The 144179-nt window shown below is 43.3% G+C and overlaps 2 protein-coding genes across 3 annotated transcripts; both read right to left on the bottom strand.

Moving 5' to 3' along the window:
- Positions 1 to 39942: 39942 nt before the first annotated feature.
- On the bottom strand, positions 39943 to 99327 carry hmcn2 (hemicentin 2). Its single transcript, XM_024417427.2, has 81 exons — positions 98748 to 99327; positions 94866 to 94936; positions 94365 to 94523; positions 94152 to 94274; positions 89603 to 89774; positions 89359 to 89465; positions 89119 to 89239; positions 88773 to 89036; positions 88529 to 88673; positions 87287 to 87408; positions 86711 to 86983; positions 86101 to 86242; positions 85639 to 85766; positions 84736 to 84849; positions 84467 to 84625; positions 84058 to 84252; positions 83157 to 83252; positions 82852 to 82979; positions 82613 to 82757; positions 81876 to 81988; positions 81148 to 81307; positions 80858 to 81017; positions 78893 to 79020; positions 78504 to 78755; positions 75622 to 75705; positions 73349 to 73540; positions 73107 to 73237; positions 72735 to 72882; positions 71124 to 71250; positions 70525 to 70682; positions 70070 to 70348; positions 69803 to 69945; positions 69540 to 69690; positions 69177 to 69413; positions 68932 to 69045; positions 68596 to 68783; positions 68311 to 68407; positions 68003 to 68164; positions 67626 to 67739; positions 67326 to 67522; positions 67090 to 67171; positions 66840 to 66971; positions 66553 to 66696; positions 64765 to 64924; positions 61246 to 61370; positions 60949 to 61132; positions 60704 to 60801; positions 60318 to 60596; positions 60001 to 60191; positions 59818 to 59899; positions 59572 to 59708; positions 59324 to 59465; positions 59056 to 59200; positions 58775 to 58902; positions 58429 to 58585; positions 58202 to 58323; positions 57947 to 58111; positions 57730 to 57837; positions 57449 to 57583; positions 57200 to 57334; positions 56773 to 57042; positions 56460 to 56650; positions 56167 to 56380; positions 55690 to 55824; positions 55393 to 55583; positions 53991 to 54072; positions 53663 to 53833; positions 53343 to 53495; positions 53020 to 53157; positions 43903 to 44024; positions 43558 to 43798; positions 43337 to 43396; positions 42983 to 43102; positions 42536 to 42670; positions 42306 to 42425; positions 42045 to 42170; positions 41602 to 41730; positions 41200 to 41493; positions 40829 to 40948; positions 40609 to 40735; positions 39943 to 40327 (listed from the first exon to the last, which is right to left on the bottom strand). Exons 1-81 carry the CDS (start codon positions 99019 to 99021, stop codon positions 39943 to 39945), a joined length of 12648 nt encoding a protein of 4215 aa, XP_024273195.1. The 5' UTR covers positions 99022 to 99327.
- A 4840-nt stretch (positions 99328 to 104167) lies between these two features.
- ncs1b (neuronal calcium sensor 1b) lies at positions 104168 to 140472 on the bottom strand. 2 transcript variants are annotated; one of them, XM_024417425.2, is made up of 9 exons: positions 140324 to 140472; positions 137531 to 138710; positions 128479 to 128503; positions 116175 to 116313; positions 111145 to 111223; positions 110612 to 110700; positions 110232 to 110309; positions 108658 to 108771; positions 104168 to 104840 (listed from the first exon to the last, which is right to left on the bottom strand). In XM_024417425.2, exons 2-8 carry the CDS (start codon positions 137592 to 137594, stop codon positions 108673 to 108675), a joined length of 573 nt encoding a protein of 190 aa, XP_024273193.1. In that variant the 5' UTR covers positions 137595 to 138710; positions 140324 to 140472; the 3' UTR covers positions 104168 to 104840; positions 108658 to 108672. The 2 variants fall into 2 exon arrangements, with proteins under 2 accessions (XP_024273193.1, XP_024273194.1); XM_024417426.2 differs by lacking the exon at positions 140324 to 140472 and adding an exon at positions 140094 to 140274.
- Between the last annotated feature and the right edge of the window lie 3707 nt (positions 140473 to 144179).

Genomic DNA, 144179 nt, shown 5'->3' with positions numbered 1-144179 from the left:
CCTGGGTTTCTGTGTCAGCACTTTTTTTATAAGCACTTTGTGACAACATTGGACTGATAGATTCAATGCCATAATGGTTGTTATGCATGCTGTGTTGATGTAAACTAGGTATACACTAAACCTTTTTTCTCCAACTCATCTACTTATGTGCTAAGCATGCATTGTTCTTTTTTTCTCAAATGTGTTTTGTCACATTCAGTATGAAAGCAAATGTACATATTATGAGATTTAGGGTTTAGGCTAAATGTTAAAAGGTGAAAGGACGGTCGATAAGAGGGGACATTGCAGTGAGCCGCCTTCCCTATCCACAGAAAATCATGGTAATGAGAGGCCTATACAAAGAAAAAGAGGTCTGCATTGCAGAACATTCACATACAGCTCACATCATCACCACCACATGGTGGGAGACAGGCTCAGTGACTTGTCACAGCCCATCAAAGACTCCCTTGCTAAAATGTAGCAGTATCTATTTAGGGATGGAAGAGCATCTCATACAGAACACATTGTGCAAAGTTATTGTGTTCCACATTAAACTTAAGAGAGTTTGTGGTGAAAAGTGAAGGAATCTATGTCTGAATACAGGCAATGGTAATGGATAAGCAGGTGTTGCCTCTTGGTTTTAGGCGACATAGCCTTTGCCTATATCAACTTTGTGTTGTCTTGCTGTTACTCTAAATGCCTCAGGCCCTTTATCATAAGTAAAGCTTCATCATAAATCATGTCTGTATAAGTAACAGAACTGCCCAAAAGAATCCCGAAGGGATTTTTACTATGGCAATAATCAAGTTGCAGCCTTTTCTTTGATCAATACAGGGAGTGAATTTGAGAAAATGTACTGTATGTTGTGCTAATCAGCACTGCATCCTGGTAACTGTGACATAAAGTTCTGAATTCCGTCTGATGCCCAGGGCTGAAGTTCAACAACTTGAAGTTCCTATCTGTCTTTGTCCCTCTCTTAGTTAAGGGATGTACTGTAGCATCAAGCAGTAAGCAATAGGCCATGGGAAGATAAACAAGAGTGAACAGAAATAAGAAAACAGCAGAAATCCAAGCTTCCATTTTACAGAGACACTGTGACACACAACATTGTTTTTATTCATACCACTGTGATCAGTTCATCGTGGCTAATACAGATGGATTAACTGGCTTTCCAGTGTTCATGAGTATAAGCTCCCAGTTACTGTCGATGTGGCTGTATGTACTGTCAATGAGCAGCAGTGACCTTATTCCAACTGCAGAGTCATGACATGCAGTACTGTAGCATAGATATACCGTCAGAGTCATCTGGTGTATTCATAGGACAATAGGTACGATATATTTAGGAAAGAGAGAAAACATAATCTTACACAAATCAAAGAGATGGAATAGAGATGAGGCAGACATATCTGTGATTTAGCTGAACAGTGTGTGCCTGATGTGTGCCCTACTGTGTCAGATCACCATACACACACACATAGTGTGGTATGCATGCTGCTCAGCCCCTGCAGGATAAACATGGTTCTGCTGCACCACATGGCCAGAGTGTGCCCCTGTCTCCCTGGCCATGATGGATGGTTCCATGGTAACCCTAGCGACCTAGTCACCCCTGGGCTGCTCTCAACTATTACTCACTGTTTGGAAGCCCACGTTGACTGACAGCTCTCGGACCAGAAGAGAAATATAGGTTTCTTTTTGTGTGGAATCTTAGCATCAGAGCATGCTTATTCCCTCTGGATGAAGTATTGGGTGGGTGAATTTCTGTCTGGAAATTATATTTATTTCTGGGTGACTTGTTTACTTACAATTTACAGTACAGTGCACTTACTGTACAGACTGTTCCACTCCTCACACACAAGCCCCAGAGCTAAAGTAAACAGTCAGATGAACACCTCATCATCACTCAGTTTCAACTATCATGCATCATGAAGATAATTACAGTCTGGTAGAATTATTGATATCTGTTTCACCTGTTCTGAGACGCAGAACAGGCACTCTGTAACTACAGTCTCTTGTATCCTCCCCCTAGTTGCTCACCAAGACTGGGGCCTTTTCCGTGTAACACTTGAGTCATTTTCCATCCTCTCATGTACTTTTCAACTTTGTGATGTTTTTTAAAATTTTTATAAAATGGATGGCTCTATTGTCTGTGCATCTGGTGATGTGCCTGAGGAGGTCTGCTGTTGTGGAGCTGTAAAGACAGCTGGAGTTGCTGGGAAGATAGAGTGTTCTGGGTTAAGACTGACTCGGACGCAGGTCACATCTCTAAGTGAGTCACAGGATTTGCTTTTTGAAGGAGAGGGCGGGGAGGTCAATGATCTCACTGTTTGTACACCATCACACGGCATACGACTATTCTTTCATGATACATTTAGATGTTCACATGCTGTTGTTTTATGTGTTTTTTGTTATCAGGTCATTTCACATGAATCATATGAGTAATCCCACTTTGGACTTTCTCAGTGATGCAGGGGAAAACTGGCCTGCCTATCTTTACATAGTATGGTTCCAGCCATTGCATGTCAGTTGGGATGGACTAAATGCTGTGCCGGATGTGATTGTTAAGCTGGAACCTGGTCTGATCCTATGAGGTAGAAATGTAGTTTTATGATCAGAGTGGAAAAAATGTGTCTGGCTCAGGATTCTGTCAGAATCACACTGACTGTTAAAAGCCTCAGAATGAAACCACCAAATGTGGAACGTGTGAGAATTCAGAGGAATGGGATTTCATTTAAACTTTATGAGTCTGAAGTTGAAAGTGTGAGTGGCTATAGGAATGTAGGCCTGTGTGGCCTAGTCTTCACATTACCTGCCCATAAATCCCAGTTTGTATGATTTATTGATTCATCACCACAAGTATTGAAGCTGCAAATGTCACATTTCAGGGATCTAGCAACCTGGTCTCCCTGAACTACATCCTAACCCTGTGCTGTTATTCAATTACAGCAGATTTTAACAGCCATTTAGCTTGACAGAAATATTGACTAGAGATAGGGAGAATAGTCACCCTTCTGCAATCCTCCAGGATTACAGAGGAGCAAGCTCATCTAACTCAGTACATCTGTCCTCTAAATGTATTACATTTGACAACATACTATGTATTCCAAATCTAAAAGCCATGCCATTTCCAGTTCAAGGTTACATTTGTACAGATGTAGGATCTTAATTTGATCACCCTGTTGCTGGAGCAAATGTAAAACTTGTAGTATATTTCAGGTTTAAAAAGGTTTCTGAAGTTTGTAATGTCCACTTTCAGATTTGATTTTCCCTTAAGAAAAACATATCAACCCCTACAGGAATAACATTTCATGTTGCTGCAGGATTATTTTCCTTCTGTAGCAAACTGTCTCAAATTAAAATCCTATATCGGTAGGCCTCAAAGGCTTCTAAAGCCATACCTTATGGTTTCGAGTCATGTATTTTATGACTGACTTCTGTACATTACTGGGAAGGAAATCCAAGAAAACAGAGTTAGGTAAAGATGTTAGCAGGTGCTCCATGTCAGGAAACATTGTCACCGTTTCAGAACATAATAACAACAAATAGAAGGACGTTCCATATCTCTTGACTGCCTCAACTAAACCGATAATGATGGATAAACTAAACGAGGAGATGAAAAGGCAATGGCAGCTGGACCAAATAAATATTATAGTGAAGGGATTTCCCTATCGCATACCTGATGGCATGGGACCTCGTGAGGAAGGCCTGGTAATGCTGGAGAGTTTCTTTCAACAGGAGTGGTCATGATAAACACTACAGCCCCCCCTCCCCTAAAAACACATTTTCTTTAGTTGTTGAAATACCAGCTTGACTGAAGTGGATGTAGAAAATCTGAACTTTTCTGTAATGATAAAATGACATACAGTTAATAAAGACGATAAATGGTAAATGCCTTTACTTAGATCATTCCAATGGACTGTTCTGTCTTAGTTTGTAGAGGAGTGAAGAATAACACTACCTCCAGTTTATTAGTTACACTTAGTAAGGCAAAACAGGACCCCGCTTCTCAGTTATCCCTAAAATCTTAATACAACACGGCCATGTGACAGCTCCGTTTTACAGCCTCTTGAATAATTATGTTTTACACCTCAAATTCCTGTAGTCGGTAATGTTATGCAACCTTTATGAGGAGAACAACATCATTTTGAAAGCAGTTTTGAACAAGCTGGTCTTCATGCCAAGTGTTGCTTGTAGTGGTGTTAACATGAATCCCATTTCAGTGCTGCCTCGACTGCTTGACTGTGGAGAACAAGATGTGCTCTGCTGGTGTGTATTTAGGTTCAGGTCTGCTGACTTTAATGGCTGATATCCTGGGGACAGCCTAGTGATCAGTGGGAACAGCGGTATGGGGGGAGGGACTCCTGTCCTGATCCATCCATACCCAATTTCCACTGTGTTTACGTACCTTGGTGAGCAGAGCTCCAACCCCTACTGAAGTGCAGTACCATTCTGAGCCAAAACTTTAAATCTCCAGTAGGCTTCACTGCTTAATAATAGCGAAAGAGTTCCAGCTGAAGAGTTACAGGAAGCAAGGTTAGGCAGAATATCAGTAATAACAATGTCGCCGAAGTGTTTTATTTTGCATGTTGCAGTCAAAAAGGTTGATGTAGATCTAATAAACCCCAGCAGCAACGCTAAATCTGTAAGCAGTCTGAGGTAGTTTTCTGTTACCTGATAGAGCCCAGAGATTCTGGAGCAAACTAAACTGGGTGATTATTAGGAGATTCTGGTGGATCTACCATACTCTAAGGACTGAGACCACATACCTAAGCAGCTATCCCAGCTAGCAATGAGGAATCGGCCCAGAAGCGGCCTAATGCAAATTTAAATGAAAGAATACAAAATTACCCGATTTAGTCATTTTAAATATTATTGTTATACATTTTATACATACAAATTATACCCATCCACAAAAAAAAAACATTTTGTGTTGGAGGAAACACCATACAACTGGTGACCGTGTCAGCGTGAACACGCCTGGCCCGACCACAGGAGTCACTACAGCGCGATGGGACAAGGACATTCCGGCTGGCCAAACTCGGACGGCGCTGGGCCAATTGTGTGTCACCACATAGGTTTCCCGGCTGCAAACGGCATGGGTCTTGAACCAGCATCTGTAACAAAACAGTTTGCACTGCAATTCAGTGTCTTAGACCACTGCGCCACTCGGGAGACGCTATCCAGAAAGGTTTTAATGCTTATCAATTGCCTTGCACAAAATATCAAAATACTAAAATACTACTTAAACAGGACTCTTAAATACATTTCATTTAAATGTTAATGGCAGTGGAAGAAGTTGAAACGACTGTAGTTATGCTTAGCCGCCAAATATCTGACAGAACTTGAAGCCAGAAGACTTTCTTTAATGATGTACTGTATGTCTGATGTGTCTTCACTCACTGTCCTCCATTTCACATTAGTCTGCTAGCCATCCATAATTTTATTCAGATCAATTCCTGCTTAATGTGTCACGACTTCTACCGAAGGTAACTCCTCTCCCTGTTCGGGCGGCGCTCGGCGCTCGGCGTCGCTGGTCTACTAGACGCTACCCGATCCCTTTTTCTTTTTCTGGTTGTTTTGTCTGTGTTCCTTTTCACACCTGGTTTTCAATTGCTTTGATTTCTGTGGGTATATAGGGCACCTGTTACCTGCCGTAATTCGTGCAGGACTAGACTTGTGTGTATTGCGCTCGATTGTATTTGATGTTTGATGTTTGTTGTTTTTTCGCTATTACGCACGTGTATGTAAAGTGTGGAACTGTGTTTGTTCCTCCGTTTATTTGCACGAGTATTCAGATCGTAGTTTTGGGATTTTTTCCTGTGCCATTTGTATTGGTGGACTATATTATTAAAAACGCTTCTCAGACATCCCTGCTCTCCTGCGCCTGACTCCTACACCTCTCAACAAGACGCATATTATCACATAATGAGTATATTTCCAAGCCACAGACAGTGACCCTAAACACCTGGGCGTACACTCTGTCCAGTTTATTTGGCCCAAGTCACTAAAGTGTGGTGTTTTCCTCCCCAATGTTTGAGAATAGCATCTGTATTTGTGTGTCCCTGCCAAGAAACACACGACTTTCTGTGGTCACAGAAGCCCAGTCGCCTTGTGCAGAGATGCATCAGAGCAGAGACGCTGATGACTGATTTCAACATCTCCCATTGAGAGACCTTGACAACCAGAAACACTGGTGACCTTTAACCTGACCAGGTCCAATCAATGTAGCCCTCCCCTCCTGGTGGTTCACTGGCATCATTCTGGCACATTGTGGGCAGAGTTAGAGTCAGGCACTACTACCGCAGTCACACACAGGTAGACCACACTGAGCTCTTTGAAAGCTCAGCCTGTTTGTCTTGGATCATTAGACTCAAATAAGCAGACCAGAAGTTGGGTAAAATACTCAGGCCACCATGCTCCCTAGCTGTTCCATGGGGTTCATCCCCAGACCAGAGAGAGTTACAGCATGGACAACTTCTATTGATACTGATGGTCGAGAGCATTTAATCACCAAGACCTACAAAACTGCGGTAGAGGATCATGAGGTAGTAGGAAGTGTAAAGATGCACTGGTACAATGGGATTAATTGACTGTGACAGACATTTGGTTGTTCTGTATTCTTACTTTTTATAGGAAATTTCTCCACACTTGACATTCACCACAAAGAGAAGGCTGTGTTGGCTGGGCTTTTTCCTTTATGTGTCCCCACTGTGATTGTGTTTGACAGGAGCTTAAAAATCAGTCGTGATGATTTCCTCTCTGAAAACAATAGTTAATCATTTTCTGGAAGGCCTTGGCTGCCTAGATGAGGAAAGCAGAAGGAAATCACTCTGCTTAGAAAGACTTTGGAAAAATAATTCTTGACACTGTAGCCTCAGCTTCCTCATTATATGTAAGCAATAAGGCACAAGGGGGTGTAGTATATGGCCTATATACAACGGCTATGGGCTGTACTTACGCACGGCGCAATGAGGAGTGCCTGGATACAGCCCTTAGCCGTGGTATATTGGCAAATACCACAAACCCCGACGTACCTTACTGCTATTATAAACTGGTTACCAACGTAATTAGAGCAGTAAAAATAAATGTTTATACCTCGTGGTATACAGTCTGATATACCACGGCTGTCAGCCAATCAGCATTCAGTGCTCGAACCACTCAGTTTATAATGCCATATTAAACATGAGGGCGTCCCTGACTGTCTGTGGGTTATCCACAGAGAGATTCCCACTCACACCTGTCCAGCAACTCTTCACCGCCTATAAATAACTGGGCTTTTGGATTGAAAAACATTTTACATTTAAAAAACATATGGTTGAGCTAGTTAAGAAGCTGAGAATTAAAGTAGGTTAATTTTATAGATATAACAACACAAGGCAAGACCTAAATGCAGACATGGGAGGCAGATGGTTTGATCTCTGATATTTATTATTTATTTATTTTATTTATTTATTTAACCTTTATTTAACCAGGTAGGCAAGTTGAGAACAAGTTCTCATTTACAATTGCGACCTGGCCAAGATAAAGCAAAGCTGTTTGACACATACAACGACACAGAGTTACACATGGAGTAAAACAAACATACAGTCAATAATACAGTAGAAAAATAAGTCTATATACAATGTGAGCAAATGAGGTGAGATAAGGGAGGTAAAGGCAAAAAAAGGCCATGGTGGCGAAGTAAATACAATATAGCAAGTAAAACACTGGAATGGTAGATTTGCAGTGGAAGAATGTGCAAGGCAGAGATAGAAATAATGGGGTGAAAAGGAGCAAAATAAATACATAAATAAACACAGTAGGGGGAGAGGTAGTTGTTTGGGCTAAATTATAGATGGGCTATGTACAGGTGCAGTAATCTGTGAGCTGCTCTGACAACTGGTGCTTAAAGCTAGTGAGGGAGATAAGTGTTTCCAGTTTCAGAGATTTCTGTAGTTCTTTCCAGTCATTGGCAGCAGAGAACTGGAAGCAGAGTCCAAAACGGCACAGGGCGGCAGGCAGGCTTGAGGTCAGGGACAGGCAGAATGGTCAGGCAGGCGGGCTCAGTCAGGACATGCAAGGGTCGGTAATCAAATCAAATCATATCAAATGTATTTATATAGCGCTTCGTACATCAGCTGATATCTCAAAGTGCTGTACAGAAACCCAGCCTAAAACCCCAAACAGCAAGCAATGCAGGTGTAGAAGCACGGTGGCTAGGAAAAACTCCCTAGAAAGGCCAAAACCTAGGAAGAAACCTAGAGAGGAACCAAGCTATGTGGGGTGGCCAGTCCTCTTCTGGCTGTGCCGGGTGGAGATTATAACAGAACATATATTCAAATGTAGCCAAGATATTCAAATGTTCATAAATGACCAGCATGGTCGTATAATAATAAGGCAGAACAGTTGAAACTGGAGCAGCAGCACGGTCAGATGGACTGGGGACAGCAAGGAGTCATCATGTCAGGTAGTCCTGGGGCATGGTCCTAGGGCTCAGGTCCTCCGAGAGAGAGAAAGAAAGAGAGAATTAGAGAATTCACACAGGACACCGAATAGGACAGGAGAAGTACTCCAGATATAACAAACTGACCCTAGCCCCCGACACATAAACTACTGCAGCATAAATACTGGAGGCTGAGACAGGAGGGGTCAGGAGACACTGTGGCCCCATCCGAGGACACCCCCGGACAAGGCCAAACAGGAAGGATATAACCCCACCCACTTTGCCAAAGCACAGCCCCCACACCACTAGAGGGATATCTTCAACCACCAACTTACCATCCTGAGACAAGGCTGAGTATAGCCCACAAAGATCTCTGCCATGGCACAACCCAAGGGGGGGCGCCAACCCAGACAGGATGACCACATCAGTAAATCAACCCACTCAGGTGACGCACCCCTTCCAGGGACGGCATGAGAGAGCCCCAGTAAGCCAGTGACCCAGCCCCTGTAATAGGGTTAGAGGCAGAGAATCCCAGTGGAAAGAGGGGAACCGGCCAGGCAGAGACAGCAAGGGCGGTTCGTTGCTCCAGAGCCTTTCCGTTCACCTTCCCACTCCTGGGCCGGACTACACTCAATCATATGACCCACTGAAGAGATGAGTCTTCAGTAAAGACTTAAAGGTTGAGACCGAGTTTGCGTCTCTGACATGGGTAGGCAGACCGTTCCATAAAAATGGAGCTCTATAGGAGAAAGCCCTGCCTCCAGCTGTTTGCTTAGAAATTCTAGGAACAATTAGGAGGCCTGCGTCTTGTGACCGTAGCGTACGTGTAGGTATGTACGGCAGGAGCAAATCAGAAAGATAGGTAGGAGCAAGCCCATGTAATTCTTTGTAGGTTAGCAGTAAAACCTTGAAATCAGCCCTTGCTTTGACAGGAAGCCAGTGTAGAGAGGCTAGCACTGGAGTAATATGATCACATTTTTTGGTTCTAGTCAGGATTCTAGCAGCTGTATTTAGCACCAACTGAAATTTATTTAGTGCTTTATCAGGGTAGCCGGAAAGTAGAGCATTGCAGTTGTCTAACCTAGAAGTGACAAAAGCATGGATACATTTTTCTGCATCATTTTTGGACAGAAAGTTTCTGATTTTTGCAATGTTACGTAGATGGAAAAAAGCTGTCCTTGAAATGGTCTTGATATGTTCTTCAAAAGAGAGATCAGGGTCCAGAGTAACGCCGAGGTCCTTTACAGTTTTATTTGAGACGACTGTACAACCATTAAGATTAATTGTCAGATTCAACAGAAGATCTCTTTGTTTCTTGGGACCTAGAACAAGCATCTCTGTTTTGTCTGAGTTTAAAAGTAGAAAGTTTGCAGCCATCCACTTCCTTATGTCTGAAACACATGCTTCTAGCAAGGGCAATTTTGGGGCTTCACCATGTTTCATTGAAATGTACAGCTGTGTGTCATCCGCATAGCAGTGAAAGTTAACATTATGTTTTCGAATAACATCCCCAAGAGGTCAAATATAGCAGGAGGATGAGAAAAACAGATACTGGGAAAAACCAGGAACTAGGCGAAAACGCTGGTTGACTTGGCAAACAAGATGAACTGGCGCAGACAGAAAACACAAGTATAAATACACAGGGGATAATGGGGAAGATGGGCGACACCTGGAGGGGGGTGGAGACAAGCACAAGTGAAACAGATCAGGGTGTGTGTGACAGTACCCCCCCCCCCTCTAGGGACGCCAATCTGGTGTCCTACCCGGGTGCATACTTGGTTGACCAGGGTGCCGGCGGTGGAAGTCGGCGATAAGGGCTGGGTCCAGGATGTCTCTAGCGGGGACCCAGAACCTCTCCTTCAAGGCAATAACCCCCCCAGTAAACCAGGTAATGGTAACCCCTGCCCCGTGGTCGAACACTCAGGAGGCGTATCACTGTGTACGCCGGATGGCCATCGATGACACGGGGGGATGGGTGGGCCTGGAAACAGAAGACAAAGGGCTGTGAGACACGGGATTAATCCTAGACACATGGAAGGTAGGATGAATACGGAGAGCACGGAGTAACAGAAGACAGACAGCTTTGGAACTAAGGACTCTAGAGATGGTGAAAGGACCAATGAAATGGGGGGGAAAGTTTGCGGGACTCCACCCGAAGGCGCAGGTCCAATGTGGATAGCCATACCCTCTGCCCAATACGATAGCGAGGAGCCAGAGTCCGGCAGCGGTCCGCTTGTTGATGATACCTGGAGTTGGTCTTGAGAAGAGCTGCCTGAGCTACGTCCAGGATCCAGGAATGTGAAACCCCATCCTCGTTCATCCGGACCCGTCCCGTCAGCTTGTGGTTGAGGTCGATGCTTCTGACATTGGAGTGGGGGCTATCCTGTCCCTGTGGTGGACCAAAAGCTCCATCCCTGTGCCTTCCTGTCCCATTGTCTCAATTCTGCAGAAAGAAACTATGACGCAAGTAACTGAGAACTCCTAGCGGTCAAGAGGGCACTAGAGGAGTGGAGGATGGCTGGAAGGAACAGAACATCCATTTTTGGTTTGGACCGACCATAAGAATTTGGAATATCGCCGCACAGCAAATCGCCTAAACTCTGGGATGACCCGGTGTTCTCTGTTATTCACCTTCACCATTTCCTACTGCCCAGGATCCAGGAATGTGAAACCTGACACACACTCTCTTGCCTACACAGTTCCACTGCCACACCCTCTGACCCCGAGACCATCCTCCCTACCTCATGCCTTGCGACTTCAGTGGGCTGGGGTATTGAGACCCTGGTCCACAGGCACAACGTTCCCAGCCTGTCCCTGGAGGGGGCCCAGCTAACCGGTTGTTTGTCCCTAATTCAGTACGGTCCCAGGTCCTGAAATGGGCTTATTCCTCCAGGCTTACCTGCCATCCGGGTTCCCGTCGAACACTGACCTTCCTCTGACAACAATTCTGGTGGCCCACAATGGTTCCTGATGCCTCTGCCTTCGTCACATCATGCACTGTTTGTGCTCAGAATAAGACTCCGTGGCAAACTCCGTCTGGCCTCCTTCAGTGTCAGGTTTCACATTCCTGGATCCTGGGCAGTAGGAAATGGTGAAGTTGAATCTGGTGAATAACAGAGAACACCGGGCCATCCTGGAGTTAAGGCAAGGCAGTTAAGAACAAATTCTTATTTTTCAATGATGACCTATCCCAGCCAAACCCTAATCCGGACGATGCTGGGCCAATTGTGCACCGCCCTATGGGACTCCCAATCACGGCTAATTGTGATGCAGACTGGAGTCGAACCAAGGTCTGTAGTGACAACTCTCAACTCTGAGATGCAGTGCCTTAGACTGCTGCGCCACTCAGGAGCCCAGTACAGTGTGCATGATGGACATTTTTTTTGTGAGACTGGGGGATTGCTGTGGTTACTGTGGTGGGTTGAAACTGCAGACTGCAGTGTATCAAATCTAATTTATTTGTCACATGCTTCGTAGACAACAGGTGTAGAGGAACAGTGAAATGCTTACTTACTGGATAAGATAAGATAACAAATTGAAATAGTGACACAAGGAATAAATGTACAATGAATAACGAATAAAAAGAACAAGTTAAATAACATGGCTATGCTGTGTGCAGGCAGTAGAAAAAACATGGCTATATACAGAGAGTACAAGTACCGAGACGATGTGCAGGGGTACGAGGTAGTTGAGGTAGCTATGTACTGTACATATAGGTAGGAGTAGACAATAGAAAGTAGCAGCCTGTGTGTGTGTGTGTGTGTGTGTGTGTGTGTGTGTGTGTGTGTGTGTGTGTGTGTGTGTGTGTGTGTGTGTGTGTGTGTGTGTGTGTGTGTGTGTGTGTGTGTGTGTGTGTGTGTGTGTGTGTGTGTGTGTGTAGGCAGAAGGATAGATAATAGACAGTAGCAGCAGTGTATGTGGTGTCTGGCATCAGTATGCATGTGTGTGTGTTGGGGTGTTGGGGTGTCAGTGTAAATATGTGTGAGTGTCTGGGTATAGTCCAATGTATGTGCATAGAGTCAGTGCAAGAGAGTTAGTGAAAAAAAGGGTCAATGGATATCTATTCCTGCTCACAGAGCACTCTGGATAGAAGAGGAATCCTACTGATGTTATTGTTTCCCATGTTCTGCAAACCCCTGCAATACTTTCCAGATTAAAATATGGACTTCTATCCCCAAAAAAAGACTCCAGGACGAGACTCAGTTTGGAGGGTGAAACCAGAGGAACCACAAAGTGGGAATTTGCTATTTTCCACTGCATATGAGATGATGGACTACTGTACAATTGGTGTGCCTGGATTCAACAACCACAGACTACAACATTATTTCCATACACGTTTCACAAGGCAATTTGAAAAAGTAATTTCTACTTCAGGCTGAATTTCCTGTAATCTGAAGGGATGGTAATTAGATTTAAATATTGTTAAAATGATATCACATAATGTATCATCATAGCATACTTGTGGAAAATGTATTGGATAAAGTGCATTGAATAAGTGTATCCATTGTCCATATCATATACTTGAATAAGAATTCAAAACCATTTAGAGCTCCATTTAAGAAGTCTATCTCAGGCCACAGTACTGTAGTATTGTAGTTGTTATGTTTGTCGTAAGGATCGGACCAAGGCGCAGGGTGAGTAGAGTTCCACATCATTTTAATAAATCGAAACTCACTGAACAAAACAACAACCAAACGAAATGTGATGCTACTGATGTGCACTAAGGCAACTATGCATAGACAAGATCCCATAACACAAATGAGGAACATGGCTACCTAAATATGATCCCCAATCAGAGACAACGATAAACAGCTGTCTCTGATTGGGAACCATATCAGGCCATACAAAAACCCCTAGACATACAAAAATCCTAGACATACAAAAACTAGAGTATCCACCAAAATAGTCAAAAACAGAGATATCTAAGGTCAGGGCGTGACAGTACCCCCCTCCCCCAAAGGTGCGGACCCCGGGCCGCAAACCTGAACCTATAGGGGAGGGTTTGGGTGGGCATCTACCCTCGGTGGCGGCTCGGGTTCTGGACGCAGCCCCCCCCTCCTCCTTACGCTGATCCCTCCACTTCTGTGGAACTGGCTGGAGGCCCCGGACTGGGGAACTTTGCTGGAGGCCCCGGACCGGGGATCGTCGCTGGAGGCACCGGACTGGGGACCGTCGCTGGAGCCCCCGGACTGGGAACCGTCGCTGGAGCCCCCGGGCTGGGGACCGTCGCTGGAGGTTCCGGGCTGGGGACCGTCACTGGAGGTTCCGGACTGAAGACCGTCTCTGGAGGTTCCGGACTGTGGACCGTCGCTGGAGGTTCCGGAATGTGGACTGTTGCTGAAGGTTCTGAACTGTGGACCGTCGCTGGAGGTTCCGGACTGGGAACTGTCGTTGGAGGTTCCGGACTGGGAACTGTCCCCGGAAGCTCTGGACTGGGATCTGTCGCCAGAAGCTCTGGACTGGTAAATGTCACCGGAAGCTCTGGACTGTGGAGGCGCACTGGAGGCCTGATGCGTGGGACCGGTACAGGTGGCACCGGGCTGAAGACACGCACCTCAAGGCGAGTGCGGGGAGGAGGCACAGGACGTACTGGACTGTGGAGGAGCACTGAAGGTCTGGAGCGTAGAGCTGGCACAATGCGTCCTGGCTGGATGCTCACATTAGCTTGATAAGTGCAGGGCGCTGGAACGGGACGCACTGGGCTTTGAAGACGCACTGGGGATATAGCGCGTAAAGCCGCGCAGGATATCCTGGTCCGAAGAGGTGTACTGGAGACCAGGAGCGCTGAGGCGGCACAACCCGTTCTGGCTGAATGCCCACTCTAGCGCGGCAAATGCGGGGAGCTGGAATAGAGTGCACCGGGCTATGAATGCACACTGGAGACACCGTGCGCATCACACGGTGCCTGACCAGTCACACGCTCCCCACGGTAAGCACGGGGAGTTGGTTCAGGTCTAAACCCTGCCTCAGCCAATCTCCCCGTGTGTCCCCCCAAAAAAATATTTTGGGGCTGCCTTTCGTGCTTCCGACATTGCCTTGACTCCTCGTATCGTCGCCGTTCCTCTTTCGCTGCCTCCGTCTTCTTCCATGGCAGGTTCTTGTCCCCTGCCATTACCTCCTCCCAGTTCCAGGATGTCCTCCACTCACTTTTCTCCCGGGCCCAGGATCCCTGATCCTCTTGAACACGCTGCTTGGTCTGTTGGTGGTGGGATCTTCTATTACGTTCGTCGAAAGGATCGGACCAAGGCGCAGCGTGAGTAGAGTTCCACATAATTTTAATAAATCGAAACTCACTAAAGAAAACAACAAACAACCAAACGAAACGTGATGCTACTGATGTGCACTAAGGCAACTATACAAAGACAAGATTCCACAACACAAATGAAGAAAATGGCTACCTAAATATGATCCCCAATCAGAGACAACAATAAACAGCTGTCTCTGATTGGGAACCATATCAGGCCAACATTGACATACAAAAACCCCTAGACAGACAAAAACTCTAGACATACAAAAACTAGAGTACCCACCCTAGTCACACCCTGACCTAACCAAAATATATAGAAAAACAGAGATATCTAAGGTCAGGGCTTGACAGTAGTTGGCTTGAATTCAAGTAAAGAGAAGAGACAATTACCTAAGAGCAGGGGTACGTACGGTGAGTCTGAATGGTTATGGCTGTGGTTCTGGACTTGACCAACCACTCACTCAACTGTATAGAGGCGCTCAGTGGACCACATCAGAGGGACAGAATAGGATGGAAAATATCCCCACAGCCCTAACACACACACACCCCTATCCCCTCGGCTCCCTGGTCCAACAGGCTATGCTTGAGCTCATAGTTTGGCCCCACCTCTGCAGGCTCTTTGTGCTCATTGAGGAGCTCCTCCACAGCTACAGGACACAGGCCCACCATTCCTCCTTCTCCTCCACTGCTACAGGACACAAGCCCACCATTCCTCCTTCTCCTCCACAGCTACAGGACACAGGCCCACCATTCCTCCTTCTCCTCCACAGCTACAGGACATAGGCCCACCATTCCCCCTTCTCCTCCACTGCTACAGGACACAAGCCCACCATTCCTCCTTCTCCTCCACAGCTACAGGACACAGGCCCACCATTCCTCCTTCTCCTCCACAGCTACAGGACACAGGCCCACCATTCCTCCTTCTCCTCCACAGCTACAGGACACAGGCCCACCATTCCTCCTTCTCCTCCACTGCTACAGGACACAAGCCCACTATTCCTCCTTCTCCTCCACAGCTACAGGACACAGGCCCACCATTCCTCCTTCTCCTCCACAGCTACAGGACACAGGCCCACCATTCCCCCTTCTCCTCCACTGCTACAGGACACAAGCCCACCATTCCTCCTTCTCCTCCACAGCTACAGGACACAGGCCCACCATTCCTCCTTCTCCTCCACAACTACAGGACACAGGCCCACCATTCCTCCTTCTCCTCCACAACTACAGGACACAGGCCCACCATTCCTCCTTCTCCTCCACAACTACAGGACACAGGCCCACCATTCCTCCTTCTCCTCCACAACTACAGGACACAGGCCCACAATTCCTAATTCTCATCGACAGCTACAAGACATAGGCCCACCATTCCTCCTTCTCCTCCAGCTCCTCTTGCTCTTAAGATCAAAGAGTGCTGTGTTTAACTTGGCAGCACTGACGAGTGAAGCACTTTCTTTTACTCCTTCAAAGTTCTTCATTGAGAGTTATAAATGCAACTAATTGGCAATGATGACTCAGGTTGAATGGGTTCTTCTTCTGGTGAGGATATGAACTGATTATATCACTGACAGCACACCCACCCATTCAAACCTTCTCAAACACAACAACATTGTGTGAAACTGCCAATGAGATGCTCAACATGAAATGCTGTCAATCTCTAACTGACTCCTTGGAGTTGATGTGCACTGTACACCTTTAACCTCTTGATGCTACCCATCCCGGATCCGGGATCGTGACTACGGCTCAAGCTCATTAGCATAACGCAAAATGTGAAAAAATATTCTTAGACATATTTAACCTCCACACCTACACAAGTCCAATAGCTCAAATGAAAGATAAACACCTTGTTCATCTACCCAGCAAGTCAGATTTCTAAAATGTTTTACGGCGAAAACATAGCACACATTTATATTAGACCACCACCGAAACAAAATGCAAGCGGCGGCCATTTTGTCCCAGAAAATATAAAATTTAAAAGTAGGATTAAAAAATAAATAATTCACTAACCTTTTGAAAATCTTCATCAGATGACAGTAATATTACATGTTACACAGTACATTTTTTTTTTTTCAATAATATGCCATTAATATCCATAAATCTCTGTTTACAATGACGACATTTCAAAAAATGCTACTCAAAATGTCCAGAGAAATTATGATAGCTCGGACAGATAACGTCAGATAACAAGCAATAAACATGACTAAATATACATGTTCTACATATAGTTACAAAGATACACTTCTTCTTAATACAACCGCTGTGTTACATTTATTTTTAACGTTACAGAATTCGTTCACTAGTCTATGCTATGAGTCGGCGCTCAGATATTAGCAGTGTCTCCTCTACGTTTGGAGTCCACAGAAACCCAAAATAACCACATAAATATTCCCTTACCTTTGGATGTTCTTCGATCAGAAGACGTAGAAGGAGTCATACTTACCCAATACATCGTTTGGTTTCAAGTTGTGCGTCTTTGTATTAGCATATGCTAACAGCTTCAGCTGAAATGCACCCAAAATAACTTCTGCTCCTTCTGGTCCCGCACTCTTGCGCAATCAAACTTCAAAATTACATATTATATGTTGACTAAACTGGTCAAACTAAGTGCAGAATCGAGCAAAATGATGTTTTTATCATGTAAAACAATGATCATCGCGAACAAACGAACCGGCTTCAACTGGTGTCTATTGGAAAAGAACGTTCCCCAAATCGGCCGCGCGCAATAGAGTGCATGTATGTGAGAGTGAACCGGGCATTTTCGCCCGCCAAAGGATGAGGGAGCGCGAAATTCAAACAATGAACGTGCCAATTGAAAGCAGACATCGCGCTGAACAAATACATACTGTTCCCAGATCGGTAGCTGCCTGGGAAGGGTGGGGGCGATGACGTCAAAGTTGACCCAACTTTTCTCTTGACAAGAGAGAGTTTGGGAGAAAGGCTGCCCTGAGAGTTCTGCTTTACATACAGACATAATTTAAACGGTTTTAGAAACTTTAGAGTGTTTTCTATTCAATAATTATTATTATATGCATATATTAGCAATTTTGGAAAAAAATATTTTCAGTTTACTATGGGCACGCACTTCCTCCAACGGGGGCAGTATTGAGCCATAAGCTCAAGAGGTTAAGAGCAAGCTAGGGCCTCCTGAGTGGCGCAGCGGTCTCTCGACCTTCGCCTCTCCGAGTCTGTATGGGAGTTGCAGTGATGGGACAAGACTGTAAATACCAATTGTGGAGAAAAGGAGGAAAACGTTTTAAAAAACAAATAAGAGCAACCTGGTCTTAGAGCATTTTGTATTATTCTGTACGTAAATCCAAGACACTCTATTTAGTGTGATATGTTAGGCTTCGTATGGTATGTATTAATTTGTGGATGACCATCACCCATTTCGTATTATATGTTACGAATTACAATTCGTATTATATGTTATGAATTTGTAAAACAAACACATTACGAAATTTCACAATGTGTTATATGTTGCGAATTTGCTAAACGTACGATATGTTACAAACTTGCAAAATGTATGATATGTTAATGCTCTTTAAAGGGTCTTGATCTTTTGCTCACTGAGTCGAATGGAATCATTGCCGTTTTGAAAGTCATTGGCTCATAAATCCACAGCAGTCTTCTAAATGAACAATAGATTAACTGTTCACCTGCAATGACTACATCTTGTTAGCATGAAAAGTGGTGTCCTGTCATTGCAGACATGTTCCAACAACATTTACAGGAAAGTATTTTAGGACTTTATTCTAGGCAGGAGTTACAAGAACTGCTTGTCAGATAAGATGCCAGCCCCAAGAATATTTATATTTCTAAACATGTATGGGGGAGAGGGAGAAGGGGACAAATCCAGTATAGATAGAGTGAGTAACTCATTGGCTATAGGCAATGTGAAAACCTGTCATGTGTACGCTGGGAGTCAGGAAGCAAGTACAGGGTGTGCAAATGTAATAATAAATAGACCATAGTACAAAACAAGAAACATGAACCACGTACAGACATGAAACAGATAGAGAGACAATACTACCTGGGGAATGGAACTAAGGAGGTGACATAAATAGGGGAGGGAATCAGGAAGGTGATGGAGTCCAGGTGAGTGTCATGAGGCGCAGGTGCGCGTAACGATGGTGGCAGTTATGAGTAATGATGCGACATCTGGCGACGTCGAGCTCCGGAGAGGGGGAGCGGGAGTAAACGTGACAAAACCTTTCTTTTACCTGACTGTTTCTTTCAAGGTCAGCCTCTACCTCGGCAAAGGAAACAATAGTAATATGTTCAAAACTCCAAACAAACAGGTCAAATACTTTGCATTGACTTTTAACACCACTCACAGGAGCATTCCACTGTCATGACCTCATATGAGGCAACAGTACCAGAGGGTAGTAAACGCCACAATGACTGCCTCTGTGGAGATGGCTTTTCCATCCGTGTTCTCGTCTCCACCCTCAAGGACTGTCTATGAGGGTGTGAGAGAGAGTCTGTGCGATGCAACAGCAGGCACCTTCCTTTACTCTGCACTGCAGACTCTGGCTTAAGTGGTTCAAAGTTACAGTACATGTACTGTGAGGACCACTTCACACTGGGTTCTCTTATAAAACAGTAGCAAAGCCCCGAATGAACATGAATGATTATGTAATAAGTGATGGATAACAGGCACACAAGCAGACATATAAATAAAGGATTGATGCCACTGAATGAAAGTGAGACTACATTCCCAGGGTGTTTCTGTCTGCAGAGTTCTTCCCCTTTGGAGAGAGGGGTTTTAAGGACACTGCCAAGAGAAAGCCAGTGGAAAGAGCTGACACATCCGTGGAAGCTAAACATTGGCTGCCACTTCATGGAAGGTATGAGTAACAAATATTAGGTAACTGTGCTTTTCCTTCTACTTTCAAGTGGTGAAGATAGTAATATGAGACATACAGTGCATTCGGAAAGTATTCAGACCCCTTGACTCTTTCCACATTTTGATTTACGTTACAGCCTTATTCTAAAATCTATTCAATTGTTTTTTTTCTCATCAAACTACACACAATACCCCATAATGAAAAATCAAAGACAGGTCTTTAGAAATTTTTGGAAATGTATTAACAATAAAAAACTGATATCAAATTTACATAAGTATTCAGACCCTTACTCAGTACTTTGTTGAAGCACCTTTGGCAGTGATTACAGCCTCGAGTCTACTTGGGTATGCTTGGAGCACCTGTATTTGGGAAGTGTCTCCCATTCCTCTCTGCAGATCCTCTCAAGGTTGGATGGGGAGCGTTGCTGCACAGCTATTTTCAGGTCTCTCCAGAGATGTTTGATCGGGTTCAAGTCCGGGCTCTGGCTAGGCTACTCAAGTACATTCAGAGACTTGTCTCAAAGCCACTCCTGCATTGTCTTGTCTGTGTGCTTAGGGTCGTTGTTCTGCTGGAAGGTGAACCTTTGCCCCAGTCTGAGGTCCTGAGCGCTCCGGAGCAGGTTTTCATCAAGAATATCTATGTACTTTAATTCGTTCATCTTTGCCTCGATCCTGACTAGTCTCCCAGTCCCTGCCTCTGAAAAACATCCACACAGCATGAGGCTGCCACCCCCATGCTTCACCGTAGGGATGGTGCCAGGTTTCCTCCAGACGTGACGCTTGGTATTCAGGCCAAAGAGTTCAATCTTGGTTTCATCAGACCAGAAAATGTTGTTTCTCATGGTCTGAGAGTGTTTAGGTGCCTTTTGGAAAACTCCAAGCAGGATGTCATGCGCCTTTTACTGAAGAGTGGCTTCTGTTTGGCCATTCTACCATAAAGACCTGATTGGTGGAGTGCTGCGGAGATGGTTGTCCTTCTGTAAGGTTCTCCCATCTCCACAGAGGAACTCTAGAGCTCTGTCAGAGTGACCATCGGGTTCTTGATCACTTCCCTGACCAAGGCCCTTATCCTCCGATTTCTCAGTTTGGCCAGGCGGCCAGCTCTAGGAAGAGTCTTGTTGTTTCTAAACTTCTTCTATTTAAGTACGACGGAGGCCACTGTGTTCTTGGGGACCTTCAATGCTGCAGAATTCTTTTGCTACCCTTCCCCAGCTCTGTGCCTCGACACAATCCAGTTTTGGAGCTCTACGGACAATTCCTTCGACCTCATGGCTTAGTTTTTGCTCTGACATGCACTGTGGACTGTGGGATCTTATATAGACAGGTGTGTGCCTTTCCAAATCATATCCAATCAATTTAATTGACCACAGATGGACTCCAATCAAGTTGTAGAAACATCTCAAGGATGATCAATGGAGACAGGATGCACCTGAGCTCAATTTCGAGTCTCATAGCAAAGGGTCTGAATTACTTATGTAAATAAAGTATTTCTGTTTTTTATTTTTAATACATTTGCAAAAAAAACTGTTTTTGCTTTGTCATTATGGGGAATTGTGTGTAGATTGCTGAGAAAATAAAATATATTTAAACCATTTTAGAATAAGGCTGTAACGTAACAAAATGTGGAAAAAGTCAAAAGGTCTGAATACTTTCCATAGGCACTGTAAGTACAGTACACACCATTCTCATGAAGGAAATATTTTGGGGATGACAAATTCTGGAACGATGATGAGCATGCATTGGCAATCATGAGTTAAATTACTGTATGGGCACAAAATAACATTCACCAGGACTTGCATATTAATCCCCATTAAATACATGTTTACATTCCTTAAGCGCTACTTATAATATGGTTGAATTAGAAGCCTACATGTAGCAATTCAATTACATCGCAGTGCTTTGTTTTGATTAGGTGTGTGACTAGAGAAGCATACTGCCCATGTGCAGAACAATAATGCTTTTCAGTAGGAGCTTTGGTAATTACAGCTTTAAACATCTCCAGGGGTTCAGTAACATCCTGCCTGGAAAAGCAGCCACTCTGTTGGTTGGCTTCAGAGTAGCAGCCTATATTATGAAGTCTACCTATTTGTGAATTAAATCAACAGGCCCCCTATTGTTCCAAACGGAAACAAGCTGCCAGGTTGGCTGAGTAAAACCAATGAAATGTTTCATTAGACATTGGTACTGGATGAATGCAACTTTTGAGCTCTCAGCCATATTTTTATGTCTTAATGTCAAGTCTACAGAAATGACATGTGATCTTTACAGGAACATCTGTCACAAGAAGTTAGAAAGGAAATAATCATTTCTCATTCTGCCACTAGGAGGAAATTAAACACTTCACTATCTTAACAACCGGGTCTCAGAGTGATTAACAGCAGCCATGGACATTTACAGACTTCAAGGTTCATGCAGCTTGAAATGTAATGCACACTTATATTTAGCCTCTCCCGTTTGTACTTTTACAACACCAATTGGTCCTGCAAACCTCTCCTGACTGTTGCATGAAATACTGCTGTGGATGATTGTAAAATGTAGCAAACAAACGCTCTGCAACCTCACTGTAGCCATTTTGGACTTACAGTATACTGTAGACAGGCTATAGTCTAACGACAATCTGGAATGTATAATACGTTGTTATGACCTGTGGTGCACTACAGTGTTTAATAAAGGTGTTTAGAGAAATTTGATCATATTGCCCTGGGATGTTTGCACTGTGCAGTAGTACTCTATCTTGCAGGGTGTGTGGAGTCCAGGCATTTTAAGAAGACAGAGCCATAACCATGTATATAAATATACCAAGGTCAGTCAGATACAGATTCACAAGAATAACTCTTGGGAATGAGAGAGAGGACTTGTGGTGTACATTCTCAATGGATCAAGCCTGATCCTTGAAACCATTCAAGGGATCATTGCAAAGTTGAGTCAAGAATAGACGGATGATTTCACAAACAGCCAGTTGAGCTCTTCAGGGTAAATGGCACTTTGTTGAAACCTTCAATAATCGGTAATTAGAGCTCCCTCCCCCACAGCAGAGATCAGACAGGTGTTAGCTACAATGGTCAATGGTTTCAGGCAGGCCATGCCAGCGAGAGCACACTCCAGGCTTGCTCCTCCGTCTGTTCCAGGGCACTGGCAGTGATGGATGGTTATCAGGCCCCCACCACCAGCCCTCTCCCTGGGGTCATGTTGCTGGAGGCACTGCCCCGCTGGAGCCCAGCCACCAGCACTCTCATTTCCAAGAAGCTCAGCTCTTATCCCATACATCCTAGACACTCTTAAAGTCTCAAGTCTCTCAAATGGAGCCAAATACGAGAGAAAAAGATAGAGGATTGCTAATTATTACTGAATGACTGCTCTGCCAAGACAAGCAGTACTTTACTGTGTTATGCTGGCTTTTATTTTCTCTAAGTTGTTGGTACATATAAGACATTGGCCTACTTTTAGTTGTGGTAAAGACTTCAACTTATTGGATTCCTTTTTTATGTGCCATTCTACATTGAAACAATACTTAAGCAATAAAACCCAACTCTTTCTATTTTGAGACGAAGTATATTTTATTGAGCCTGACCACACCACTGTAAGTATATACTATATTTTTACAATCTCAATGATGATATTGATCAAAGATGGTTTTCACAAACTTTAGCTACATGTGTGTATCCACTTAAATCAAGCTAGAGATCTGCATCGAGGGAAGTCTGGTCAAGTGTCCACTTCCTTATTTAAAACAGATTGTGTATGTTGTAGGTGTTAAACACTTGCTTGCTGTTGTTGACTCTCTACACATGGTGCAGGTAGGCTGTCATGAGTGAGCAGGAGGCCATTCAAGGTCACCAGGCTACCCATTGCATTTTCCCTATGATGAATGTGAGGGTCAAGACCTCTAACCCTAACCCAAAGGTTGCGAGTTCAAATCTCATCACGGACAACTTTAGAATTTTAGCTAATTAGCAACATTTCAACTACTTACTACTTTTTTACTACTTTGCAACTACTTAGCATGTTAGCTAATCCTAACCTTTACCTTTTTAGCTAACCCTAACCTTAATCATTTTGGCTAACCCTTCCCCTAACCCTAACTCCTAAACTTAACCCTAATCTTAAACCTAACCCCTAGCCTAGCTAACATTAGCCCGCAAGCTAACATTAGTCACCTATTCGTAACGTATCATACGTTTTACAAATTGGTAACATATAATATCCATTGTAATTCGTAATATAGAATACGAAATGGGTGATGGACATCTACAAATTAATACATACCATACGAAGCGTTACATATTGTATCATACTAAATGGAATGTGATGGATTTACGTACAGAATAATATGAAATGCTCTGAGACCAAGTTGATACCACGTGTATTACACAAATTACTACCATTGCTAATGGCTGTATCCGTGTTACATCGTGCATAAGAACAGCCCTTAGCTGTTGTATATTGGCCATATACCACACATCCTTGGGCCTTATTGCTTAAATATAACCTATCTAGATGTGTACAATGTCATTGAGTCCTTGGCTATTTGGGTCCAGTAGTCTGGCAGAGCACAGAGGAACAGCTGTCCAAAACATGAACTTTTGGTGAAAAAGTTCATTTACAAGTGTCTGGTTACAGGCGTTGCCAGCATGGCATCTGGTTCAGCAGCAATAGGAAGGAAGAGTGGTTGGGCACTCCTGCTGTTACTGAGCCTGAAACAACCAAATTCAGTGGGGTTTCTACCTTGATCATCACATTTCTGCCACATATTATGCATATGTTGTGGTGGAATCCACCTACCAAATTCTTTGTATAAAAATGCCCGCTGGTTAACTGTCTCTCACAACTGGCACCCTGAGGGTTATCATACGGAGGCCCAGAGTGATCAACTAGACACCACAACATGGTCCTATTTTCACATTATGTGACCTGTGTCATGTCTCCAGTGATATTTTAACGTAGACCAAGGTGTTCTCATTGCTGGTAGACTTCGCCTTGGCGTGAGAAAGCAGACACTGTTCCAGCAGTGAACAGCATGGGGCTTGCCTGAGCATAATCACCAGTGCAGGATTGACAATTGCCTGCCCAACAGTGCTGTAAATCTCAGCCTACTGATTACTGGACAACTGTGGGACTGGAGAATGGAAAGTTAACTCATGCTAACGGGGCAGAAGCCTGCAGAATAACCCTAAGGGGGTGGTAAAGTTCCACTGATTATCATTACATGCAGGCTGTGTGGCAGTGTGTTGAGGATGCAAGTATGCCTCTTATGCAATATTTTTGCCACACATTACATAAAGAATTGATGAAACAATGTTAATGCTGCTGGGTTTGTAGATTCCTGAAAGGTTTAGACAATCACTGGAAAAAATGACTAATTCCATCTTCTTTGTTCTTTTTCTTTCATATTGGTGTAAATGTTTTTCTACTTTTTCATATTTCTCGCTGAGAAGAAAACAGGAATTGCACACCTCTTTTGAGTAGTTATGTATGTTGAGTTAGCTCTTTGTGCAAAACTATCAGGTGCTTTGTCTATTTGTAAGAGGGCAGACTATTTCTGCATCACTTGATTTATTTTTCTGAATTGTGTGAAAGCAAGTCCTGGATGGGAAATTGATGAGCAACAACATCTGACCTGGCATGGTTACTATCTTTATCAAATGTCTGTGCTATTCTGCCAGACATGAACTAGAATCAGACCCAAAACAGTAGCGGAGCATGTTTTAAATTAAATAAAACTGGATAAATATGGTCCAATTCCTTGTGGTATTTTCACCTACTTCTACCATGTATGAACATTTTGGGGATTTGTAGTGAGCCTCTTTTTCTCCAAACTGCAGTCCCTGAGTATAATGTTAGGAAGCATTGCTGGCTGGATTGGGGGGGGGACACTTTCATCCAGGTCTTTTGTACAAATGAAAGAACAGATCCCTGAGTGTGATCCAACCTCACATATTTTTAAATATGTTGACTCAGGCCCTACTCAATAGCCTTCTTTATACCTGCCGTTTACAAGAAGCCTTGTGATCTGATTCTGATCAGATCTTCCTGATCACCTCCGGAGGTAGTCAGTCAGGCACACATTGTGGCTGGATGTCTTGCAAGTGTAGAAGGATCTGGACAGTGAAATTATTTAAATCATTATACCTCTAAAATCATTGACAGGTGGCAACATTGACTTAGGCCATCAATATGTGTCTTAAAAAATATATATATAATTTGGAAAGAATAGCAGTGAAATAATTAGCATAAATGGTGGGACCAGGACATCAGAGGGGTATCCTACGAAGCAGGTTATATGGCAAAGAATCCTTCAGAACTAATCTGCTCCGGGGCAGGCTAACTCACAGGTAACTCCACTTACCCTGAATGAAATGACTAAGGCACGAGTTAAGGACCAGTGAAATCAGATTCCTCTCTCTTGCAAAGATTGAATCAGGATAAGGTAATACCCAGATGCAGACAGTGTCGAAGTAACAAAGTTTATTACAGCAACAGAGGCAAAGGTACAGGACGGCAGGCAGGCTCAGGGTCAGGCAGAGGTTGGAAATCCAGATAGGGGAAAATGTACAGGACGGCAGGCAGGGGCAGGGGCAGGCAGAGTGGTCAGGCAGGCGGGTTCAGGGTCAGGACAGGCAAGGGTCAAAAACCAGGAGGGTGAGAAAAAGAGAGGCTGGGAAAAGACAGGAGCTGACAGGACAAATGCAGGTAAGCTTGACAAAGAAGACGAACTGACAAAAGACAAACAGAAAACACAGGTATAAGTACACATGGGATAATGGGGAAGATGGGCGACACCTGGAGGGGGGTGGAGATAAGCACAAAGACAGGTGAAACAAATCAGGGCGTGACAGATTGTGTCAATCAGAATGTGGACAAGATCAGAAAATAGGACCCATGTTAGCACCGGGTAAAACGAGGCTTTTGACATCACCTCTTTGGTCACCCACACCTCTAAATCCTTGTAAGGTGATGATGCCAGTAAATAGTTGTATTGTGCCAAAAAGTTGAATCATTCATTTCCAAAACTTCATCATCTGTCTGTACCAGCAGTGGGGCAAACTCACCAATTTATTTTTCAGATGCATGCCTGCAAAGCCACTACACAACCCACACTAAACAATACATTAATTACACTGTAACAGTGACAAACAGAGCCCACAAACTGTTAGGGGCTACATGAAGCTGTCCCAACAGCAGACCCAACACCTTACCACTGCTACACCTGGCTTTCAGTGAAGCCTTGTCTGGCAGCGAAACAGTTCATTCAGCCTCATTTACTGCCTTTAAAAAAACATAGTTGATATGGCTGACTTGCTTAATAAACAAATGTGGTTTCTACTGACAATTGAGATGTACAAACTCTGGCATAAGGGGACGATGAGCGGATACGAGGTAATCTGTTTTTTCGATTAAGACATTAATGAGCGAGCTAGGACGGACGTAGTCCATAGAACTATTTGTTCAGCACTTTTCAAATGTACAGTGACAGAATTCAGAACATGGGCCGTTCTTACAGTATTCTCGTGGTACACAAATCAAATCAAAATCAAATCCAATTTATTTATATAGCCCTTCGTACATCAGCTGATATCTCAAAGTGCTGTACAGAAACCCAGCCTAAAACCCCAAACAGCAAGCAATGCAGGTGTAGAAGCATGGTGGCTAGGAAAAACTCCCTAGAAAGGCCTGGAACCTAGGAAGAAACCTAGAGAGGAACCAGGCTATGTGGGGTGGCCAGTCCTCTTCTGGCTGTGCCGGGTGGAGATTATAACAGAACATGGCCAAGATGTTCAAATGTTCATAAATGACCAGCATGGTCGTATAATAATAAGGCAGAACAGTTGAAACTGGAGCAGCAGCACGGTCAGATGGACTGGGGACAGCAAGGAGTCATCATGTCAGGTAGTCCTGGGGCATGGTCCTAGAGCTCAGGTCCTCCGAGAGAGAGAAAGAGAGAGAGAATTAGAGAGAGCATATGTGGGGTGGCCTGTCCTCTTCTGGCTGTGCCGGGTGGAGATTATAACAGAACATGGCCAAGATGTTCAAATGTTCATAAATGACCAGGTTGAAACTGGAGCAGCAGCACGGCCAGGTGGACTGTGGACAGCAAGGAGTCATCATGTCAGGTAGTCCTGGGGCATGGTCCTAGGGCTCAGGTCCTCCGAGAGAGAGAAAGAAAGAGAGAAGGAGAGAATTAGAGAACGCACACTTAGATTCACACAGGACACCGAATAGGACAGGAGAAGTACTCCAGATATAACAAACTGACCCTAGCCCCCCGACACAAACTACTGCAGCATAAATACTGGAGGCTGAGACAGGAGGGGTCAGGAGACACTGTGGCCCCATCTGAGGACACCCCCGGACAGGGCCAAACAGGAAGGATATAACCCCACCCACTTTGCCAAAGCACAGCCCCTACACCAAGTCAGAACTGTAGGATAAATAAAGCGGCATAAGCAGACAATGAAAGCTCTTACAATATTTGATTATGCCATTTCTCTAAAACATGTTATAGGCTACATGTGCACCACCAAGTCAGAACAGTAGGCTACATTATGAGGGGAAAATAGACCAAATTATTATGTTGAGGCACATGTGCTACTAACAGCTTACTACACAACACACACTTACATGCTGACCACGCCACAAGCATTGCAAAATAAATATAAACATACATGTTATTCAATTATTGACCTTCACTGCTCGCGTGCACCAACAACCATCTGCGTTGTCAAGAGTTAAAATAGAAGTCAGTTCTATTTCTGATGCTGAACACAATGAAAGTCCTGCCTCTCCCATCGCCTCATTGGTTTATAGAAGCAGATACCCACGTGTCATCTCCTCATTGGTTATACCCATGTGGGTGATTGAAAGATGAACTGAGTTCAGTCGGTCGTTGTGGTAACTGTGAAAGTTAGATGCCAATCACCATATAAAGTCCAAAGAAGAAAAAGCCTGGAAGGAGGAGAGATGACTAGAAAAGATTCGGATGACCGTTGTATGTGTGGATTAATTGTCGGAGTAGAGGACCTTGTGCATTTCAGGTAAAATAACAACTCAATGTTTATATCCCAGGACGAATTAGCTAGCAACAGCAAGATAGCTAAATATGACAAATGGCTAGCAACTGCAAGCTAGCTAGCTAAATTGCCATAAATGTTTAATGCTTTTCGACCTGTCCCCAAATGAATATAATTGGTTCAGAGATTGTTTTGTTATTTCAACCTGCGTGTCGTGATCGCTTTGGTGTATGGGGACAAAATCAATTTGCGCACGATGGCACGCGGACGGTTTGATTACGGTGTTAGTATTACTTTCTTAGCTACAGTATACATATCTCCCTGGCATATTACATCATTTATGCAGCAGCATAAAATACATTTTTGGACTCAACTTGTTGTGCTGTGCTCACTTGAACAGGAAGGTGGCGTGGCAGTCTTGCGTGGGCAAATTTTGTCATCAAACTTTGTCATCAATGTCTGGCATTCTCTGGATTTATGTTCGAGAACTCAGACAAAAACTAAGTCAAATCATGATGACGTCAGTGATCTTCAGGTCAGAGCTCTAGAAAAAGGCCAGAGTTCCCAACTTGAAATTCAGAGTTAGATTACCATTTTCCCAGTCAGAGCTAATCTTTTTCAGAGTTCCAAGTTGTCTTGAACTCACTGAAGTCTGAGATTTCCCAGTTCCAAGTTCCCAGTTGTTTTGAGCACAACATAAATCATGCTGGATTGACATCATGGCCAATGTTGAATGTTTATCCTTTTACGCTTGGAAAAGAGACCTTTAAACACAGACTTGGACCACACATCCACTCCACTGAATAGCATTGCGTTGCAATGTTTACAGTTAGCCATTGATTCCTTCAAAACCACTCATTGTTGAATTTGCAATTTCCAACTTGTGTAAAGTTTATGTCCAATGGATGATGAGCACCGATATATTTAATCTATAATTTCTCTTCATTATTTATCTTCCTATGACAAGGGTTGAAAAGGATTTGCCAGTAGTTGGTCAACTTGATTCATGATGATAACTACCATGATGATAACTATAACTATCAGTGCATTCAAAGATACTGTACATATGTGATTTGACGTAATTTTATCTGTGGCCAATGACCTTGAGCCTCCTTGGATGGGCACTTGTAACGTAACTCTATAGCAGCACCCAAGGGGCTTGAATTTTCGAGCTCTACCCGTAGATTGACAGAACACTGAGCCAATCACGGTGCAACTAGAGAACATTTACCAAGACCTATGCTCCATATTTTCTGCTGGCTGTCCCATCACAGAAAGCACTGAGCTAGGCTGGAACACCAGCATTTTGGAGCTGCCTTACTCAAGGGGAAAAAAAGAGACCAAGTTTATATGCGGCTTTATAAGTCAATTATATATATTTTTTACATTGTTTGCAAACTGATAGGTGATATTTACTGCCAAAATAACATGCAAAACAGGCCCAAAAAATGACGGGTCTCTACTGACCAGCAATTGTTGCTCAGCATCCAGGAAGTCTTGTCCCTGCAGACAGGTAAACGGTGAGAGGGATGGTAGGGTGGAAAGTGATGCTCTCTTAAACAGACGGGGATGGAATGGGATGGGGGCAACTTGATATGGGTGGGTATGAGTGGGTTCGGAGTTAATGGGAACATGGTGGGTGGTTTTAAAGCCAAGTTGTGGGCCCCCTCTCAACAGTGGAATATGATGTCATCGGCTACATATTCAACAAGCAGACATATGAAGCTTTAATACAGGCCAATGAAAATAGATCCTGACCTGAAACTAATTTATAATGTACATACTCCCATATGTTGGAAGGGAACATTGTCTCGCGCCGTCAAGGAAACTGCAATGATTTACCAGTACCACCCAGGGGGCATGTTTGAGACTTGATTGAGGGGGCATGATTGAGACTTCCAATGAAATCTTGTCTGTTGCAGCTCAGCTTTTTACCCAAAGTTTGTTTGTTATATTATTATGAACAGTAATGAAGGAGAAGACTATATGCTCTGTTACATAGTAGTTTCAATTAAATGTATTACACAATTAATCTTTTTTATTTTAGTAATTTAGCGGACGCTCTTATCCAGAGCGACTTACAGAAGCGATTAGGGTTAAGTGCCTTGCTCAAGGGCACACTTACAGATTTTTCTCCTAGTTGTCTTAGGCATTCGAAACAGCAACATTTCAGTTACTTGGCCAATGATCTTAACCACTAGGCTACCATTGCAAATTTGCAATTTGTGCGTGCATCACTGGATTTAATGGCTGCACATTGAATGGTGTGATGGCGTTTAAGGTTCTCTCAATGACCCAGTTATGAGGATTGTTTTTCGTAGCTGCCATTGTGACCAGTAAACATTACCATCTCATCCTTTATGCCTAATTGGTGGGCCAGTGGAAATGGAATGACTAAGAATAAGAATATGTTAATCAACACATTCACTAATGTCTTTAGTAACTGGGCTGTGGGAAATGAATGTCATTTAGAAATATTTGGCTTCAATTTGGCTTCATACATTTGGCTTCTCGGTTAAGCATAACATTGACTAAACACTTACTAACAAATCTTGTTAATGGTTCTAAAAACATGTTTCCAACAGCTTTGTATTTATTCACCCTCTTATATAGTCTGAGAGCATGTTTAACTTTAAGCAGTAGGATAGGAATGCACTTGGACTGATTAATTGAATACTGAAGAACATTGGAAAGAACATTGGAAATTACTCAAGATTTACACAGGCACGCCATTGACATTTCTGTCAAGACTCATGGCAGGCAAACATTGCATTACCCAGGTTTGTCAATCAGATGCAACACCACCAGAAAGTATGCTGTATTAGTGGTCATCTCAAAGTTTTGAGAAGTGCAGCGTCACATACAGTAAGTATTCTCAATGTGTACAGGAACAGTATTGTTGTCTATTTAAAAAGATTGCTCATTCTGTGGCTAAAGTGCCTACCCTCGGCTGAAGTCCTCTACCACACCATGTCATGATGGTTGAGAGTATTACTTAAACTGCCATGTAGACAAAAGACTGATGAGTTGTTATGATGGTCTGAAGCAGATGACATTACTCATGCTGCTATTTTTGAGGATTCCAATGACAGAATGTACATGATTTTGTTATTTCATTTCTGACCTGTGATAAGATGTGTGTTGAGTTTCTACAGTGGTTGTTAGACTTTTTGTGCCATGAGTTAATTGGGGGGGGTATTGTTTTTGCTTTGTCTTTGTGGGGTATTGTGTGTAGATTGATGAGGGAAAACAACTATTTAAGCAATTTTAGAATAAGGCTGTAATGTAAGAAAATGTGGAAGAAGTCAAGGGGTCTGAATACTTTCCGAATGCAATGTATTTTTAATATTTGGATATTATTTCCTACCGGTATTTGGGATACAGTAGACTAGACCTAGTAGCCTCACTTTGCTCCCAAACCTCTCTTTTGCTGGAAGGCTTAAAGTTGTAATGCCGATGGTTGCGGTCAGAGTTCCATAGCTTCCACACAGTAATTGGATAAAATGTTGTGCTCATTAGAGTGGAGCCCATAGTGTGGCCATGTGTCCTGACATCCTGACTGTTAAAAGCAGTAAGGGAGACGTGGTTAGAAGCCATCCTCAGCAGGAACAAACCAATGCTGCTTCACTTCCACAAATACTCTACTTTTTATAGCACTGTGGAAAAAGACCCCAAGACTGCCGTAATTGCATGTGTTAGTAGACATTTGTAAACGTAAAAACTTTATAAGAGGCCTACATTTATTTTATTCAACCCAAATGAGGTGTAGTCATGCTGCTTTTCCCAGACATTGATGTTGATTTCCCTTTTGATGCAACTTTTACTTGATTTGTGTGATTGCTATTATCCTAATGATCCTCCTCCACCCATTTCCAATGGTTCAGACTGCATATTGACATGGTACTAGGTACACATGTTCTACTTGGTAACTAACTACACATGTTCTATAGGTTTTATAAATGTCTGTCTAGAAGCAAAAGGTGGAAGAAGTAAGGCCCTAATGTGTGCTTATCACAGAAGATATACTGTACAACAGTGCTTGGAGATGTTGGACCAATCAGTTTGACACAGTGGCTGAGATATTGTTTAATCACACCATCATTTATTGCATTGGATGAATAGCAATGTTTTAAAAGCTTTGATATACTGTACATTGTCTTCTAAAACACAAGAGGGCACTATTTCTCCAAGTATCAACACGGTTCCCATAGAATAGCCTCACTTGCCATGTTAACAAGACTGCCCACTGTGCAAAAACTGGTTGAATCAACTAGTGTTGTCACGATACCGAAATGTTACTAATGATAAGATACAAGGCCAAGTATCAATACCGAGTTGTATCATGATACCAAGGGGGAAAGATCCAGTTGTGGGTAATATGGCACTAGCAAAGTTGATAGGCTATGTAACAAAACAGATAATTAATCTATAGGCTACTTGCATATGTAATGCATGTGTGAAACTTACTCCTCAGCCTTAGTGTTCCGCTTGCATCACCTCAATATCTAGCTTTTGGGGCAGAGATCCCGAGTTTGCGCCAGGAATGGGCCGAATCGGGAAGAAGTGGCACTCATTAAGCAAGCACAGTGATGTCATTTACACATATAATTTGTTTTAAGTATCAATTTGTACTCATGTTCTTTCCCAAACTGGGTGCAGCACCTGTCAAACTCTGTAACAGCCCTCAAAACACAGGGATGATGATTCACACAGGATAAGTATTATCAGAGGACCTGGGAATTTGTAAAAAAAATAGTAAGTTTTTAGGGCTGGGATAATAACCTTTCTGCCAAGTAAAAAATGACTGACATGGCAGGTTCGGATGAGACTAACATTACGGATGTGGTGATTTGTGCTTGTGCACATAATTACATTACCTGAGCTCCCCCAGTAAAACGTATCCCGTCCGACAGATTATTTTACTTATAATTCACTGTATCACAATTCCAGTGGGTCAGAAGTTTACATACACTAAGTTGACTGTGCCTTTAAACAGCTTAAAAAATTCCAGAAAATTATGTCATGGCTTTAGAAGCTTCTGATAGGCTAATTGACATCATTTGAGTCAATTGGAGGTGTAGCTGTGGATGTATTTCAAGGCCTACCTTCAAACTCAGTGCCTCTTTGCTTGACATCATGGGAATATCAAAAGAAATCAGCCAAGACCTCAGAAAAAAAATTGTAGACCTCCACAAGTCTGGTTCATCCTTGGGAGCAATTTCCAAATGCCTGAAGGTACCACGTTCATCTGTACAAACAATAGTACGCAAGTATAAATACCATGGGACCACGCAGCCATCATACCGCTCAGGAAGGAGACACATTCTGTCTCCTAGAGATGAATGTACTTTGGTGCGAAAAGTGCACATCAGTCCCAGAACAACAGCAAAGGACCATGTAAAGATATTGGAGGAAACAGGTACAAAAGTATCTTTAGCCACAGTAAAACGAGTCCTATATCGACATAACCTGAAAGGCTGCTCAGCAAGGAAGAAGCCACTGCTCCAAAACTGCCATAAAAAAGCCAGACTACGGTTTGCAACTGCACATGGGGACAAAGATTGTAGTTTTTGGAGAAATGTCCTCTGGTCTGATGAAACAAAAATATAATTGTTTGGCAATAATGACCATCTTTATGCTTGGAGGAAAAAGAGGGAGGCTTGCAAGCCGAAGAACACCCTCCCAACCGTGAAGCACGGAGGTGGCAGCATCATGTTGTGGGTGTGCTTTGCTGCAGGAGGGGCTGGTGCACTTCACAAAGTAGATGGCATCATGAGGCAGGAAAATTATGTTGATATATTGAAGCAACATCTCAAGACATCAGTCAGGAAGTTAAAGCTTGGTCGCAAATGGGTCTTCCAAATGGACAATGACCCCAAGCATGCTTCCAAAGTTGTGGCAAAATGGCTTAAGGACAACAAAGTCAAGGTATTGGAGTGGCCATCACAAAGCCCTGACCTCAATCCTATAGAAAATGTGGATGCATCCCTCTAACGACACATTTTCAAAAAAATCGACTAGCGACTTTTTCTGGTGTTATTGGAGACTTTTGGAGACTCTGACGTGAAAGAACTTATCGTTCTTACTCTTCTCAATGAGCAGCGGGTGCTGCCGTGGGCCCCACCCCCATCCAAAAGCACTCACAGACAGCCCAGTCCTCCCGCAGCAGTCCCTCCCAGCTGCAGTCAGGACAGGAGATGTTCACCCCTCCGTGTCCAGACTGCAAATGAATCGCGCATGCGGGAAGCTGCCGCTGCCTGATCCCGCCCTGGCTTACATTCCGGGCGGGATGTAAATGCAAAATGTTCTTTGTCTAAAATAAATCACTGCACAAAAATAAATCACTGCATTTGACTCACACAGCCTAAGTCACTTACTCACCTTGTCCACTGTGTATGTGTGCCTCTCTGTGACATAAGCTAAACATCTAGCTGGCTAGCTCATCATGTCTCAGTCTAAACTGTACACTCAAAAATATAGAAATGAGTGGGAATCAAACCCTGAATTCAAATGCTGGTTGAAGCCATTTATTTGAGAAGATACACGGGCATCCTGCCTGTATTGTAAGGCTGATTTCTACTCCAAACCAGTCTTTTTTTGGGTTACTTTTGCCTGTCCCAAGCCCGGATAAATGAGGAGGGTTGGAATTGTGAAATAAAAAAAACAAGAATCGACAGAAGAAAGTTCATTTGTAGTTCTAAACATATTTAGTTTTTTTTTTACTCATTTTTTGTCTCTCCCACAACATTTTCCTCTCTCCTACAGCACTCATCACAATTATATGCACATTGCCAATTATGCAAATTAGGCGATGATGTCATTTTGCAACTTCTAGCAACTTTTAGGACAGCCAAAAGCTACATTCCTTACTGGGGAGTTGGCAGCACTGTAAGCTGCTCTTATTAGTAGCATACAGTTGATCAGACTGAAAAATAGTATCATTTTCATCCCATACAGCATGTCAGATTTCTAATGTTCAGGTGTAACCTAGGCTGCTGCAAAATGAATGTCATGAGTTTTTACTTGTATCTGTTTTTATGGATGATGTGATGGAAGCTATCAAATCATTCAGAATTGTTTTCGACATCCTAGAAAAGACAGTCGAAGGTTCGATATGTTCAGCAAGTAAAGCATCGTAACATACCTCTGCAAGCTCCTTGTAGTTGCCCTTGTTGGCGGAACATTCCCTCTCGTCGTGTCCTCTATCGATGCAGCTTTTTCCCAGAAGCTTGAATCTGATGTGGGCATTTACATGCTCCCTGCTTTTGGTTTGCCATTTAGCTGAACGATCGATGTTCTTCATGTCACTGTACCCACCTTCCGAACAAGGCTCAGACTTTCTAAAAAGCAGGCAAGGCCAGCAATACAGGCAGCCTGATGAAAGGCTCCCTGTTAACCAGCTATACTTTTGATACCAGTTGGTATTGAACACCCTCACCTTTTCATCCTTCTTCATGAAACTGATCTCAGGCAGAGGTCGACCCTCGCTTTTAATTCACACCTTTTCCGTGTAGCACATTTCGGATATGGTAGAAAGAGCATGTGGCCTTTTCTGAAGCATACAGGTTGGATATAAAATGTAATGAGATGGACATTTTTTACATCATGCCGGTTTCTCCGATCAAATAGCCTAACATAAATGTCCCCCAATCAAATAAAAAAATGACCTGTCATGTTAACAACCAACATGTCCTAAAAACAGGACAGGTCAAAGTAAAATGGACAATATGGAAGGGAGAATCACAACTGTTGTCCAGGAGTTTCACCCCATTGTCATGATCAGTGGTTTCAAGTTAGTATCCGTGAATTTCTGACAAGCTGATCATTGCGAAAAAATAAAATACTTCTGCAATTCCCTCTGTGTAAACACACTGCAAATAGGCTCACAATAACTCTTGATCATGTTGGGTAGCTGATATTTTTATTTTTATTTATTTATTTAACTAGGCACGTCAGTTAAGAACAAATACTTGTATTCAGGGTCGAGTAGTTTACTTTTTAAATGTAATCCATTACAGTTACTAGTTACCTGTAAAAGTACATTTTGGATTACCCAAACTCAGTAATGTAATCTGATTACATTTAGTTATATTTAGATTACTTTCCCCTTAAGAGGCATTAGAAGAAGACAAAAATGTGTTACCAATTGAACGACATCTATTGCAGGATAAATCAATGTTAAAGTTTACATAACTGACCATACATGGATGTTCAATTTTAGGCTTCTTCTAACCCATCACTTTCTACTACATATAATAGAACTATTAAATGATATCTTTACATGAAAAACCAAAGTATCAGAATTCCAGTCATTCCAATAAATGTTATACCTCTTAATCTTCAAGAATATGACTTGGAAATATGGAAGTATAGATTAGCCAAACTGTTTTACCTGAGCATAACCCCAAAGCAAAGGACTTATTAGCCAGCCGTGCTCTGTTGTTTATGATTTTGTTGTCATGGAGGACTGGTTGGGCTCATTGATTTGAATTAAAAATAAATGCTGCCCTCATGGAATGGCATGCTTTGAGCACTACTGAAAAGTGCTATTTACATGTGAAAAATGTATGCCAAATGCTGCATTTGCTATAGGCCTATTGTTTTTTTTGTTTGTTTAACCATGTTATGAGGCTATACAGTGTTTGTTTACATTTACAATGTTTACAAACCTTGGGGAAAAACAAGCTTATATTTTGGGTTCTCATGGAGTGTGACAATTGAACTAAACTCATGAGTCATTTATAAATTATAGTCTTCAATAATCAAGTCCAAAAGTGGATGTAGCAACTACAGATTGCCCCTTTAAGTCTATTAAAAGTGTGCAAGTTTGAGCATGTGTCCATTAGGCCTATGGATTTATATTTTTTTTATCAGCATGAATTAGATTGAGCAATAAAAGCCCCACTTTTATTCCATAGGCTTGGATCCGCACTATGCAGCTGTTGCAAGAGCGCATTTTTCACTGACTGTCCACTGGTTTAAAAAACAATGATTGATAGGCAGCTTAAACTTCTTGAATTCAACCATTATTGGGTTCAAATACACATTTATATTTGTGAACAGCCATCTACAACAACCACAATCCGTAAGGCGCAAATAGCCAAATGACAGAGCAGCAGTGTGATTCACATCAATGCGCTATGTAGATATCAATACGTGATATCTGTATCGGCGTAAACTACACGGCTACTGCAATCCTTACCTCCAAGCGTTTATTCAAATTGGATAATCTTTGGATGCCGACAGCAGTCGCACCACGGAAGACATACCTTGGATTGTAGCCTACAAAAGCACATTCATGCTTTTTTTCTCCGCGATCCATCAAACACATTTGGTGTGACATCATAGTGGTCTCTGACTTGTGCTCAGACTCGCTCAGGTGGAACAAATTTAAAAGTGCGCCTTTTTTTCAATTTTGATTTGAATGTCAATTTTGATTTGGAGCCATCCTTTCTGAATTTAAAAGTCATCCTCAAAGTAATCTAGTTTTTCAAAAGTATCAGTAATCTGATTACAATGTTTTCACTGGTAACATAACGGATTATAGTTACCGTTTTTGTGACCCCTCCACAACCCTGCTGATATTCAGAGTTTAAATGGCCAAGTTGATTAGTCACAGAAATCAGGACTACTTAAAGCCAATGCAACGGCCTGTTACCTCGTGCTTACTGGGGTGTAGCCTGCCATCTTTTGGACATTTTTTTTGTTTGTGTTTTACAAACGGAGGGCTTACCACAGATGCAGCTCTGTAGCCCTCAGTAAGCACGGACCAACTGCGATGTCCTTTGGACGTCTTTATGGGGGGTAGAAAGTCGGCCTTAATTTCCACATCCACTGACATTGGTTTTTGGTCATAACATAGCTGTTATAACATAGCGGTCATAACATAGCTGTTTATAAATGACTTATTTCCAACTTTCATTCAGAACCAAAAATGAGCCTGATTTCAATATCTGGAAAATACATATTTTCAATGTCTGGAAGATATGAATTTTCAACGTCCTGGAAAATATATATTTGAAACATATGGAAAATACCTTTTCACCTTTCATTCAGAACCTACATTTGAACCTAACTTCAACCTCTGGAATATAGGTGGAGGGGGTGGCATTTTTTGGTATCGTCACGGGCAGCAGAACAGCAAAGACCAGCCTTGGAGGTTGTGCTGCAGGTAACTGAAACAGTCCAAATATAATTGTGTCACAAATGGCTAAGTTTAATTTAATTTTCTCATTGGTTGACTTACAGTTAAAACACATTTAACGTGCATTACTACCAATGACCAACGCGGACAGTAATACACATTTTTCAAAATAGACATTTTTTGATGAATTTGATGGCATTACATGTGTATACAGTGACACTGAAATGTTGGTTAATTCATCATACAGCTAATAGAAGGGAGGGTGCAGTCGAAATTCTAAAGAAATGTACACTGCACTATTGCAGCCATGATTTTGCTGAGTTTGTTCAGCATGTTTAATTCACACAAGTTCTATTGTGCATCTTTTATATTAATATTCGTCTGCTTCCTCTTTCCCTGTTTCACAAACACCCACTGAATGTGGTTCTTCACATTTTGGGGGTTGTGTGTGTGCACACTGAGTATGCTTTTGGTTAAACAATAAATAGTTGTTGTTCAGCACGATGTCTTTGTTGCTTCCCTCCCTCTATGGTTTTTAACCATGACATTTTGAAACACATTTAGAAAGATGAATGGCTAAATCAGAATACTACAGCCTACAGACTAAACGTGATTAAGCAGAAAGGGACATTTTCTCTGATGTTCATGTTGTGGCCCTGGAGGCCAACTCCATTCAGCACAGAGTCCAATGAGAGCAATGAAACTCAAATGGTCTTCTACTTCCTGCTTAAGATGGTTTAGTCCAGGCCGGGGGAGGAAATGCTTCCTCATCCGTTTGTTCTTATAACACAAGCACCATATGGCTCACTGCTTCGATGAAGCTAAGGCCATAAACTTAAACACACATAAGTACAGTACATTCTGAATAGCACCTTATAGCTGATTCATGTGACAACAATGACTTAAAAGAATAGGAAAACACGAGATAAAATAATATTGACAAACCTGTAGCATTTTCACAATATAAATAGCTGCACGCCATTCTAATGCTATAGGACCATCTTTGGCGTGTTCATTGTGATAAATCCAACAAAACAGAACAGATTTTTGACTAAACCATGTCCTCACAGTTTAAGATCCATTTCAATACAGTTTACATTGTACCACAGATAAGGGTACAAATATCAGTGAAATCCTTAGGGATAATACTGTTTGCTTTGTCTCTTGATTAGTGCTTTCTTGGCTTGGCTTGGTTGGCATACTCGGTCTCACAGGCCGGGAGCCTGATTCTACAGAGATTGAGGAAGGGGACAGGGGCCTCTTAGGGGAAAACACAGTCAGTTCCACGTTGCAGCTGGGGGCTCAGTAGGGGTATCTAGAGATAGAGATGTAGATGATGAAGATGCTCTGGTATGTGATGCGGCCCTGTGTGGAGAGGGTGGTGGCCTGCACCCTCAGACGCACCAGGCCTGGTCTCTGCAGGGGCCGTAGGGTGAAGATGATGCCCCTGCCTGCCTCATCCCTGATGCTAAATAGCTGGCCCCCTGCCCCCGGATCCCCCTCACTGCCCTGCTCCAGGATGGTGAAGGATGTTCTCTCCTGCAACACCCCCGCCTCAGAGAAGGCCGACAGGCGCACCACGTTGTGATTGGCTAGGATGCCGAGGGGGAGGGTCAGCAGCTTGTACTGCAGTAGCAGAGGGGAACCTCCAGAGGCACAGTCCCAAGAGCAGGGTCTGTAGCACGTCCTGCCATGGAGAAAGAAGAGTCAACTGTTACACTTCCAGAGGTACCGATACTGTTGCCAGCTGGCTCTAAAGTTCAGTGACACATACAATACATAAATACTGTTCACAACAACCAATTCATGGTTTTGTGGCATCAATGGTCGGTGACTTATTACATACATAGCTAACTACACAAAAAATGACTATGGTTGTGTGATAAGTAACTACGGTAACTACAATATTACAAAAATACCCAGGAAACAATCTGTCTAACTAGCCACACATTGCAACAGGCCCCTTACCCTGGGCTCCCTCCTTTCTGATAGGATGCAGGGCAGGGCGTGTCCAGACACTGATGTCCTCCACGAGTGTTGAAGCACATCTGGTTGTGTCCACACTGGATGCCTTGTACTGCACACTCATCAATGTCTGCAAGCATCAGAAAGGAAACTCAGTACCTTTGTATGTTCGTGGCAATGTAAACCCAGTTGTGATGAGTGGTTATGTGTATTTTCTCCATACCTTTACAGCTCCTGCCGTTGGGTAAGAGCTGGTAGCCTGTAGGACAGAGGCACTGGAAACTGCCTATTGTGTTTCGGCACTCATGTTGGCACGGCTTCCTCAGCAAGCACTCATCCACATCTGTACAGAGATCAATGACATGATGAGGTAAGCACCGGTGGTATCAGATTAAAGTCCCTGGCTTGCGGCCTTTGCTTACAGACGTTCAAGGAAAATGAGAAACTTCTTCTCCATCTTGTCCACAAAAAAACAGATGCCAATTAGATGACAGAACCAAAGTGCCCTTGGTGGTTTGGGTTATTTAATAACAACATCTTTATGTGGGGAAATGTTTCCAAAGGGACTTCTACTTTAGGGGGAGCAACACTCACCGACACATGTGCCATCTCGGTTGGTGTAGCCTATGGGGCAGCTTTGTCTGGTGATGCGGGATACCCCATGATGCCGTGAGAGGATGGGCCTACCGAGCGATGACACCAGCTGTGGGCGCAGTCTTTCCCTGATGCGGGTACCGTTGGAGAAGGCCTGTCCTCTCTCTAGGCCAGCACAGGAGCGCCCATCCCCCAGTAACACAGTGCCTGGTGGGCAGAGGCACCGGAAGCTGCCTGGCACGTTACGGCACTGGTGGGCACAGGGACTCGGCGTCTGTAGGCACTCATCAACGTCTGAAAGGCAAAACAAGACTCAGACACTACTTAGAACCACATTTTATTGGACAGTAGCATATTGTGTTGTGGAGTAAAACATGACTATGCCAAAATGAATTGTCTTACCCAGGCATGGACGGCCCACCCCCTGGGACCGATAACCTCTGGGGCAGACACAGCCGTACCCCCCAATAGTGTTCTGACACATCTGGCTGTAGCGGCACATGTGGCTCCCATCCTGGCACTCGTCCACATCTGTGAGACAAAACACTGGTAAACACAGGGCTTAATTTTTTTAAATTTTGTAATTTTACCTTTATTTTACTAGGCAAGTCAGTTAAGAACAAATTCTTATTTTCAATGACGGCCTAGGAACAGTGGATTAACTGCCTGTTCAGGGGCAGAATGACAGATTTGTACCTTGTCAGCTCGGGGATTTGAACTTGCAACCTTCCGGTTACTAGTCCAACACTCTAACCACTAGGGTCATCATTCTCATGGCACAAAGCTGTACCTGCATGCAACAACAGTCAGAGTAACAGACACATTAATTATGAATGGCATCATACCCACACAGGCCCCATTCTCTCCCATTCTCATGCCAGCTGGGCAGCTGTCGAAACACTGGTAGCCTCCCTCTGTGTTGCGACACTGCTGGTGAGCTGGGCACACATTCCTGCTGCACTCGTTGATGTCTGTTTACAAACAAGCATAAAGGAGTTTGAGACTCCATAAGTTAACTGCTTCCATAACTTACAGTTTACTGCATCCTGGTGTGAAACATTTGAATCTGTTGAAAATATCATCAGTGAGCCGCAGGGGCCACTGACCTAGACATCGGTGCCCAGAGAGCTGGTAGCCAGGGTTGCAGACACAGCGGAAGGAGCCCAGGGTGTTCAGACACTGCTGTTGACACGGGGAGAGAGACGACTCCTGGCACTCATCCACATCTGAAACTCACACCACAGCTCTACCTCTGTTACTAATATGCCTTATACAGGTGATGAGCGGCTGAAAGAAAATCCTAAATAAACTTTTCATTTGTTGCGAATAGACTTGCCTTCACAGCTGGTTCCCATGGCGCTGGGCTTGAACCCTGGGCCACATTTAGCCTGGCAGCGGTACGTGCCAACCGTGTTCACACACTGCTGGTTGTAGTGGCACATGTGGGAAGCCTGAGCACATTCATCAATATCTGCAGAGAGGTACCACAAATTTGAAGTGTCTACAATAACAGTGTTTATACATTCACAGCGATACCATCAGTTCAGATAATCTCAGAACCAGATATTGTGTGCACTATCTATCTGACTATTTAAATGAATGTAAATATTTGTGTTTTTCTATCTGTCACAATAGATTGCCTTCTAAATACAGCTTACCAATCAACATGATACCAGAGCCATATACAGACAGATCACCTAATGTAATTACGTATCTAAAGAGGAGACATAAAATGGTGTGATAAAGTGTGCAGCATTCAGTGAGAGTGTTTCCTGTGGCTGACCTTGGCATGTGTTGGTCTTTGGAGAGATGGTGAAGCCGGAGGGACAGGCACAGGAAAAGCCACCCATCACATTGTTGCAGGAATGAGAGCAGGGCGATTCTGCAGCACATTCATCCTCATCTAACGATTCAACAGTTACAGTTTATTAAGACTTTCTGCATGAGTTCATTGTATTGTAATACTTTGTAATTGTATTGTTGTAATACATTATAATTACACTGCAATACAAAATATGATTGGTCAATCCAAAAAGGGTATTTTGGATTATTTTAATTTTTAAATTTTAATACATTTTTGTTTTTTAGCTTATTTTTTATTTTAAATCACAGAAGGCAAAATTATACAAAAACATACCAGCACAGTAAGAGGCTGTATCCAGGACAAAACCTTTCGGACATGTTTCTCCATCACCATCTAAAAATACAGAGCACCACCTTAAGTCTATGAACCGATTAAATTGCAACTTACATTTAAACAACTACAATGACAAAAATGCAACATGTTTGCTACAGTACATCAGTTTAAGGTCAAGTGTTTGTCTGTCTTGTGTTTGTCTGTCTTGTGTTTGCACTGACCTGGTAGGAGTAGTGAGGCTGTCATCTGGAAGTCCAGACTGAGAGTAAATATGCTGTAGATGCCACTCATCTGGGACACCTTAAGCAGCTGCAACAGGGGCCCCTGGCGCTCCTCTCGGCCCTCGTAGATGATGGAGTGGTTACAGCGCAGCACCATGGGACCGCCTGCTCTCTGATGTGCCTGGGACGACCACGAGTACAGCTGTCCTGGTCCCGTCTGCACGTATGACTCATCAAACTCCTCCAGGACACAAAGCAATCATCATATTAGAGATAGAGTGTCATGGTTAGTCACGGTCAGGGACATGAGCTGGCTTTAGGATGAGAGTGTTAGTCATTACACACCTGCAGATTGAGATGGGAGGTTGATAATGTTGGAGGGACAAAGCCATTGATAACGATGTCCATTAGGAGAACCCCCTCTGAGTCCAGACCTCTGGCTACATGTGTTAACCGAAGGCTCTCTCCTGGTTACACACACACACAAACAGAACGTTCAGATACAGCATGGAATAATACAAAATAAAAATAAACTTGTTTTGAACATGAACTTTCCACACCCAAAATATTAACTTCCCATTATTTACACCCACTTCCTGGAGCACTCACAGAAAAGACATAGTCCAAAGTCCAGAGTAGAAAATGCAGTCAAGCGTTTTGATACCATCAGAGTACACAGTATCCCGTAAAACATAAATGTATATTAGCAATCACACCCTCTTCGCTCTCAGACTCATTTACCCAACTAAGAGAATATCATCAATGTGACCAATGGGCAGAGTATTTCAATTATAGGGAATACTATCAATTAATTTACCCAAAATATGTTATACCGTTATTCGGTAATACTTTACTTGACACCCAGTGTCATAACACGTTACCACACGATCACAACTATGTCATGTGTCATAACAGCTGACATAACATGGCCATAACTGTCATGACCCATATATTTACATCTGTTGTGATATATATTGCATTATTTTATGGCTGGTTATGACACCTACATTAGTGTCAAAACCCACATTTATTCAAATTAGAATTTTCCCTGCCAAGAAGTTAACTTTCATTTGAAAATCTCTCTTAAATCCTTTGTTTTGATGTAATGAATGCTTTACAGTCATGTTGTTTTCATCATATTTTAAATAACTTGCAGAAAATACACTTTATGACACTGTCATGAAGCATTATAACATCCTGTGTCACTTTACTTGGACTAAGAAAGTACACTTTGACACTGTCATGAAGCATTATAACATCCTGTGTCACTTTACTTGGACTAAGAAAATACACTTTGACACTGTCATGAAACATTATGACATCCTGTGTCACTTTACTTGGACTAAGAAAATACACTTTGACACTGTCATGAAGCATTATAACATCCTGTGTCACTTTACTTGGACTAAGAAAATACACTTTGACACTGTCATGAAGCATTATAACATCCTGTGTCACTTTACTTGGACACTTTGACACTGTCATGAAGCATTATAACATCCTGTGTCACTTTACTTGGACTAAGAAAATACACTTTGACACTGTCATGAAGCATTATAACATCCTGTGTCACTTTACTTGGACTAAGAAAATACACTTTGACACTGTCATGAAGCATTATAACATCCTGTGTCACTTTACTTGGACTAAGAAAATACACTTTGACACTGTCATGAAGCATTATAACATCCTGTGTCACTTTACTTGGACTAAGAAAATACACTTTGACACTGTCATGAAGCATTATAACATCCTGTGTCACTTTACTTGGACTAAGAAAATACACTTTGACACTGTCATGAAGCATTATAACATCCTGTGTCACTTTACTTGGACTAAGAAAATACATTTTGACACTGTCATGAAACATTATGACCTTAATAATCATACAAGCCAGATAGGCCTATCTCATACACGCCCTTATATCAGTCATCAGTCAAAAAGAGGGTGTCTTGTCCTGCTCCTGAAATCTGTCCCTGCATTCATCTCAGTCATCAGCAACAGAGCATTGGGGTAAGCTGCATGGCTGACATCGATGTGTGCACAATTACAATAATATCAGGTAAAAAAAAAAATGATATAGAACTTTTGACACTTATGTAGGTGCCATATCATTGTATATAGACTTATTTTTCTACTGTATTATTGACTGTATGTTTGTTCTACTCCATGTGTAACTCTGTGTTGTTGTATGTGTCGAACTGCTTTGCTTTATCTTGGCCAGGTCGCAGTTGTAAATGAGAACTTGTTCTCAACTTGCCTACCTGGTTAAATAAAGGTTAAAAAAAAAATAATAATAATGCAATTATGTCACGTTATGACAAGTTTTGTCCGCTGTTATGACATGATTATGACCGTGTCATAATGTATTATGACGCTGGGTGTCAAGTAAAGCGTTACCTAGTATACCATATAGCCTATGTTTTATACAATTCCTTTTTGCAATACAACCCAATGAGAGTGAAAGTAAAAAACAACATAAGGTTGCAAAGAATTATATTTGTGATGAACTGGACAGTATTAAAGTGATACTGAATATATGGTGTTTGGCTCCGTCCAACAGCACTTCATGCTTTTGGTTCAGCCTTTTCCTTTACGCATGAAAGCGTAGACCACAAATGTCAGCACACAAACCATACACATCCCAATGACAAAAATACAACCAAATTGTGAGTATGGGAAACGCGTGAGGGTGAATGACGAGAATACATTTTTACCTTATAAACTTCTTCGGATCCAAACATGTCATACTCTAATCCAAAATAAATTAAATACTAAATACTTCAAGTTCATTCCCATACATGAAAGTCTGTCTTAGGAAATAAGGAGAATTCTTAGAGGTTTCAAAGGACGGCGTAAACCATTGCTTTACTAAGGCTTGTTTAACTGGGGCTACATGGAAAATATTTTAGCTGTTGTGAAGACGGTGCACTCTTATGCACATCGAATTTCCTCAGATCATTTCTGTGGAATACTAGACAGAGGCATACAGCATCACTTACAAACGTTTCACATAGGAATGGGAATGACTAATGCTGTAACACAATGTGACTTTGTTGTAGTAAATGAAGCACAGACCAAATACATACAAATATTGAAACATTGCTGTTTCCAGTCAATTTTATCTGTGGGAAACAGCTACTCTCTCTGTGTGCATTTCTCTTTGAAAAATCCTCCTCCACATCTACTACATTTGACCTGTAGCTAGTATACACTCATGCTCTTATAAGACACCCACTGTGAATTTGTCATCCTGTCTGCTTTTCACCTTGCTCTGACTTCCCGCTCCTGATTATTAGTCTATACTTCTAGCCACTTGATAAACTTTAAGTGTGCCTTGTCCTACAAAATGGTCCACCCACACAGACAGTGTGGTGAAGAAGGCGCAACAGCGCCTCTTCAACCTCAGGAGGCTGAAGAAAATTAGGCTTAGCACCTACAACCTTCAAACTTCTTCAAACAGATGCACAATTGAGAGTATCCTGTCGGGCTGTATCACCACCTGGTACGGCAACTGCATCGCCCACAACCGCAGGGCTCTTCAGAGGGTGGTGCGGTCTGCACAACGGATCACGGGTGGCTAACTACCTGCCCTCCATGACACCTACAGCGCCCGATGTCACAGGAAGGCCAAAAAGATCAAGGACAACAACCACCCAAGCAACTGCCTGTTCACCCTGCTACCATTCAGAAGGCGAGGTCAGTACAGGTGCATCAAAGCTGGGACCGAGACTGAAAAACAGCTTCTATTTCAAGGCCATCAGACTGTTAAACAGCCATCACTAGCACAGAGAGGCTACTGCCTACATACAGACTTGAAATCATTGACCACTTTAATACATGGAGCACTAGTCACTTTAACAATGTTTACATATCTTGCATTACTCATCTCATGTATATACTGTATTCTATATTATCTATTGCTTCTTAGCCTATGCCGCTCTGTCATTGCCAATCCATATTTTTATATAATCTTATTCCATTCCTTTACTTAGATCTGTGTGTATTAGGTATTTGTTGTGGAATTGTTAGATATTACTTGTTTTAGATATTGCTGCACTGTCGGAACTAGAAGCAAAAACATTTTGCTACACTCGTAATAACATGTGTATGTGACCAATTACATTTGATTTGGACATTTTTTACAAGCTTATCACCTTTTTGTACCATGAAAACCATTGATTCTTACAACTAATTCATGACTTTCGGATTACTCAGTGAGACTTATCTTCTGTACTGTCTGCCAATTGACTTGCTAGCTCGGATACACGTCTGTCTAACTGAACAGGGACTGGTAAGGACAGCCTTGTAATGGCATCAGGATAATTAAGGTACAATGAATGTAATACCTGTGAATTGCAATATGATGAGCTATTTGCAGCATTTACACAATGATTTAGCACTTTGTGTAGGCCACTATAGTCTGCCCTGAAAGCTCCACATTCTAGTCCAGTAAATCAATTATACAAATAATACTTTATGAGATGAAAGGAGCTCCACCCAGATAATACATGACATATTTTACAATAAGCAATTTGTTAAAAATTAAATTATACTGTATAGGTTCAGCTTGAATACTTTTTCCCGTTGCTCTGTGTAACTCCAGTGATCAAGTCTATTGATCGGATTAACGAGATTAATTAAGCACTTGCTATATACAATTTAATTTGTCTAAACTCACACAATCTATTCCATTGTACCACCAGAATGTCAAATAAGCAGGAAGAAGCAAAATCCCAGATGCCAGTGAGTCTTGTCGTCACAAAAAAAAGACAGCAGCTGTCACTACAATTTCACAGATCACAGAGAGATACGTACTGTATAAACTGAAATGAGAGCAAATCACAACATTGTTCAGTGGAAGCTGCTGTAGCGGAGTAAATGGAATGGCATCAAACACATGGAAACCATCCCCTTTGTGTCGAGAGCCTGGAGCCCTTCTCTCCTTCCTCCAGCCTCCTGTGCTGTATGACCCAGGACTGCTCCACCGCTCTGTGCTTGGCCTCCTCCAGCACATGTTCCTTCTCCTCCTCTGTGACACCGTAGTGGATGTTGAAGTGAGTCCTGTTTTGCATCTGGATGTCAGCGAAGCTCCCACCACAGTCATCATCTGGGACAAGGTCATGTTGGCGCCGTTGTCCAGAACGCGACCCACTACGGTGTGGCCGACCACTCCTAGGTCCCCCTCCAGCAGGTCAGGCTTAATGAAGTAGTGAGTATCCAGAACGCCCACCATGAAGTGCAGGCCTGACAGGTAGACTGCGTGGTTTAGGACTGCTGCCACACAAAGGCTGTCCTCGCTAGCAACCCCAATGATGAGATGACGACATCATCTCTGATGGCAAACTTGACGTCCTTAGTAAAGATAGAGGAGATGGCAGAGAAGCGGGGCCTCCGGCCATGCCATGCCCCCAGCTGACCACTCACCTTACTCATAGGCAGCCGGTCCAGAGTGATTAAGTTCTTCAGGTGTTTCGGCAACTCACACTGGATACCCAACAGAACCTTACTAGGGTCCCAGTCTTGTGTCTTGGTTTGAGTCCTAATCATTGCGTAGGTTTGCTCCATGCTCTCCACCTCCGGCTTGGGATAACCAGGGACAACATTGTGGAGCTGAAACCCAAACAGTTGCAACCAACTGCTAATATCTGTAGCGTAGCTGTTGTTGAAGGAGTAGAGGTTGAAAAGCTTGGGGTTGATGCTGAGCTCCATCCACAGGTTATGGTTGGGAGTGGTTCACCTCCCAGCCACCACATCATACATAGTCCCTCCTCCCCAGGTGCACCAGATTGGTTAGCGGGTCATAGAGACCGCCGAGGAACCCGATGATCAGCTAAAAGGAGAGTTTTAGTCTTGGTAATTGTCTCTGTAAGTGGTGTAGAGCATTTCCTTGACAATGTGACCGTGGCTACTGAAGATGGCCAGTGGCGTGCCAGAGTTATCACAGGCTACGTAGCATTCCTCCCCGCTGCTTAGCCCCACGGCAATGAGGTGGTGTCCCTGCAGGTCAAAGTAGAGGGAAGTGATCTCAGAGCTGGAATGGTTGAACATGTCGGTCACCCTGGTAGGTTTGATCAGGCCAGCATAGAAGAACTGAAGCTGCGGGCCTTCACGTGTCCTGCCTAGGCCGTTATAGCGGTAGTGAACACTCCTCTCTGACACTGTCAGTTGGAGCTGTAATCAGACATGACATTGTCCCGCAGGCGAAGGAAGCCATCTTCATCCATTTCGTACTGAATATCTCAAAGTCTTGTCATGCGGTCTTGTAAGTCATAGCGCAACGGCATTAGTCTGGCACTGTTGCCATGAATCAGTCAATTAATGTTGCCGTTGAGGTCGTAACTATGAGCTGACTATTAGCATCATACTTGTATGAGTAGCGTGTGATGTTATCCACACCGGTCCTGATCAGCGGAGGCTGGTGGGATGAGCTATTGGAGGACGTGCTTATTGTAGTGGCTGAAATTGAATAAATGGAACAGAGTCAAACGTGGTTTCCATATGTTTGATACCGTTCCATTTAAACCACTACAATGAGCCCATCCTCCTATAGCTCCTCCCCCAAGCCTCCACTGATCCTGATCTCACAGATAATGATGAGACCCCTTTTGTCATATTGCACTAGACTTCAGGATCCCATACTGGACCTCCATCACTTGTCTGTTGGCATTAAATATCTTACTGTGCTTCATGATGTGACGCTGCAGTTTGGTTCGACTCTCCTTCACACCTAGAAAACCGTAACAATAAGTTGCATGGACTCACTGTGTGCAATAATAGTGTTTAACATTATTTTGGAATGATTACCTCATCTCTGTACCCCACATATACAGATAATTGTAATGTCCCTCAGTTGAGCGGTGCATTTCAAACACAGATTCAACGACAAAGACCAGGGTTTTCCAATGCCTCTCAAAGGGCACCTATTGGTAGATGTGTAAAAATAAAAATAAAAACAGACATTGAACATCCCTTTACACATTGTGAAATTATTCATTAAACTTTGGGTGGTGTATCAATACACCCAGTCACTGCTGTAAAGATACAGGTGTCCTTCCTAACTCAGTTGCCAGAGAGGAAGGAAACCAGTTAAAACCAGTTACAGAGTTTAATAGCTGTGATAGGATAAAACTGAGGATGGATCAACAACATTGTAGTTACTCCATAATACTAACCTAATTGACAGAGTGAAAAGAAGGAAGCATGTACAGAATAAAAATATTCCAAAAACATGCATCCTGTTTGCAACATGGCACTAAAGTAATACTGAAAAAAATGTGGCAAAGCAATTCACTTTTTATCCTTAACACAAAGTGTTATGTTTGAGGCAAATCCAATACGACACATGACTAATTACCACTCTATATGTTCAAGCATAGTGGTGGCTGCCTCATGTTATGGATATGCTTGTAATAGTTAAGGACTGGGGAGTTTTTCAGGATAAAAAAAGAAATGGAATGGAGCTAAGCAGAGGCAAAATCCTATAGGAAAACCTGGTTCTGTCTGCTTTCCACCAGACACTGGGAGATTAATTCACCTTTCAGCAGGACAATAGCCTAAAACACAAGATCAAATCTACACTGGAGTTGCTTACCATGAAGACAGTGAATGTTCCTGAGTGGCCGAGTTACAGTTTTGACTTAAATCTACTTGAAAATCTATGGCAAGACCTGAAAATGGTTGTCCAGCAATGATCAACAACCAATTTGACTGAGCTTGAATAATTTTTTAAAGAATAATGGGCAAATGTTGCACAATCCAGCTCTTAGAGACTTACCGTTGTAATCACTTCCAAAGGTGCTTCTACAAAGTATTGACTCAGGGGTGTGAATACTTATGGAAATGACATATTTCTGTATTTCATTTTCAATAACTTTGCATGCATTTCTAAAAACATGTTGTCACTTTGTCATTATGGGGTATTTATTGTGTGTAGATTGGTGAGAGAAAAAAGTAATTTAATCAATTTTTGAATTCAGGCTGTAACAACTAAATGTGGAATAAGTCGAGGGGTATGAATACTTTCTGAAGGCACTATGTTTTTGTAAGAAGCTGCTGTTGTGTTTCACTCTTCTTGTGTATTATTGTGACAAATTTGGGGACAATAAAGGACTAGGAATCTGAATTCTCAAGTGAACAAAAATGAACTGCAGTCATGGAGAAATATGCCCTCTGCTGGTTCTCTTACAACGTACATACGTAGGATCTTAATTAGACCACCAGAATTCTGCAGCAAGAGGAAATGTGAATTATTGTGATGATTATTAATTAAATGGACATTTGTTTAAGTGTTGATACATTTTTTTGCTAGGGCAAATTAAATCGGACAAGTTTCTAAGCCCTGTCTAAGCTGGGGCGGGGGGTTCTACTAAGCTATATGGAATTGTTTTAAGATGGTCATACCAGGGATCATTTTGCTATTTGATTTGGTATTTTAAGACACCTCGAAGTATCACAAAAAAATATTTAATTTTTAAAAATTTGATGAAACATTATTTTTGTCCTTACTGCTATTTGGCCATAGAAATGCATTGAATAACAGATTCACTACATTAAACAGCGATATAAGACAGATTAGGAAACATTTGTTATTTCTTTCTTACGTGTATTTAAACCCTTATTTTTGGCACTAAACAGTCTCTGTATATACTACCATTCATTCTTTCAACTGCTACTGGGGACCTTCAGTCTTGTGGTTCCTGTGCAAAACAACAGACATGTACGTGTTCGTGAGAGTCTCACCATTCCACAGAGGGGTTAGTGTGTAGCCCAAACTGTTCGGACGCTACAGACAGAAGATGGTAGATCGGCTGTATCGACTTCAGATGAGTCCCAAGACGCTCGTGAGAGTCTCACCTTTCCACAGAGGGGTTAGTGTGTAGCCCAAACTGTTCGGACGCTACAGACAGAAGATGGTAGATCGGCTGTATCGACTTCAGATGAGTCCCAAGACGCTCGTGAGAGTCTCACCTTTCCATAGAGGGGCCAAACAGACGCTACAGGCGATTTTGTGAGAAGACCGATCTTCGGGATGTCTCATGGGCTGACAGACACCGCTCTAGCTCTGTCACCACAGATGCTGAAGTGCGACATGGGCAGACGCAGTGGATTGAGACGCATCCAATATCTATCTTAAACTGACTGATTTTTATGGGGATTGTTTTTATTATGCTAATTCAATATCCAGGGGGGCACGGACATCGACCTTAGGGGGGGTTAAAGTGGAAATTATAAACTTGAGAAGCCTGTTTAACCTTGCAATACACTACAAGTTTGTATTTCCTGCTATTAAGAACATTTCTTGCAACAACAGGGTGATCCAATTAAGATCTTACACCTGTACAGATTTAAAGGTAAAATTCAGTTCAGTAGAGACAAACACTGTTGTAGGACTACATTTAAAGTAGAGTAAAACAATTCAGGTTATTTTGCAGAATGTAACTGTATCTGTTCTTAACTGACCTGTGTCAAACTCCAGTTGGGACTCCTGTCTGAACAGGCCCTGGGTCAGTGAGTAGCCGTTCCTGGCTGCTCCAGTCTGCAGCACTGTGGTCCAGTAGATGGGAGCAAACACAGACACGAGCGCCCGCAGCAATGGACCTGCAAAACATCCGTAGTAAGACCACAGCTTATATGGAAACATCTCTAAGAGTATGATAGGTCAGGATACAGACATGCTCAATGACAGTGACTGAGGGATATATACACAACGTCTTCACAACTTGATTAAGTTATTGACTTGATTGGTATTTCTAAACAGAATCCTCTCCCACTCCCATACTCACCCACACTAGGGGGGATGTTGTCCAGGTGGGCCTGCAGGGTGCTGGTTCCCTCCTCTAGGTCCTCTGTGATGTTAACCTCCAGGAACGACACCCCAAACTCCCTATCATTCACCATCCCTATCAGGCTGCCCCTGGCCTTACGAGGGGCCTCCCCTTCAGTCACCAAACATAGAGAAAGATGGAGGGGGGAGAGAGAGAGAGAGAGAGAGAGAGAGGGGGGGGAATATAGTACTAATCTTTTTATTTACATTATATAATTCCATTGTTAAATTCAGCTGCATCTGTTTGGAGTGACAGGAGATCAGTTCAATCAGCCGTACCTGGACAGAGTCCAGTCTGACATCTTCTGGAGTCCATACTGGGACCGTCGCATGATCGCCCCCCATTGACTGGCTCTGGATTGTTGCATAACCTGATTCGCTCCTGAACCCCTCGTCCACAGGTGGTGCTGCATGGGCCCCACTCCTCCCAATTAGAGTAACCTCCCTTAACTGTGGCAAGAGAGAGCGAGAGAGAGAGCGAGAGAAAAAATACATTTAGAGAATGAAATAAAAAATGTGTGTAATTTTAAGAATACTCCCTTTTCATATTTTCACAACAGTATTTGGATGTTGTTGTGACTGTGTTTATGGTCCACACATCACTTACTCTGTATTTTGAGAGAGACAGTTCTCTCCGCGACTCCAGCCTCACTCTCAGCCACACACTGGTACTCCCCTGCATCTCCTCTCTGACACCGATGGCGACAGATAGATGTTATGGCATAAACACATTTAACACAAGCACATTATTATTGTTCCTCTGAAATATGAGGATTGATATTGCTGGTGGGGACAATCATCCTTTCACTCTTCCAAATAACATCATAGAATGTTGTGACATTACCCCAGTGGTTCAGCTAAATGTGAGTGTGTAGTGTGTGTGTGTGAAGATTGTGAATGTGTGAGTGTGTAGGCTTCTACTAGAAGCTGTACTTGTCATATTCATATACTAACAATAACCTGCATTAATTGGCCAATTATTAACCACAACATTTATAAATCAAGCTGATGATGTCTTAAAACACCTTTGTTTAATCCTCTGTATCAACTTCGTGTACGTCTAAGATAATAGAAAATAGGTGATCTTGACTTCCAAACTGATCATCATAACCTGTCAGCATTATATCCTTCAGTGAAGTAACAATCTGGTATGACGACCAAGGGATGAGTCTTTTAGGTCCTGCCCTGTTTCAAAGTTTCTAAAAGGGTGTGTTAGCTTACTGACGGGTCAGAAATACGTTTCCACATGCTGAAGTATGGTGTACTGTTGGATGCTGCTGAATAAAGTCTTGCCGTCCTAAGAAGTCCCGTTTGAGTTTCTTTGAGTGCGTCAGTCAACTCTACAATAGACACTGAGTTCCACAGACAGTATTCATATTTTTTCTGTTGAAAAGGACTGATGCATATTTCAGATTTTTTTATGGAACTTCTATCCCTCATTGACGCATTTAAAAGCTGACATTTTCTAAAAAGGAAAGTTTATGGTTTTTCCATTAGCTCGTTCGGCAATAACTCAGTATGACAACAGAGTATCACAGAGCTCTCTGTGAGAAGAACTATTTGTCTTTGAGAAAGTGTCAGCTGCAGGGTGTACTATTCCAGCATTAGCTATAGAGGTAACAAAGTTAACAACGTTACAGCCGGCAGAACAGGGAGAGAGCCTGGGAACATCCATGTCTGAGCTCCCTCCTTTCCTCTCTAGCTAATACTGTTAGGCTCTGACTGAACTCACGCCAATCTGATTACAGCCAGACTCGGACACTGCAGTTACTGTAGGTCACACAATGTTCCATGACCCAGGATTGCAGATGGAGTGCAAATTGACTGCAGTCAGTGGTCCATCCTCTCACTCTTAAGCTGACTTCAAAATTGTCCATCATTTCTTGTGTAAGCCTACTCTCTTTTTGTTTGTACAGACATTTTTTAACTCAAGATATGAACTCTCAAATTCAAAGAACACTGGATAAAAATATTTCTGAGGGAAACAGATGGGACACGTGATGTGTTACCGTGACGCTGTAGATGGCCAGGGAGCCATTATGGAGGGGTTGCAGGCGAAGGGAGTGGAGAAGGGGTCTGCCGTCACGGAGCCAGCGGAGGACAGGACTAGGGTTTCCCTGGACAGGACAGTCCAGCATGGCTGTGCCACCCTGGGCCACAGTCTGAGAGATGTGGGCCTCTCCCTTCAGAACTGGAGGTTCTAAGGATACATGATACACCCCTTACATACAGTGTACCCCTATCAACAAATAGAACAATACAAATATAAACAGTCTAAACTGTGGTCATGTCTTGAAAGTGCTCACCTCTAATGCGGACAAATGAGAGTGCTCTAATGGTGCCCACACTGTTCTCTGCTAGGCACACATAGGTTCCCGCATCACTCATGGTCACATTCTCTATGACCAGGGAGCTTCTGCCTGCCTCATCCACACTGGAACCTGAGATAGATAGAGTTAGAGAGAGAAATAGATAGATAGATAGATAGATAGATAGATAGATAGATAGATAGATAGATAGATAGATAGATAGATAGATAGATAGATAGATAGATAGACAGACAGATAGATAGATAGATAGATAGATAGATAGATAGATAGATAGATAGATAGATAGATAGATAGATAGATAGATAGATAGATAGATAGATAGATAGATAGATAGATAGATAGATAGATAGATAGATAGATAGATAGATAGAGATCTAGAGAGAGAGACTATTGCAGCAATCAAGATATCAATCCTTAAATCAATCATAACAGAATATGTAGCTAGTGGAGTACCTGGATAGGGGCTGTTGTTAGCGGTCCAGGAGATGACAGGGGTAGGGGTGCCCTGGCCATGGCAAGACAAGCTTAGACTTTGGCCTTTGTTCAGGGTCACGTCACCAGGTAACTCCTTGAAGGCGGGCCTCATGTTGACGGACAGGCGGGTGTCCTGTCTCGCTGTGCCTGCTGTGTTGGTGGCCACACAGGTGAACACACCACCATCACCTGGCTACAAGGGGCAAAAAGTTGATCAGAATCTTCACCTATATCACCTTGATTATACACTGTAAAGTAGAAATGTCTCTGACCTCTGCCCTCTCAATGATCAGCTCTCCTGATCGCAGAACAGTAAATTTGCCAGGCAGGTTGGGCACGGTGTTATCGTCCTTCTCCCATGACACCCTGGGATCTGGCAAACCCTGAGCCGCACACGGCAACAAGGCCTGGAAGCCCTGGACAACAGACAGCTCTGGCTGACCAGCAGGAATCATAGGCGGGACTAGAAGAGAGAGAAAGACTCTGTTTATTACAGGCAAATCAGTTACGCCATTCACTGTTAATCCTAATGTCAGGTTAAATTACAGTTAAATCTGTCTCATGCCTCAGTTCCTATCCACTCACTCATTATGACAAGCCTCATGTCATGGCTGGCCCTGCCAACGAGGTTTTTTGCAGAGCAGGTGTACAGGCCAGCATCACTACGTTGTGAGGCCGCGATCCTCAGGGTGCCGTTGGCAAAGAGCTGTATGTGTGCCCCCTCTGTGACGGGCCTGCGTTCCCTGTGCCAGGACACCTCCGGCTGGGGTTGCCCATCTGCCACACACTCCAGGCTCACTGGCTGGCCCAGCACGGCCGTGTACTCCACACGAGGAACACTCAGTACTGGGGGAACTGGAGCAACACCATCACACATAGTTGAACCTTTCACTATTGAGATATGTATTATTTACATTTCTCTGAGGCCCACAAGCATTCAACTAATTAACAACAAGTGCCTCCATACTTTTCAGACAAAATGTCTATGCTCTGTAGAGGTGTAGTGTGTTACCTTGCAGCACGAGCCGTGTCCTTCCCATTGCTGTGCCAGCTTCATTCTGTGCCAGGCACTGGTAAGTGCCGGCATCACCCAGTGTGACCCGAGAGAACTTCAGAGCTCCATTTGAGAGGAGAGCCAGTCTGTGACCTGTAGAGCCATAGAAAGAAGACATCACTATTCAGAAGCAGCAGAGTATAACTGACCAATGTGTTATATAATGGCTTGATTTCTGATCAAGTGTTTAACAGAGGACATTCTCACCAGTTAATATGGGAACACCCTCTCGTTGCCAGGTGATGGAGGGTCGAGGGAAACCTTTCACCTCGCAGGGCAGAACCGTCCCATGATGCAACACTACTTGTACTTCCTCTGTCATGGGCCTGATCTCAGGAGGCTCTGAGTGGGAGAGGGCAAATCCATTGTCGTGGTTTATCATATACAGACTAACCATTGTTAAATGGTAAAATTAAGACAGAGAGTTACAAAGCAAAAACATTAACCATTACTGTATAACCTTAACAACAATCCACCCGAGGACCCACCTTGCACTGTGAGAGTGATGTGTTTGTGGGCCACCCCTGCAGGGTTCCGGGCAGAGCAGGTGTACCTCCCTGCATGACTGGGGGTAGCAGCTGTAATCTCCAGCACCCCTGGATCCAAACAGTACAGTACCACAACAATGAAGACCAAAGTACTAACATGACAGAATCACTGATGGCCATAGTACCATGTTACACTCTGAGCAGCAGTTGGACCTACCTGTGGGCAGGACCCGATAACTCCCTCCTCGGGAGCCCAGCTTGGCTCCACTCTTGGTCCAGCTGACACTGGGCTCTGGGCGGCCCTGGGCATGGCATGGCAGCACCACAGGGGCCATTTTGATAGCAATGACTGTTGTGATGTCATCTTCAATGGTGGGGGGGGCTAAAGGGAAAGAGAGAAGAAATCTCAGTCTTTATCTTAGATTAAATGGCTCTCCACCAATGTTGGATTAGGACCTAAAAGCAACAATACCTTGTAGGATAACCTCAATGACACTGCGCTCCTCTCCAACCTCATTGTCTGCTGTGCATTCAAAGTATCCCTCATCCTGATTGGATGGAGAGAAAAGGACCAGAGATCCAGAGGAGAGTAACCTTGAAACAAAACAAAGTCACACACAATAATTCAAAATGAATCCTTTGTATGTATGTCCATTGTTTTATAACTCACAGGAGGACAGGCCATTCTGCTCCACGTACCTGTATGTGCCAGACTGCTGGTTGAGGTCTATGGGAGTCCCATTCCTCTTCCAGGTGACTTTAGGTGCAGGTATACCTGTGGCCTCACAGCTCAGCACAGCTCTCACCCCTGTGGTCACCGTCACGTTGAAGGGACCAGGGTTGATCGAGGGACCAACTACAGGGACCCAAGTCATAAAAAAATACATATGTATGGCATACAAACCAATCTGACTGTAAGGTGCTGACTGTAATGCAAGTGGCTGAAAACCTGAATAAGAGTGTCTGATCCAAAATGTTAATGTAAAAAGGTAAATCTACTGTATTATGGTGTGATTCTGTTTTTCTTTGAGTTGTATTTATTTACCAAACACGCGTAAGTCCATCCCATGGTGATCTGATCCGGCCTGATTGGACACGGTGCAGTAGTAGCGTCCAGCATCACTCAGCTGAACAGCCTTTACACGCAGAGAGCCTTCAGACAGTGTGGTGTACCTGGGACACAGGACACACACAATCAGTCAGATTCCCTGACAATCTACACATCTACAGTCATACAGAAGATGACATTCTGCGTTATGTGTAAAGACAGTATCCCAATAACCTCTATTAGTTAAGTCAGTGGAACAAAAAGTAAGAAGCCCTTACTTGTTGTCGTCAGGACTTATAGGGATGCCATCTTTCCTCCACAGGATTGTAGGTGAGGCCTCCCCCTCTACTTCACAGGGCAAGACTGCATCCTGACTGATATGTGCAGTGACCACAGAGCTGCTCTCTCTGATGACTGGTGGCACTGGGGGGAAAGAGACATGAAAATACACATTATAATTGATTGAGGTTTATACTGCAGATCTTTTCCATATCACTGAACGCATGATCTCAATCTTCTTCCTAACTCATCATGTTATCAACTCACTGAGGATCTCCACAGTGAAGAAGAGGTTGGTGCTTCCAGCCATGTTGGTGACCACACAGCTGTACTGGCCACTGTCCTGAGGCCTGACGTCCTGGATCTCCAGGTACTGACCCCCGGCCAGCCTCTGGATACGACCTCCCAGCTGGGACCAGGGGAGAAAGAGGGAGACAGAAAAAGAGAGAGTCAATAACGTTTTGTACTATATTGTGTGATTCCTGCCACCCTGTTTCCATGACGTCCAGTCTGACCTGTAATTTCACGTCGTCCTTGTACCACTCTATGTCTGGTGGAGGGTCACTGTCAGCCTGGCACTCCAGAGTCAGGTGTCCTTTGGCTGGGACTGACAACGTTCTGACATCATCAGAACCAAGAAGAGTTGGGGGAACTGGAGCAGGGAAACAAGCGTTAATGATTAGGATCAGGATTTGATTTATAAGTACCTTGCTATCTATTAGCAGGATTGACAATATACGGCTAGGAAACACATGTATCACCTTGAACACGGACCCAGTGGTTACTTCCATCCTCGCCTGCTGGGCTGCTAGCCAGACAGGTGTATAGACCTGCATCCTCCACCTAACAACAGAGATATCACTGGTATGATCTGGTGTTTACCATTATACAGCAGTGAGGTCTGAATGTCAACTAAATGCTGTGTCTTTACGTTTGTGACTTACTTGCACTTTGGTAATCCTGAGGAAGTGTCCGTCCTCCTCTACTATCTCACTATCTCCCTGTAGAGGGCGCCCATCCTTGAGCCAGCTGAGGGTAGGAGAGGGGACGCCCTCTGCAGTACACTCCAGCTCCAGAGCAGTGTTCACGGCCACCATCAACTCCTCTGGAGAGCTGATGGAGATCTTTGGAGGCTCTGTACAAGAATAGAAAATTACACCATTGTTAAACAACATTCCTATTGCTTCAGCGGAGCTTCAACTTTTCATCTGTGCATATGTGCTGTTTGGGTGAATGGAGAATGTTTGTACTGCCTGCTCACCCAACACAGTGAGGTTGAAGCTCTTGGTGCTGCTGCCAGCCTGGTTGCTGGCCACACAGCTGTAGAGGCCTCTGTCAGAGAGCCCCACGTCAGGCAGCTGCAGCCGCGTCTCCTGGCCGTCAAGCAGCAGGTTGCGATGCAGGGACAGAGGCTGGCCGTCCTTTAGCCATTTCAAGGAGGGAGGGGGGATACCCTGCGCCTCACAGGTCAGCGTCACCAGGGACCCCCGCACCACTGTGACCTGCTTTACAGGCTCCACATGGTCCACACCGGGAGGAACTGAGACAGAGGCAGGCAGGCAGGCAGACAGACATCCGTTTACAGGTATAACACTTACAGCTCAGTGGTGTATTCATCAAAATGAGGTGGGGAGTATAAGTTAGTACCTTGGACCTGTACATCAAAGTTAAGCTCAGCGAGGCCAGCACGACTGCGTGCCACACATGTATAGACCCCAGAGTCTGACAGCTGCACTGGAGAGATCCTACACACACAGAGGGCATACACATTCACTTTGACCTCACCTGAAACTCAGGCATACTTACTAAAACAATATCCTGTTAATTCCTTCATTAAGGCAGTTTTGTGAGAGAGCAAACAAACTAGACATTTGCCATGTATAGAATCTTACCTGAGTACAGTGTCTGCGGAGAGGAGGCGGATACGTGGAGAGAGGAGCAGGGGGCGTCCATTCCTGAGCCAGCTGATCTGGGGTGGAGGGATACCCGCTGCCTGGCACTCCAGGGTCACCACACTGTCCTGGGTGGTCTGCACCTCTCTGGGGGCACTGGTCTCACCCGAGATAGAGGGGGGCACTGTGCGGAATTACATCATCATTATTACCAAGAATCCAGATTGTTTCTCGGAAGCTCAGTACTAATTTAGTTAGGAAATATTATCTTTAACACGTAGATAAAATACAACTGACCCAGTACAAGGAGGGTAAAGATCTTGCTCTCTTGGCCAGCAGGGCTGACAGCCAGACAGGTGTAAGTCCCAGAGTCCTCAGGCCTCATTCTTAGCAGGGTTAGAGTACTCCCATCAGGGGATATGCTGTAACACAGAAACCACATAAACCACATAGGTGAAGTGAATTGTGTTGTTTTACAGGGTTGGCCATAGTAGTACAGAGCCCCTGAAACAAATTAGAATGATTAACCCTGCTCAAGGTCACATCGACAGATTTTTCACTTTGTCGCCTTGGGTATACGGTCTGCAACCTTTCGTTTACTGGCCCAAGGCGCTAACCACCAGGATACCTACAGCCATATCAACATCTGACAGGAAAGCAAATGATGAAGCATCATTTCAATAGCAGATGATTTTTCTCTTTCATTGGCGAGCTAAGCAAGTAGCCTATACAAGGTTAATACAGTCATTGGCAAGTCAAATTCAAGGTCTTTCAATTAGTTTTTTGAGCACTTAATTGTAATTTTCAAGAACCAACATTTTATATTTCACTGTTGTAATAGTCTACCACTAAGCCACTAAGCATAATAAGCATAATGCATTACCACTAAGCATAATGCATTTTTACATTCTAAAATATGTCAGAATAATGTAGGCATTGCCTGACTAAATAGACATCATGCTCCCGACACAAACTCACTAATTAAGTCTGTCCATGTGGTCACTAGTCAGTCTCGCCATTTGAGATGCTGAAGAGTTATTGAGGGGTTACTGTATCATGTTTAACTCTTAAGGATCCGTCCTTTTTTTAAATGTCCAAAATGACATACCCAAATCTAACTGCCTGTAGCTCAGACCCTGAAGCAAGGATATGCATATTATTGGTACCATTTGAAAGGAAACACTTTGAAGTTTGTGGAAATGTGAAAGGAATGTAGGAGAATATAACACAATAGATCTGGTAAAAGATAACACAAAGAAAAAAAAAAACATTTTTTTTGTACCATTTGTATCATTTTGGCCACTAGATGGCAGCAGTGTATGTGCAACATTTCAGACTGATCCAATGAACCATTGTATTTCTGTCCAAAATGTTGTATCAAGACTGCCCAAATGTGCCTAATTTGTTTATTAATAATTTTTCATGTTCAAAACTGTGCACTCTCCTCAAACAATAGCATGGTATTCTTTCACTGTAATAGCTACTGTAAATTGGACAGTGCAGTTAGATGAACAAGAATTTAAGCTTTCTGCCAATATCAGATATGTCTATGTCCTGGCAAATTTTCTTGTTACTTACAACCTCATGCTAATCGCATTAGCCTACGTTATCTCAACCGTCCCGCAGGGGACCCACCAATCCTGAAGAAGTTTTAAAAACTAGAAGATGAACAAAAATAGGTTTCCATTTGAAATTAAATGCTTTGCATGGAAAACTTTTGACTGGTACTGTATGTTTTTTTAAAGGCAGTAAATAATATTGAATGAACTGTTTCGCTGCCAGACAAGGCTCCGCTGATAGCCAAGTGTAGGTGTTGGGACTGCTGTTGGGACAGCTTTAAGTAGGTCATAACAGTTTGTGGGCACCATTTGTCACTGTTATAGTGCAATTAAGGTATTGTTTAGTGTTGTGTTGTGTAGTGGCTTGCAGGCATGCATCTAAAATACTTTGTTGGAGCTTGCCCCACCAAGATTTACATGATAAAATCACCACTGGTGATAAATAATTGACATAAGGAACAGACAGCTAAGGGATTTCATCTGCTTGTTTGTCTTTAATCAGTTATATAGCCTAGTTTAAAAATAGCCTTATTACAATATTTCCTTCACTGGCCCAAGCGGGGCACTGATGGGGATGCTCGACTGAGCGTTTTCAAAACCTCCCCGGGCCAGCAGGCAGCCCTGTATGTCGAACCCTGTTAAGAGAATAACACTGATACACATACAGTTGAAGTCGGAAGTTTACATACACTTAGGTTGGAGTCATTAAAACTCGTTTTTCAACCACTACACAAATTTCTTGTAAACATACTATAGTTTCGGCAAGTCAGTTAGGACATCTACTTTGTGCATAACACAAGTCATTTTTCCAACAATTGTTTACAGACAGATTATTTCACTTCTAATTCACTGCATCACAATTCCAGTGGGTCAGAAGTTTACATACATTAAGTTGAATGTGCCTTTAAACAGCTTGAAAAATTCCAGAAAATTATGTCATGGCTTTAGAAGATTCTGATAGGCTAATTGACATCATTTGAGTCAATTGGAGGTGTACCTCTGGATGTATATCAAGCCCTACCTTCAAACTCAGTGCCTCTCTGCTTGACATTATGGGAAAATCAAAAGAAATCAGCCAAGACATCAGGAAAAAAATTGTAGACCTCCACCAGCCTGGTTCATCCTTGGGAGAAATTTCCAAATGCCTGAAGGTACCACATTCATCTGTACAAAAAATAGTCTGCACGTATAAACACCATGGGACCACGCAGCCGTCATACCGCTCAGGAAGGAGACGCATTCTGTCTCCTAGAGATGAACGTCCTTTGGTGTGAAAAGTGCAAATCAATCCCAGAACAACAGCAAAGGACCTTGTGAAGATGCTGGAGGAAACAGGTACAAAAGTATCTATATCCACAGTACCACGAGTCCTATATCGACATAACCTGAAAGGCTGCTAAGCAAGGAAGAAGTCACTGCTCCAAAACCACCATAGAAAAGCCAGACTACGGTTTGCAACTGCACATCGTTATGTTTGGAGGAAAAAGGAGGACGCTTGCAAGCCGAAGAACACCATCCCAACCGTGAAGCACGGGGGTGGCAGCATCATGTTGTGAGGGTGCTTTGCTGCAGGAGGGACTGGTGCACTTCACAAAATAGATGGCATCATGAGGCAGGAAAATTATGTGGATAATTTGAATCAACATCTCAAGACAACAGTCAGGAAGTTAAAGTTTGGTCGCAAATGGGTCTTCCAAATGGACAATGACCCCAAGCATACTTCCAAAGTTGTGGCAAATGGCTTAAGGACAACAAAGTCAAGGTATTGGAGTGGCCATCACAAAGCCCTGACCTCAATCCCGTGGACAATTTGTGGGCAGAACTGAAAAAGCGTGTGCGAGCAAGGAGGCCTACAAACCTGACTCAGTTACACCAGCTCTGTCAGCAGGAATGGGACAAAATTCACCCAACTTATTGTGGGAAGCTTGTGGAAGGGTACCCGAAACATTTGACCCAAGTTAAACAATTTAAAGGCAATGCTACCAAATACTAATTGATTGTATGTAAACTTCTGACCCACTGGGAATGTGATGAAATAAATAAAAGCTGAAATAAATCATTCTCTCTACTATTATTCTGACATTTCACATTCTTAAAATAAAGTGGTCATCCTAACTGACCTAAGACAGGGAATTTTTACTAGGCTTAAATGTCAGGAATTGTGAAAAACGGAGTTGAAATGTAGTTGGCTAAGGTGTATGTAAACTTACGACTTCAACTGTACTTAGGCTGGCAATTGTAAGTGAGAGGGACTCACTCTATCTCTTGGGTGTCTGAGCCCTCCAGAGTCACTCCATTCTTCAGCCAGCTGAGGCGGGGTGTGGGTGTCCCTTTCACTTTGCACTCCAGAGTCAGGTCATCGCCCACTGGGGCACTCAGGTCAGATGGATGGCCAGAGTCCAGGATTGTGGGCGACACTGAAACAAAAGATCAGCACTATGATTCACAACAGTGACATGCAAAAGGTCTTTGATTCTCCTCATAACATGTGATTCTCTTGGGTGTAATCTAATTTACAATGTGTAGGGACAATGGAGGTAAAACATTAAAAAAGTTATCCTTTTTAGATAAAACTACACTAAATATATTCTCATGTCACCAAATAATTTATTAAACCACAATGTCTTGCAATATAGCTTTAACAGCACTCTGTAGGGTAGCACCATGGTGTCGCCAGAAAACAGCTAGCTTCCGCCCTCCTCTGGGTACATTGACTTCAATACAAAACCTAAGAGGATCATGGTTCTCACCCGCTTCCATAGACTTACACAGTAATTATGACAACTTCCTGAGGACATCCTCCAACCTATCAGAGCTCTTGCAGCATGAACTGACATGTCCACCCAATCAAGGATCAGAGAATGAATATTTCTAGCCATCGCCGCTCCATTTTTCATGTATCCATTTGTTTTGTCTTGTTCCCTGCACACCTGGTTTTCATTCCCCAATCAATTCATATGTATTTATTCCTCTGTTCCCCATCATGTCTTGTGTAGGATTGTTTGTGTTACGTGTATTTTGATATTGTGGATATGGTTACACGCATTACTTTTTATCTATGTTCCGTGTTTTGGGCACATTTTATGTTATTTTGTGCTGTCAGTGTGACCGGAATAAAAAGTGCGCCTGTTCACTACACTCTAATCTCCTGCACCTGACTTCGCCTCCAATACACACTCCTAATAGCAGCTTGCTAGGTTAGCCTACTCAAACACCCGGCTCAAATAGAGAGGCATGCTATGTTAGCTAGCTGGCTACTGTATGTCTATCCAACACTGGAACTCTTCCAAGTCAAGGTAAGCTTTGGTTTTACTAATTTATTGCCACTGGGGCCCACCGGCGTAACTGTTAATTGCTTACTGACTGTACTACATGATTATAGTAAGTTTACTAACGCGTTAGTTCTATTAGCTATGCTGACTATGACGTTACTTTTGCTAATATGTTGACAACAATGTAGGCTGTGTGTAGCGGTTATGATATGAAGGTTTGGCTTGAAAAGGTTTAATTGCCTGGTCACAGACAGCTGATGTGTTGTGCATTGATGTCAGGAACTCTAGTTTGCAAATGTTGGACTAATGATTACACCCTGGATCAGCTAGATGCAGGCAAGAGTGTGCAAGGCGATATTGAATGTGTTACTGTCTGTCAATGTGTCACTGTTTCCTCAAATCTTTCTTTCGACCTGTGTGCACTTACGGTGTAAACTTTCATTCATAGGCATTGTTATAGCAAACTCATGATGGATATAGGGAAACTTTGAGTATCATGTCTCTCACTTCCTGCCCCTCATTTAAACGTGTTAACACCGGCCCAGACCAGGCGCCCTCAGGCATGCGCAGACCAGCTGGCCGGTGTGTTTACGGACATATTCAGTAGTCTAAATCTATCGATGTTACATTGAACTGGGTGAATGTAATATGAATGACAGTCATCTAATATGCTGTAATAGAAATAAAGCCATGCTTCTAAAAATAAAGAAAATCATCCTCCCTCATCTTGAACGTCACCGACTGCCACTGTTGTGGGGGAGTCTGTAGCCTACCTTGCACTGTGAGAGCAAAGTCCTTCTGAGTCTGTCCCTCCCTGTTCTTGGCCACACAGGTGTAGGTCCCAGCGTGAGAGAGGGTCAGAGGACCCAGCTCCAGCCTGTTGCCTCGTACCGACCACTGCCATTGCAGACTGCTCTCTGGGAAAGAAATAACCACACAGGTCAGGCTAAACCAGCAGCTGGAGGTCTCATTCATTCAAATGCATTAATACACGTGTCAAAATGTGATCTTGTCAAAACTGAATTTGTCACAGTTAATTTATAAAACTTCAGCTTCTTACCAATAGGGATGCCATCCTTCAGCCATGTTATACTGGGTACTGGGACCCCTGTAGGCTCACACAGCAAGGTGACATGGGAGCCCAGGTTTTGTGTGAGGGACTCATGAAGAGGCCCATCCAGGATAGGGGGTACTAAGGATGAGAACAGAATAGAAACAATGAGATTCATTATACTGTGACATCTGATATGCCAGTATTACCATATGTAAGAAACAGATCTAATGGAGGTTACATGGAAGGCAAGTCTCACCATGAACAGTCAAGCGGAAGGTCCTGTCCACTTGTCCAGCCACATTGGACACCTTGCAGATGTACATTCCACCATCAGCCACCTATTGACCATGAACCATAATCAGCATGAAACAGAACAACAGTGTTTCACTTTGATGCTTAAAACAGGGTTAATCTCATGCCCTTAGTTATCAGTGCTAACTCTTCTAAAGCAGTTAGGACAGCACCAACTGAAGGTGATGACAGTGTGTTTACCTGCACTCCCATGATCTCCAGCTGATGCTGCTCCACTTTCAGTCCAGTCCTAGCTGCCAGCTGCAACCCGTTCCTGTACCATGTGACCTCAGGCGTCGGAATGCCCCGAGCTTCACAACGCAGAGTGACAGATGACCCCACCTGAGGGGTCAGGACCTCTGACTCAGAGTCAAGGCGGGGCTTCAGCGTGGGCAGGACTGTAAACCCATAGGAATAAAATAGACAATATTTAAGTGCTAATTCATATTATTATTGTAGCAAGTGAAGTGTGACACTGATGAGGGCAGCACAGTTTCTCACCATAGACACTGAGCAGGATGCTCTTCTGGTCCTGGCCTGCTGAGTTGGTGGCAGTGCACACGTACTGTCCCGCATCCTCTAGTCTGGCCCGGGGCAGCTGCAGCATCTGACCTCCTACAGTACAGTCAATACATAGTTCAGAAGGCATAGTTTATGTTCAGTGAATTCATCAGAATGACAGTACAGTAAACTAGATGGCAGGTATCAGAGGAAGTCAGCAGAGAACAGCAGAAAGACAGTGTACAGTAGACAAATCACAGATAAAATGCATTTTGAATTGCTATGCGTTTATTGTGTATGGTTGGCCGATTGAGTACACAATGAGTTATGGAGTGTGTTATGGGCTCTGGGCAGTGTGTTGAGGAGCCAGCTCTGACCTGGCAGGATATGGATGCCCGTGCTGAACTGGAGGACCTGTCCATCTCTGGTCCATGTGATCTCTGGAGGAGGGTACGCCTGGACGTCACACAGCATGGACACCATGTGACCCTTTATCACACTCACCTCCTCCTCCCTGCCAGCTACCATCCTTGGGGGAACTGGAGAGAAACGGGAATACATCAGCTCACACTCAGCTAACACGTAAACACATTCACAGGATATATCTATCCTTCCTGTGTGAATTGTAGAAATCAGCTTGATGTGGCATTTGAAGAGATGTTTGTACTTGTGGGCTCCATCTCACCTTGCACAGTCAGACTGAAGAGTTTTTCCACTGCTCCAACCTTGTTCTCAGCCACACAAAGGTAGCTGGCCATGTCTGACACCTGCACACTGAGGATCTGAAAGACAGAATAATTAATAACATAATATTATAGACCTGCCCCCTGAGACAGATGAAGTAAGAGAGGGCCGTATATTGAATTAAATCAAATTAGTGACACCAGCGCAGGACGGGGGCCATTCTATTCCAAGGGAAGTCCTTATACTGTACTAAGCAGTGCAGTGCTTTGGTATACGGGATTCTGACCTGTAGTTGTCTCCCGTCCTCACTGATGCTGTGGTGTTGTCCGGAGGGCAGCGGTGTGCCGTCCCTCAGCCAGGAGATGGCTGGTTCTGGGTGACCCGTCACGTCACAGTGGAGAGCCACGGTACTGTTCACCACTGCTCCTATCTCCTCCATGAACTCATCCAACTGGCCCGTTATCACTGGGGGGACTGGAAAAACAGGACGCCAAAAGAGAAAAACATTCAGAAATGGCGCATCCGTTTTGCAGGTTGAGGCATTAAGGCTTTTGACTGTACGAGGACCATGATTGAATAATAAGTTGACAGAATAACAGGGATAGTAACAAAGCGTGCCTACCCAGAACCTCCAGGTCAAAGTGCATGCGGTCCTCCCCTGCCTCGTTCACCGCCTGACACGTATATTTCCCAGCATCCTCCTGCTGGACCCGTGGAATCTGGAGTACCTGCCCACCTAAAGGACAACAACATAACAGAGCATCTTATTGGATTACAGTGGAGCTGATGCTGCAGTAGTGCCATACTGGTCGTTGTACCAGTTTGATATCGTAGAACTAGACCTAGAGGGCATGGTCCCCCTCTCACCTGGCAGCAGTACCACTCCGTCAGCGGTGGAGAGCTTGCGTCCCTCTCTGTACCAGCTGAGATGGGGCGGAGGGATGGCGTTACTCTCACAGGACAGGCTGATGGGATGCCCCAGGACCACCTCCCTTCTCTCTGTCATCTCATCATCTCTAACCCCTCCCTCCTCCTCCTCCTCCTCCTCTCCTCCCAGACCCCAGGCTGCTGCACCGTTACTCCCCCGATGGAAGATGGGAGGAACTGGAGAGAGAGAGAGAACGAATGTTCAGTTAGTTTCACAAGAGTGCAGTGAGATTAGGTTGCATAGTGTGAATTAACTAATTTTGCCAACGGCAGACAGTTTAAATTCCATACGTGGACACTCACCCTGAATAGTGACGTGGAAGTCTCTCTTGTCCTCTCCTGCAGTGTTGGTGACCATGCAGGTGTATTGTCCCTCATGGGAGAGCATGGCATTGTCTATGTGAATTAGGTGACCACTCTCACGGATACCAGTGTGGGAGTTCCTAGTCAACAACTAGAAACAGCAAAAATAAATACAAAAATGTTTCAAATAAGCAGAAATAGACATCTATAGCGTTAAATGAACTTGTGTGAAATGCAGTAGCTAGACGGAAACACAAACCAACCTGTCCATCTTTGAACCACTGGGTCTTGGGTTCAGGGAAGCCTTTAGCCAGACAGGACAGGGTTAATGAGCCGTTAATCCGGACTTTCTCATCTCGGCTACCGAAATTCAGAGATGTAGAGTCCCCTTCAATCTGGGGTGGAACTGATCAAATCAAACAGGCAGTCAAAAACTTCTCCGGTATTTACGTACATTGAATTGTAATGATGTTAGACTACTGTTCATTACATACACCAGAATCAACCCTCTCCTTGTCTGGTTCCCTTACCCAACACACTGAGTGAGTAGTGTTTAAGAGTAGTGCCTGCTGGGTTTGAGGCTCGGCAGGTGTAGAGACCGGCACTCTCTCCCTGTGCTGCCCCCAACCTCAGTGCCTGCCCACCCCGGGTGTAGGTGAGCTGGGCACTGGACACGATGGGCTGGTTGTCCTTCAGCCAGGTGATACTGGGCATGGGAGAACCTTCTACATCACAGGGCAGAACCGTGGGGAAACCCAACACCACAGACACCTCTGAGGTCTCACTGGGGCCCCTGATGGTGGGGGGAGCTGGAAAAACAGGAGGAGAGAGGAGGAGCGTGAGAAGAGAGAAAGGAAACTTTGTCAAGGTATACTGTAGTATCTGCTTCAGCGATAAACATTGTAATTATTTCTGAGATGCAGAAGGAAGTTTGTGTTGTTGGTATGAGGTCATTGAGAAGGAAACATGAGAGAGGGAACAGTACCTTGCACAGTGAGTCTGAACTGGCGCATCTGTGTCCCAGCGCTGTTACTGGCCAGACACTGGTACAAGCCCTGGTCCCTCAGTCTGACTGCCTTCACCTTCATCACCTGGCCCTGCTCATGGAATTCCACATGGGGGTCCCCGTCCTTGGACAGCACCCTGGAGTAGGAGGGAGAGGGGTCAATACTCCAAAGCCTGAGAGTGTATTGACTAGGCTAATCCACACACAAAAAGTGATATCTGACACATGATGTATGTACAAATGTGGGATATTAATTTGAGCGACTTTGCTACAGCAGGAAAATAATCCTGCAGCAACAGGAAATGTGAATTATTATGTGGATTATAATTCATGGACATTTTTGTTGGGTCTGATACATTTTTCATTTGGACAAATCAAGTCTGAAATTTCAAAGTGGAAATTACAAACTTAAGAATCCTTTTTAAAACTAAAATACACTACAACTTTGTATTTCCTGCCGTGCAGGAAAATTCTCAGCAACACAAGAGTAATCAAATTACGATCCTACATTTGTATATGAGTGTGAATAAACAATTTAATGTGATGGGTAGTAGCTGTCAATGTCAAGAAAGACTCACTCTCCATCCCGGCTCCATTCAACTTTGGGGGCTGGGCGCCCACTGACCCGACACTGGAACTCTACCTCCTGTCCTGACACCACTGACAGATCCTGTACCCTGGACATCCCCGAGATCACTGGTGGGGCTAACTCACACACACACACACACACACACACACACACACACACACACACACACACACACACACACACACACACACACACACACACACACACACACACACACACACACACACACACACACACACACAGAGAGAGAAGTTAGGCCATGGTAGGATGCAATTCAAACTTAGACCTGGAATTGGTAAAATATACTTAAGAATAAAAAGTAAAAGTATAAATAATTTCTAATTAGTGACACCAGCGCAGGATGGGGGCCATTTTCTTGTATTTTAAATTTACGGATAGCCAGAGGCACACTCCAACCCCCAGACATAATTTCCAAATGAAGCATGTGTATTTAGTGAGTCCGCCAGGCAATGGCGAATTTAGATATAGGCGACACGGGCAACTGCCCCGGGCAGCATCTTGCAGGGGGCGGCATGGTGACATTTGTACGATCGGTTTGCTATCGCTCATTTGCACGTCACGTCAATGATATCATGTCACAGCGTGGGACTGTGGGTCAATTAACCTTGTCGGAGTGGGTGCCCTGATTCTAGTTTGTGAGCTAGGCAGGCTACTGCCTGGGAAGGTCTCCCACTCAGAAGTACAAGACGGGGAGGAAGGTGGGGTTAGCTTAACCTCAGGTCTCCCCACTGAAAGCCCGAGGTAGGGGGAATCTATCAAATAGCGCACCTCTAACTTTGTACAGTACTAATGCAATTAGTAAAATGAGTCACACTCCGAAATGCAACAAAATAAACCACAATTCATTCATAATACTGTGAATATATAGTTTCACAGACATATTGTTGCATTTTTTTTTAGGTTTGAGCGAAATCATTAAGAATAATATAAAACCAGTCTGCACACCAAGGTGAATTGGTTTAGTCTTGACTCTTGGTTGACAGTGTTGGGGGATGGGTAATGTATTGATGCTCGAGTGCCAAATCAACACAAATTTGTCTTTTCTTTCTATTTTTTTCTATTTGTCTTTGTTACTTCTTTTTGATATTTAGGAGTCTTATTTTTGTATATATTTAAATTATTATATAGTTTTAAATGTTATGATTATTTATTTGCGTTGTTCTAAATGTCTGAATAAAAATGACAGTTAGTGCAGGATAGTTTCTGTCTTTGTTGGTGGGGGGATTCGCCTAGGGAGCCGTACAAGCTAGAACCGCCACTGCCGCCAGGTCAGAGACAGTAGGGATGACCAGGGATGTTCTCTTGATAAGTGTGTGAATTTTACATTTTACAATTTTACTGTCCTGCTAAGCATTTTGGGTATCAGGGAAAATGTATGGAGTAAAAAGTACATTATTTTCTTTAGGAATGAGTGAAGTAAAAGTTGTCAAAAATAGTCGAGTACAGATATCCCCCAAAAAATGACTTAAGTAGCACTTTAAAATATTATTTTACACAACTGACTTTGCTTAAACTTTAAATGTAAAATCAATGGGAGAGGTAGGACACCGACTTGATTTTAAGCACTATGAAGGCTCACCTTGTACAACAATGTTGTAGTCCCTTCGGGCCTGCCCAGCTGTGTTACTAGCTATGCAGCTGAACTGGCCACCGTGCTCTGTCTGGACCCGGTAGATTCTCAGAAGTCTCTTCCCATTCTGTAGATACACTCCAGGGGAGTCCACCACCTATACACAGCCAGACATACATTGTAAGTGCTTGTTACTGTAAGATCAATATTGGACTGTGATAAACTAAATGACCACTTGGTGTCACTGTGTTGCAAGATACAAATAACATGGTTGTCATCGAAGTCAGTAGAAGTATGGTCACCTTTACAACCTATACCTATACGTTAAAAAAAAAAAAATGTTTTTAAGAAGTGTATTTGAATGCCTGGTAGGTGACTCACATTCTGCCCGTCTTTAGTCCAGGTGATTGTGGGGGAGGGGATACCAATGACATCACAGCCCAGAGTGAGTGGCTGCTTCAGGGTGACTGTCAGGTTCAGGGGCTGTCCATCATCCTGGATCTCAGGGGGAACTAGAGGAGTACGAGAGACAGACATCATCTAGAAGTCCCTTTGTTAAGACATTTTATTGTTATCTGAACTCACATCAGTTTTGAATAAAGATGGAATTGATAAGATCTCACCATGCACTTTCAACCGGGTCTTCCGCTCCACAGAGCCTGCATCATTGCTGGCTACACATGTGAAGTCCCCACTGTGACTGGCAGATGCTGAACCAATCACAAGAGAGCCGTCCTGTGCCACAGAGAGCTCTGATTGGTCAGGGTGTATCTCCAGACCGTTCTTGAACCAGCGTACCTTGGGAGGGGGTGAGCCTGCGGGTGTAAAGATAGCAGAGAGGGTGGTGAGAGGATTCTTTATCGATTATAGCTGACAGAAACAAAAGTTACTTCTGTCTGCGCCCCCAGAAATATTGCTTGTTTGTAGGTGACCAAATACTTATTTTCGAGCATAATTTGCAAATAAATTCATTAAAAATCCTACAATATGATTTTCTGGATTTTCTTTTCTCATTTTGTCTGTCATAGTTGAAGTGTACCTATGATGAAAATTACAGGCCTCTCTCATCTTTTTAAGTGGGAGAACTTGCACAATTGGTGGCTGACTAAATACTTTTTTGCCCCACTGTATCTGTTGGACAGCAGGACAGATAGAGACTGAGAGCACTATCGGTGGGCTGGGATACTTCAAGGTTAGAAGGTAGCACATGAACGTCAAACACAATATGTTGGTAGATGCCTGATTTAAAGTGTTAGTGTCGTGATTTACTACCAGAATCATAGCTTGAGGACCCTGGACAGTAAGAATAGTGGTTGGGCCAGAAGTTCTAAGCCTTGATGTGATGTATAGGCACCTGAAACAGATGTGTTTGGAGCTTTACAATGGGGAAAAGGGCCGGGAGCAGTGGCAGGAGTCTGGGATGGAGATAGAGGTGGAGCACGGGACGGAACGGGGTTAGGAGGGTGTACCTGTACCCGATATACCCCAGTCTGAGGTCTCTCTTACATAAATAGGACTGGCCATACATAGCTGTGCGGACATCCAGTCCAGCTTTTTGCATTAAGAGCAAAGAAGGAAGTAAATCCCTGTCCCATCTCTATTTACAGAACATATCCAAACACAAGAGAGAGAGAAGGCTGTACGGGAAACTAAACACATATTTCATCCCCCGTCCAAAAATACTGAGGGGACAGAGAGGAACCACAGAGAGGAACCAAAGGTAATGTTATCACCCGGTCCCACGCAGAGCACATGTTTACACTTTACAGCACTGACTCAAATGTATAATCTCATTGCTGGCAGGAAATACAGATGTTCTGTTTAGATTAAAATAATTCAAACCTGTTTCTTGTATTTATCTTCTTGAGTTCACTACGCTTCCTTCCATTATCTCTTTCATTTTCTTTTTTAAACAAGTACTTCCATTATTATGGGGCATTAAGTGTTCCTGTTGGTAAAACATAATCATTTCCTGATGGCAGAATCTCCTTTCATCTTGCCATCCAACATTCACACAGACAGACACATTTCTTCGATACAATGGGGGATGAAAAAGCTATTGTCTCCTAGTTTCCTTAGCCAGACACCTAGAGCTGCCTGCCTGGAGCTGTGGCTGCCTGCGAGTGTCGCTGTGAGGGCCCTGTAACAATACCAGTAACAGTGTGGGTTCTACAGGGAGGGCCAGTGGACCCAGCCTCCTCAGCAGAGGAGCACCACAAACATCTCTGTCCATTATCTGGCAGCAGCAGCCTGTAATTAGGATTCCTCTCCCAGCAGGTCCCCTCTGAGAGCGAAGAGGAAAGCAGATGTGGCCCGCTGAGGGAAAAGGCAGAATGATGTTCCAGCTGTTGATGTGTCCGCATTAGCCTACTCCTCACCTTCTCAAACATGCCCCGTTACCATGGCACGGCTCCATACAAACAACACCTATTTAAGTGCCCTGTCAACAAGAAGCTCAATGGGCCCACGCATAAGAAATAATGCACACACACACACCCTTTCTCAGCCATGCTGAGTGCTACCTCCCCCTTTGCCAAGATGCTAAAATAGAGAAAGAAACAGTATACAAATTAATGAAAGCACACCATTAGGATAGCAGGGGTATTGAAACACACAATTGTTTCCACAGACTAATGAAAGCCCCTGGAGATAGCAGAGCAATGCTTTGAAGGTACAGTAGCTAGATAAGTCCACACCTTTGTCCTACATTTCATATGGAGCCAAAACGGTTTCATCCAAACATACCTGGAAAAAGATTCACTAGATCTGTTCACTTTGGTCAGGCTGTGTAAATTGTGTGTTTTGTCTGACACCAGACTTGCACTCTATGTTTCCTTCTAGCGTGTATCTGTTTCCCGTAAAACGGACATACTGTACATCATAAATCTTATCCTACCTTCAGCAGGGCATGGAATGGTGACCTTGCTGTTAGACACTTTCTCCATGATGGCATCTCCAGCCTCTGCGAAGGACGGGGCCTCTGTGGAACCGATAAAGGACAGAGCATTATGACAACACAGGGAATAAGCTACACTGTATGACCAAAAGTATGTGGACACCTGCTCGTCAAACATCTCATTCCAAAATCATGGGCATTAATTTGGCGTTGGTCCCGCCTTTGCTGCTATGACAGCCTCCACTCTTCTGGGGCGGCTTTCCACTAGATGTTGGAACATTGCTGCAGGGACTTGCTTCCATTCAGCCACAAGAGCATTAGTGAGGTTGGGCACTGATGTTGGGCAATTAGCACTGGCTCGCAGTCAGCGTTCCAATTCATCCCAAAGGTGTTCAAATGGGGTTGAGGTCAGGGCTCTGTGCAGGCAAGTCAAGTTCTTCCACACCAATCTCAACAAACCATTTCTGTTTGGACCTTTGTGCACAAGCGCATTCACTGAAACTAAGGGGCTTAGCCCGAACCATGAGAAACAGCCCCAGACCATTATTCCTCCTCCACCAGATTTGACAGTTGTCACTATGCATTTGGACAGGTAGCGTTCTCCTGGTATCCTCCAAACACAGATTCGTTGTCGGACTGCCAGATACTGAAGTATGATTCATCACTCCAGAAAACACATTTCCACTGCTCCAGAATCCAATAGCGGAGAGCTTTACACCACTCCAGCCAACGCTTGGCATTGCACATGGTGATCTTAGGCTTGTGTGCAGCTGCTCGTCCATGAAAACCCAGAAGAACAGTTATTGTGCTGACGTTGCTTCCAGAGGCAGTTTGGAGCTCGCGCTTCAGCACTCGGCGGCACCAATTCGCAGATGAGCCATTGTTGCTCCTAGCCATTTCCACTTCACAATAACAGCACTTACAGTTGACCTGGGCAGCTCTAGCAGGGCAGAAATGTGACAAACTGACTTATTGGAAAGGAAAGTCACTGAGTTCTTCAGTAAGGCCATTCTACTGCCGATGTTTGTCTATGGAGATTGCATGGCTGTGTGCTAGATTTTATACACCTGTCAGCAACGGGTGTGGCTGAAATAGCCGAATCCACTAATTTGAAGGGGTGCCCACATACTTTTGTATGTATAATGTAAAGGGTTTATTCAGCATCATGAGTTATATAAATCCACAAGGGCTACTCTAATCATAAGTGTAAAAGTTAGGTTGAGAATTTTATAAGATATGGTCTTAATGGGCTTAATTTTTGTTTGAAGGTTCTGGTAGAGGAGCATTAGGGTAAGACAGTGTGAGGGTTAATCCTAGGGGTAGGGTGAAGAGGTGCTTCTGGCCTGTGACAATGTGAGTCATGTCTCCTATACCCCATACTCACTCGTTAACCTGCAGCTCTGGCTTCCTCTAATCCTTCCCTCAGCTAAAGCTGACGTCTAAGGTCAAAGTGCACCTCAATCAACCCCCTAACATTAACAGACTGATCCATGCACTGGTCAAATAGAATGGGGTTTATAGGGCTGCTTGCACTCTGACTATGGTGCGGTTTCCAGAGAAAGCACCTCTAAAGACTACTGTCCTTCTATTCTGTCTTTGAAATGGGACACATTTTTCTCTCATTAGTGTTTTTTGAGGTGGATTCGGTTTTGGCCCCATTATTTTTAAAAATATCACGGTTTCACATTTAGATGTTTATTTTTTTACATAAAGCAGTATGCATTACGTGGGTTGAATACCGTAACAACACAGAACAAAACAATGAATAAAAGTCCCATGATGATAGTGACCGCTTACCACTTAGGCCTATTAACCACCAAATGTTCACATTACATGACTTTACTTTATTTCAATGATGTATATTACATTTGTTTTATTTGATGACTTTATTATTTAATTCAAAGTAATCATCTCTCTATAGAGCTGCTGCCTATGCTGTCTGACAAAATCACCATTTTAGTAGTTCTTCAAAGCAAATAAGTCATACCAATTATCCATCACTTAGATCATGTATTTCCAGGTAGAAATACCTCGCAAGCAACTGCTCTCTATCTCTCTCGGTCGTGTATTCTACTGTCTCCTTTATGTAGCAGCCGTAAAAGAAACAGAGGTGACAAGTAGGTGCACAATGGATTATGGTCACTTTAATCATGTTTACATCATGTTTACATCATGTTTCATGTTTACATACTTGCTTTACTTATCTATTATGTATATACTGTATTCTATTCTGCTGTATTTTAGTCAATGTCACTCCGACATTGCTCGTCCTAATATTTATATATTTCTTAATTCCATTATTTTACTTTTAGATGTGTGTATTGTTGTGAATTGTTAGATACTACTGCACTGTTGGAGTTAGGAACAAGCATTTCGCTACACTCGCAGTAACATCTGCTAAATATGTTTAGGTGACCAATAACATTTGATTTGATTGTAGTTAATTACCACATTTTCTGCGCTAAATTATCCAGAATATTGGCCTGTTGGAAACTACAACTCCCTACTACATCGCACAGTTCCGGCTTTATTTGATTTATCTCTAGAGAAACTGCAATGTGTGCACTGACCTCACAGAGGGGGAAAAAATGAACAAATGGAATTCAAATAGTTGAACCGGAGTCAGTCAATTAGTTGTTTAAATGTTGGTTAATCGCTCAGCACCACTCTCATGTAAACCTGGAGGTATCTGCTCTACCTATAATATTACCGTTCTTGCTGTGTGAACTTCTTTTAACATGTAATGGTTTGGCTCAGTTAGTTTTCAGTGCTGATGGCAAGGGGTGTTATCAGCTGACAAAAGGATACATGGGTGTACAGTATTAGGAAAGAGAAAAGCTGCATCACATTGATCAATCAGATCCCTCAAGTTAGAGACCCACCTAGCACCTCCAGTTTGATCTCCATGGTGTCCTGTCCAGCAGTGTTCTTGGCCACACAGCTGTAGATGCCCTGGTCAGTGAGGCTGGCCCTGTGGATCTTGAGGGCTCCAGTGTCCTTGGCCCAGACAGGACTTCCGTCGTGGAACCAGCTGATCTCAGGGCTGGGCTCCCCCTGAACCACACATGGCAGAACCACTGTCTGGCCTATTAGAGCCTTCAGCAGGGAGGGAGCTGCCTGGATCTTGGGTTTAGCTGGGAAACAAACAAACAAGGTTTGTTTCTCATGATATCTATCTGCCTGTTTAGCATTTTGGGTCTTAGATGCACGACAGCATCTTGAACAGTGAAGTGAAACAGGCTCTACAAAGTGACTATCCATAAGGAGGTACCTTGTATGTGTAAATTGTAGTTGATCGACACGTTGCCTGCTGGGTTTTTTGCTGAGCAAGTGTAAAGTTTACTATCAACCAGTCGGACATCAGTGATCTTCAGAGAGCCGGAAGGCAGCACGGTGAACCTGGACATGGAAAGAGGTCAGAGGTCAAGCTGGGATAACACTGTCAGGAGTCACACTGAATATGTGCAACCCTGTAGGTGTTTCTGTGAATATGTGTGTGTATGTGTGTATACATGTGACCGTGCATGCCTGTGTAGTTCTGGCTGTTGTAATACCATTCATATTGCACAATAGTAACTAAACTTCTCAACTGAACTGAAATCCCCAGCAGAATGTCATAACTATTTGCTTTAGTACCTACCCAGCTGCAGAAACGCACAAATGTAAACAGTGCTCTGAGATTTATTTGGCATAAGTGTATCTGCTAAGCAACTCAAATATAGTTTGCTTAAGTGAAAACGATCTAGAACCACAAAGACTCCTCTTCAACACTGCACATGTTACCGTACCACTCTGCTCCCCTACTGCTTCAAACCCAACCTGTAGCATACATCATTGAAACAGAATGACTGGCTCAGCAATCAGTGTCTAAGTCACCTTAGCAGAGAGCAGGGAGCCGAGCACACATTGGAGACATGGACCCAACACACAGTCCCAACCATCTCCCCACATCACTCCCCACTGTGGTTTACACTCATCTGTGTACACAGGCTGACTGGGATAAATTGAGCTAGAGGGGTCTGAGTGCAGCTCTATAGCCTCCCTAACTGACACAGTGTGGGCTAGTGCTCCTCTCCTCTCCAGCTGTGCTAGCTCTCTCTGTATACAGCACTACTGCTCCTCTCCTCTCCAGCTGTGCTAACTCTCCATGTATACAGCACTACTGCTCCTCTCCTCTCCAGCTGTGCTAACTCTCCCTGTATACAGCACTAGTGCTCCTCTCCTCTCCAGCTGTGCTAACTCTCCCTGTATACAGCACTAGTGCTCCTCTCCTCTCCAGCTGTGCTAACTCTCCCTGTATACAGCACTAGTGCTCCTCTCCTCTCCAGCTGTGCTAACTCTCCCTGTATACAGCACTAGTGCTCCTCTCCTCTCCAGCTGTGCTAACTCTCCCTGTATACAGCACTACTGCTCCTCTCCTCTCCAGCTGTGCTAACTCTCCCTGTATACAGCACTGGGGCTTGTGATGGAGGAGGTGGAAGAGAACAGGGCTACGGCAGCAGACACTCAGAACACCCACTGACTGAGTTATTCCAACAATCAGCTCCCCCTGCTCACACCGGCTGGGCCAGGGGATGGGGGTAAATAGACTCCCGGATGGAGAGAATGCATCTGTCCTCTCCTGTGGTTGAGGGCTAAGAGGGTTGTTGGTGGATGTGTGTTATTCTCATCAGACAGCCAGGGCTGGTAGAGAGTCAACATGCTCTTTTATGGCAAGAGATCCACGGGGGAGCCAAACGTCAAACAGGCTTTACTTCTGTCTCTTCTTCCATCAGTGTTCCTCCCTTCTTCCTGTCAGCACACCCCTCCTCTCCTCCCTCTCTCCTTCCTGGCCCCACATGAATCATCCTCATTCTACCACAACCATAGCTTTCAACACTGTTGCTCAGTTCCTCCGGGGACAGGTCATGGCCAGTAAGTCTCTAATTTGTGCCCTACAGACAGACACCACCAGACAGTGAAGTCTGTACCGAGCGACCACAGACCCAGGCATGAGAGAGTCATGTGTGGAACCAGATGTTATTCCTCAGAGAAGTTGTTATTCCTCAACCGTTAATGGCTGCTTTGGATAGCAGCCGGCTTCAATCAACATCCCTTGTAAAATGAGTTGGTTAGTTAAGTCAGGGGTAAGGTAATCGCCTTGGTATGGTGAGAAACTTGCCCTTTATTGTCTATTTACCATTTTCACTGCTACACTCTTATGTGACCAGTACTGGGAGATGGGACTTCCTCTTACCAGGCAGTGACTGGAGGGATGGGCTGGCCGTTCCTGCTCCATGTGACCAGGGGAGAGGGACTGCCCTGGACCTCACAGGGGAGGATGACCTCAGAGCCCACCTCGGCAGCCATCTTAACTGTGTTCTCCTGACTGCTCACACCTACGATCTTAGGCTTGGCTGGGGGAAAAGTAAACATGATATATTTTACACAGTACCGGTACCTCTATCAATGAAACACTTTGAAGAGAGGCCATAGACATTGCAGGCACTGGACAGCCTTTGCAATAAGTACATTTGCAGCGCTTACTGTTGACACTAAGCTGGATCTCACGGCTGGCGTAGCCCACTGCACTGGTGGCTGTGCAGATGTATATGCCTGCATCCTCTGCAGTGGGGTTGAGGATGTGGAGGTAACCATCGTTGTCTGACTGGGCAGAGGACATGTCCCTGGGCAGGGGCTCCCTTCCCTGGGGGCAGAGCAGGCAGAATGAGGCCCGGGCCCAGATACACACTCAACTGCACTGGGACACATATCTAGGCCAAAGGTTCAAAACGCAACTTCACTTCTGATGCCTGCTATAATTACAGAGCTGAGCCCCCTTCCCAAATTAAACTAAATAGATGCTCTCTCTCTCTCTCTCTCTCTCTCTCACTCACACACACACACACACACACTTCCTTTTTGAACACAATATGGCTTTTGCAGACTCACTTTCATCTGACAAGAATATACATTTAGTTCGCTCTAGTGCACTAATCTGAGAATATATGGAACAAGGCTATGAAAAAACTTTCCTTAGCACAGGCAGCCGTATAATATATAAACACGTGTTACGTTAGTTTAAAGGTTATTAACATGATGTTAGTTGCCATTCATTTTAAGACAGATGGGCTGTGATTATAATCCCCTCTAGATTCCCTTGTGCTAAATTACACGATTTGTCACGGGCCATTTGTCATATGTGTTTCGAGAGATGGAGCCAAAACCATCATTAGAGAAAAAATAGCTTCCGAGCAGAAAGCATAAAATCCTACCTTGGACCAGACAATAGTTGGCTTGGGAACTCCACTGGACTCACATGACAGGGTGATGGCCATGCCCTCATTGGTTATGTAGTGGTATGGACCAGCGCTGATCTCTGGGGGCACTGGAAAAGTAGGTCACAAGTACAGCTGTCTACTGAGCATGGACAACCATGGAGGCAGAATTATCACTGGATTTAGCTCACAGCATCAGCCTTCAAGGCATTTCTTCATTACAACTTGTTGATGAACCCTAATCTGTGTGTGTGTCTGTCATTATTGTCTATGGACAAAGTGACTGTTCATCAATGTATGCAGTCTTAACTATAACACTGCAGGGTGCTCAAGTTACTCAGAGGTTGTTTTCCCATACTAATTGTCAGCATGTTCTTAAGATCATTAAATGACCCCATGACTATAGCAGGTGGGCATTTATTGGGATGACTCATGTACTGGAGGCAGCTCTGCAGAGTGGTCACTAGCTGGCACAGCCACAAAGTCATGCATTCTGATTTTAAACCTAACCCTAACCTTAACCAAACTGCTAACCCTAATGCTTAACCCTAACCTTAAATTAAGACCAAAAATCTACTTATTGTTTTCATGCATTTTTACGATGCAGACAATTTTGACCTTGCAGCTAGCACATCTAGTTCCTCAGTTCCCCTCAATAAACGTCAACCTGCATGACACTAGAGAATCTGCTATAGCCCTGTATTGACCATACTGTAAATCGTTTATCCTCTCACCATGGACTTCCAGGCTGACAGATATGTTGACTGACCCCGCTATGTTCACCGCAGTGCAAACATACGTCCCAGCATCCTCTGGGAGTGCCCTCTCTATGTACAGGCTGCCATCACTCCTCAGGAATGTCCTGCCACTCAGCCGCAGCTAGGGAACAGCAATGGATTAAATTAGACAATGATAAACACACATTGCAAGAGGTAGTAAGATTGTAAGATTATTTGGGACAGGTCATCCTCACTTCATTTCCATTGTGGGTCCAGTGTCTCTCTGGCAGGGGTATTCCATCCAATAGCATGCAGGGAATGCTCAGAGACTGACCAATCCCAGTGGTGATGACTGGTGCACCATGTGCCAAAAAAGGGGGCTCTGTTGGACAAAGCAGGGGGGATATCGTTACATGAGCAGACAGACAGAGATACAAAGCAGAAGTAGAAAAAATAATGTAGGATCAAGCTGAAACTATTATGGGGAGAGGAAGCAATGGATAATAGTGTTATCTATCAGCAGAGAAAGGTAAGACTGTTCACAAACACGAGCTCATACCCAGTCCACTGACACTGACTCTGGCCTCAGTCCTGATGGTTCCAAACTGGTTCTTGGCCTCACAGACATACACGCCTTCATCATCCAACCAGACACCTGTGGACCAACGTATAGCGGGGGGAGAATACTGTTATCATGACCAAATATATATACGGATTGCACATGCAGCCTACATGCAGAATCTGACACATGAATTAATAGGACACTGGACTCTCTTACTATAATCAACGGCAGGTAAAGACAGAAGCATCTGCTGCCGTTTAAGCAAATCAGGTCAGTGTGCAGACACAGACGGGCGAGTGATGGAAGTCCACTTCTCCATGAAAATACTACCGTTTCTCCCTCGCCAATAAAAAATAACCCAGCCTTTAAATATTGAGGATCTATGCTGTGGATGTATCAATCTCTCTCTCTCTCTCTCTCTCTCTCTCTCTCTCTCTCTCTCTCTCCACCCCCTCTCTCTCTCTCTCTCCACCCCCTGCGTCCCTCCCTCACTGGACAAGGCTAAAGTCATGGTCCAAACGATATTATATCCACATCATACAGTTCCAACTCGACTCAACCCTGATTTAACATGGAAATCTCTGTCAGATCTCTAAGGCCCTCAAAGTGCCTGAGTTTGCTTCACTGCAGGAGAAAGGGGAGACACTCTATTTATTCAGCAGTGCCAGCTGTATCCTGTTACGCTCACTCTCTTAAGAAAACGTTTACTGAATCTGATCTGAGGGGCTCCACCTCTTCAATATTTATGAACCCAAAGAACGTCAGCCGTGCCAGTCACACACTTGGCGCCAATGGAGGTTCTGGTCTCTTTGGAGCCTGCTGCTTTGGTATGGAATGCAATAGTGGGATAGTGAAATATTGTAAAGAACAACAGTGGGAAAGGGACATAAAGACTCACTCTGGATCAGGAGATGCCCTTTTTCTAGTTGCACATGGCTTCCGCTGCTGTCTACGTTAGTGAGAATCGGTCTCCCATCATCTCGACGCCAGGTAACCTTGGGCAATGGGAAACCATGGGCGACACAGGGCAGGGTGACATTCTCCCCCACATCTGCCATCATGTCAACGGGGGTTTCTGAGAACAGAGGGGCCGCTGTGGGAGAAAGAGTGGGGAGATCAGCGTGAAGTTCTCCATACACAAATAGTGTAAAAAAAAGTGTAATACAGACTGTTTATGTATTTTAAGTAGAGTAGTTATATGTCCTTTTTAAATATGTCCTTTTTATATACTATTTATATAAAGGGTGAAATGCCTTGCCATTATTACTGGTTATCTGAAAGTAGCATTAATTCAGTAAGGCCCTCACCTCCAACCTCCAGAATAACGGTAGCAGAGGAGGTTCCTGCCGGGTTTCTGGCCACACAGCTGTACTCCCCGGCATCCTTCTCCTGCACCCCTCGGATCTGCAGCGTCCCACGATGCACGTCCTGTTCAGCAAAAGGAACTGAGCCTACTTGCAGATCACCTGAGAAAAAACAAGAAAATTACACACGGACACAGTGACTTATTAATGAATTCAAATATCAACCTAACAGGTATCACATCACAACGAATCACTCAGTGATCAGTATTTACCTTTGGACCATTTGACCAGAGGAGGGGGGACACCTGTTGCTTGGCATGCCAGAGTGGCATCACCTCCAACTGCTACCATCACAACCTGTTTCGCCACCCAGATACTGGGTTCCTCTGTAGGGAGGGAAACCAAGATAGAGCTTAAATAATAAACATGACCCAAACATGTTAATTATCTACCAAATCGGCAGACATGTTCACAATGCTATACATGATCAGAATAGCAAAGTAATGTGAAATTAATTTTGTAAATTGGCTGGGCAGTGTCCCAGGCAGGAGGTAAAAATAGAAGTATCGCTGTCTGACATTTCACACGCCTTGTACGTCAGTGGAGACATGACAGAGACAGATGCTACAGTAGTCAAGAGAGAGAGAGACAGCTGAACGGATAAGACGATGCATCCAGCCCGAGCCGGCATGATGGTGTCTTGACAGACCAGTGTTGTTCAAAATGACACTCCCAGACAAAAGTGACTATAATACAAACACACCCCAGGGAAAAGCTGCCATGGTCCATCAGTGCTGTGCCCTCTGTCAAGCACTCACTGACAGCAAGGCTAAAAATACATCCTGACGACTGTCAACCCTGCCCACACAGGGAAGTTTCAACCCACTGAGCAAGACAGGAGGAAATATGCCACTGTCAATCTGAGCTCTACTCACAGCGAGACAACATAGCCCAAACACCATGGATCAGAGAGAAATTCATTCAAACAGCACTCAACAAAGTTTTCTAACACATAAACCATACAATAGTGACCCTACTCTGACAATGTATGCCCGGGGAAACAGTGGAAGATAATCTTGAGTTGAACTAGTCTAGAGAGAACCTGTCATAGCCTTTATAGAGCTGTCTCGCTTGACCTACGGTAGGACTAGGGCTGTGACGACATCTCTACCTACCTGCATAATTGAGAGACACAGTCTGTTTAGCAGTTCCAGCCTCATTGGTTGCAAGGCATGTGTAGTTCCCAGCATCCTCAGGGAGGGCATCTCTGATTGTAAGGCCACCATGTTTGGATATAGCCATCCTGTATCATGTAAGACAGACATCAGTCACGGGAATTAATGTTTGTTGATTTAGACGATCACAAATGCAGATGTCTCAGTGAAATTCATCACTAGCTGTCCTAGGAACTGTTTGGATTGCTTAAGGCATTTCTCTTTTGAAAATGTATTTATTGGCAGCCATATGTAAATGTACAAAAAATCTGGAATAATATAGTTTTGTGGTTAGATGTAACTATAAAATGAAGCAAACAAGATGTGACATTTGTATATTCACAGTAGGCATTTAAAAAGGAATCAAACAAGTCTCTCCAGCTGCTGTGGTGTAGGTGTTGAGTGGGCTGAGAGTTCCATTACCTTGGCTGATTAGTGAGGAAGATGTTTCCATGACTCCAGAAGAGCTGTGGAGTGGGGGAGCCGGACACTGTGCAGATTAAGTGGACCTCAGACCCCCTGGAGAAGGCTTGGCTCTGGGGGCTGACTACCACAGAAGGGGCCTCTACAGAGATAGAAAGGATCCATAGTAAAGGGCTGATGACTCAAGTCCCAGTCATGGCTTTATGATAAGTAATTTATTACAGGCAGGGGTGATCATGGCTAAACTGTGGTGAACCTCTGCTAGTCTGGGGGCAGATCAGGATTAACAGGGAGAGCCTGACGTCATGATCACAGCGGATCACAGTCAGAGGCATGTTTCAAATTTGTTTGGAGGTTTTCAAACGCATTTTCAAGCATCTGATGCCATGCCCATGATAGAACCTGCAATTTTCAACTTGCATCAATTGGGCTGATTTGAAACATGTTCTGACTGGGAGCGTTTCTGGAGAAGTGAATAAGTCTTTCTACTAAGGCAGTAATGAAAAGCAGATGCCAGAGGCCTGGAGGAGGTATGGAGGAGGCCCTGGTGTGTTTAGTGTTTAAGCAGATAACCAGTACGGTGCGGTTGGGGTGCGGTGAGCTACAGTACCTGGGACGAGCAGCCACACTGTGACTCGGCTGTCTCCATGGGCGTTGGTGGCCACACACTGGTACTGGCCAGCGTCCTGGGGCCGCAACCCACTGATCTCCAGGAAGGAGTTGGGCAAGACCCTTACCCTCCCGGAGCGGGTCAGGATATTGAGTCCTGCCCGCTGCCAGGTCAGGTTGTGACGCATGGAGCCCTCCACCTGGCAGGCCAGCACAGCCACGGCCCCCACAGTAGAGCTCACGTTCACTGGGGCCTTCAGCACCGGAGGAGGCTCTGTCTCATGAGAAACACAGTCAACACAGTGAGACAAACAACACACTATCAGCAGGGACTAAACAGTACAGACATAGTTTACTGTCAATGTAAACATTTGGAATGACATGTTTTATATCAGTGGACTTTATATCAGCAATATATAAATAAGATAAGTATTTTGAAATGCTATTCATATATTTGAAGTGATGTGTGTGTGTGTGTGTGTGTGTGTGTGTGTGTGTGTGTGTGTGTGTGTGTGTGTGTGTGTGTGTGTGTGTGTGTGTGTGTGTGTGTGTGTGTGTGTGTGTTCTGCTGACATACCTCTCACAGTCAGCTGTGTGAGGGCTCGTCCCAGTCCCGCGCTGCTCTGAGCGATGCACTCATACGGACCCTCATCCTCACCTGAGGCATGCGGAATTTCCCATGATGCTTTGCCAGAGAACCTGAGACATATGAACAGTTAGCTGGCAGGTGATTGATGATGGGAACAGGATACTGTCTTACAGCACTGACAAATTAGCCTCTCTGGCACAGAGACACAGTGAATTCCTCTCGCCAGAGGTCGGCATTATTTAATGTACACTACCATTCAAAGGTTTGGGGTCACTTAGAAATGTCCTTGTTTTTGAAAGAAAAGCACATTTTTTGCCCATTAAAATAACATCAAATTGATCAGAAATACATTGTAGACATTGTTAATGTTGTAAATGACTATTGTAGATGGAAACGGCATATTTTTTATGGAATATCTACATAGGTGTACAGGCCCAATATCAGCAACCATCACTCCTGTGTTCCAATGGCACATTATGTTAGGTAATCCAAGTTAATCATTTTAAAACGCTAATTTATCATTAGAAAACCCTTTTGCAATTATGTTAGCACAGCTGGAAACTGTTTTTCCGATTAAAGAAGCAATAAAACTGGCCTTCTTTAGACTAGTTGAGTATCTGGAGCATCAGTATTTGTAGGTTCGATTACAGGCTCAAAATGGCCTGAAACAAAGACCTTTCTTCTGAAACTCGTCAGTCTATTCTTGTTCTGAGAAGTGAAGGCTATTCCATGCGAGAAATTGCCAAGAAACTGAAGATCTCGTACAGCGCTGTGTACTACTGCCTTCACAGAACAGCACAAACTGGCCCTAACCAGAATAGAAAGAGGAGTGGGAGGCCCGGTTGCACAACTGAGCAAGAGGACAAGTACATTAGAGTGTCTAGTTTGAGAAACAGACGCCTCACAAGTCCTCAACTGGCAGCTTCATTAAATAGTACCTGCAAAACACCAGTCTCAACGTCAACAGTGAAGAGGCGACTCAGGGATGCTGGCCTTCTAGGCAGAGATCCTCTGTCCAGTGTCTGTGTTCTTTTGGCCATCTTAATCTTTTATTTTTATTGGCCAGTCTGAGATAAGGCTTTTTCTTTGCAACTCTGCCTAGAAGGCCAGCATCCGGGAGTCGCCTCTTCACTGTTGACGTTGAGACTGGTGTTTTGCGGGTACTATTTAGTGAAGCTGCCAAGTCTAGTGTCTTAGTGTGTTCAACGAACAGAAGAGACAGAAACTCACTGGAACAACTTATCCTCTCCAAGAGACACTCCACTCCGGGTGAACCTCAGCCTATAGGGAACATCGCTCTCTACCGAACAGCCAATCATAGCAGGCTGCATATAAAAGCTGTTCACCACAAGGGGCATGCTCACCGCTGGGGGATCTGTTTCAAGACAAAAAGGAGAGGAGGGAAGAGGTCACACACCGGACTAGGGCTGTCTGTGAGACAGTAGGGTGGAGACTGAGGAGAAGGGTCTCTTACCTGGGATGATGTTTGTGTAGGAGACACTGGACAACCTCTGGAAGCGGTAACCTTCCTCATCCTTCCCTGTCACCTTGAGGAAGAAACTTTGGGAAGGGGTGCGAAATTCTGGGACACTCCAGAGTCCTCGGCTGCCCCTGTCAGACGGCAGAGGCACAGGGAGGGTGCGTAGGGAGCGTCCTGAACCTGACACTAACTCCATATGACTCAGCTGACCTGGTGGCTTCAGTCCTGTACACTTCAGTAACACATGGGCTGGAACTCCTATGAAAGGGGAGGAAAGCCAAATGTTATTCAATGCAATCACATATACATACAAAGATGTAAAATTACATGTACACATTACCTTTGATGGGTCTCTCCCTGGTATAGTTGAACTCAGACACTGGTATACTGGAGAACCCAGCCCGGAAGTCCAGATTGCTGACCCCTGTAACTCTCAGAGTGTGGCGGCCACCACAGCCCACCTGGTCATAGAAAGGGGTCATTCAGTTGTTGTTTTGTACATCAGAGGTGGCTAAATCAGTTATCTCATTCTCAATGCAGGATGATCACAACCATGTCAGGAGGTGCTACGGTACAGTACCTTCAGAGTCCAGGATCCAGGTCGGGGGAACTTCAGGTTGACAACACGGGCTGAGTTTGGGATATTCAGTAGCTCTGTGAGGCCCTGCTCCACTCCAACAATGCGACCTAAGCAATTGAAACACATAACAATGTAATTTCAAAATGTGAAATAGCATTTGATGTTCAGCTAAATGGATATATAGTATTATTCTCAAGTAGTGACAATCTTTTCAGTGAGAATACATAATGAAAGCATAATGTACCAAGGGGATCCCTGAGCTCGATCTGAGGGGCTGGCCCACTAAGTGACACAGTGAACTCCTTCAGGCTGGGGTCAAAGGGCACCTCCCACTGGTTCTCCTGAGCACTGTCATGGTTGGAGGAGAGCAGGTGGACCTTCAGGCCCTGTACTGTCTCTTCCACCCACTTCAAGACCTGACAGGAAAGAAGACATCATCTCAGCAAGTCAGCAGTACACCTCACACCCCACACAGCTAGAGGACAAACTAGACAGGGGTGGTCTGGAACCTGTCACACTAGACTAGACTATATAGACATTCTGGCAAAGACCTCTACTGGAAACCAAATCAGAGTGAAAGGACAGGAAGGATGTGCATGTGACCTCATGACCCATCTCTGATTCTGAAACTGTCTGCTTCAACACTGCAAGCTGGTCTTTGTCTTTAATAATTCTTCAGCTGAGACACAGCGGATGAGGACCATTCTTCCATCGCCAAAGTATGTCTCAAAGGGATCTTCCATAAACAAAAGGAAAGTGAAACAGCTCAACTGTCAAAAAGATAACATACAGTTTTCTGCACTCTTAAGCATGAATTCCCCAGAGGAGTTTATCTCACAGTGGAAGGCAGCACACTGTCCTTCTGCAAACCACCTTTAATGAATCATGGGATTGGTTCTCCTGTCCTGGCTTTACAAGAGCCTAGGAGAGATCTATTCCAGATTATAAACAGGTCCAACTGTGCAGGATAAATGAAGACTATCAATGGATCAACTGTTTTACTCTGTATTATCTGAAGAATTGGGTGGGCTTTAAATAGCAGATGTGGCCTGAGAGGACTGGTCTTGTCTGGAGTTGATGGGATTGTGGCGGCTTCACTGAAATGAGGCTCATTATCTTGTTCTCAGAGGAAAGATGACCCAATGCCTGGCTTCTGCTGAGACTGAAATAACCCTGGGTGGCTTGATTACATTCAATTCCAGTAGTAAACATCACTGAGTATACTTTTCCCCCATGACTATTACAGTAGAATATTTGACTGGTAGAATTCTTATCTTTGAGTTTTCAACCCTGTAGGTGAAATCATGCTGGTGGTTATGAATCAGAAGAAAAACAACCTGTGTCCTTTCTCCTTTACAGGAAAAGAAGAGCATAACCCGCTGTGTAACTGTGTCTTATTCATTTCACTGGCTGGACCATCCTTTTTTCCATCTTTCAAGTGCTTTACAAGCAACTGTGGTCTTGTATTTGATTTGACCCCATAATCGTGAGGGCAGACATTATGGTTGCATTGTGTCTATAATAAAACAAACTGAAAATGGCCCCTCTGAAAAAAGGGGCTTATTCAACACATCTTCATATATTTAGGAATAATGAAGATTGGAGTGAGCAAAGCCTTTGATAATTTAATTAGCAGGCCTCCCCTCTCTGTGTACCGGCCCACTGGCTCCTCTCAGCAGCTGGTTCCTCTCAGAGTTTACAACTGGAAACAGCTGTAAGGTCTGCCACATGTGCAGCCGTCCCCAGTGGAGCAGGAAACTGCTGTAGAGTGAGCTACATCTTCCACAAACCGGTGTCTATTTCATCTCCAGCACCCAGGGAGGACACAGAGCAGACATTCATCTCCCCACAGCCTTAGACAAAGGGACATGGAGACACCGAGACATTCATCTCCCCACAGCCTTAGACAAAGGGACATGGAGACACTGAGACATTCATCTCCCCACAGCCTTGGACAAAGGGACATGGAGACACCGAGACATTCATCTCCCCACAGCCTTAGACAAAGGGACATGGAGACACTGAGACATTCATCTCCCCACAGCCTTAGACAAAGGGACATGGAGACTCCGAGACATTCATCTCCCCACAGCCTTAGACAAAGGGACATGGAGACACCGAGACATTCATCTCCCCACAGCCTTAGACAAAGGGACATGGAGACATCGAGACATTGATCTCCCCACAGCCTTAGACAAAGGGACATGGAGACTCCGAGACATTCATCTCCCCACAGCCTTAGACAAAGGGACATGGTCTGACCAAGGTGTGTCTCAAGGAACATGCTGTGTTCTGATGGTGCTGCTACAGCCGCTCCCTGCCTGAGCCATGGGGAATCCAGAGAATCTACGGGTCTTTGAAACCTCATCCGCTGTGTCTCAACTGAACAGGCACATGCCGGTATGTCAGGAAGAAGCATGCACTGTTCTTTACTTCCTCCAGCTTGGTGGTTGTCTACAGGGATTCCTCTTCCTCATGCCCCTTTGAACCCCTCCAGTAGACCGCCTGCCTGATGGTTTCTCTCATCGTGGTTGGGGAACCTACAGACTACAGCCCTCCTTGCAGACAGGGGTCACCAAGCTCCTGCTCTGAGGTTAAGACGCCACCACCATCGCGGTGAGAGAAGAGACGGGGTGCCAGGAACCAGGCTATTAGGCCAGATCAGTCCCAGATGGATCTCCGTTCTCCTATTGGACGGGAATGTCAAAACACCTGCCTTGCCTTTCCCCCAGACAACAGACAAGAGTCTACCACATCTGTCTTCCTGTCTCTGGCCTAGACCACAGAGAATGGCTTTGTTCACTAACCTCAGAAACACGACAGAGGATACAGGTTAACTGGATTTCATTTATATTTTCACAAACACTCCTGTCGCTTTAACTCACTACTGGGCCCACCTGAAATCATTTGGCCAATGTTACCAGTGGTTATTTTATGGAAGGAAGTCCAGCTATTTCAGAGAGGAATGCATGTGGTGGCACCTTAATTGGGGAGGATGAGCTCATGGTAGTGGCGGGAGTGGAATAGGTGGAATGGTATGAAATGCATCAAACACATGGGAGCCATGTGTTTGATGCCATTCCATTAGCTCCGTTCCAGCCATTATTATGAGCCGTCCTCCCCTCAGCAGTCTCCACAGGTGTGGATTTGAAACACAGAGACACAAACATGCATTGGCCAGGATACTTCCATGGTGATCATAAACAGTCTACAGTATATTATAGATGGGAGGGCAATAAATCATTAGCTTATGGCCTGTCCTGTCTCTTTCTCACCCTTATTGAGTCTAAGCTGAGGCAACAGAACAGACATCCACAATATGCATGGATTCGTGCATGGATGAAACCTCCCAGAGCCCAGAACAATTTCTCTTGGCCAGGTTCTCAGTCCTCTTTACATCCTTCACACACTGAGAACTGAGGAGAGCCTCTGTGATCATTAGGACCATTAGTGTTAGAGTTTTCTTGTTCTACCCGAGCTCGGGATTGTTTGGCTATTTGCTCCAGTGATAACAACAAGCTAAGTCTTAAGAGTTGAAGGAGTGTCACACACAAGGTTTCACAATGAGCTGTTGTGTGTGGACTTGGAGCCAGCTCCAATGGGCAGCTGTGTTGGAAAGGGAAGCCAAGACAGATCATATCCTGGGATTAGACAGTAAAATAAGCAGTCTGTTTTCTCTCCACCTCTCCCCCCGAGACCACAAAACACTATGTATATTTGATTTGGCAACAGTTTATTAAACTCATATTAAGGGGGAAGATGTTAGTTAGACGTGAGGTATTCGTGCGGTTTCTAAGGATTAAAGGATTTACATTAATTTAGTAATAACATGCCACCTAGGAGTTACAATCCCACTGGTTGTAAATGCAACTGAAATACGGTAGTAGTTCTCCATGTGGCTCCATACTAAATGAGTAGAGAGAATAGCATGACATTTTAATAATGGGTCACATTAAAACATAAAGGCACTCCTGCCACTATCTACACTCGTGCCCAGGTTGAGAGGACTGGTTTCTATTGGGGGGGACAAGATAGCTCCTCACTATTAACCATCATAACGCAGCACAGCACTGTCCTGCAATGTGGACATGCCATTCAGACACTCCTCAATGAACTGTGGAGGCTAGGAAGTGTTCATAGAACCAAATCCCACACACATACACACATGCACCATACATACTTGTATACATAAAAACCGGCATGACTTGAAAGAAAGCAGACACACATAAAAACACACATTGAGAACTGGGTTCAGGGGTTCAGTGGGCCACCTCCCCCAGTGAACAGTCATACTTGGCTCCAGTGTAGAGCTGCCCTCTCCTCAGCCCAGCCATCTCATGTGATGATATTCAGGATACCAGTGTCTCTCCCAAAGGAAACCGGCTTCTTTTATGTTTGATTGGGAGTTATTGAGCCTCGCTGAATTTGGCTTCCATGATTTGGGGTTCAGTTACATGATAAGATAAAGGAATCACACACCCCTACTATGTAGTTCCTGGTGAGTTTAATATTAACTTTGAAAATATTTGATGTGTGTCTATGAACTATACAATGATTACATGTTCGGGTGATATGGGATTCATATCGCTAGTCTTTCAACTGCTTTCACATATCAGATATTCTCCGTAAACCATTTGTTCACTTGAACCCACCTGCATTTTATTTAACCCATGTCCTGAAGAGACAATAAACCTTTGCTTCTTACAGAAAAATCACACTATCGTTGACCATTGACTCAGCACACCCTCGTCAGTATGCTTGAAAATAATATCAATTTGTTTGATGACTCTCACCTCATTGACTTGCTGCTTGTTCAGATGAAAGATCTGTCCAGAGCTGGTGGCAGCGATCTCCTCATAGGCTCTGTACCCAGGCTGAGAGCGGTCTCCGCAGTCCCCAGTCAAGACAAACACAACCTGGGTGCACACAGAGGACAGCAGTGGAAGGTTATTATTACTGAACTTATACTGAGATTATTCTAATCATACATTGCAATCAATCATTACCTGTGACTGTCGGAGCTGCACCAGTTGCAGCACGTCCCTTTTGAGGTGGTAGTCCTTGGCCCTGGCGTCAGTGAACACGTAGATAAAGGAGCCTGGTAGAGACACCTCCAGGGCCTTCTTTATGGCTCCTACACTCATCTCTGGACAGTCTCCACCTCCCTGAGAAGACAACACACAGACCATTGATCCAACGCCATCACTGAGGGCCTCAGTAGAAACAAGCAATACATCACTATGCATAGACCTGTGCTATGCTGTGTAGCCTAACCATAATCTTATTGCGGTTAGAAAACGATAGTATACTGTATTGACTATAGAGTCTATGGGCTTTATATTCTAAGTAGTCTGCATTTCTATTGTACAGATCCTGCATAGCCTACCTCTTTCCTGGTCTACAGATTGATATCAAGCATGTACAGCCTATCCTATGGAGTCTGTCAGATGTTCTGGCAGAGGTGGTATAGCTCTAACGTTGTAACAGGATTTGGTTCTGGTACACACCTGGACAAACAGCTCCTGCAGATCCTGCTGGAACTTCTTTGGGTCAGTGGTGATGGACACAGGACCAATGTCTAGAAGAACACATCATGTGGACACTATTAACATTATACATGACGAATGGCTGGATAATCAAAGGACAATCAATAAAAGACGAAAATTAAAGATAAAATGATAATTATAGGGTTCTGGATGATAGTCCATGGTTAAATGGTAGTCCATGCTGCTCCCTCAAAAATATTGCTTGCAATACCCTAATTCATTAGTGGTGGACAATTAAGTATCACATAAATGCTAGATTATATAATAATATAGCATGTCTGTGGGGGTATTGTGCCATCTCTGGGTCAAAAAGCCCATGATGACTGAGTAATCATTAGTTGTGTTTAGTACTGAAGTTAAAGCGCCAGTGCAGTCAAACAGCAAACCACCCTGCATCCCACTGCTGGCTTGCCACTGAAGCTAAGCAGGGTTGGTCCTGGATGGGAGACCAGTGTTGGAGTGTTGGAGGGCCAGTAGGAGGCACTATTTCCTCTTGTCAATTTTTTAAAAAGATTCCAAAGCCCCAGGGAAGTGATTGGAGACATTGCCCTGTGTAGGGTGTTAACCCCGGTGTCCTGGCTAAATGATTGTGGACTACAGCAAAAGGAGGACTGAGCATGCCCCCATTATCATGGGGCTGTAGTGAGAAGGTTGAGAGATTCAAGTTCCTTGGTGTCCACATCAACAACAAACTATCATGGTCCAAACACACCAAGACAGTCGTGAAGGGGGCATGACAAAGCCTATTCCCCCTAAGATGATTGAAAAGATTTGTCATGGGTCCTCAGATCCTCAAAAAGTTCTACAGCTGCACCATCAAGAGCATCCTGACTGGTTGCATCACTGCCTGGTATGGCAACTGCTCGGCCTGTGACCGCAAGGCACTACAGAGGGTCGTGCGTACAGCCCTATACATCACTGGGGCCAGGCTTCCTGCCATCCAGGACCTCTACACCAGGCGGTGTCAGAGGAAGGCCCTAAACATTGTCAAAGACTCCAGCCACGCCAGTCATAGACTGTTCTCTCAGCTGCCGCACGGCAAGCAGTACCGGAGTGCCAAGTCTAGGTCCAAAATACTTCTTAACAGCTTCTACCCCCAAGCCATAAGACTCCTGAACAGCTAATCAAATGGCTACCCAGACAATTTGCATTGCCCCCCTCTTTTAGCTGCTGCTACTCTCTGTTTATTATCTATGCATAGTCACTTTAACTCTACCTACATGTACATATTACCTCGACTAACCGGTGCCCCGCACATTGACTCTGTACCGGTACCCCCTGTATATAGCCTCGCTATTGTTATTTTACTGCTGCTCTTTAATTATTTGTTACTTTTATTTGAAATGTTTTACTATTTTTTACTTAACACTTATTTTTCTTAAAACTGCATTGTTGATTAAGGGCTTGTAAGTAAGCATTTCACTGTAAGGTCTACACCTGTTGGTTTTGAAATTCACAATCTGGCCCTCAAACCATCATGGCCACCTAATCATCCCAAGCTTTCAATTGGCCCATTCCTCTCCTCTGTAACTATTCCTCAGGTGGTTGCTGTAGAAGAGCACATGTTCTCAATCAACTTACCTGGAAAAACAAGGGATAAATGAAAGTCAAAAACATGAGGTTGAAATAATACTTTTTTTAAACCATTTGAATTGAAAACAATCACAGTAATGATTTGATATTGGGATAACAAATTCCTGCATTGGTCCTTTAACAGAGAGTGACCTGGTCCCCTCTCATACTGCAGTGTATCCCAGCATGACAAATAACAGCCTGCTAAGATCTGACACTTATTTGGACTCCTTCAAGGGATGATTGATGTAGCAGTAAACATTAACCGACAAACAGAGAATATATTGTTTGTGATAGAGAATAGGTTAGCATATAGAACAGTATTTCACTCAAGTGTGAGGGATGGGCCCGGTAGGTTGGGGTGGGGCCAACGTATGTGTGTTTTTGTGTGTGTGTTTGTGTGTGTACATGTGGCGGGTGTGCTTCAAGCTTTGCCATCAAATTGCAAGCCTTGCTTACTAAATATAACTATTACAATAGACATTGATAATTTGTGGACATGTCAGACTGTCAGTCTGCTTGGTGATTATTTCTTGATCGCTCTCTCTCGCTCTCCCACCGTCTTTTTCTTGTCAGGCTTTTAAAATCTTTGTCCCCACTTCACTCATAAAAGCCCATAAAACATGGATACTGTCACGCCTCTTTGCCAATCACCCAGTTTCTTTGCAATCTCAGGAGTTTTACAAGGTCCCCAAAGACAGAATGTGTGGCGTTAGTGTAGCTAGCCGAGCACAACATCCCCCTCCCAACTTCCAGCTCTTAGACCCAGGCTTGGTTACTGGGGCTGGTAGGCTTTCCGGAGGGGTGGATGGGGGGTGATTGGGGTAATTACACACAAGCAGGCAGCATATGCTTCTCATCAGGGCTCAAACACCCTCCCCCAATAGGGCACTCTCTATTTTCAAACTCCAGCTTTCCCATAGAGGGAGATTGGAAGAGGGACGCTTGGCGAAGAAGCTTACCTGTTGCCACCCCCTTTAGCCCAGTTATCCTGTTCCTCTGTGTGAGTCATGTTAACCACACTAACTGTAGCCTCAAATGTAGCTGGGTTGTTCCACCAAGTCGGGCCTTTTGAGATGTGCAACTTAAAGATTTTCTGTTGTTGTTGATATCACCTAATTTTAACATTCTGTCATAAGGAGCACATGTTCAACTTAATACAACACCTGCTTTACCCTCTCAAGAGGTTTATAAAGTGCCAAATAAAGTGACAGGGTTGACCATAATGGGGTTGACGATTTTATCTTTAATCAGCCATAAATCCCCTTGTGACAGGGGAAATGGAAGCTTGTTGGGTGCAACAGAGAGGGGCAATTGAATGCAAGCTTCACAACAAACAAAAAAAATGGTTAAAATACTTCTAGGTTGTCTATCTATGGGTAACAGGGTTGAAGTGTTACAGTATGCTAGACTCACTCGGTTTTGCACCACAAAACACCAGAAAATGGGCAAAAACAGTAGAGCCAGCCAGCTCGCTTGCTTTTATATTATGATTTGACTATTAGATAGATGTTCAATGTTTCTTTTGAAAAATATATTTTAAAAGGAATAATTTCAACATATTAAAACAAAAGTTCAGTTCACATAACAGGGTTGACCTTAAAATGAGGGACAGGTTGTTTTTTGTTCAAATGTATCACTACTCACATGAAATAAGTACTCATCTCCAGAAATGACTTTGTCAAAGCAACAAAATAACTAGGACAATGATGGCGAAAACTTGGTTAAGTTCATTAAAATCTTCCTGGAATTATGGCACATTGGCAAGTCTTTATTCATATACAAATCTGATGTATTGAATTCTCCATGTGGTATATATTAAAGGGCACTTCATTGATTACAACAGGCTTTTAAAATGTTATTCAACATTGGTGCACAACTTCTAATTTAAATATCAAAGGGATGCAAAAGGTACTCATTTCGTGGAAAGACCCAAATAGTGTCTTATTTTTCGAATTTGTTTATCTTGAAACAGAGCTATAAACATCTGTAATTTGTAGTTTGCTTCCAGTTAAAAACCTCAGATTAGCCAATGGATAATAATTTCCATAATATAAATCAGATAAGGTTATACTGTATAGGCTACAGTTGATTTGGCTAGTAAATATTAAGATAAGTCATGAGTGAAATGCAGGAGACTGAAATCAATTGTTCATGTCAATTGTTTAATGTAAATAATGTAGGCCTATTGTCATTTAGAAAAATGCTAAATCTCTTACTCTTGTAAGAAATAATTAGAGTTCTGCAACTTTTCATCTTTTTTCTTTTTACCTGGATCATGAAACGGGACGAGGACAAAGTTTTTGATGGGTCTGGTCCTCCGGTTGAGGGTCTTTTCCAGGATCCGAGAAGCGCCCTCTATCACCTGTTTGAGGTCGTCGTACATTGAGCCGGTAACATCGAACACAAAGGCCAGGGTTGAAGCGCTGTCACTGTCCATGGAATCAAAGTCCTCCTGGACCCCCTCAACTCGCAGGTCAGCCAGTACTTTGGACCCGCAAATAAAGAGCGCCAAGACAAGGCACTTCAACATAATACCGGTCATTATCAATTCACTGCATCTGTTTTTGTTTTCAGAAATGTAACAAACCAGTTAAAACACAAAACTTTTGGCGAATAAAAAAATCACCTAGTCCTATAGAAATACAATTATTGCCAAAAACAACTCAAATCCAAAAATCTTTGGAAATGTTGCCTCAATTGAAATGCACACCGATCTAGAGTAGATGATGTAGCACGTTATTTCCTCCGAGTTACATCCATGTACAAACGTTTGGAGGGACTGGAACGAGCTTCTCCCCTGGAGAAATGGAACGCTGAGCGCTCAGAACGGGGGCGGAGATGGGTGTTAAACGGGTCCTGAGTAGGAACAAGCAGATTTTTTTTGTGTGTGTAACTTGACCCGGCTATGACTTCCAGCCCCAACCCCATATCCCACATTCTCCAGGCTGGGTACACTTTATCTAGCAGCGTTGGATCCGGCCAACCTAGTCTGGTGCAAAGAAATTGTGCACAACTTTTACAGTGGATAATATTTGTGGTCATGACTGAAGAGCATTGTCCAAATGGCTTGGGTTTTATAAATAGCAGCGTTTATATTCAGCTGGCATCTAATTTTGTACATGATACTCTCTGGTAGTAGCCTGTCATAACAGTATACTATCCCTCTGGTGCATGAATGGAATCAGTGGCCTGACAAGATACAGAGAAATACTGTACCAGATGTGTTTTCAGAGGAAAGGTTTAGAAAGCCAAACGTCTCTTTCTCTTCAGATTACACATTCTGATAAGAGCGGATACTTCGATTGCATCACGCATTCGCTCTCAGTGATCTATTGTCTGTATTTTTTTCATTAGATTTATTTGAGCCCAAATAAATATGTAACGGTCACGCCATGCAAACCGTGAGATCGAGGTAGCATATCCGTACATTTGGCGAGGAGATAAGGCAACCTACATGAGGAAGGAAAGGGGATGTCTAGATTGTGGACAATTCAGAGACCCAAAAAATAACCATTGGTATCTGACAGGAAATAACAGGAAATCGACAGAGATTTAGAGTCACACTTCTGTGACTAAAGGAATTATCATTTCAGTCTCCTATTCCACATTTCTTCTTACACAAAAAAAGCATATTAAAGAGAAACAATACCTTTTATAGGATGCTGCTGCAAAACAAGAACTTAAAGCTGTTTGCTACAATGATAGACATTTTCTCTTTCTGAACCAACCAGGTCATCATTCAGACAAACAGTTAATTCGGAAAGTATTCAGACCCCTTGACTTTTTCCACATTTTGTTATGTTACAGCCTTATTCTAAAATGTCTTTTCCCTCCTCATCAATCTACACACAGTAACCCATCATGACAAAGCAAAAAAACGTTTTTTAGACATTTTTGCAAATGGATTACAAATAAAAAATGGAAATATCACATTTACATAAGTATTCTGACCCTTTACTCAGTACTTTGTTGAAGCACCTTCGGCAGCGATTACAGCCTTGAGTCTTCATGGGTACACCTGTATTTGGGGAGTTTCTCCCATTCTTCTTTGCAGATCCTCTCAAGCTCTGACAGGTTGGATGGGGAGCGCCACTGCTCAGCTATTTTCAGGTCTCTCCAGAGATGTTTGATCGGGTTCAAGTCCGGGCTCTGGCTGGGCCACTCAAGGACAATCAGAGACTTTTCCCGATGCCACTCCTGCGTTGTCTTGGCTGTGTGCTTAGGGTCAATGTCCTGTTGAAAGGTGAACTTTCGACCCAGTCTGCGATTCTGAGCGATCTGGAGCAGGTTTTCATCAAGGATCTCTCTGTACATTGCTCCATTCATATTTCCCTCGATCCTGACTAGTCACCCAGTCCCTGCCGCTGAAAAACATCCCCTAGCATGATGCTACCACCACCATGCTTCATTGTAGGGATGGTGCCAGGTTTCCTCCAAACGTGAAACTTGGAATTCAGGTCAGAGTTCATTCTTGGTTTCAGCAGCCTAGATTATCTTGTTTCTCATGGTCTGAGAGTTCTTTAGGTGCCTTTTGGCAATCTCCAAGCTGGCTATCATGTGCCTTTTACTGAGGAGTGGCTTCCACTCTACCATAAAGCCCTGATTGGTGTACTGCAGAGATGGTTGTCCTTCTGGAAGGTTCTTCCATCTCCACAGAGGAACTCTGGTGCTCTGTCAGAGTGACCATCGGTTTCTTGGTCACCTCCCTGACCAAGGCCCTTCTTCCCCGATTGCTCAGTTTGGCCGGGTGGACAGCTCTAGGAAGAATCTTGGTGGTTCGAAACTTCTTCCATTTAAGAATGATAGAGGCCACTGTGTTCTTGGGGACCTTCAATGGGGACCTTCCCCAGATCTGTGCCTTGACACAATCCTGTCTTGGAGCTTTACAGACAATTCCTTCTACCTCATGGCTTGGTTTTTGCTGACATGCACTGTCATCTGTGGGACCTTATATAGACAGGTGTTTGCCTTTCCAAATCATGTCCAATCAATTGAATTTACCACAGGTGGACTCCAATCAAGTTGTAGAAACACCTTAAGGATGATCAATGGAAACAGAATGCACCTCAGCTTAATTGTGAGTCTCATAGAAAAAGGTCTGAATACTTATGTCAATAAAAGGTATCTATCTGTTTTTTATTTTTTATACATTTGCAAACGTTTCTGAAAACCTGTTTTCGCTTTGTCATTATGGGGTGTTGTGTGTAAGAATTGTTTTTATTGAATACAGTTTAGAATAAGGCTGTAATGTAACAACATTTGGAAAACATGAAGAGGTCCTAATACTTTCCGAATGCACTGTATGAGCATGGCACACTTTCGTCCTCCTTTTGCACCACGTAGTAACTCCAATTCCAATGGCTCTAAGATCTCCTGCACTCAACCAGATGGATAAGAATGAACAGACAGTGTTTAACTTGCTGAGAACCTGCCTAGCCTGTACCCAACCACTATAAACCCAATCACTATGACTTTCACCCACACAGTGATGGCACATCAAGAACATCACTACTTCTTAATGGACTATTTGAAGTGATGCAGTCTGCTGTAGGAATACTTAAAGTTAGGGCATAAAAGCTTACACTGTGAGCCTATGGTGTTAGACTAGAGTATGGGTTTGAAATGGAAAGCACTCATTACTCATATCTATGAACTGTCATAAAGCTCTGTTTAATGAACAAGTTAGTCTTTGTTTCACCAAGTGAGACCACCAGGCTTTGATGGATAAATCCCTAATGAATGATAACAGGGTAATTTAAAATCAAATCAAATCAAATTTTATTTGTCACATGCACATGGTTAGCAGATGTTAATGCGAGTGTAGCGAAATGCTTGTGCTTCTAGTTCCGACAATGCAGTAATAACCAACAAGTAATCTAACTAACAATTCCAAAACTACTGTCTTATACACAGTGTAAGGGGATAAAGAATATGTACATAAGGATATATGAATGAGTGATGGTACAGAACAGCATAGGCAAGATACAGTAGATGATAGAGTACAGTATATACATATGAGATGAGTATGTAAACAAAGTGTCATAGTTAAAGTGGCTAGTGATACATGTATTACATAAGGATGCAGTCGATGATATAGAGTACAGTATATACGTATGCATATGAGATGAATAATGTAGGGTAAGTAACATTATATAAGGTAGCATTGTTTAAAGTGGCTAGTGATATATTTACATCATTTCCCATCAATTCCCATTATTAAAGTGGCTGGAGTTGAGTCAGTGTCATTGTCAGTGTGTTGGCAGCAGCCACTCAATGTTAGTGTGGCTGTTTAACAGTCTGATGGCCTTGAGATAGAAGCTGTTTTTCAGTCTCTCGGTCCCAGCTTTGATGCACCTGTACTGACCTCGCCTTCTGGATGATAGCGGGGTGAACAGGCAGTGGCTCGGGTGGTTGATGTCCTTGATGATCTTTATGGCCTTCCTGTAACATCGGGTGGTGTAGGTGTCCTGGAGGGCAGGTAGTTTGCCCCCGGTGATGCGTTGTGCAGACCTCACTACCCTCTGGAGAGCCTTACGGTTGAGGGCGGAGCAGTTGCCATACCAGGCGGTGATACATGTTTCAATTGTACAATTGTACAAAAGCCAGAATCTCCATTAAAAAATTACTTCAACCACTTTCTGTCTGAGTTCTGTTCCTGTATCCCATTTCGAATAAAGGGTATTTGAGGGAACCGAGCCACGATTTAGGAAACAAATTCAATCACACAAATGTAGAGGCAGCCACTTTTAAAATGATTTTTATTCTGTGCTCTGTGTTCTTAAATGTAAATGACAGCACAGGGGGAAATGATCTTTCTCACTTGAGTAAGGCTAAATCAATGAAGCTGACAAATACCTAATGTTCAGACTGAAATAACCGAGACTGGAGGGGAAAAAGCATCATCGCATGCTGGGATCTGTGATTTCTGTTGAACACACAGGACAGACACAAAGACGACAGGCTCAAACACACAGCCCGCAAACAGCTTTACAATGAGAATGTATGCCTGTTTGTTCTCAATAGCCGAAGCCTTGTGTATACACAAGGTGGAGTAAGATGAGCTCAAAGGAAATAATGAGCCTCAATTGGGATATGTCAACTGTGAAGAATTACACTGTGTTGCTTGGTCATGCCAGTCAAGAAGTGGCTTTAAACATTACAGTGCCTTGATGGTAGTGCTGATGGGAAAGGGAACAGACATCTAACACAATAGGAGGCACATACCACAAACATAATAAATTTATCCTTACAAAAGCCACTCCCTGCCCACTTTCCCCAAAAATAAAAATATAAAAGAAATCTCCTCAGAAGGAAGCAGTTTGTTTTTGAAGGAGGATGAAAAAAAGGCATTCCATTTTTAAAAAAGTCTTAAGCTTCATTTCATGTGAATAAACAGCACTCCAACAAATGCAGCAAAGCAACAAATATTAAATGTTACACACCTATCTACACTGAGTGTACAAAACATTAGGAACACCTGCTCTTTCCATGACATAGACTGACCAGGTGAATTCAGGTAAAAGCTATGACCCCTTATTGATGTCACTTGTTAAATCCACTTCAATTAGTGTAGATGAAGGGGAGGAGACAGGTTAAAGAAGGATTTTAAAGCCTTGAGACAATTGAGACATGAATTTTAATTGCCTTTGAACAGGATATGGTAGTAGGTGCCAGACACACCGGTTTGAGTGTGTCAAGAACTGCAACACTGCTGGGTTTTTCACACTCAACAGAACTGAGGCTGTTCTGAGGGCAAAAGGGGGTGCAACACAATATTAGGAAAGTGTTCCTCATGTTTTGTACACTCCGTGTATACTATATCATATGTACTTGGGTTTATAAACAAGTTGATCTCTCTCCACACTCTCAAATCAGTGCCTGTTGATGTCTCCCGCTGTAGCCTTTCAGGTAGCCATGTCACACCACTATGGCTCTGTTGAGCGCCGTTCACAGTTCACACACACCTCAAGGGGTATCCTCCAGTGTAGACCACAGGGAAAAACAACCTTTAGACTCTCTCTAAAGCTGGTCTTCAGTGCTGTCCATCCCTTGTTTGAGTTCTTGAATGAAGTCCACAGACATATACCATCAACAAATTCCTTCCTTGCATGTTATGTTCAGTGTCTCTTACCCTCTTGCCCTTGTTTTATTTTACATGTTGTAATATCAGAGGGCTCCGAGTTGTTTTCAATGCTTAGTGGAGATGAATATGTGCAATTGAGGACAGTATTACACAAGTCTGTGCCCGCCTCCTCACCCTCCCACGTCTCCTTCTGGATGGTGCATGGAGGGATGTTGATGTTTGTAGATGCTTCTTCTCATAGCAGGTGTGATGGCACTGTGTTAGATTCACTTGGGAATCTGTAATAATAATCACCATTGAGTTCAATGTGGCAATGAAATCAGACATGGAAACAAACTGTGCAAGATCCTATTGACAATAAGGGACCCTGAACTCTATAAGAAGTAAATGCAAGGCTACTTTAAACCCAAGCGGCCCCATGTATCTGTCTATGTTGAGCTCAAAAACTCTGTCACATGTTGAGCCGAACATCAGCTACAATTGGCAATAATGGGCAGTTGAATACATTAGACAGAGGGAGGAGACCAGCTAACTGTCCTCTTTGCAACTGTGGTCTGACAATGGCTGCTCTGCATTGTTTTTAGACCATGCGAGTCTCTGACCACTGTACTATAATGTCATCCTCAACAGATCAATTGACCACACAATTCATAGTTTCTCTATATCTCTCTATCTCTAGTCACCCCCAAAACCAATTCTTTCTTTGGCCGCCTCTCCTTCCAGTTCTCTGCTGCCAATGACTGGAACGAACTACAAAAATCTCTGAAACTGGAAACACTTATCTCCCTCACTAGCTTTAAGCACCAACTGTCAGAGCAGCTCACAGATTACTGCACCTGTACATAGCCCACCTATAATTTAGCCCAAACAACTACCTCTTTCCCTACTGTATTTTATTTATTTATTTATTTTGCTCCTTTGCACCCCATTATTTTTATTTCTACTTTGCACATTCTTCCATTGCAAATCTACCATTCCAGTGTTTTACTTGCTATATTGTATTTACTTTGCCACCATGGCCTTTTTTTCCTTTACCTCCCTTATCTCACCTCATTTTCTCACATCGTATATAGACTTATTTTTCTACTGTATTATTGACTGTATGTTTGTTTTACTCCATGTGTAACTCTGTGTCGTTGTATGTGTCGAACTGCTTTGCTTTATCTTGGCCAGGTCGCAATTGTAAATGAGAACTTGTTCTCAACTTGCCTACCTGGTTAAATAAAGGTGAAATAAAATAAATAAATAAAAAATTATAGCAACAACAATAAAAATGTGATTGTATGATATGTAGAACCATGTGACATTTCCATCACTGGGATGCTGCATGATTAAGATAAAGAGATGAAGATCACTTAATTGGTCAATTACACACAAGGTCCAACCAAACTGTTACTTCAGCTTTTAACCCAACCCCTCCGAAAGACACATACATACATACATACATACATGTACAGGTTTTTGCACATACATACATACATATACAGGTTTTTACACATACATACATACATACATACATACATACATACATACATACATACATACATATACATACATACATATACATACATACATATACATACATACATATACATACATATACAGGTTTTTACATATACATACATACATACATACAGTACATGTACAGGTTTTTACACATACATACATACATAAATACATACATACATACATACTTATACAGGTTTTTACATATACATACATACATACATACATACATACATACATACATACATACATACATACATACATACATACATACATACATACATACATTTTTACATACATACATACATACATACATACATACATACATACATACATACATACATACATACATACATACATACATACATACATACATACATACATACATGTACAGGTTTTTACACATACATACATACATACATACATACATACATACATACATACATACATACATACATACATACATACATACATACATACATACATACATACATACATACATACATGTACATTTACATACATACAGGTTTTTACATACATACATACATACATACATACATACATACATACATACATACATACATACATACATACATACATACATACATACATACATACATACATACATACATACATACATACATACATACATACATACATACATACATACATACATACATACATGTACAGGTTTTTACATATACATACATACATACACAGGTTTTTACACATACAAACATACACAGGTTTTTACACATACATACATACATACATACAGGTTTTTACACATACATACATACAGGTTTTTACACATACATACATACATACATACATACAGGTTTTTACACATGCAGTTGAAGTCGGAAGTTTACATACACTTAGGTTGGAGTCATAAAACTCATTTTTCAACCACTACACACATTTCTTGTTAACAAACTATAGTTCTGGCAAATCGGTTAGGACATCTACCGTGTGCAAGACACAAGTAATTTTCCCAACAATTGTTAACAGACAAATTTATAGTTCACTGTATCACAATTCCAGTTAGTCAGACGTTTACATACACTCATTTGACTGTGCCTTTAAACAGCTTGGAAAATTCCAGAAAATGATGTCATGGCTTTAGAAGCTTCTGATAAATGATGTCAATTAGCCTGAGTCAATTGGAGGTGAACCTGTGTATGTGTTTCAAGGCCTACCTTCAAACTCAGTGCCTCTTTGCTTGAAATCATGGAAAATCAAAGGAAATCAGCAAAGAACTCTGATTTATTTTTTGGAGACCTCCACAAGTCTGGTTCATCCTTGGGAGAAATTTCCAAACGCCTGAAGGTACCACGCTCATCTGCACAAACAATAGTACGCAAGTATAAACACCAAGGGACCACGCAGCCGTCATACCGCTCAGGGAGGAGACTCGTTCTGTCTTCCAGAGTTGAACGTACTTTGGTGCGAAAACTGCAAATCAATCCCAGAACAACAGCAACGGACCTTGTGAATATGCTGGAGGAAACAGGAACAAAAGTATCTATATACACAGTAAAACTAATCCTATATATATCCACAGTAAAACGAGTCCTATATCGACATAACCTGAAAAGCTGCTCAGCAAGGAAGAAGCCCCTGCTCCAAAACCGCCATAAAAAAGCCAGATTACGGTTTGCAACTGCACAAGGGGACAAAGATCATACTTTGGAGAAATGTCTTCTGGTCTGATGAAACAAAAATATAACTGTTTGGCCATAATGACCATAGTTATGTTTGGAGGGAAAGGGGGAGGCTTGCAAGCCGAAGAACACCATCCCAACCATACTGCACGGGGGTGGCAGCATCATGTTGTGGGGGTGCTTTGCTGCAGGAGGGACTGGTGCACTTCACAAAATATATAGCATCATGAGGCAGGAAGAGTATGTGGCCATATTGAAGCAACATCTCAAGACATCAGTCAGGAAGTTAAAGCTTGGTGGCAAATAGGTCTTCCAAATGGACAATGGCCCCAAGCATACTTCCAAAGTTGTGGCAAAATGGCTTAAGGATAACAAAGTGTGGCCATAACAGAGTGGCCATAACAAAGCCCTGACCTCAATCCCATAGAAAATTTGATGGCAGAACTGAAAAAGCATGTGCGAGCAAGGAGGCCTACAAACCTGACTCAGTTACACCAGCTCTGTCAGGAGGAATGGGACAAAATTCACCCAACTTATTGTGGGAAGCTTGTGGAAGGCTACAAAAACGTTTGACCCAAGTTAAACAATTTAAAGGCAATGCTACTAAATACTAACTGAGTGTATGCAAACTTCTGACCCACTGGGAATGTGATGAGAGAAATAAAAGCTGAAATAAATCTTTCTCTCTACTATTATTCTAACATTTCCCATTCTTAAAATAAAGTGGTGATCCTAACTGACCAAATACAGGGAATTTTTACTAGGATTAAATGTCAGGAATTGTGAAAAACGGAGTCTAAATGTATTTGGCTAAGGTGTATGTAAACTTCCGACTTCAACTGAACATATGCAGGTTTTTACAAATACATAAATATACAGGTTTTAATATATACATACATATACAAGTTTTCACTGCTTTACTCACCAAACACTTTATGCCTTATACCAGCCCATCGTACAGTGACAGTGCCTGCACAATGGAGGGGTCTGCCTTGGAACCCTCCTGAAATTCCTGCAGGGTCAACTTGCCATCAGCATTCTGGAATAGGAATACAGGAGAAGAGAATGCAATGGAACTGCAGCTGTATCGCAGATCAGGCTACTTTTACTCTATCGTACCAGCAGGGGGCAAAAGTGTTTCTCAAAAAAATCATGAATAAAGTACCAGAGCCTGTTCAACACGGCTTGGCTGATCTAGTTCAGTGCACATGGATGGTCAGCTCTCTTCCCTCTGCCCATATAATTGACTGAGTGCTGCTGCGGTGCTCTGAAGCCAATCCTATTGGCTGATTCTGGCACTGGGTATTGAACTGACAAACACCCAAGCTGGCTCTATCTCATCTCTCACTAAGCCGAGGACGAGGAGGGCCTGAGTGAGCTGCCTGGGCATTAGCACTGGGCTGTGGTGGTGAGGATAAATCTGTGGTGTTTATACACCGCAGGCAGTGTTAGTGACGCTGGGATGGCTATGGCTAAGAGGTTAAACTGCACTCCCCGCCTCACTGCACTACAGCACAGGGACAACAGTAAGAACAAATCCACATTCAGTCTTTTCTGTTGATTTTGCTAGTTAGTTCATTACAATAGTACTGCCACTTACTTGAACAACAAAGTGATCTATAAGTTGTACAACAAAGTGCAAAATAGCTACCAACATACCAAAGATCAACACGTAGTTACATAATGATATCATATCATAACCCCCCCTTGGGTTGTGCCGTGGCGGAGATCTTTGTGGGCTATACTCGGCCTTGTATCAGGACGGTAAGTTGGTGGTTGAAGATATCCCTCTCGTGGTGTGGGGGCTGTGCTTTGGCAAAGTGGGTGGGGTTATATCCATCCTGTTTGGCCCTGTCCGGGGGTATCATCGGATGGGGCCACAGTGTCTCCTGACCCCTCCTGTCTCAGCCTCCAGTATTTATGCTGCAGTAGTTTATGTGTCGGGGGGCTAGGGTCAGTTTGTTATATCTGGAGAACTTCTCCTGTCCTATCCGGTGTGCTGTGTGAATTTAAGTATGCTTTCTCTAATTCTCTCTTTCTCTCTTTCTCTCTCTCAGAGGAACTGAGCTCTAGGACCATGCCTCAGGACTACCTGGCATGATGACTCCTTGCTGTCCCCAGTCCACCTGGCCGTGCTGCTGCTCCAGTTTCAACTGTTCTGCCTGTGATTATTAATATTTGACCATGCTGGTCATTTATGAACATTTGAAAATCTTGGCCATTTTCTGTTATAATCTCTACCCTGCACAGCCAGAAGAGAACTGGCCACCCCTCATAGCCTGGTTCCTCTCTAGGTTTCTTCCTAGGTTTAGGCCTTTCTAGGGAGTTTTTCCTAGCCACTGTGCTTCTACGCCTGCATTGCTTGCTGTTTGGGGTTTTGCGCTGAGTTTCTGTACAGCACTTTGAGATATCAGCTGATGTAAGAAGGGCTTTATAAATACATTTGATAACCCACGGTGGTGGTTTTGGGTTACTACAGTGTTTTATATAGCGATATACCTTGTCCATCATGGCAAAAATACGGTCCACTCTCTTCTCAGGTGTATTCTCTTCTTCTGGTAACTCTACAGTGTTCCCCTGGAGTACAGAGGCAAATATACTGTCAATATACATGTCAATGTATTTTGTGGGAGCGGCAGGTAGCCCAGTGGTTAAAGTGTTGGGCCAGTAAACGAAAGGTTGCTAGATCGAATCCCTGAGCTGACAAGTTTTTTTTTTTTAATCTGTTGTTCTCCACAAGGCGGTTAACCCAATGTTCCTAGGCTGTCATTGTAAGTAAGAATTTGTTCTTAACTGACTTGCCTCGTTAAATGTAAAACACTATGTGCATGCTACCATTTCTCTTTGACATTGGAACATTTTAGCATTGTATAACTTACCACCATCAGATATATGGCATCTACGATGTTTAACATCTCGTCTCGTGTGATGTAGCCATCGTTATCAAGATCATACAATTTGAAAGCCCCTGTAAAGACAGCAAAAAAATGGTGAATGCCCAGTTCTGACAGTAAATAAAGTTGTTTTGAGATTGTGCAGATGGGGATCGGTGAGTGTATGTAGCCTTTATTTTGTACTAATGTATTGTATGCTTGCCAATCAGATTGAAAATGAGTGGCTGTGTGTGGGGGAGTGGAGTAGGATGAGGGTTTTGAAATGGAATGAACCCCTGCATAGTCAGAACCATTTTCCCCAAATATCCAAACCCAGGGCTCACACAGTAGGCAACATAATTTAGCTTAATGCGTTACCATGTCTAACTACCTCTTTTTTGTTGTCTTCTGTGAGCCTGTTAAGCTCTTTGTTTTGTTCATGCATAACAATAGGATCACAAAGAGCCATGTCCTGTCACTGAAGTGCCAAAGTGCATCTGGGGGTCACTGCATAATGTGAAGGGGTCATCTCTCCTTACATCTGAGCTTCTCGTCCAGCGTCCCCCGAGAGGTCACCGACAGGGCCTGGATGAACTCAGAGAACTCTATGCGTCCATCCTATTCAATGACAGAGAGAACAAGAGAGAGAGAGAGAGAACGAGGGGTAGGGGAGTCAGACAGGCAGAGAGAGAAAGTGAGATAGCGAGAGAGGGGGGGAACAGTCAGGCAGCAAGAGAAAGAGTGAGAGGGGGGATAATAGAGAGAGAGGCAGAGAGAGAGAGAGAGAGAGAGAGACAATGAATATCTTCTTTCACACTAACACCCCAATACACTTTGTTTGGTCTATTGCTGAAAAATGGGACAGACTTGTGCTCAGTGTCCGCTGCTATTTCTGCACTGCACCTGGCTCTCCCCCGAGGCTAAAGCATGTCATCGCTGGTCATTAGCGAGATGGATGCATGCTGTACGATATTTTGAAAGTTATTACACACTCATAGAACCACTGTATATTAGAGCCAAATAAGTTTCACAGCTTTCACATCGATTATACATCTGAAATGGACATCACAGGTTTCTCCCTCTGTCCTACAGCGTAAAGCATTCTACAGGCAGTTTTATTTCGCTCCAGCTTTCTTGGATTCCCTCACAGCATCCTGTCACAGCACTCAGAAGAATTTCCAATTACCTTCCAAAAATTGGGGGCAAATCGGTGGCCTGCAGCTTACTGCTGCAAGGGTTCAATTTGTGCAGTACATGGAAATGTCTGCCAATAAGAGATAGTGGTCAAGTATAAAATGGAGTCATAAAGCAGCACTAACAAAGACAGACTGGCTGCAAATTCAGCTCTCTTGATGAAGTTCTGAAATCAAAGCTCATTCAGCTGTACCAGACTTGCACTAATGTATTCTTTAATAGTGCAGAGTATTTTGCTATTCATGCTCTAAAGCAGCATATCTGTGACAGTAGCTGCTCCTAGTAAAGCCTGAGAATTGACACCTTGGATAGGATAGTAACCCTGAGAAGAAGTTCCCCACTGCTCATATTCAGATAGTCTGACCCCACCAATGTGTTCTCTAACTACAGGGTGCTTAGCACAAATGAAGCCCATAAATAAAAAGCAGAACCAGTGTGTGTGTGTGATCTCCATGGCACAAAACCCATTACCCACAGGCTATGGCCGACAGGGGTCATCGGCCAGCCTGGAAGGACTTTTCTTAACAACAGATAGTCCATTTCACTAACATTTTCAGGCACCTCTAACCTGTGCTTTGTCAACCCGTCTCACGTCTGAAATGCCCCACAGAAAGGACTCCTTTCTGTGCTCGGATTCCACCTCTGATTAGAGACCATTAATTACACTGCACTACCAGTGCCATGACTAGACACTACCAGTAATATGACTAGACACTACCAGTAATATGACTACACACTACCAGTACCATGACCAGACACTACCAGTAACATGACTAGACACTACCAGTACCATGACCAAACACTACCAGTACCATGACCAAACACTACCAGCAACATTACCAGACACTACCAGTAACATGACCAGTCACTACCAGTACCATGACCAGACACTACCAGTACCATGACCAGAAACAACCAGTAACATGAATAGACACTACCAGTACCATGACTAGACACTACCAGTACCATGACCAGACACTACCAGTAACATGACTAGACACTACCAGTACCATGACCAAACACTACCAGTACCATGACCAAACACTACCAGCAACATTACCAGACACTACCAGTACCATGACCAGACACTACCAGTACCATGACTAGACACTACCAGTACCATGACCAAACACTACCAGTACCATGACGAGACACTACCAGTACAATGACCAGACACTACCAGTACCATGACCAGACACTACCAGTACCATGACTAGACACTACTAGTACCATGAATAGACACTACCAGTAACATGACTAGACATTACCAGTACCATGACCAGACACTACCAGTACCATGACTAGACACTACCAGTACCATGACCAAACACTACCAGTACCATGACCAAACACTACCAGCAACATTACCAGACACTACCAGTACCATGACCAGACACTACCAGTACCATGACTAGACACTACCAGTACCATGACCAAACACTACCAGTACCATGACGAGACACTACCAGTACAATGACCAGACACTACCAGTACCATGACCAGACACTACCAGTACCATGACTAGACACTACTAGTACCATGAATAGACACTACCAGTAACATGACTAGACATTACCAGTACCATGACCAGACACTACCAGTACCATGACCAGACACTACCAGTACCATGACTAGACACTACCAGTACCATGACCAGACACTACTGGTACCATGACCAGACACTACCAGTACCATGACTAGACACTACCAGTACCAGACACGACCAGTACCATTACCAGTACCATGACCAGACACTACCAGTACCAGACACTACCAGTAACATGACTAGACACTACCAGTACCATGACTAGACACTACCAGTACCATGACCAGACACTACCAGTACCATGATCAGACACTACCAGTACCAGACACTACCAGTACCATGACCAGTACCATGACCAGACACTACCAGTACCAGACACTACACGTAACATGACCAGACACTACCCGTACCATGATCAGACACTACCAGTACCATGACTAGACACTACCAGTACCATGACCAGACACTACCAGTACCATGATTAGACACTACCAGTAACATGACTAGACACTACCAGTACCATGACTAGACACTACCAGTACCATGACCAGACACTACCAGTAACATGAATAGCCACTACCAGTACCATGACTAGAAACTACCAGTACCATACACTACCAGTAATATGTCTAGATACTACGAGTACCATGACTAGACACTATCAGTACCATGACCAGACATTACCAGTACCATGACTAGACACTACCAGTACCATGATCAGACACTACCAGTACCAGACACTATCAGTACCATGACCAGACACTACCAGTAACATAACTAGACACTACCAGTACCAGACACTACCAGTACAATGACCAGACACTACCAGTACCATGACCAGACACAACCAGTAACATGAATAGACACTACCAGTACCATGACCAGACACTACCAGTACCATGACCAGATACTACCAGTACCAGACACTACCTGTACCATGACTAGACACTACCATGACCAGACACTACCAGTACCATGACCAGACACTACCAGTACCAGGCACTACCAGTACCATGACCAGACACTACCAGTACCATGACTAGACACTACCAGTACCAGACACTACCTGTACCATGACTAGACACTACCAGTACCAGACACTACCTGTACCATGACCAGACACTACCAGTAACATGACTAGACACTACCAGTAACATGACTAGACACTACCAGTAACATGACTAGACACTACCAGTACCATGACCAGACACTACCAGTACCATGATTAGACACTACCAGTAACATGACTAGACACTACCAGTACCATGACCAGACACTACCAGTACCATGACTAGACACTACCAGTACCAGACACTACCTGTACCATGACTAGACACTACCATGACCAGACACTACCAGTACCATGACCAGACACTACCAGTACCAGGCACTACCAGTACCATGACCAGACACTACCAGTACCATGACTAGACACTACCAGTACCAGACACTACCTGTACCATGACTAGACACTACCATGACCAGACACTACCAGTAACATGACTAGACACTACCAGTAACATGACTAGACACTACCAGTAACATGACTAGACACTACCAGTACCATGACCAGACACTACCAGTACCATGATTAGACACTACCAGTACCATGACTAGACACTACCAGTACCATGACCAGACACTACCAGTACCATGACTAGACACTACCAGTACCAGACACTACCTGTACCATGACTAGACACTACCATGACCAGACACTACCAGTACCATGACCAGACACTACCAGTACCAGACACTACCAGTAACATGATCAGACACTACAAGTACCAGACACTACCAGTAACATGACCACACTACCAGTACCATGACCAGACACTACCAGTACCATGACCAGACACTACCAGTACCATGACTCGACACTACCAGTACCATGACTAAACACTACAAATACCATGACCAGACACTACCAGTACCAGACACTACCTGTACCATGACTAGACACTACCATGACCAGACACTACCAGTACCATGACTAGACACTACCAGTAACATGACCACACTACCAGTACCATGACCAGACACTACCAGTACCATGATCCGACACTACCAGTACCATGACTAGACACTACCAGTACCATGACCAAACACTACCAGTACCATGACCAAACACTACCAGCACCATGACCAGACACTACCAGTAACATGACCAGACACTACCATTACCATGACCAGACACTACCAGTACCATGACTAGACACTACCAGTACAATGACCAGACACTACCAGTACCATGACTAGACACTACCAGTACCATGAATAGACACTACCAGTAACATGACTAGACACTACCAGTACCATGACCAGACACTACCGGTACCATGAACAGACACTACCAGTACCATGACTAGACACTACCAGTACCATGACCATACACTACCAGTAACATGACCATACACTACCAGTAACATGAATAGACACTACCAGTACCATGACTAGACACTACCAGTACCATGACCTTACACTACCAGTAACATGAATAGACACTACCAGTACCATGACTAGACACTACCAGTACCATGACCATACACTACCATTAACATGAATAGACACTACCAGTACCATGACTAGACACTACCAGTACCATGACCAGACACTACCAGTACCAGACACTACCAGTACCATGACCAGACACTACCAGTAACATGACTAGAAACTACCAGTACCAACCAGAGACAGCACCTTCAACCTTTGTACTATATGTTACCGTTTGTTTACTAAGATTGCAGTGACTTTGAAATTGTAATTCAAATCACATAAAAAGCACATGTACTTGTGGAGGAACAAATGAAGGAATCAACAATCAAGCACCTTGTTTTCATCAAAGACGTTGAAGACAAAAGAAGCAAACTTGGTGGGGTCACCAAAAGGGAAGAACTGCTTGTAGATGTTCTGAAAGCCCACCGCATCCAGCTGACCACTTGGACAGTCCTTTATAAAGCCTTTGTACCTGCAGGACATGATGATGATGAGAGGGGAAGGCAAAGAGAACACAAGAGAAGGTTAACAGGATAAGGATACAATTATGCCTATTGAATATAATATGAAAATGTGTTCAATGCTTCAGATACAGCTATTCACATGCAATCAGCATTTATCTAGTATAAAACAGCATGCTGTATCAAAATGTTCAACCCAAAGCTATTTGTCTTGCTAGCAGATAAGACAGTGTCTCTAAACCGATGAAGAGGCAGAGGGAGTTTAATTCAAATGACTTTCTTGTCTCCTTCTGCTAATGTGCATAAATGATAAATCAATCTGTGAGCTTCTAGCCTCTGGAGATGATACATCCAGAATGACATAACATCACAGTTAAATACAGAACCATGTTTCATATGCAATTTCCCAGTCAATCAAACAGAGACAGTCTCATTGTACAACTCAATAAAGAAACAGTGTTATCAGTGGAATAACAAGCCTTTAATGCAGGGGTGTCAAACTCAAATACCCAGTGGGCCAAAATGTAAAACCTGAACAAAGTCACGGGCCAACATTGAACAAATTAACCTTTTAATATGGACCCAAACAAGTTTTGCTTTAACATTGAATATGGAACAAGCATCGCTTATTACCATACAATATATAATTTAATAGTGGAGACATGCAAAATCGAATTTCAAATGAAAAAACACATCAATGGCATTCATTTATTAAATAAATAAAATTTAAATAAAACTTGTATGCCTCTTTTCTATTTGCAGCCTTCTGATTTAAATACCAAAATAAACTTTTTCCACTGGCTAATAATTTTACAAATAAAATGATAATAAATCAATCAACCATTCAAGCCCATGCCTTGTAGCAAGAAAAAGTGCATAAAGAAAACGTTAATTATTGCACACTGGTCTAATCTGATGTGCCCAAGCCAGATACCTGGCATCTCTTCTTGGATGCTAGTTCATCAATGTCTGGGCTCAAGCTCTGAGCTGAAGAAATCCTCAGTATCGAGCGAAGATGTTCATCAGTCAGACGTCTCCTGTGAGTTGTTTTGGTCATCTTCATCGAGGAGAAAAGTTGCTCGCATAGATAAGTGCTGCCGAACATGGAGAGCATCTGAGCAGCTTGGGTGCGGAGCTGAGGCATTGTGTCAGGGATGAACCGTGGATACTGTGCGGCGCCCACAGCATCATACTTTGACTTCAGCGTGTCGTTGCACTGGAGTTCAATCAGCTCCATTTGGATGTTGGTTGGTGCATTTTCCACATCAACTGCGAAGGGATTACTAAGTAGTTCAAACTTGCATTTCTGGGCATCGAAGTCGGCAAATCGCCGGCTAAACTCAGCGGCGAGAACACTGAGTTTTTCAGCAAACTGTGCGCATGGGAACACGGCGGTAGAGATCTGCGCTTTTATGGATTGGCAGCAGGGAAAATGGCAAGGGTTTCCTTGCAGCATCTGATTCTCCCACAGGCACAGTTTAGTTTTGAAGGCCCTCACTGCAGCGTACATGTCTGTGATGATGCGCCCCCGCCCCTGAAGCTGCAGGTTCAGCGCATCGAGATGGCTCGAGATGTCACAGAGAAAGGCCAGCTCACACAGGAACTTTTGCTCCTGGAGCTCTGCTGTATCCTTCCCTTTGGTTTCCAGGAATTGACATATTTCCTCACGCAGCTCAAACATCTGTTCAGTACTTTTCCTCTGCTTAGCCATCTCACCTCTGTGTGATACGGCACGTCTGCGTATTCCGAACCACACTCCTCCAGAAAAGATTTAAACTGGCGGTGATTTAGACCTTTGGCTCTTATAAAGTTAACTACCTGTGTTACTGTGGTCATAACATGTTCCATCTTTAGGGCTTTGGCACACAGTGCTTCCTGATGTATGATGCAGTGGTAAACAGTTAGCTCACCTGCACAGTTCTCTTCCCGCATCTTCTCCCGAACCATGCCCACCAGTCCACTCTTTTTACCGCACATCGCTGGCGCACCATCTGTCGTTAATCCAACGAGTTTATCCCACGGCAGCTTTATTTCAGTTACACATTTGGAAACCTCCTCAAAGATTTCCTTTCCTGTGGTTGTGCCATGCATTGATTTGAATCCTAATAGCTCCTCCGTAACACACAGATTTGAGTCCACTCCACGGATGAAGACTGACAGCTGAGCAGTATCAGATGCGTCGCAGCTCTCATCCACAGCGAGGGAGAACGCAACAAAATCTTTTCCCTTTTCCATCAGCTGGTCATACAGATTGGTGGCAAGATCACATGTGCGATCAGCTACTGTGTTCCTGCTCAGGCTCACGTTTGAAAATGCTTGTTTTTTCTCTGGGCATACGAGGTCACAAACCTTCATCATGCACTTTTTCATGAACTCTCCCTCATTAAAGGGCCGGGCTGATTTTGCGATCTCTGCTGCCACTATATAACTAGCCTTTACAGCAGCCTCGCTTTGTGATGTGGCTTTTTTAAACATTCTGTTGTGAAACCAAACTTCTTTTCATCTCCTCTACTTTCTGGCTCCTTTGAGTCATGTCCAGGTCCTTGTATTTGTCATGGTGTTTCGTTTCATAGTGTCGTCTAATGTTGTACTCCTTACTTACAGCCACGTTGACTCCACAAACAAGACAAACAGGTTTGTCTTTTACATATGTAAACAGATATTCTGCCTCCCACTTGTCCAGAAAGCTCCTGTTTTCTGCCTTTCTTTCGCCATTTTTGGGAAGGGTTAGCTCGCTGACAGTTGTAGCGTCTATGTTGCTATGACTACTGTCACAGAGGAGAGAGCGTTTCTGGGTCCTGTCCTGATTGGCGCGTGAAAACAGCAGAGCATTATGGGATTCGTAGTATTAGTGGTGAATGCGCTGTATAATACCGGCGGGCCAGCTCTAGTAGTAATTTGGTATTGTCTCGCGGGCCAAATATAATTACCCCGCGGGCCAGAGTTTGACACCCATGCTTAATGGGTCTGTACAGAGGCAGGGAGGGAAAAGGAGAGGACAGATCCTGGGCTTCATTCAGTCCTTCCTTTGGCTCCTTACTCTGAAACTCATACTTTTAATCTGCCCAACAGACAAAACACACTCTTCCATGGCCTAGAATAGGACAGACAGACACAGGGAATATCTTAAAATATGCTGAGAAAAGTTTGAAGAGATGACCATAAACCTTCCATTTGCATATCCAGATGTGGAGATATGCAGAGAAATGAAAACCCAGCGAAGAACAATGAGGAATCAAGTCTAATTGCCGTTCAGTGTGCAGGCAATACAAAGCACATCATAATCCCAAAATGACCCATTTCAAGTGAGATAGATTTCGTCTGACTCATTTGTGAATATCCCATTGTCTCCGTAAAAACTAAATCTTTTCAGTAGATTCATTGGGGAATTTATGCAAAAAAACTGTTCATGCAAAATCTCACAGCCCTCTAGATTTTATCAGTTGGTTAGCAGCCATTGACTACTAATTGGACATTAAGCAAGATGATCCCTATCTAACTAAAGTAAATGTGAAGAAGCTCTTTCTAGTTTGAAGTAGCTCTGGCTAACTCAGTAGCATATGTGGAGTTGTGCATGGACACATATAGTCTAGCCTAGTGTAACGGATGCCCTGCTGCCTGCTCAGCGAGTACCGCTTCCTCCTGATTCGGCGTATACCAAGGCTTGAACCCAGTACCTCTGCTTTGCTTCTTACCAGTCGGCACAGCCGAAAAGCTAGCTATTCAGTGACGCAAGTGGGGACACTTCAGGCTCAGGAGTGAGCTTCACACATCCCCATGTGATAGATTCATCCCCTGAACTTAATCCACAACGACCCCAGCGTTGTTCTGAGTGCAACTTCAGATCCAAATCACAGCACCATGTGTAACGGATGTCACGTTGCCAGTTTAGCGAGTACTGCTTCCTCCAGATTCGGTTCATACCGAGGTTCCAACCCATGGGATCTCTGCCTTGCTAGCAGACGTGACCACCCTCCCGGAAATTCTTACCAGTCGACGCCACCAAAAAGTTAGCTATTCGGCGGTGCAAGTGGGGACATTTCAGGCTGAGGAGTGAGCTTCACACATCCCCATGTGGTACACTAGCCATTTTCCCTTGTTGTTGTCCAGTTGACAGGGATACTTGGCTCTGTCCCCCTGTTATTGATTGCAGGTGAGCACTAAGCATACTAACATTTCCCCCTGAATATATTAGCATATAATCAATACGGAAGAGACATTTAATGTACAGCACCGGCATTTATCTAACCCCGCTAATTCTTCCATGTCTGTCGGTGGCTCCTCCACTAATTACACACCATCTGGCATTTCCCCTGTTTAAACTGTCTCTCATCCTTCACACTCAACCATGATGATTGCGGCTGATCTTCAAGTGGGGAGTCATGCAAAGTTTCTGTGAAATATTGTATGGGAGGGCCACTCAGTGGGCTGCAGTGCACAGCCAAGGGGTTATTCTGCCCCAGTGTATCCAGGCAGCCCCTGAGACTGGTCAGCTCTGTAGCGCCGTGCTAGGGAAGCCCGCCAAGCATAGTCTTTATTCTGCTGCTGCGTGTGGATGTGCCCTTGCTCACTGGCCCTATCAGAGAGGGCCAAGTGCATCAATACACTGACTGGCTGGCACACGAGGCACTGACTCCTCTCCCTATAGTACAGTCAGGATCAGGTTTTGACACAAAGCCAAGGCTGGTAAAATAGCGTTAAAGACCATGTGAGATGGACAGGGAAAGGCAGCATTGGCACGTGATATGGGTTACTGTAAATCATAATTCATTGTTTAGGCTAGATCTAGCCTGGGTTGAGATGTATTCAACTCTTTTGTACCTCTCATTTACTACAAGAGTAAAAACAGAAGTATTTGCAGTGTGGAATAGTAGGCTCAGCCAGCTACATCATCATTTTGCTTTGAGATTAGTTGGTTGTGTTTTATTGCGTTACATGGCAGAGGACATGACCCAATTCCCTGTGTGCTACAAATTGTAAAAAAATAAATAAAATTAAAACTGTGAGGGGGAAAGCCATGCATGCAAAGACAAAGAGTACCTATAAATACTCACATCCTCTACAATAGCACCAATCCTTGACTCTCATTCTATTTTCAGAACTCATCTGTCTCCAAGACAATGTGTGAAAAATAACTTTAGCCTCAAATGCAGTAGCACTACACAATCTATTAGTGATGGGAGGGGGAACTGATACAGTGACATATATCGCAATACTATAGTTGGATGATTTTATATCGATATTTGACCCCAAAGTACTGATTGAAAAAATACATAAAATATATATTTTTTGCTACTGTTGTAGCGTTAGCTGGCGCTAGTCAGCTGTACCTGCGCCAAAACGCAGGTATTTTTAATCCTATAGGTTTTTCTCCATTTTCTTTTAAACAGTAAGCCAACATGTTTCCCTGACTGATCAAAACTTGTTTTCTCATGCTATCTCTTGTCTCTCTGCAGCAGACATATGAGCAATATGTTTGGAAAATCGACTCGAAACGCATATAGAATCATGAGAATCGCAATACATATTGCATAGGCACCCAAGTATCGTGATTAGGGTTGCAAAGTTACTGGTAATTAACCAAAGTTACCGGAAACCTTTGCAATTTTTGTAATTAACAGGTCATCTATGGCAATATATGGTAACTTTGGTCATTTATACTTGAACAACTTTTAAAAAATGTATAATTTTTTGTATATTTGTGTCCATATTGTCCATGATTTTCTTGTGGATAGACCATATGGTTCAAGAGAAAATACCCAAATTAATGAAAAAATAATCTAATCAATAATGGCATTATTTTCAATTAACTATTGACTTTTTTCACAACTGCCAGCAGTTTGGCGCAAAAACATTTAAAACAAAGACATAATCACATAGTAAAATAAATGAACGCGTGTAAAAAACATATAATATTGAAACCCTCATATTAAACAATGGCATGAAATAACATTAAGGACCTGGCATGTGAGATCGATAGGGAAAGGCAGCATAGGCACGTGATATAAACTCATCAAAAAAAGAAACGTCCTGTTACTGTCAACTGCGTTTATTTTCAGCAAACTTAACATGTGTAAATATTTGTATGAACATAACAAGATTCAACAATCTGCATGTAAGCTGCATCTCCTCCTCATGGACTACACCAGATTCGCCAGTTCTTGCTGTGAGATGTTACCCCACTCTTCCACCAAGGCACCTGTAAGTTCCCGGACATTTCTGAGGGGAATGGCCCTAGCCCTCACCCTCCGATCCAACAGGTCCCAGATGTGCTCAATGGGATTGAGATCCGGGCTCTTCGCTGGCCATGGCAGAACACCGACATTCCTGTCTTGCAGGAAATCATGCATAGAACGAGCAGTATGGCTGGTGGCATTGTCATGCTGGAGGGTCATGTCAGGATGAGCCTGCAGGAAGGGTACCACATGAGGGAGGAGGATGTCTTCCCTGTAATGCACAGTGTTGAGATTTCCTGCAATGACAACAAGCTCAGTCAGATGATGCTGCGACACACCGCCCCAGACCATGACGGACCCTCCACATCCAAATCGATTCCGCTCCAGAGTACAGGCCTCGGTGTAACGCTCATTCCTTTGACGATAAACGAGAATCCGACCATCACCCCTGGTGAGACAAAACCGCAACTCGTCAGTGAAGAGCACTTTTTGCCAGTCCTGTCTGGTCCAGCAAAGGTGGGTTTGTGCCCATTGGCGACGTTGTTGCCGGTGATGTCTGGTGAGGACCTGCCTTACAACAAGCCTACAAGCCCTCAGTCCAGCCTCTCTCAGCCTATTGCGAACAGTCTGAACACTGATGGAGGGATTGTGCGTTCCTGGTGTAACTCGGGCAGTTGTTGTTACCATCCTGTACCTGTCCCGCAGGTGTGATGTTCGGATGTACCGATCCTGTGCAGGTGTTGTTACACGTTGTCTGACACTGTGAGGACAATCAGATGTTAATCCTGTCTCCCTGTAGCGCTGTCTTAGGCGTCTCACAGTACGGACGTTACAATTTATTGCCCTGGCTACATCTGCAGTCCTCATGCCTCCTTGCAGCATGCCTAAGGCACGTTCACGCAGAAGAGCAGGGACCCTGGGCATCTTTCTTTTGGTGTTTTTCCAGAGTCAGTAGAAAGGCCTCTTTAGTGTCCTAAGTTTTCATAACTGTGACCTGAATTGCCTACCGTCTGTAAGCTGTTAGTGTCTTAACGACCGTTCCACAGGTGCATGTTCATTAATTGTTTATGGTTCACTGAACAAGCATGGGAAACAGTGTTTAAACCCTTTACAATGAAGATCTGTGAAGTTATTTGGATTTTTATGAATTATCATTGAAAGACAGGGTCCTGAAAATGGGCCGTTTCTATTTTTTACTGAGTTTAGGTTACTGTAAATCCTAATTTATTGTTTAGGCTAGATCTAGCCTGGGTTAAGATGTATTCAACTCTTTTCCACCACTCATTTACTACAAGAATAAAAACAGAAGCATTTGCAGTGTGGAATAAGGACCCAGTAGGGTGCGTAAATTACCTGTAACTTTGCAACCCTAATCACGATACTTAGGTGCCGATAAGATATGTATTGTGATTCTCACGATTCTATACGAATTGCGATTTGATGTTCCAAACATATTGTTCACCATATGTCTGCTGCAGAGAGACAAGAGAGAGCATGAGAAAACAAGTTCTGATCAGTCATGGAAATATGTCACATGCTTCAAGATGGCCACCATTTTCCTGTACCCAAGAAGGCAAAGATAACTGAACTAAATGACTACCGCCCCATAACACTCACTTCTGTCATCATGAAGTGCTTTGAGAGACTAGTCAAGGATCATAACACCTCCACCATACCGGCCACCCTAGACCCAATTCAGTTTGCATATCACCCCAACAGGTCCACAGACGATGCAATCAACATCACACTGCACACTGCCCTATCCCAACTGGACAAGAGGAATACCTATGTAAGAATGCTGTTCATTGACTACAGCTCAGCATTCAACACCATAGTACACTCCAAGCTCATCATCAAGCTGGAGGCCCTGGGTCTCAACCCCTCCCTGTGCAATTGGGTCCAGGACTTTGACGGGCCGCCCCCAGGTGGTGAAGGTAGGAAACAACATCTCCACGTCGCTGACCCTCAGCACTGGGGCCCCACAAGGGTGCGTGCTTAGCCCCCTCCTGTACTCCCTGTTCACCCACGACTGCATGGCCATGCACGCCTCCAACACAATCATCAAGTTTGCAGACGACACAACAGTAGTGGGCTTGATTACCAACAACGACGAGACAGCCTACATGGAGGAGGTGAGGGCACTCGGAGTGTGGTGTCAGGAAAACAACCTCTCACTGACCGTCAACTAAACAGGAGATCATCGTGGACTTCAGGAAACAGCAGAGGGAGCACCCCCCTATCCACATTGACAGGACAGCAGTGGAGAAGGTGGAAAGTTAAGTTCCTCGGCGTACACATCACAGACAAACTGAAATGGTCCACCCACAAAGACAGTGTGGTGAAGAAGGCGCAACCTCAGGAGGCTGAAGAAATTTGGCTTGTCACTAGGGCTGGGCGATATGGACAAAATATTAAATCACGGTATTTAGACTGTAGTTTTGTTTTTGAATAATAAAAGTTCTACATTTGCTTTATGAGTAATGAGTGATCCTAGTGAAGTGAAAGTCACCCAGTAAAATACTACTTGAGTAAAAGTCTAAAAGTATTTGGTTTCAAATATACTTAAGTATCAAAAGTATTTGTAATTGATCAAATGTACTTAAGTATCAAAAGTAAAAATCATTTCAAAATCCATATATTAAGCAAACCTTTTTATTTACGGATAGCCAGGGGCACACTCCAACACTCAACAGCATTTGTGTTCAGTGAGTCCTCCAGATCAGAGGCAGTAGATGACCAGGAATGTTCTCTTGACAAGTGCGTGAATTGAACCATTTTCCTGTCCTGCTAAGCATTCAAAATGTACTGAGTACTTTTAGGTGTCAGGGAAAATGTATGGAGTAAAAAGTACAGCATTTTCTTTAAGAATGTAGTGAAGTAAAAGGTGTCAAAAATAAAAATAGTAAAGTATAAAGACCAAAAAACAACTTAAGTAGTATTTGGAAGTATTTTTACACCACTGCTCAATTGAGATAATTTCCACACTGCCACATGAGGCTGCACAATATGGAAAAATAATCTAGGATTTATGGAACTATTTGTACTGAGAGTCAGGAAGCATGTCCAAGGGAGTGAGTGAGTGTTTTAATAACATAAACATAATATAAAACAAGAAACACTACCAGCACACAGACATGAAACAAAAACAATGACACCTGAGGAAGGAATCAAAGAGAGTGACATATAGGGCAGGTAATCAAGGAGGTGATGGAGCCCAGGTGAGTGTCATAATGCGCTTAACGATGGTGACAGGTGTGCGCCATAAGGAGCAGCCTGGTGACCTAGAGGCTGGAGAGGGAGCACACGTGACAACTTATTTTTAACCAAATGTTGCAATTGCGATTTGACTTGTGAATTAGAGAAAAACTGTTGGAATCATGGAAATAGAATGACTATTCTAATGTTATAGTTAGAGTATAAAGTGGGCACTTTGAATAATGTGTTGTTTGAGATGAAAACAAATTAAAATGCCAGGGAGTTGTTATTGTGACATGGTAGGAACTAAAGTGTTGATATGTGTTTCCTAGGGGACCCTATTAGCTTTGACTACATTGCTTGTTTTCTCTTAGCTACTTCATGTAGTTTACATATTCCTCTTTGATTTAGAAGATACTGTTGCAAAAACAACATGCTGATTTAGGTCTACACCATCACTGCTATTATCAGGTTGTATTAGCTAGCTACGTTTGCTCTTACTCAGTACATTTATTAGTGGCTAACAATTAGCATCTCAAGATTTAGGACAACTTGCTAAGAAAATCCAAACAGCTGTTTGCTAATGTAAGAAACACAAACTAATAGTGTCATTATAGAACGCAAGTGGATTTAAATTAATAAGCATAGTGAAAACAGCATTGTTGTCATCAACATTATTGCATGTGCTGCATTGACCATGCAGACTGAATGCAAATGTCTCGTGGTTGAGGAACATCAAATGTGCTCCTTGAGTGACGGGGTGTGGCTAGTTCTGTGTGGAAAGTGGCACGGTGAGAAAGAGCAGAGAGAGATGACTCGATTAGTGAAGTAAACTATAAAAATTGACATTACACATGGCGTATCACTTTTAACAAACCAAACATTCAAATACTGGTATAGAAGGTAACGTAAAAACCCAAACCGGTCCCTATATCAATTCCGATATATAATAAAATATGGTATACTGCCCAGCCCTACTTGTCACCTAAAACCCTGACAAACTTTTATAGATGCACAATCGAGAGCATCCTGTCGGGCTGTATCACAGCCTGGTACGGCAACTGCACCACCCTCAACTGCAAGGCTCTCCAGAGGATGGTGCGGTCTGCACAATGCATCACCGGGGGCAAACTACCTGCCCTCCATGACACCTACAGCACCCGATGTCACAGGAAGGCCAAAATGATAATCACGGACAATAACCACCCGAGCCACTGCCTGTTCACACTGCTACCATCCAGAAGGCGAGGTCAGTACAGGTGCATCAAAACTGGGACCGAGAGACTGAAAAACAGCTTCTATCTCAAGGCCATCAGACTGCTAAACAGCAATCACTAACTCAGAGAGGCTGCTGCCTACATTGAGACCCAATCACTGGCCACTTCAATAAAAGGATCACTAGTTACTTTAAACAATGCCACTTTCGGCCATTGCTCATCCATATATTTACATGTACATATTCTCATTCACACCTTTAGATTTCTGTCGGAACTAGAAGCACAAGCATTTCACAACACTCACATTAACATCTGCAAAGGACGTGTATGTGACCAATAAAATTTGATTTGATTATTCACTAAATTGATGGTTTATATTTAGGACAATGTTTTACAGCTTTGTCATTATATATATATTTATATATTATATGTATATATACAGTACCAGTCAAGAGTTTGGGCACACCTACTCACTCAAGGGTTTTTCTTTATTTTTACCATTTAGTGAGTATTAGCGAAAACATCAAAACTATGAAATAACACATATGGCATCATACAGTAACCACAAAAGTGTTAAAACAAATCCAAATATATTTTATATTTGAGATTCTTCAAAGTAGCCACCCTTTGCCTTGATGACAGCTTTTTTCCTGTAACTTTGGTAAATTGAAATGCATTCCAGGTGACAACCCCATGAAGCTGGTTGAGAGAATGCCAAGAGTGAGCAAAGCTGTCATCAAGGCAAAGTGTGGCTACTTATTTCATTATTTTATATACTGTATTTTGCATGAGGGTCAGAGATAATTACAGAAACCTGTGATAATCCAAAGTACCCATAAGGGCCACTAGATGTTTTGTGATAAATTACATAAAATCCTTAAAAGTTACTACAATTGTGGTCGTTTACTTGTAAACTTCTAAAGTTTCCAGTAATATACCCTCCCTTTGTAAACCAAATCGTGATCATATCGTAGCGTGAGGTCCCTGGCAATTCCCAGCCCTACAATTTAGCCTACTTAAATACTTTATCCATGGATTTCACTTTAGAAGAAATATCCGTGCGCCACGGAACTATCAAATTGAGGATTTAATCAAGGGGCTATATAAAGTTAGGGATGCTCTCGGCACTCTGTAGAAAGGCCTTAATAACCAGAGCAGAGTTGGAGCATCAGTCAGACATGAGTAAACAACTCTTGACACAGTCTGGCTGCTGCTCAGGAAGCTCCAGCCCAGCCAGCTCACCTCCCAGTCACTGGGCTCAGCCCACGGAGCAGCAGACCTGCATTCCAGAGTCAGACCAGTCAGACTGAGCCTGCAGGCTTCAGCCAGCCTTTAGATGGGACCCATTCAGCAAGGCATATGGCCCCTGGAGTACCTGACATTAACACCTGCCAAATTTAGTAAACAGCACATGTTGCAGGTAAATCTGTCACTCACCCACATTGACAGGTACAGTTCTGAGAGTCTAATTGAGGACTAGGCCCAATGCAGACTAGAAGAATTTGAGTTTTTGGAAGAAGAGAGGGGTAGAAAAGGGTAGAGCAGAAAAGGGAGATTTAGAGGGTCATTGAAAATCACATGTACTTACCACTGTTGCACCTCTTTCTCTGTAACTGGAAGAAAAAAGGAGAGTTTTTAGCAAGAGGGAATAAAGTTATGTACCATGTCTCAGACCATTTAGATGACTTGGACAAATCCACTGTCAGTTGAAAATCACAGATTCCCATGACTGCATAGGACTGGGCTGTAACAAAAATAATCAAATTATGATTGCACTGAGCACTTTTGGGTTTCTTATCAATTTGCACCCACCCTGAGGAATAATGTGTAATTATTTTTGTTGTTTAATGTATAATTGAATTCAGTACTTTGGTGTTTAATGTGTAATTGAATTCAGTACTATTGTTGTTTAATGTGTAATGGAATTCAGTACTTGTGTTGTTTACAAACTGAATGATTCATCACACCTGAAGCTATGGAATTCACTCATCTGCTACATTGCTCCCAAGGACTTCCACGTTATAATAATTCAAAGGTCAACTTAGCAGATTCATGGAGAGACGGAGAGAGAGAGACAAAGAGAGAGACAGAGACAGAGAGGGGTTAGCAGGAGGAAAGTGAGTGGCTTGGGGAGCAAGACGTGTTATCATGCCCGCAAACAGCGTTAGTATCAACCACTCACTCGTGGTTCTCCCTCCAGCCGCCAAAGTAACCAAAGCAATTTGCACCAACTGAACAATGAGGCATACTTTCGGAAAAATCTATGGCTGTGTAGGTAACCTGGTAGACCTGTGAGTGCGTTTTGAACGTACACTGCTCATAGCCTCAGGACAGACATGGGGTATTCTCTAAACCGACAGGATGCTTCTTAATAAGGCTCCACAAACAACATAATGAACTAGATGTTCATGGGCTAGATTTGGCTGTTCCCACTGCCACAGGTCATACTGACATATGGATATGGTGGTGTGGTACTGTTGCCTCGGTAATGAGTGTTCTAATGTTGTAGTCCCCATAACCTTAGTTAGCTAATATATAGAATCTTTCAGTCTTTGGAGGGAATAATTCATGGTTTTGAATAGTCACAACTATTGTATTACCTGAACCTTACACAGTTGTATTTTTTATTTAACTAGGCAAGTCAGTTAAAGAACAAATCCTTACTTTCAATGACGGCCTAGGAACAGTGGGCAGAACGACAGATTTGTACCTTGTCAGCTCGGGGATTGCAACCTTCCGGTTACTAGTCCAACTCTCTAACCACTAGGCTACCCTGCCACCCCATAGTGAGGGCTCTATTTTAACAAAACTAACGCAATGGTAAATCTAAGCACTGGCGATAGTGCTATTGGTCGGGGGGTGGGTGAGAAATATTTTTCTATTTTCACAGCCTTCATTATCAGCGCAATAGCTGGCGGTAGTGCAAAATTGTTGGGTTTTGAGAGGCAGGTTCTCAATAAGCAAAATATACACTACATAACCAAAAGTATGTGGACACCTGCTAGTTAAACATCTCATTCCAAAATCATTGGCATTAATATGGAGTTGGTCCCCCCTTTGCTGTTATAACAGCCTCCACTCTTCTGGGAAGGCTTCCCAAAAGATGTTGGAACGTTGCTGTGGGGACTTACTTTCATTCAGCCACAACAGCGCTAGTGAGGTTGGGCACTGATGTGGGGAGATTAGGCGTTCCAATTCATCTCAAAGCCCGAACCATGAAAAACAGCCCTAGACCATTATTCCTCCTCCACCAAACTTTACAGATGGCACTATGCATTCGGGCAGGTAGAGTTTGGCATCCGCCAAACCCAGATTCTTCCATCGAACTGCCAGATGGTGAAGAGTGATTCATCACTCCAGAGAACGCATTTCCACTGCTCCATGGTGATCTTAGGCTTGTGTGAGGCTGATTGGCAATGGAAACCCATTTCATGAAGCTCCTGATGAACAGTTCTTGCGCTGATGTTGCTGCCAGAGGCAGTTTGGAACTCGGTTGTGAGTGTTACAATCGAGAACAGACGATTTCTACATGCTACGCGCTTCAGCACTCGGCAGTCCTGTTCTGTGAGCTTGTGTGGCCTATCACTTCGCGGCGGGGCCCTTGTTGCCCTTAGACATTTCCATTTCACAATAACAGCACTTACAGTTGACCGGGGCAGCTCTAGCAGGGCAGAGATTTGATGAACTGACTTGATGGACAGGTGGCATCCTATCACGGTGCCACATTGAAAGTCACTGAGCTCTTCAGTAAGGCCATTCTACTGCCAATGTTTGTCTATGGTGATTGCATGGCTGTGTGCTCGATTTTATACACCTGTCAGCAATGGGAGTGGCTGAAATAGCTAAATCCAATCATTTTAAGGGGTGTCCACTTACTTTTGTCCATGTAGTGTATGTAATGTATAAAGACGAAGCTGTAAAACTTTGTCCTAAAAATAAACCATCAATTTAGTGAATACCATTGTCTAATATGAGGGTTTCAACATTATATTTATTTTACACACGTTTATTTATTTTACTATGTGAATATGTCTTTGTTGTGAAGCGCCAAACTTTTGTGAAAAAAGTAAATAGAACAGTTGCAGAGCTAATTTAAAAAAAAATGTTTAACCTTTATTTAACTAGGCAAGTCAGTTAAAATAAGAAATTCTTATTTTCAATGACGGCCTAGGAACAGTGGGTTAACTGCCTGTTCAGGGGCAGAACGACAGATTTGTACCTTGTCAGCTCGGGGGTTTAAACTTGCAACCTTCCAGTTACTAGTCCAACGCTCTAACTACTAGGCTACCTTGCCGCCCCAATTGAAAATAATGCCATTGTTGATTAGATGCGGTTTAAATTAATTATGCTATTTTCTCTTGAACCATATGGTCTATCCACTGGAAACAAATGGACAATATGGACACAGATATAAACAATGAAACTACATATGAATACATTTTTTCAAAGTTATTCATATATACATTTTGTATATATAGTGTAGCCTATGCCTGATGTTGATACTGAATTATAGATCTGAATAATTGAAATACGTCTTTGGTAACCAAATGAGAGGCGCTCTTTGGGAATGGGGATGGATACAAGCCGCATGGAGTATGCACTGCAGGTATGCCTATGTGAATTGTGAGTACTGCATGAGTAGATGACCATTTAGAAAGCTTTTATGGATCTAAGCTACTTGGTGAATGCATGGCCAGGATAAGAAAGACCCCAGATGCATTGCTGTTGAACCCGCTTTCCTTAAAGTAAGGTGAGGGTAGCTTACTAAGGACTTGTATTTTAATGAAACGAAACGGAAAACAAGCAAATGTTACAGGAAAATAACTGAAATGTTTCCAAATACAAGTGTAACCCGATTTATCTCATGTCTCGTTCCATGATGGGCATATAGCCTACAGTACATACAGTTTTTTTTACGCTAATCCAAGATAACAGGCGCTGGATAAAATAATGTAAAGCCATAGATAAAAAGGGGATGTCCCCTCACTGTTTTGCTCTTGATCTTTTAATACAATTCTGGTGATTTTTTTCAAAGAGGTCTAGAGACAAATCTTGTATCAATATTTTTGACCACTTGGCGAATGCATTGGGCAGGACTAAAAAACAGCCTTCATTGAGAGGAGGGGATATGCTTGGTTTTTAATCAAATTAAATTAAATATGTGGTTTACGGGCACAAAAAGCACATCTCTCTATTTCCATGTGCATATGGGCACTGTGTGACATGGCTGGATAGGCTGTGCTTCCTTTGTCAAAATCCATTTCATAACCAACCACCTTAACGCTAAAACCAGCTTTCGGTTGGTCTTCAATTTTGGCACTTTGGCACACGTTTTTAAGGACACAGCTCAGATATTGCTACCGCTCCAACCTCAGCGCAAGCAAGCTCATATAAGACAGGTATATTACCAGTCCTGGTGCTAGGGTTTGAAAATAGAATAGTACTGGCTTTAACAGGTGAAAATTGCAAAAGAGCCCCGAATGTGCAAAGGTCATGTCCAGGAATACCTGTATTCAGGTATTTAGCCCATGTCAGTGACTGCCTGAATGTGAGTTCCCAGTGGAAAGGGAGAGGGATGATGAATAAACAAGAGTAGGTGTCAGCCTTTCCTCCTACACGCTCAATCAAATATCCTTTGGGAAAAGAATGCCTAATTTTAAAGGCCAAAATATAAACTCTTTATTTACCTCTTTCATTAACAGCAACCTAGACAGTGCCATTTCAATGCTAAGCAGTTCAAATAAAACACTTTATTAGCATCTCACTGTATGTGCAGCAAATGGTAGACTATTTATACAGTGCCTGGTGCAGTGTTGTTTTCAATGTCTCTTTCCTTGTTAGCAAGGTACTTTATTTAGGTAGATTAGTGACTTTGACAATGTTACAGACATTCCTGACTGTAATACTATGTTAAAGCCTACATCAGTGAAGCTGGGCTATATCCTAGGCCTGTGTGTGCCAGGCTTTCAGAAATAAGTGTGTATCCAGTGTAAAAGAACAGGAAATGAGTCTCAGCAGAGTCCAGAGATTAGGAAAGCATTTCATTTGGGAGGAATTTGGAGAGCCTTCAACCAGCATGAGAGAAAAATCATCATTAATTCTAACATCCAGACACTGTCTATGAGTCAGAGCTGCATCATTGTGTCCATTACAGAAATAATGGCCACATCCTGATAATGGTGAGATACAAGATATACCATAGATTGAAGATTATATATTTAGTACAAGACAAAACCTAGGTCTAGACCTTGTTCAGTGCTCTATATTTTGTAGTAGCTGGTGCGTTCTCAAAAAAGAGATTAAAGGTTAGTATTTAGTATTTATTTAATTCATGTGTATTATATAGTATATTTGAGATGCATTATTGACGTGTGAGTATGTTCCAGGAGCGCACACACGAACGCACCTGTCGCTCGTCACCCTAAACAAGTTCACAATAAAGAAGCACACCTTCAGAGGAGACGCTGATGACACTGACGAAAGCTTAGGCCAAAATGTTTGTCTATCTACCATGAAATAAATACTAAAAAGAAACCTTGAATCTTTTTTTTTGGAGTGTGGACCAGCTATGTAATAGGATTTTGGAATTCTATTACATTTTGGTCAACGCACCTGTTCTGAGAGCAGTGGTCACTAGATCTTCCATATTATGTAGTGACAGCTTACAAGAATATTGCAAGCAAGGGAAAAAATGTAACTGTTATTATGGTCGCAGCCATAAGCCAGGCTATTAATTATCTCCAACAGACTGGTTACAATATTGGTGTTATTTAATCACGTATGGTGACTGACTGGTGCAGTTAGAATAAGTGCAGTATAGAGACATGTTCATCCCTGCTTCACTTTGCTTTGCTCAGCGATTCACAGGAATCCTCATGTGACACATTCAGAAATGACAGAGTCAATCTTATGACTGTCAGGCCTGCCAAGCTACTATTAAAATGGCCTCAAAAGTCAATGGCATCAAATAATTGAGGCAATTCACCATGCCTGTGATTCAATCAAGTTTTATTACGTAACTCAGTCAAAGACAATGGGCAGTTAATCATCAGCCTATAAGGAGGGAGGAAAGCAGTGAGGCCAGGGCTAGCAGCTCAGCTCCCTTTGCCCTGCAGGGCCTGCTCACACACATCCAGCTTGCACTCTGTCAGTATCAACCCCTGAGCTGAGTCTGACAGCTAACAAAAACACCTATTACATCCTCAAGTCATTTGACAGGGCTTGCTCTTTCCACATGATATCAGACCAGTCATTTGGAAAACCATTTAGGCGTGTTCTGTTTTAGGTACAGTAGGCTAAACTGTGGCCCCCTATATTAAAAGATGGGTATACTATGCCTTTAGGCATAACATGATATAGAAAATGCTTGTTACAGTGTCAAATTGCAATAGCTAATAGTGACAGAAGCCAAGCACAGGAGGCCTCTGCTTTCTGTCCTGCACAACCAAACCTGTAAGACTGGTATCATTATAGATAGGCCTCCAAACGAGCTTCAACGCCATACAACACTCGTTCTGTGGCCTCCAACGGCTTTTAAATGCTAGTAAAACTAAATGCATGCGCTTCAACCGATTGCTGCCCACACCCTCCTGCCCGACTAGCATCACTACTGGAATATGTGGACAACTACAAATCCCTAGGTGTCTGGTTAGACTGTAAACTCTCCTTCCAGACTCACATTAAGCATCTCCAATCCAAAATTAAATCTAGAATCTGCTTCCTATTTCACAACAAAGCCTCCTTCACTCATGCTGCCAAACATACCCTCGTAAAACTGACTATCCTACCGATCCTTGTCGTCAACGATGTCATTTACAAAATAGCCTCCAACACTCTACTCAGCAAACTGGATGTAGTCTATCACAGTGCCATCCGTTTTGTCACCAAAGCCCCATATACTACCCACCACTGCGACCTGTATGCTCTCGTTGGCTGGCCCTCACTACATATTTGCCGCCAAACCCACTGGCTCAAGGTCATCTATAAGTATTTGCTAGGTACAGCCCCGCCTTATCTCAGCTCACTGGTCACCATAGCAATACCCACACGTAGCACGCGCTACAGCAGGTATATTTCACTGGTCATCCCCAAAGCCAACACTTCCTTTGGCTGCCTTTCCTCCAGTTCTCTCCTGCCAATGACTGGAACAAATTGCAAACATCTCTGAAGCTGGAGTCTTATATCTCCCTCTCTAACGTTAAGCATCAGCTGTCAGAGCAGCTTACCGATTACTGTACCTGTAGACAGCCAATCTGTAAATAGCACACCCAACTATCTCATCCCCATATTATTACTTACCCTCTTGCTCATTTTCACCCCAGTATCTCTACTTGCACATCATCATCTGCACATCTATCACTCCGGTGTTAATGCTAAATTGTAATTATTTTCACCTCTATGACATATTTATTGCCTTATACCTCCCTACTCTTCCACATGTGCACACACTGTACATAGATTTGTCTATTGTTTTATTGACTGTATGTTTGTTTATGTGTAACTCTGTGTTGTTGTTGCACTGCTTTGCTTTATCTTGGCCAAGTCGCAGTTGTAAATGAGAACTTGTTCTCAACTGGCCTACCTGGCTAAATAAAGCTGAAATAAAATCAAATAAAAATTACTTTGAAGTATCAAAAGAGAATGTCTCAAATTTGGCATTGGATCAAACTGAGGTTGGCAATAAGAGTAAAAAAGTTGCTCATGAGATTTACTTGACTGGCTGTCAAAGTACCTTGGATGCAATTTTTTTTTTAAATCTGCAGAACTGCATCCCTAAATTTAGCTAATGCACAGACGGTGCTCCTCCTCTAAGTTGGGTGTGTGCCTTGGACAGGATATGAGTGTAAGCCAGCTTCTTTTAATATTTTATTATGGCACTGAAAGCAGGCCTACAACATCCTGAGCTCAAAATTGATCACTGAAAACATCTTCCTATGGGAAAGGAAGAAAGTCCCTGCCCATTTTCTGAAAACATCTGAACCCCTACCTCTTCAAAGAGTATCTTAAATAATCCCACTGCACTTCTCCCCGCATCACCACCCCACCAAAAAAAAATGTGCACTTGATTTTTTTCCCCCCCTTCCTAGCTCTGATATTGCTGATAGCTATTTATTGAAGAAAAATGTACTTACTATGACTGTGATATGTGGTTGACCCACCTAGCTATCTTAAGACGAATGCACTAACTGTAAGTCGCTCTGGATAAGAGTGTCTGCGAAATGACTCAAATGTATGTAAATGCTATAAGTCAGAGGAAGGATATTTAAGCTTCTCAACAGGATAGGGAGAAGAGGATCCAGAAAGAGGAGGGAAGGAGACATAATGAGGAGAGAAATGATAAGGGGTCTAAGTTAGACAAGAGCGGGGTAAGGGAGTGGGCATGCTGGGAGAAAAGACTGGGTGCCCCTCTGAGCAAAGCTAAGCAGATAAGATCCTAATTATACTAGTTCATTCCTTGCTCAAAGAGGGCAATCAGGGGATGTAGAGAGAGTGAGCGAGAGAGAGTGAGGGTGTGAGTGAGAGAGAGAGAGAGAGAGATAGAGAGAGAGAGAGAGAGAGAGGAAACAGGAAAGAGAGCTGGCTAAAGGACAGCAGCAAATAGCCCATCCCAGCACGAAGCCCAATCTTCCTCACCCCTGCAATTTCCTGTCACAGCAGCCTTCCCTGGTTGTGGTGCGGTGAAGTCCACCGCGTGAAAAACACTGTCATTAGGCAGCCATAGGCTGTCAACTCCCACCCAACACCTGGCATGCTATGCTACAGGCTAGCCATCCATTAGACTAGATACAGTGAGGGCAACACATTTGAACAATCAGTTAAACTCTAGTCTGTCAAGTACTAATGCAACAAAATATAATTGTTTTTATGCACAATGGATGGCTTGGCTTATATGGATTCTGTGATTAGAGAGTTTAGGCCTAAATAACAATTTTGATTATCTTGTTATTTCTGCAAATGCCTCTAGTCTACTTTGCTTACACAGGTTAAGTGATGTATTGCCAACAATGAAAATATTGGTATTTCGCCTGCTACTTAAAGACCTTTTAAAACACTTTGCCTAAATGTGCATACTTATGGAAATGTATGAAGGCTCCAGCAAGCCCATATTTGCTATCTTTGGCAAAACACCAGTGTGATTCCTGATCCAAAGTCTTAACCCCCATCAGCATTTTCAAAGACCTCTCCTTCCCAGTGGAGTGTTTCAAAAGATGCTGATTAGAACCACTTCCAGACCTAAACTAATCACAATTTGTGACACCATATGAGTATTTATGCAAAAATATGAAGGCTATATCCACCGTGGAGCTGACATTTAATTTGTGCTGTTGATTCTGAGGATTAAGAGAAACAGAGGTGAAGATGTCTTACACAGGCTACATACAAACCAGTTCATATGAGGCACACATTTAGTACTATTTCTATTCACTGTTGCTCATCTTAAAACGGTAACGATTATACATCGTCTTGGGTCACTGCTATTATAGTGCTGTTATGGGTATTAGCCTAAATAGGATTAGTTACTGCATGTTACAATGATTTTGTGATCCCCACAAATACAAACATATTAGCATTTTTTACAATCCATGTCTGATCAGTCCCGTTGAAAAGAGAGAACAGAAAAAAGCAAGAAGGCTACTCACAGTAGGTCTTCCTGGTCAGTTCCTCCACCACCTCCTGCTTGAGCTTGCTGTTTGATTTGCCCATGGTCTGTACCTTTCTCCTTACTACCTTGAGTTATTCCTCCACGCCTCCTCCTGCTCCACCTTGACACCCACTAACTGAACAACCCTCTCAGTCCAGACCTCGCTGGACTCTGAAAGAGGATCGAGGATCGAACTCAATTCACCCACATCAGGCTTGTGTTCCGTGCAGTCCACTCTGGATGTGTCAAGACTTCAGTCCTCCAGGGCAGCCACTCCAACCCCAGGGGCTCAGGATGGAATAATGGGAGACTGCTGACTATCTGAGTCTGAGTGTTCGCCTCTCCTTTCTTTAGAATGTCCAGTGGGCGAGAGTGGCGTTGTGATGCGTTGCTACCTTCGTCCTTGGTTACAGGAGTCACCCAGTGTCTGGGTTTTGTGTACGCTCTCTACCTCACACTCTGCTCACTGTTCCTCTCACCCCTCCTTTTCCTCCTTTCACTCTATCCCACCCTTTTTCCCCACCACTGTCTCTGTGGTTTCGGGTAACTTATAAGAGAATCGTCCCTCTTCACAGCTGAGATAAGGGGGTGGGTAAACTAAAATACAATGAACATGGCTTGGCCTCAAAAGCATTCCCTTTTCAATTACACCCCCGGCTTGAACTCAGATCCCAGTAGGGCATCCTTCAACACAGCAGCAGAAAAGTCCAAAGGGCTCTGTGACTTAAACTGTCATTTAAAATGCTGAAATGAGAGAGAAAATAGAAATGTCCCAATTCTTTGAATGAACAACTAAGGTGGTTTTCCCAGTATGTTTCCAGGCTGAGGGATTTACAGAGTGACAGTTCACTTGTCTCCTTCATTCTTACTCAGAATTTTCCCTACTGCCTGGCCTCACGGCGGCACAGGGTAATCTAATGATTTCAGCCTCTCACAGACGACAGGAGATGGATCATGGAATTTCTCTGTATCAAAGGCCTGAGGTGGCATTCATTGATGCTTAACCTCAGCAGCTGACTGAGCCTCAGGACACTACGGCACCTTCTCTCAGTAAGCATTAGGATCTATGCCTATGTGTTTGTTCCGTTCCTGGCCTGGACTGTCTTCTCCATGCATGTAACTGTGGTGGTGGTAATCATCGTGTTTGCTCAGCACTGTTTTCCCAGGTAACTCAGACACTGTGAAAACAAACAGCAGTTGCAAGGTCAAGGCAGTGCCAGGAGGGCCAGACTACTGTGAACATCAGCTATCCTTAATCCCTGGCATCTCACCCACTCCACACCAATGAAAGGAGCACTCATCTGTGTCAAATGGTGAGCACTTGTTCTCCTCAAACACTCACTGTTGCCGAGTTTCCACTGTGGATTTACCCTGGTGTTTTACCCAAAAAACTCAAGACTTTTCTGTTTCCATCTACGTGGACCGGCACCCGCGTCTCACTGTGCCATGGCTCCGGCGGACCTGCCCGGATTTGGGGCCAAGCCCAGGTCATGGTGCGGCAGGGTAACCTAGTAGTTAGAGTGTTGGACTAGTAACTGAAAGGTTGCATGCAAGATACAATCCCCGAGCTGACAAAGTACAAATATGTAATTCTGCCCCTGAACAACGCAGTGAACCCACTGTTCCTAGGCTGTCATTGAAAATCAGACTTGCCCTAGTAAAATAAAAATGGATACTTTTAAGCCAGCATTTACATAATAGAAAACGGTGAACTTTAACACCTTCTCACAAAGCAACTGTTTTGAATGATGCAGAGGTTGTTGATTCTGCTCACCCCATGTCTTAAAGTACCACTCCAGTCTGCTTTTCACCTAATGCATCTCCTGATTTACTTAACAAAAGGCACATCTCAAAAGGTGGTCCAGGTATCTTTTGTCCTCTAATGCTCCTCTATTGTTCCTGCAAGCCAGGCGGGTTGACATCACATCAGACCAACTCCTTGAATGGCCTAATCCTTGTAGTTGGGAGTTGTGTCTTATAAACAAACTATTTTGTGTAATACTATATTTTTTACCCTTTAGTACAGTAACGTATTTATACTTGGAATATTGTATTTCAACAGGATAAGTAAAAAAATAACTGATGTGTGTCTTCAACAAATTACACTACAGCCTACATTAACATAAAATACAGGTGACCCACTGGCGTGTGGGTAAGTTTCAACAGGAAAAGCAGATACAGCCAAAGAGCAACTTGCTTGACTTTCACTGGGGTGAAAGACATGCCCTGCTCCTATGCAGCCCTCACAATACAGGGCTGCTCTTGCCAATACTACATAAATTGGATCAATAATACCCCACTGTGGGTCATTCAATGTAGCATATATGTTATCCAAAAACAATAAATTATGCAAGGTGCACTGAAAATAAAATCTAAATTAGATATAATTTTGCTCCTCATTGAACAAACCTCATGCATTTTGGTTTGAGTTCACTACAATATTTCCACTATACCCAGGCTGGGTGATGTTTCTTGCAACAAAATAACTTAATAACAAATCAATAAGGAAAGAGTAGGCTAAAATCTGTGAAACTTTTATTGGGCTCTGTGCATTAACCTACCTTTCCAGGTGGTGCAAAAGGACCAGAAGAAGAGACGGTTCCAGCACTATTGCTTAGCAACACTAACAGTTTACAGATACCGCCACGGTGAAGGAAATCTAATATAAGCCACTGTGAGCTCTTCGCTTTGTAGCTGTCATTCGGTTACTTCTCAAACGACTATCACTGTCCAAGCTATGACAAATATTACCCTTGTAACAGATATAACAGCTTTCTTTTGAAACACTCACCTTAATTAATGTTCAGGCTGGCATCCGGAATTGACTACTGTAAATGGACGAATTATTTTCATTCCCGCGAGGCATCTGTACAAGAGCGCGTATTTCCTGCCGCTCTCTACCACTGTCATCTGCTCGATTCGGAACATCGCAGTCCGAACCACTGGACACAATTTGCTGTTAACCCTTTATTTCCTGTGTTATTTTCGAAAGCCTTGAACTGTAAATTATTTTAAAATGAACAACAATTGAGAAACAATAGGAAAGCAAACCTAATTAGTTTTCCTGCATGTGTAATTGAATAGTGTACTTTATTTTCTATTTGGTTAGAAACGGAAATTCGTCCTCTGCCTTTCCTAACCCCGCAGACGCACACCAACGTGGCACCGGGTAAACAGTGGTGCAGTGCCTTTGGAGCAATATTGGGGTGAAGTGCCTTGTTCAAGGGCACAACGGCAGTGGAGCTGGGATCACTTATAAATCGCATCACATTGAGAGAACCGTCTCGAGTGATGCTGTAGTGTTCTGGATGAGGGTTTACGTTGTCATTACAGTGGAATTTGAAGAACATAAGAACAGTTAGAGAGATTACTTTCTAGCTGTTGGGTTTGTTGTTTTTCCAGCATTTTACAGAAAAGCGATATAAAACGGTTCATCCTGGGCCAGAGAACTGCACCCCTGGTCAGATAAAATCCCCAAACACATGCACAGCGCAGACTTCCCCATCAGTTTCAATTTCTGTCTCTGTCAACGGGCTACAGGCAAAATGTTTATTTCAAATTAATTGTTTGGTTTTAAGTGAACTGGGACTCGTTTGAGTAAAGGATAGAAGCTGGAGGCACATTTTGTGATCATACGCACATCCTTAAAAACAGTTTCTGGACTAATAAAGAATACTGTTAAAGCTCCCAATTCACTGCTATATTGACAACGTTTCGATCCGAATTGGATCTTCGTTAAGTCTAACAAACTGAGTGCTCACAAATACACATTTCACCTCACGTGACCATTGCGGACATGACGCATGGTGGGTGCAAAAACATTTTGTGTAGCTCTAATAATTTAATGAGATGGGTTTAAATATAACATTTATTTAACTAGAGAAGTAAGTTAAGAACAAATTATTTTTTACAATGACGGCCTACCCCGGGTAAACCCGGACGATGCTGGGTCAATTGTGCATCGCCCAATGGGACTCCCAATCACAGCCAGATCACAGCCTGGATTCGAACCACAGACTGTGGTTCCGCCACTATGCAGTACCATGGGTACATTAAGTAGTTTCAGAAAATAATATATATTTACTAAATGACCAAGTGAGTGACCTGGAAGGCAAGACAAATCAAAATGGCTTATTCATGTAACAAATGGTCTGATATCAAACTCTTGGTTCAGACCTCTAGGAGACATGGTACACAAACGGTGAATCCAATCCATCAGTTTCAATTTCTACATCTGTCAACCAGCTACAGGCTAAATTGTTTGGGATTAAGTGAACTGGGACTGGGTTGACTAAAGGTTAGAAGCTGGAGGCAGTCAGCACATCCTCTTCACATTCACAGCAGAGAGGAACACACTGCATCTGACAGGGGCTCTGGCCAGACTTTTAGTATTCACAACAGAGTCCTGCAGTCCCTTATATTGCACCAATATCATATACTCTCAGAGGAATAGATTAAGATAAACTGCCACACAACATCACCTGTGTGTCTCTCAGTATTTATTTATTTTATTGAACCTTTAATTAGGCAAGTCAGTTAAGGACAAATTCTTATTTACAATGACGGTCTACCAAGAGGCAAAAGGCCTCCTGTGGGGACAGGGGCTTGGATTAAAAATACAAATAAATTAAATAAAAATATAGGACAAAACACATCACGACAAGAGAGACAACACAACACTACATAAAGAGAGGCCTAAGACAACATAGCATGGCAGCAACACATGACAACACAGCATGCAACATGGTAGCACCAACAACAACATGCTAGCAACATAACATGGAAGAATTCTTACAATTGCCACATTAGTTCATTATTTAAAATGATTAATGACCATATTAGTAATAATACAAATATGCTGTGTATTTTATTGCAATGAGAAACAACAAAAAGTGGCAAATGCTTGCCTACAACAATGTAAAGCTTATACTACTACTACATTTTGCTTGTATCTTCAAGGTTTACCAACACACATTGCCTAAAGGTGCATTGATGCATTAGGAAAGCGAGGGTGAAAGTAGCTTCAAATGATTGGTGAGGATAATGCAGGGTTGGGAGGAGGGGGACATTGGCCAGTGCTGAGAGACACAGACTGCACTGTCCTGGTTAAAAAACACCCAGCGCACAAACTGGCAAAGCTATATGTTTGCCAAGTGTTGGGCACGGTCAGGAACCAGGAACACATTTGCCCATCTGTCACCAAACACCTTATACCATACTGCCCCGTGCACAAGCACACATGACCTGAGCTGTGACAAAATAATATCCACCTCAATCAACATTCATGTCCATACCTTATGTTATAGTGAATAACTTAAAACAATCCAACAATAATATAATATCCAGCCCAGTCAGCTGGATGTGTTATGGAAGCAGTATACAGCCAAACCTGTCTAATAGTTACTGACTGACTTGAATTTCCATGCCTGGCACAGCATGGGGATGCAATAAAATCTTCATCAGTAGAGGGAAAGAGAGCCATGTATTCATTTCTAAATACATGACCTTGGAGGGAAATATTGCACAGATTTCCTGTGTGTAGCCAGATCTTACAGATCGTTTATTACATTACAACTGTGAAAATACAGCCACCCTCCTGCATAAACAACACCCCAAACAATTAAAGGAAACATCCATATTTTTGGATAAAAGGTTATGAGGCTATTGGTGATATTTTTAATGTGCTGCTGTACTATTTGCTCAGCACCAGATCAATCATTATTGCGCTTTCATAAATAGAGAAGGACATAACGTTTCAAATGAATGCACATTTGATTAACAGTGACAGATATACTCTATAAAAACACAGCAAGAAAGCAAATACTGAAACAAAAACACCAGGACAAACCCAAATAATTACAATCTTGTATGTTAGACTGAACTTCGCAAGTAAACACTCTGCTGACTTACTGTGGCAGGACCCAATTTATTAACTTGGTGAGTTGACAATCACAATTCTTTTGTAATTTCAAAGGGCAATACACCCTCAGAAAACAAAAACAAAAAAAAAAAAAGAGTTCCAAAAGCGTTTTTCAGCTGTCCCCATAGGATAAGCCTTTTTGGTTCATGGAGAACCCTCTGTGGAAACGGTTCTACATGGAACTCAAAAGGGTTCTACCTGGAAGTAAAAGGGTTTCCTATCGTGACAGCCAAAGAACCCCTTTAGGTTTTAGATAGCACCTTTTTCCCCTAAGAGTGTAGGAATGGATATTTTAGATTAGAATAGCAAGGAAATACAGTGTATACATTAAGTTTACAGTAAGGACACCTGATGAAGATAATGTACTATGGGGTAGGAACATAAGTAGGCACTTATGGGCACTTGAAAGAAGCCACACATTTCAGGGCCAATGTGACAGATGGAATGGGTGAATAAGGACAACCAATAAACAAGTATCTCATTGTGGTTCTGTATCAAGGCCATATCCACTCTGCATCATTTTGGAGAGCCAATCTTAAGAGGGAATCCATGCACATTGGGAGACACTACTTTTAACCAAAACATATGAATCTAGATGTGTCTATCCTTTTACATTGTCTGGTCTACAGGTTCGCTACAACAGCACAATGTTCCAAACCATCAGGACAATGCCTCAGCAGGTGTCATTGAGGACAAAATGCATAAAAGCACAATAGAAGGAACTCCC

This window comes from Oncorhynchus tshawytscha, linkage group LG04, assembly GCF_018296145.1.
Source record: "Oncorhynchus tshawytscha isolate Ot180627B linkage group LG04, Otsh_v2.0, whole genome shotgun sequence".
In the NCBI taxonomy this organism is placed as follows: Eukaryota; Metazoa; Chordata; class Actinopteri; order Salmoniformes; family Salmonidae; genus Oncorhynchus; species Oncorhynchus tshawytscha.
The sequence above is the reverse complement of the archived record's forward strand: the minus strand, read 5'-3'. Positions and strand labels throughout refer to the sequence as shown.

Excerpts from the sequence above, each read along its gene's own strand:
- hmcn2 (XM_024417427.2), bottom strand. The coding sequence starts at position 99,021 with ATGACCGGTATTATGTTGAAGTGCCTTGTCTTGGCGCTCTTTATTTGC. Across the intron at positions 83,253-84,057 it reads AGGGCATCTCCTGATCCAGA|GTGTCTGGTTGGATGATGAA; the intron begins GTGAGTCTTTAT and ends GTTGGTCCACAG. Across the intron at positions 75,706-78,503 it reads GATCAAACTGGAGGTGCTAG|AGGCCCCGTCCTTCGCAGAG; the intron begins GTGGGTCTCTAA and ends TCGGTTCCACAG.
- ncs1b (XM_024417425.2), bottom strand. The coding sequence starts at position 137,594 with ATGGGCAAATCAAACAGCAAGCTCAAGCAGGAGGTGGTGGAGGAACTG. Across the intron at positions 110,701-111,144 it reads GCTGGACGAGAAGCTCAGAT|GGGCTTTCAAATTGTATGAT; the intron begins GTAAGGAGAGAT and ends CTGTCTTTACAG. Across the intron at positions 110,310-110,611 it reads ATGCCATATATCTGATGGTG|GGGAACACTGTAGAGTTACC; the intron begins GTAAGTTATACA and ends TCTGTACTCCAG.